This window comes from Anomaloglossus baeobatrachus, unplaced genomic scaffold (genome assembly GCF_048569485.1).
Source record: "Anomaloglossus baeobatrachus isolate aAnoBae1 unplaced genomic scaffold, aAnoBae1.hap1 Scaffold_2978, whole genome shotgun sequence".
Classification (NCBI taxonomy): Eukaryota; Metazoa; Chordata; class Amphibia; order Anura; family Aromobatidae; genus Anomaloglossus; species Anomaloglossus baeobatrachus.
This window is the reverse complement of record NW_027442413.1, coordinates 1-121,531: the sequence shown is the minus strand read 5'-3', so window position 1 is coordinate 121,531 and position 121,531 is coordinate 1. Positions and strand designations below refer to the sequence as shown.

General features: G+C 47.5%; 65 non-coding genes and 6 pseudogenes across 65 annotated transcripts; all 71 read left to right on the top strand.

The window, feature by feature from the left end:
• The first annotated feature begins 482 nt into the window (after window positions 1–482).
• On the top strand, window positions 483–673 carry LOC142267958 (U2 spliceosomal RNA). The gene has a single exon (XR_012733760.1). It is a non-coding gene; the product is annotated as a U2 spliceosomal RNA (small nuclear RNA).
• A 1,387-nt stretch (window positions 674–2,060) lies between these two features.
• Window positions 2,061–2,251, top strand: LOC142267957 (U2 spliceosomal RNA). The gene has a single exon (XR_012733759.1). It is a non-coding gene; the product is annotated as a U2 spliceosomal RNA (small nuclear RNA).
• A 1,387-nt stretch (window positions 2,252–3,638) lies between these two features.
• LOC142267956 (U2 spliceosomal RNA) lies at window positions 3,639–3,829 on the top strand. The gene has a single exon (XR_012733758.1). It is a non-coding gene; the product is annotated as a U2 spliceosomal RNA (small nuclear RNA).
• A 1,387-nt stretch (window positions 3,830–5,216) lies between these two features.
• On the top strand, window positions 5,217–5,407 carry LOC142267955 (U2 spliceosomal RNA). Its single transcript, XR_012733757.1, has one exon. It is a non-coding gene; the product is annotated as a U2 spliceosomal RNA (small nuclear RNA).
• Window positions 5,408–6,794: 1,387 nt separating this feature from the next.
• LOC142267954 (U2 spliceosomal RNA) lies at window positions 6,795–6,985 on the top strand. The gene has a single exon (XR_012733756.1). It is a non-coding gene; the product is annotated as a U2 spliceosomal RNA (small nuclear RNA).
• A 1,387-nt stretch (window positions 6,986–8,372) lies between these two features.
• Window positions 8,373–8,563, top strand: LOC142267952 (U2 spliceosomal RNA). The gene has a single exon (XR_012733754.1). It is a non-coding gene; the product is annotated as a U2 spliceosomal RNA (small nuclear RNA).
• Window positions 8,564–9,950: 1,387 nt separating this feature from the next.
• Window positions 9,951–10,141, top strand: LOC142267951 (U2 spliceosomal RNA). Its single transcript, XR_012733753.1, has one exon. It is a non-coding gene; the product is annotated as a U2 spliceosomal RNA (small nuclear RNA).
• A 1,387-nt stretch (window positions 10,142–11,528) lies between these two features.
• On the top strand, window positions 11,529–11,719 carry LOC142267949 (U2 spliceosomal RNA). Its single transcript, XR_012733752.1, has one exon. It is a non-coding gene; the product is annotated as a U2 spliceosomal RNA (small nuclear RNA).
• A 1,387-nt stretch (window positions 11,720–13,106) lies between these two features.
• On the top strand, window positions 13,107–13,297 carry LOC142267948 (U2 spliceosomal RNA). The gene has a single exon (XR_012733751.1). It is a non-coding gene; the product is annotated as a U2 spliceosomal RNA (small nuclear RNA).
• Window positions 13,298–14,684: 1,387 nt separating this feature from the next.
• LOC142267947 (U2 spliceosomal RNA) lies at window positions 14,685–14,875 on the top strand. Its single transcript, XR_012733750.1, has one exon. It is a non-coding gene; the product is annotated as a U2 spliceosomal RNA (small nuclear RNA).
• Window positions 14,876–16,262: 1,387 nt separating this feature from the next.
• On the top strand, window positions 16,263–16,453 carry LOC142268024 (U2 spliceosomal RNA). The gene has a single exon (XR_012733813.1). It is a non-coding gene; the product is annotated as a U2 spliceosomal RNA (small nuclear RNA).
• A 1,387-nt stretch (window positions 16,454–17,840) lies between these two features.
• On the top strand, window positions 17,841–18,031 carry LOC142268023 (U2 spliceosomal RNA). Its single transcript, XR_012733812.1, has one exon. It is a non-coding gene; the product is annotated as a U2 spliceosomal RNA (small nuclear RNA).
• A 1,387-nt stretch (window positions 18,032–19,418) lies between these two features.
• LOC142268022 (U2 spliceosomal RNA) lies at window positions 19,419–19,609 on the top strand. Its single transcript, XR_012733811.1, has one exon. It is a non-coding gene; the product is annotated as a U2 spliceosomal RNA (small nuclear RNA).
• A 1,387-nt stretch (window positions 19,610–20,996) lies between these two features.
• On the top strand, window positions 20,997–21,187 carry LOC142268021 (U2 spliceosomal RNA). The gene has a single exon (XR_012733810.1). It is a non-coding gene; the product is annotated as a U2 spliceosomal RNA (small nuclear RNA).
• A 1,387-nt stretch (window positions 21,188–22,574) lies between these two features.
• On the top strand, window positions 22,575–22,765 carry LOC142268020 (U2 spliceosomal RNA). The gene has a single exon (XR_012733809.1). It is a non-coding gene; the product is annotated as a U2 spliceosomal RNA (small nuclear RNA).
• A 1,387-nt stretch (window positions 22,766–24,152) lies between these two features.
• Window positions 24,153–24,343, top strand: LOC142268018 (U2 spliceosomal RNA). The gene has a single exon (XR_012733807.1). It is a non-coding gene; the product is annotated as a U2 spliceosomal RNA (small nuclear RNA).
• Window positions 24,344–25,730: 1,387 nt separating this feature from the next.
• On the top strand, window positions 25,731–25,921 carry LOC142268016 (U2 spliceosomal RNA). Its single transcript, XR_012733806.1, has one exon. It is a non-coding gene; the product is annotated as a U2 spliceosomal RNA (small nuclear RNA).
• Window positions 25,922–28,380: 2,459 nt separating this feature from the next.
• On the top strand, window positions 28,381–28,571 carry LOC142268015 (U2 spliceosomal RNA). The gene has a single exon (XR_012733805.1). It is a non-coding gene; the product is annotated as a U2 spliceosomal RNA (small nuclear RNA).
• Window positions 28,572–29,958: 1,387 nt separating this feature from the next.
• Window positions 29,959–30,149, top strand: LOC142268014 (U2 spliceosomal RNA). Its single transcript, XR_012733804.1, has one exon. It is a non-coding gene; the product is annotated as a U2 spliceosomal RNA (small nuclear RNA).
• A 1,387-nt stretch (window positions 30,150–31,536) lies between these two features.
• Window positions 31,537–31,727, top strand: LOC142268013 (U2 spliceosomal RNA). Its single transcript, XR_012733803.1, has one exon. It is a non-coding gene; the product is annotated as a U2 spliceosomal RNA (small nuclear RNA).
• Window positions 31,728–33,114: 1,387 nt separating this feature from the next.
• LOC142268012 (U2 spliceosomal RNA) lies at window positions 33,115–33,305 on the top strand. The gene has a single exon (XR_012733802.1). It is a non-coding gene; the product is annotated as a U2 spliceosomal RNA (small nuclear RNA).
• A 1,387-nt stretch (window positions 33,306–34,692) lies between these two features.
• Window positions 34,693–34,883, top strand: LOC142268010 (U2 spliceosomal RNA). The gene has a single exon (XR_012733801.1). It is a non-coding gene; the product is annotated as a U2 spliceosomal RNA (small nuclear RNA).
• A 1,387-nt stretch (window positions 34,884–36,270) lies between these two features.
• LOC142268009 (U2 spliceosomal RNA) lies at window positions 36,271–36,461 on the top strand. The gene has a single exon (XR_012733800.1). It is a non-coding gene; the product is annotated as a U2 spliceosomal RNA (small nuclear RNA).
• A 1,387-nt stretch (window positions 36,462–37,848) lies between these two features.
• On the top strand, window positions 37,849–38,039 carry LOC142268008 (U2 spliceosomal RNA). The gene has a single exon (XR_012733799.1). It is a non-coding gene; the product is annotated as a U2 spliceosomal RNA (small nuclear RNA).
• Window positions 38,040–39,426: 1,387 nt separating this feature from the next.
• LOC142268007 (U2 spliceosomal RNA) lies at window positions 39,427–39,617 on the top strand. Its single transcript, XR_012733798.1, has one exon. It is a non-coding gene; the product is annotated as a U2 spliceosomal RNA (small nuclear RNA).
• Window positions 39,618–41,004: 1,387 nt separating this feature from the next.
• LOC142267969 (U2 spliceosomal RNA) lies at window positions 41,005–41,094 on the top strand (annotated as a pseudogene).
• Window positions 41,095–46,534: 5,440 nt separating this feature from the next.
• LOC142267963 (U2 spliceosomal RNA) lies at window positions 46,535–46,744 on the top strand (annotated as a pseudogene).
• Window positions 46,745–48,131: 1,387 nt separating this feature from the next.
• Window positions 48,132–48,221, top strand: LOC142267968 (U2 spliceosomal RNA; annotated as a pseudogene).
• Window positions 48,222–53,661: 5,440 nt separating this feature from the next.
• LOC142267962 (U2 spliceosomal RNA) lies at window positions 53,662–53,871 on the top strand (annotated as a pseudogene).
• A 1,387-nt stretch (window positions 53,872–55,258) lies between these two features.
• LOC142268004 (U2 spliceosomal RNA) lies at window positions 55,259–55,449 on the top strand. The gene has a single exon (XR_012733796.1). It is a non-coding gene; the product is annotated as a U2 spliceosomal RNA (small nuclear RNA).
• A 2,189-nt stretch (window positions 55,450–57,638) lies between these two features.
• Window positions 57,639–57,831, top strand: LOC142267960 (U2 spliceosomal RNA). Its single transcript, XR_012733762.1, has one exon. It is a non-coding gene; the product is annotated as a U2 spliceosomal RNA (small nuclear RNA).
• A 1,387-nt stretch (window positions 57,832–59,218) lies between these two features.
• LOC142268003 (U2 spliceosomal RNA) lies at window positions 59,219–59,409 on the top strand. Its single transcript, XR_012733795.1, has one exon. It is a non-coding gene; the product is annotated as a U2 spliceosomal RNA (small nuclear RNA).
• Window positions 59,410–60,796: 1,387 nt separating this feature from the next.
• Window positions 60,797–60,987, top strand: LOC142268002 (U2 spliceosomal RNA). Its single transcript, XR_012733794.1, has one exon. It is a non-coding gene; the product is annotated as a U2 spliceosomal RNA (small nuclear RNA).
• Window positions 60,988–62,374: 1,387 nt separating this feature from the next.
• On the top strand, window positions 62,375–62,565 carry LOC142268001 (U2 spliceosomal RNA). Its single transcript, XR_012733793.1, has one exon. It is a non-coding gene; the product is annotated as a U2 spliceosomal RNA (small nuclear RNA).
• Window positions 62,566–63,952: 1,387 nt separating this feature from the next.
• On the top strand, window positions 63,953–64,143 carry LOC142268000 (U2 spliceosomal RNA). The gene has a single exon (XR_012733792.1). It is a non-coding gene; the product is annotated as a U2 spliceosomal RNA (small nuclear RNA).
• A 1,387-nt stretch (window positions 64,144–65,530) lies between these two features.
• Window positions 65,531–65,721, top strand: LOC142267999 (U2 spliceosomal RNA). The gene has a single exon (XR_012733791.1). It is a non-coding gene; the product is annotated as a U2 spliceosomal RNA (small nuclear RNA).
• Window positions 65,722–67,108: 1,387 nt separating this feature from the next.
• Window positions 67,109–67,250, top strand: LOC142267971 (U2 spliceosomal RNA; annotated as a pseudogene).
• A 697-nt stretch (window positions 67,251–67,947) lies between these two features.
• LOC142267966 (U2 spliceosomal RNA) lies at window positions 67,948–68,142 on the top strand. The gene has a single exon (XR_012733765.1). It is a non-coding gene; the product is annotated as a U2 spliceosomal RNA (small nuclear RNA).
• A 1,387-nt stretch (window positions 68,143–69,529) lies between these two features.
• Window positions 69,530–69,720, top strand: LOC142267998 (U2 spliceosomal RNA). The gene has a single exon (XR_012733790.1). It is a non-coding gene; the product is annotated as a U2 spliceosomal RNA (small nuclear RNA).
• A 1,387-nt stretch (window positions 69,721–71,107) lies between these two features.
• LOC142267997 (U2 spliceosomal RNA) lies at window positions 71,108–71,298 on the top strand. The gene has a single exon (XR_012733789.1). It is a non-coding gene; the product is annotated as a U2 spliceosomal RNA (small nuclear RNA).
• Window positions 71,299–72,685: 1,387 nt separating this feature from the next.
• Window positions 72,686–72,876, top strand: LOC142267996 (U2 spliceosomal RNA). Its single transcript, XR_012733788.1, has one exon. It is a non-coding gene; the product is annotated as a U2 spliceosomal RNA (small nuclear RNA).
• Window positions 72,877–74,263: 1,387 nt separating this feature from the next.
• LOC142267970 (U2 spliceosomal RNA) lies at window positions 74,264–74,405 on the top strand (annotated as a pseudogene).
• Window positions 74,406–75,102: 697 nt separating this feature from the next.
• LOC142267964 (U2 spliceosomal RNA) lies at window positions 75,103–75,297 on the top strand. The gene has a single exon (XR_012733763.1). It is a non-coding gene; the product is annotated as a U2 spliceosomal RNA (small nuclear RNA).
• Window positions 75,298–76,684: 1,387 nt separating this feature from the next.
• Window positions 76,685–76,875, top strand: LOC142267995 (U2 spliceosomal RNA). Its single transcript, XR_012733787.1, has one exon. It is a non-coding gene; the product is annotated as a U2 spliceosomal RNA (small nuclear RNA).
• A 2,429-nt stretch (window positions 76,876–79,304) lies between these two features.
• Window positions 79,305–79,495, top strand: LOC142267992 (U2 spliceosomal RNA). Its single transcript, XR_012733785.1, has one exon. It is a non-coding gene; the product is annotated as a U2 spliceosomal RNA (small nuclear RNA).
• Window positions 79,496–80,882: 1,387 nt separating this feature from the next.
• Window positions 80,883–81,073, top strand: LOC142267991 (U2 spliceosomal RNA). Its single transcript, XR_012733784.1, has one exon. It is a non-coding gene; the product is annotated as a U2 spliceosomal RNA (small nuclear RNA).
• A 1,387-nt stretch (window positions 81,074–82,460) lies between these two features.
• Window positions 82,461–82,651, top strand: LOC142267990 (U2 spliceosomal RNA). Its single transcript, XR_012733783.1, has one exon. It is a non-coding gene; the product is annotated as a U2 spliceosomal RNA (small nuclear RNA).
• A 1,387-nt stretch (window positions 82,652–84,038) lies between these two features.
• Window positions 84,039–84,229, top strand: LOC142267989 (U2 spliceosomal RNA). The gene has a single exon (XR_012733782.1). It is a non-coding gene; the product is annotated as a U2 spliceosomal RNA (small nuclear RNA).
• A 1,387-nt stretch (window positions 84,230–85,616) lies between these two features.
• Window positions 85,617–85,807, top strand: LOC142267988 (U2 spliceosomal RNA). Its single transcript, XR_012733781.1, has one exon. It is a non-coding gene; the product is annotated as a U2 spliceosomal RNA (small nuclear RNA).
• Window positions 85,808–87,194: 1,387 nt separating this feature from the next.
• Window positions 87,195–87,385, top strand: LOC142267987 (U2 spliceosomal RNA). Its single transcript, XR_012733780.1, has one exon. It is a non-coding gene; the product is annotated as a U2 spliceosomal RNA (small nuclear RNA).
• A 1,387-nt stretch (window positions 87,386–88,772) lies between these two features.
• Window positions 88,773–88,963, top strand: LOC142267986 (U2 spliceosomal RNA). The gene has a single exon (XR_012733779.1). It is a non-coding gene; the product is annotated as a U2 spliceosomal RNA (small nuclear RNA).
• Window positions 88,964–90,350: 1,387 nt separating this feature from the next.
• On the top strand, window positions 90,351–90,541 carry LOC142267985 (U2 spliceosomal RNA). The gene has a single exon (XR_012733778.1). It is a non-coding gene; the product is annotated as a U2 spliceosomal RNA (small nuclear RNA).
• Window positions 90,542–91,928: 1,387 nt separating this feature from the next.
• On the top strand, window positions 91,929–92,119 carry LOC142267984 (U2 spliceosomal RNA). Its single transcript, XR_012733777.1, has one exon. It is a non-coding gene; the product is annotated as a U2 spliceosomal RNA (small nuclear RNA).
• A 1,387-nt stretch (window positions 92,120–93,506) lies between these two features.
• On the top strand, window positions 93,507–93,697 carry LOC142267982 (U2 spliceosomal RNA). The gene has a single exon (XR_012733776.1). It is a non-coding gene; the product is annotated as a U2 spliceosomal RNA (small nuclear RNA).
• A 1,387-nt stretch (window positions 93,698–95,084) lies between these two features.
• LOC142267980 (U2 spliceosomal RNA) lies at window positions 95,085–95,275 on the top strand. The gene has a single exon (XR_012733774.1). It is a non-coding gene; the product is annotated as a U2 spliceosomal RNA (small nuclear RNA).
• A 1,387-nt stretch (window positions 95,276–96,662) lies between these two features.
• LOC142267979 (U2 spliceosomal RNA) lies at window positions 96,663–96,853 on the top strand. Its single transcript, XR_012733773.1, has one exon. It is a non-coding gene; the product is annotated as a U2 spliceosomal RNA (small nuclear RNA).
• Window positions 96,854–98,240: 1,387 nt separating this feature from the next.
• LOC142267978 (U2 spliceosomal RNA) lies at window positions 98,241–98,431 on the top strand. Its single transcript, XR_012733772.1, has one exon. It is a non-coding gene; the product is annotated as a U2 spliceosomal RNA (small nuclear RNA).
• Window positions 98,432–100,616: 2,185 nt separating this feature from the next.
• Window positions 100,617–100,812, top strand: LOC142267967 (U2 spliceosomal RNA). Its single transcript, XR_012733766.1, has one exon. It is a non-coding gene; the product is annotated as a U2 spliceosomal RNA (small nuclear RNA).
• Window positions 100,813–102,199: 1,387 nt separating this feature from the next.
• Window positions 102,200–102,390, top strand: LOC142267959 (U2 spliceosomal RNA). Its single transcript, XR_012733761.1, has one exon. It is a non-coding gene; the product is annotated as a U2 spliceosomal RNA (small nuclear RNA).
• A 1,387-nt stretch (window positions 102,391–103,777) lies between these two features.
• On the top strand, window positions 103,778–103,968 carry LOC142267977 (U2 spliceosomal RNA). The gene has a single exon (XR_012733771.1). It is a non-coding gene; the product is annotated as a U2 spliceosomal RNA (small nuclear RNA).
• Window positions 103,969–105,355: 1,387 nt separating this feature from the next.
• Window positions 105,356–105,546, top strand: LOC142267976 (U2 spliceosomal RNA). The gene has a single exon (XR_012733770.1). It is a non-coding gene; the product is annotated as a U2 spliceosomal RNA (small nuclear RNA).
• A 1,387-nt stretch (window positions 105,547–106,933) lies between these two features.
• LOC142267975 (U2 spliceosomal RNA) lies at window positions 106,934–107,124 on the top strand. Its single transcript, XR_012733769.1, has one exon. It is a non-coding gene; the product is annotated as a U2 spliceosomal RNA (small nuclear RNA).
• A 1,387-nt stretch (window positions 107,125–108,511) lies between these two features.
• Window positions 108,512–108,702, top strand: LOC142267974 (U2 spliceosomal RNA). The gene has a single exon (XR_012733768.1). It is a non-coding gene; the product is annotated as a U2 spliceosomal RNA (small nuclear RNA).
• A 1,387-nt stretch (window positions 108,703–110,089) lies between these two features.
• Window positions 110,090–110,280, top strand: LOC142267973 (U2 spliceosomal RNA). The gene has a single exon (XR_012733767.1). It is a non-coding gene; the product is annotated as a U2 spliceosomal RNA (small nuclear RNA).
• A 1,387-nt stretch (window positions 110,281–111,667) lies between these two features.
• On the top strand, window positions 111,668–111,858 carry LOC142267965 (U2 spliceosomal RNA). Its single transcript, XR_012733764.1, has one exon. It is a non-coding gene; the product is annotated as a U2 spliceosomal RNA (small nuclear RNA).
• Window positions 111,859–113,245: 1,387 nt separating this feature from the next.
• On the top strand, window positions 113,246–113,436 carry LOC142267953 (U2 spliceosomal RNA). Its single transcript, XR_012733755.1, has one exon. It is a non-coding gene; the product is annotated as a U2 spliceosomal RNA (small nuclear RNA).
• Window positions 113,437–114,823: 1,387 nt separating this feature from the next.
• LOC142268019 (U2 spliceosomal RNA) lies at window positions 114,824–115,014 on the top strand. Its single transcript, XR_012733808.1, has one exon. It is a non-coding gene; the product is annotated as a U2 spliceosomal RNA (small nuclear RNA).
• A 1,387-nt stretch (window positions 115,015–116,401) lies between these two features.
• Window positions 116,402–116,592, top strand: LOC142268006 (U2 spliceosomal RNA). Its single transcript, XR_012733797.1, has one exon. It is a non-coding gene; the product is annotated as a U2 spliceosomal RNA (small nuclear RNA).
• A 1,389-nt stretch (window positions 116,593–117,981) lies between these two features.
• Window positions 117,982–118,172, top strand: LOC142267993 (U2 spliceosomal RNA). The gene has a single exon (XR_012733786.1). It is a non-coding gene; the product is annotated as a U2 spliceosomal RNA (small nuclear RNA).
• Window positions 118,173–119,559: 1,387 nt separating this feature from the next.
• LOC142267981 (U2 spliceosomal RNA) lies at window positions 119,560–119,750 on the top strand. Its single transcript, XR_012733775.1, has one exon. It is a non-coding gene; the product is annotated as a U2 spliceosomal RNA (small nuclear RNA).
• A 1,387-nt stretch (window positions 119,751–121,137) lies between these two features.
• Window positions 121,138–121,328, top strand: LOC142267946 (U2 spliceosomal RNA). The gene has a single exon (XR_012733749.1). It is a non-coding gene; the product is annotated as a U2 spliceosomal RNA (small nuclear RNA).
• The last annotated feature ends 203 nt before the right edge of the window (window positions 121,329–121,531 follow it).

Below are 121,531 nucleotides of genomic sequence, written 5' to 3'. Positions count from 1 at the left end.
TAGTGGAAGGAGGGGGCAATCTCTTTTTTTCCCGGGTGGTAGGGGGATGACAGGAGAAGGGAAGCGGGTGGTGAGAAAGGTACAGAGGGCAGGGTTTGGGGGCTGGGAAGGAAAGGGAAAAGATTAGGGTTTGGGGATGATGAAAGGGCTTTCTACGGGTAAGGATGGCAAAGGGTGGCAGTGACGGAAAGTCAGGCAACCTGTCCTGTCCGTCTTTTTGTATCGTGAATTGGAAAGACTGCAAGGGGGAGGGGAGTTGCTTGCGCCCTAAAGGAGGAGTTATTCAGATTCATTGCAGTGGGCGGCGGCTGCAAAACGCACCATTCTTCTTGTTTTGGCTCTGCAAAGCAGCCTTTTCAAGGGTTGGCTTGGGTGACAAAATGTCTTGTGTAGGCGTGGGTTTGTCTCCCTCTCGCTCTCTCTCCCTAAGATGTGTCCGGCATAGGCCAGGGTGCCACTCGAGGCCCAAACCAATTCTGGTTATCGCTTCTCGGCCTTTTGGCTAAGATCAAGTGTAGTATCTGTTCTTATCAGTTTAATATCTGATACGTCCCCTATCTGGGGACCATATATTAAATGGATTTTTAGAACAGGGAGATGGAAAAAGAGCTTGCTCTGTCCACTCCACGCATTGACCTGGTATTGCAGTACCTCCAGGAACGGTGCACCCCTTCTTAACCCAGTTTCCAAAAGCAGAACTCAATTCACCTGATTCATATTAGCCCGATTTAATGAATTGGAAGAAAGCATACGTCTTCATATGCACCTCAATTTGGCCCATTCACTTTTCACACTTCCTCCTTTTGTTTTTTATCTTTCACACTTTTGACTTTCTTTATTCATCCAAATAGCAAACTCATCACCACTCAACCTGACCAACTCGGCTATGTCCCCGTGCTGCAGTTCTCTGTCTTATCTAGATCATTTGCAATTGAATGGAATAGATCCCTTTTGGACAAAGTGGATTCACCTGCTGCTGCAGTGACCACAGGTGTGATAACATCTAGAATTGGCATCTGGTGCGATCTCTCCGCTTCCACTCCAAAGAAAGTTACCTGTTTATTCCTATCATGCATTGGTTTTTGGGGTTTTCTTTGAGTAATGATGATCTCTTTAGTAGTCTGTTGGCGCCCTCTCCTGGAGGAATAGTTTGCTTGCTCTTGGACATTCTAAAAGAGAGGTCATGATAGACATTGAGCTTCTGAGCTCAATTGGGGACAGTCATGGGTGATGAATGTTTGCAACCTACTGCGAAGCCTCATACCGCAATATAAGGAACGTCAAATACTAAGAAAGGGCGGCCTATGAAAGAATTACTACTTTCAATAAGTACACTTAAACGGCTAATTGGGAATAGAAAAACTGTAAAAAGCCCTCTGAGAAAGCCCCCCTCTAACCTTTGATAGTAAGCTTTTCTGTAGTCTGCCTGTTGATGTATTTTCCGTTTGAACTGTGCACAACATGAAGAGACGGAACACTGGCGGCTTGTCACAATGCCCCCCGATGACATCACAATAGCGCTGCTGCCTAGAAAACAAGCTGCGCAGAAGAAGTTGTTCTTTGGGTGGGAGGGTGGGCTAGTGGAAGGAGGGGGCAATCTCTTTTTTTCCCGGGTGGTAGGGGGATGACAGGAGAAGGGAAGCGGGTGGTGAGAAAGGTACAGAGGGCAGGGTTTGGGGGCTGGGAAGGAAAGGGAAAAGATTAGGGTTTGGGGATGATGAAAGGGCTTTCTACGGGTAAGGATGGCAAAGGGTGGCAGTGACGGAAAGTCAGGCAACCTGTCCTGTCCGTCTTTTTGTATCGTGAATTGGAAAGACTGCAAGGGGGAGGGGAGTTGCTTGCGCCCTAAAGGAGGAGTTATTCAGATTCATTGCAGTGGGCGGCGGCTGCAAAACGCACCATTCTTCTTGTTTTGGCTCTGCAAAGCAGCCTTTTCAAGGGTTGGCTTGGGTGACAAAATGTCTTGTGTAGGCGTGGGTTTGTCTCCCTCTCGCTCTCTCTCCCTAAGATGTGTCCGGCATAGGCCAGGGTGCCACTCGAGGCCCAAACCAATTCTGGTTATCGCTTCTCGGCCTTTTGGCTAAGATCAAGTGTAGTATCTGTTCTTATCAGTTTAATATCTGATACGTCCCCTATCTGGGGACCATATATTAAATGGATTTTTAGAACAGGGAGATGGAAAAAGAGCTTGCTCTGTCCACTCCACGCATTGACCTGGTATTGCAGTACCTCCAGGAACGGTGCACCCCTTCTTAACCCAGTTTCCAAAAGCAGAACTCAATTCACCTGATTCATATTAGCCCGATTTAATGAATTGGAAGAAAGCATACGTCTTCATATGCACCTCAATTTGGCCCATTCACTTTTCACACTTCCTCCTTTTGTTTTTTATCTTTCACACTTTTGACTTTCTTTATTCATCCAAATAGCAAACTCATCACCACTCAACCTGACCAACTCGGCTATGTCCCCGTGCTGCAGTTCTCTGTCTTATCTAGATCATTTGCAATTGAATGGAATAGATCCCTTTTGGACAAAGTGGATTCACCTGCTGCTGCAGTGACCACAGGTGTGATAACATCTAGAATTGGCATCTGGTGCGATCTCTCCGCTTCCACTCCAAAGAAAGTTACCTGTTTATTCCTATCATGCATTGGTTTTTGGGGTTTTCTTTGAGTAATGATGATCTCTTTAGTAGTCTGTTGGCGCCCTCTCCTGGAGGAATAGTTTGCTTGCTCTTGGACATTCTAAAAGAGAGGTCATGATAGACATTGAGCTTCTGAGCTCAATTGGGGACAGTCATGGGTGATGAATGTTTGCAACCTACTGCGAAGCCTCATACCGCAATATAAGGAACGTCAAATACTAAGAAAGGGCGGCCTATGAAAGAATTACTACTTTCAATAAGTACACTTAAACGGCTAATTGGGAATAGAAAAACTGTAAAAAGCCCTCTGAGAAAGCCCCCCTCTAACCTTTGATAGTAAGCTTTTCTGTAGTCTGCCTGTTGATGTATTTTCCGTTTGAACTGTGCACAACATGAAGAGACGGAACACTGGCGGCTTGTCACAATGCCCCCCGATGACATCACAATAGCGCTGCTGCCTAGAAAACAAGCTGCGCAGAAGAAGTTGTTCTTTGGGTGGGAGGGTGGGCTAGTGGAAGGAGGGGGCAATCTCTTTTTTTCCCGGGTGGTAGGGGGATGACAGGAGAAGGGAAGCGGGTGGTGAGAAAGGTACAGAGGGCAGGGTTTGGGGGCTGGGAAGGAAAGGGAAAAGATTAGGGTTTGGGGATGATGAAAGGGCTTTCTACGGGTAAGGATGGCAAAGGGTGGCAGTGACGGAAAGTCAGGCAACCTGTCCTGTCCGTCTTTTTGTATCGTGAATTGGAAAGACTGCAAGGGGGAGGGGAGTTGCTTGCGCCCTAAAGGAGGAGTTATTCAGATTCATTGCAGTGGGCGGCGGCTGCAAAACGCACCATTCTTCTTGTTTTGGCTCTGCAAAGCAGCCTTTTCAAGGGTTGGCTTGGGTGACAAAATGTCTTGTGTAGGCGTGGGTTTGTCTCCCTCTCGCTCTCTCTCCCTAAGATGTGTCCGGCATAGGCCAGGGTGCCACTCGAGGCCCAAACCAATTCTGGTTATCGCTTCTCGGCCTTTTGGCTAAGATCAAGTGTAGTATCTGTTCTTATCAGTTTAATATCTGATACGTCCCCTATCTGGGGACCATATATTAAATGGATTTTTAGAACAGGGAGATGGAAAAAGAGCTTGCTCTGTCCACTCCACGCATTGACCTGGTATTGCAGTACCTCCAGGAACGGTGCACCCCTTCTTAACCCAGTTTCCAAAAGCAGAACTCAATTCACCTGATTCATATTAGCCCGATTTAATGAATTGGAAGAAAGCATACGTCTTCATATGCACCTCAATTTGGCCCATTCACTTTTCACACTTCCTCCTTTTGTTTTTTATCTTTCACACTTTTGACTTTCTTTATTCATCCAAATAGCAAACTCATCACCACTCAACCTGACCAACTCGGCTATGTCCCCGTGCTGCAGTTCTCTGTCTTATCTAGATCATTTGCAATTGAATGGAATAGATCCCTTTTGGACAAAGTGGATTCACCTGCTGCTGCAGTGACCACAGGTGTGATAACATCTAGAATTGGCATCTGGTGCGATCTCTCCGCTTCCACTCCAAAGAAAGTTACCTGTTTATTCCTATCATGCATTGGTTTTTGGGGTTTTCTTTGAGTAATGATGATCTCTTTAGTAGTTTGTTGGCGCCCTCTCCTGGAGGAATAGTTTGCTTGCTCTTGGACATTCTAAAAGAGAGGTCATGATAGACATTGAGCTTCTGAGCTCAATTGGGGACAGTCATGGGTGATGAATGTTTGCAACCTACTGCGAAGCCTCATACCGCAATATAAGGAACGTCAAATACTAAGAAAGGGCGGCCTATGAAAGAATTACTACTTTCAATAAGTACACTTAAACGGCTAATTGGGAATAGAAAAACTGTAAAAAGCCCTCTGAGAAAGCCCCCCTCTAACCTTTGATAGTAAGCTTTTCTGTAGTCTGCCTGTTGATGTATTTTCCGTTTGAACTGTGCACAACATGAAGAGACGGAACACTGGCGGCTTGTCACAATGCCCCCCGATGACATCACAATAGCGCTGCTGCCTAGAAAACAAGCTGCGCAGAAGAAGTTGTTCTTTGGGTGGGAGGGTGGGCTAGTGGAAGGAGGGGGCAATCTCTTTTTTTCCCGGGTGGTAGGGGGATGACAGGAGAAGGGAAGCGGGTGGTGAGAAAGGTACAGAGGGCAGGGTTTGGGGGCTGGGAAGGAAAGGGAAAAGATTAGGGTTTGGGGATGATGAAAGGGCTTTCTACGGGTAAGGATGGCAAAGGGTGGCAGTGACGGAAAGTCAGGCAACCTGTCCTGTCCGTCTTTTTGTATCGTGAATTGGAAAGACTGCAAGGGGGAGGGGAGTTGCTTGCGCCCTAAAGGAGGAGTTATTCAGATTCATTGCAGTGGGCGGCGGCTGCAAAACGCACCATTCTTCTTGTTTTGGCTCTGCAAAGCAGCCTTTTCAAGGGTTGGCTTGGGTGACAAAATGTCTTGTGTAGGCGTGGGTTTGTCTCCCTCTCGCTCTCTCTCCCTAAGATGTGTCCGGCATAGGCCAGGGTGCCACTCGAGGCCCAAACCAATTCTGGTTATCGCTTCTCGGCCTTTTGGCTAAGATCAAGTGTAGTATCTGTTCTTATCAGTTTAATATCTGATACGTCCCCTATCTGGGGACCATATATTAAATGGATTTTTAGAACAGGGAGATGGAAAAAGAGCTTGCTCTGTCCACTCCACGCATTGACCTGGTATTGCAGTACCTCCAGGAACGGTGCACCCCTTCTTAACCCAGTTTCCAAAAGCAGAACTCAATTCACCTGATTCATATTAGCCCGATTTAATGAATTGGAAGAAAGCATACGTCTTCATATGCACCTCAATTTGGCCCATTCACTTTTCACACTTCCTCCTTTTGTTTTTTATCTTTCACACTTTTGACTTTCTTTATTCATCCAAATAGCAAACTCATCACCACTCAACCTGACCAACTCGGCTATGTCCCCGTGCTGCAGTTCTCTGTCTTATCTAGATCATTTGCAATTGAATGGAATAGATCCCTTTTGGACAAAGTGGATTCACCTGCTGCTGCAGTGACCACAGGTGTGATAACATCTAGAATTGGCATCTGGTGCGATCTCTCCGCTTCCACTCCAAAGAAAGTTACCTGTTTATTCCTATCATGCATTGGTTTTTGGGGTTTTCTTTGAGTAATGATGATCTCTTTAGTAGTCTGTTGGCGCCCTCTCCTGGAGGAATAGTTTGCTTGCTCTTGGACATTCTAAAAGAGAGGTCATGATAGACATTGAGCTTCTGAGCTCAATTGGGGACAGTCATGGGTGATGAATGTTTGCAACCTACTGCGAAGCCTCATACCGCAATATAAGGAACGTCAAATACTAAGAAAGGGCGGCCTATGAAAGAATTACTACTTTCAATAAGTACACTTAAACGGCTAATTGGGAATAGAAAAACTGTAAAAAGCCCTCTGAGAAAGCCCCCCTCTAACCTTTGATAGTAAGCTTTTCTGTAGTCTGCCTGTTGATGTATTTTCCGTTTGAACTGTGCACAACATGAAGAGACGGAACACTGGCGGCTTGTCACAATGCCCCCCGATGACATCACAATAGCGCTGCTGCCTAGAAAACAAGCTGCGCAGAAGAAGTTGTTCTTTGGGTGGGAGGGTGGGCTAGTGGAAGGAGGGGGCAATCTCTTTTTTTCCCGGGTGGTAGGGGGATGACAGGAGAAGGGAAGCGGGTGGTGAGAAAGGTACAGAGGGCAGGGTTTGGGGGCTGGGAAGGAAAGGGAAAAGATTAGGGTTTGGGGATGATGAAAGGGCTTTCTACGGGTAAGGATGGCAAAGGGTGGCAGTGACGGAAAGTCAGGCAACCTGTCCTGTCCGTCTTTTTGTATCGTGAATTGGAAAGACTGCAAGGGGGAGGGGAGTTGCTTGCGCCCTAAAGGAGGAGTTATTCAGATTCATTGCAGTGGGCGGCGGCTGCAAAACGCACCATTCTTCTTGTTTTGGCTCTGCAAAGCAGCCTTTTCAAGGGTTGGCTTGGGTGACAAAATGTCTTGTGTAGGCGTGGGTTTGTCTCCCTCTCGCTCTCTCTCCCTAAGATGTGTCCGGCATAGGCCAGGGTGCCACTCGAGGCCCAAACCAATTCTGGTTATCGCTTCTCGGCCTTTTGGCTAAGATCAAGTGTAGTATCTGTTCTTATCAGTTTAATATCTGATACGTCCCCTATCTGGGGACCATATATTAAATGGATTTTTAGAACAGGGAGATGGAAAAAGAGCTTGCTCTGTCCACTCCACGCATTGACCTGGTATTGCAGTACCTCCAGGAACGGTGCACCCCTTCTTAACCCAGTTTCCAAAAGCAGAACTCAATTCACCTGATTCATATTAGCCCGATTTAATGAATTGGAAGAAAGCATACGTCTTCATATGCACCTCAATTTGGCCCATTCACTTTTCACACTTCCTCCTTTTGTTTTTTATCTTTCACACTTTTGACTTTCTTTATTCATCCAAATAGCAAACTCATCACCACTCAACCTGACCAACTCGGCTATGTCCCCGTGCTGCAGTTCTCTGTCTTATCTAGATCATTTGCAATTGAATGGAATAGATCCCTTTTGGACAAAGTGGATTCACCTGCTGCTGCAGTGACCACAGGTGTGATAACATCTAGAATTGGCATCTGGTGCGATCTCTCCGCTTCCACTCCAAAGAAAGTTACCTGTTTATTCCTATCATGCATTGGTTTTTGGGGTTTTCTTTGAGTAATGATGATCTCTTTAGTAGTCTGTTGGCGCCCTCTCCTGGAGGAATAGTTTGCTTGCTCTTGGACATTCTAAAAGAGAGGTCATGATAGACATTGAGCTTCTGAGCTCAATTGGGGACAGTCATGGGTGATGAATGTTTGCAACCTACTGCGAAGCCTCATACCGCAATATAAGGAACGTCAAATACTAAGAAAGGGCGGCCTATGAAAGAATTACTACTTTCAATAAGTACACTTAAACGGCTAATTGGGAATAGAAAAACTGTAAAAAGCCCTCTGAGAAAGCCCCCCTCTAACCTTTGATAGTAAGCTTTTCTGTAGTCTGCCTGTTGATGTATTTTCCGTTTGAACTGTGCACAACATGAAGAGACGGAACACTGGCGGCTTGTCACAATGCCCCCCGATGACATCACAATAGCGCTGCTGCCTAGAAAACAAGCTGCGCAGAAGAAGTTGTTCTTTGGGTGGGAGGGTGGGCTAGTGGAAGGAGGGGGCAATCTCTTTTTTTCCCGGGTGGTAGGGGGATGACAGGAGAAGGGAAGCGGGTGGTGAGAAAGGTACAGAGGGCAGGGTTTGGGGGCTGGGAAGGAAAGGGAAAAGATTAGGGTTTGGGGATGATGAAAGGGCTTTCTACGGGTAAGGATGGCAAAGGGTGGCAGTGACGGAAAGTCAGGCAACCTGTCCTGTCCGTCTTTTTGTATCGTGAATTGGAAAGACTGCAAGGGGGAGGGGAGTTGCTTGCGCCCTAAAGGAGGAGTTATTCAGATTCATTGCAGTGGGCGGCGGCTGCAAAACGCACCATTCTTCTTGTTTTGGCTCTGCAAAGCAGCCTTTTCAAGGGTTGGCTTGGGTGACAAAATGTCTTGTGTAGGCGTGGGTTTGTCTCCCTCTCGCTCTCTCTCCCTAAGATGTGTCCGGCATAGGCCAGGGTGCCACTCGAGGCCCAAACCAATTCTGGTTATCGCTTCTCGGCCTTTTGGCTAAGATCAAGTGTAGTATCTGTTCTTATCAGTTTAATATCTGATACGTCCCCTATCTGGGGACCATATATTAAATGGATTTTTAGAACAGGGAGATGGAAAAAGAGCTTGCTCTGTCCACTCCACGCATTGACCTGGTATTGCAGTACCTCCAGGAACGGTGCACCCCTTCTTAACCCAGTTTCCAAAAGCAGAACTCAATTCACCTGATTCATATTAGCCCGATTTAATGAATTGGAAGAAAGCATACGTCTTCATATGCACCTCAATTTGGCCCATTCACTTTTCACACTTCCTCCTTTTGTTTTTTATCTTTCACACTTTTGACTTTCTTTATTCATCCAAATAGCAAACTCATCACCACTCAACCTGACCAACTCGGCTATGTCCCCGTGCTGCAGTTCTCTGTCTTATCTAGATCATTTGCAATTGAATGGAATAGATCCCTTTTGGACAAAGTGGATTCACCTGCTGCTGCAGTGACCACAGGTGTGATAACATCTAGAATTGGCATCTGGTGCGATCTCTCCGCTTCCACTCCAAAGAAAGTTACCTGTTTATTCCTATCATGCATTGGTTTTTGGGGTTTTCTTTGAGTAATGATGATCTCTTTAGTAGTCTGTTGGCGCCCTCTCCTGGAGGAATAGTTTGCTTGCTCTTGGACATTCTAAAAGAGAGGTCATGATAGACATTGAGCTTCTGAGCTCAATTGGGGACAGTCATGGGTGATGAATGTTTGCAACCTACTGCGAAGCCTCATACCGCAATATAAGGAACGTCAAATACTAAGAAAGGGCGGCCTATGAAAGAATTACTACTTTCAATAAGTACACTTAAACGGCTAATTGGGAATAGAAAAACTGTAAAAAGCCCTCTGAGAAAGCCCCCCTCTAACCTTTGATAGTAAGCTTTTCTGTAGTCTGCCTGTTGATGTATTTTCCGTTTGAACTGTGCACAACATGAAGAGACGGAACACTGGCGGCTTGTCACAATGCCCCCCGATGACATCACAATAGCGCTGCTGCCTAGAAAACAAGCTGCGCAGAAGAAGTTGTTCTTTGGGTGGGAGGGTGGGCTAGTGGAAGGAGGGGGCAATCTCTTTTTTTCCCGGGTGGTAGGGGGATGACAGGAGAAGGGAAGCGGGTGGTGAGAAAGGTACAGAGGGCAGGGTTTGGGGGCTGGGAAGGAAAGGGAAAAGATTAGGGTTTGGGGATGATGAAAGGGCTTTCTACGGGTAAGGATGGCAAAGGGTGGCAGTGACGGAAAGTCAGGCAACCTGTCCTGTCCGTCTTTTTGTATCGTGAATTGGAAAGACTGCAAGGGGGAGGGGAGTTGCTTGCGCCCTAAAGGAGGAGTTATTCAGATTCATTGCAGTGGGCGGCGGCTGCAAAACGCACCATTCTTCTTGTTTTGGCTCTGCAAAGCAGCCTTTTCAAGGGTTGGCTTGGGTGACAAAATGTCTTGTGTAGGCGTGGGTTTGTCTCCCTCTCGCTCTCTCTCCCTAAGATGTGTCCGGCATAGGCCAGGGTGCCACTCGAGGCCCAAACCAATTCTGGTTATCGCTTCTCGGCCTTTTGGCTAAGATCAAGTGTAGTATCTGTTCTTATCAGTTTAATATCTGATACGTCCCCTATCTGGGGACCATATATTAAATGGATTTTTAGAACAGGGAGATGGAAAAAGAGCTTGCTCTGTCCACTCCACGCATTGACCTGGTATTGCAGTACCTCCAGGAACGGTGCACCCCTTCTTAACCCAGTTTCCAAAAGCAGAACTCAATTCACCTGATTCATATTAGCCCGATTTAATGAATTGGAAGAAAGCATACGTCTTCATATGCACCTCAATTTGGCCCATTCACTTTTCACACTTCCTCCTTTTGTTTTTTATCTTTCACACTTTTGACTTTCTTTATTCATCCAAATAGCAAACTCATCACCACTCAACCTGACCAACTCGGCTATGTCCCCGTGCTGCAGTTCTCTGTCTTATCTAGATCATTTGCAATTGAATGGAATAGATCCCTTTTGGACAAAGTGGATTCACCTGCTGCTGCAGTGACCACAGGTGTGATAACATCTAGAATTGGCATCTGGTGCGATCTCTCCGCTTCCACTCCAAAGAAAGTTACCTGTTTATTCCTATCATGCATTGGTTTTTGGGGTTTTCTTTGAGTAATGATGATCTCTTTAGTAGTCTGTTGGCGCCCTCTCCTGGAGGAATAGTTTGCTTGCTCTTGGACATTCTAAAAGAGAGGTCATGATAGACATTGAGCTTCTGAGCTCAATTGGGGACAGTCATGGGTGATGAATGTTTGCAACCTACTGCGAAGCCTCATACCGCAATATAAGGAACGTCAAATACTAAGAAAGGGCGGCCTATGAAAGAATTACTACTTTCAATAAGTACACTTAAACGGCTAATTGGGAATAGAAAAACTGTAAAAAGCCCTCTGAGAAAGCCCCCCTCTAACCTTTGATAGTAAGCTTTTCTGTAGTCTGCCTGTTGATGTATTTTCCGTTTGAACTGTGCACAACATGAAGAGACGGAACACTGGCGGCTTGTCACAATGCCCCCCGATGACATCACAATAGCGCTGCTGCCTAGAAAACAAGCTGCGCAGAAGAAGTTGTTCTTTGGGTGGGAGGGTGGGCTAGTGGAAGGAGGGGGCAATCTCTTTTTTTCCCGGGTGGTAGGGGGATGACAGGAGAAGGGAAGCGGGTGGTGAGAAAGGTACAGAGGGCAGGGTTTGGGGGCTGGGAAGGAAAGGGAAAAGATTAGGGTTTGGGGATGATGAAAGGGCTTTCTACGGTTAAGGATGGCAAAGGGTGGCAGTGACGGAAAGTCAGGCAACCTGTCCTGTCCGTCTTTTTGTATCGTGAATTGGAAAGACTGCAAGGGGGAGGGGAGTTGCTTGCGCCCTAAAGGAGGAGTTATTCAGATTCATTGCAGTGGGCGGCGGCTGCAAAACGCACCATTCTTCTTGTTTTGGCTCTGCAAAGCAGCCTTTTCAAGGGTTGGCTTGGGTGACAAAATGTCTTGTGTAGGCGTGGGTTTGTCTCCCTCTCGCTCTCTCTCCCTAAGATGTGTCCGGCATAGGCCAGGGTGCCACTCGAGGCCCAAACCAATTCTGGTTATCGCTTCTCGGCCTTTTGGCTAAGATCAAGTGTAGTATCTGTTCTTATCAGTTTAATATCTGATACGTCCCCTATCTGGGGACCATATATTAAATGGATTTTTAGAACAGGGAGATGGAAAAAGAGCTTGCTCTGTCCACTCCACGCATTGACCTGGTATTGCAGTACCTCCAGGAACGGTGCACCCCTTCTTAACCCAGTTTCCAAAAGCAGAACTCAATTCACCTGATTCATATTAGCCCGATTTAATGAATTGGAAGAAAGCATACGTCTTCATATGCACCTCAATTTGGCCCATTCACTTTTCACACTTCCTCCTTTTGTTTTTTATCTTTCACACTTTTGACTTTCTTTATTCATCCAAATAGCAAACTCATCACCACTCAACCTGACCAACTCGGCTATGTCCCCGTGCTGCAGTTCTCTGTCTTATCTAGATCATTTGCAATTGAATGGAATAGATCCCTTTTGGACAAAGTGGATTCACCTGCTGCTGCAGTGACCACAGGTGTGATAACATCTAGAATTGGCATCTGGTGCGATCTCTCCGCTTCCACTCCAAAGAAAGTTACCTGTTTATTCCTATCATGCATTGGTTTTTGGGGTTTTCTTTGAGTAATGATGATCTCTTTAGTAGTCTGTTGGCGCCCTCTCCTGGAGGAATAGTTTGCTTGCTCTTGGACATTCTAAAAGAGAGGTCATGATAGACATTGAGCTTCTGAGCTCAATTGGGGACAGTCATGGGTGATGAATGTTTGCAACCTACTGCGAAGCCTCATACCGCAATATAAGGAACGTCAAATACTAAGAAAGGGCGGCCTATGAAAGAATTACTACTTTCAATAAGTACACTTAAACGGCTAATTGGGAATAGAAAAACTGTAAAAAGCCCTCTGAGAAAGCCCCCCTCTAACCTTTGATAGTAAGCTTTTCTGTAGTCTGCCTGTTGATGTATTTTCCGTTTGAACTGTGCACAACATGAAGAGACGGAACACTGGCGGCTTGTCACAATGCCCCCCGATGACATCACAATAGCGCTGCTGCCTAGAAAACAAGCTGCGCAGAAGAAGTTGTTCTTTGGGTGGGAGGGTGGGCTAGTGGAAGGAGGGGGCAATCTCTTTTTTTCCCGGGTGGTAGGGGGATGACAGGAGAAGGGAAGCGGGTGGTGAGAAAGGTACAGAGGGCAGGGTTTGGGGGCTGGGAAGGAAAGGGAAAAGATTAGGGTTTGGGGATGATGAAAGGGCTTTCTACGGGTAAGGATGGCAAAGGGTGGCAGTGACGGAAAGTCAGGCAACCTGTCCTGTCCGTCTTTTTGTATCGTGAATTGGAAAGACTGCAAGGGGGAGGGGAGTTGCTTGCGCCCTAAAGGAGGAGTTATTCAGATTCATTGCAGTGGGCGGCGGCTGCAAAACGCACCATTCTTCTTGTTTTGGCTCTGCAAAGCAGCCTTTTCAAGGGTTGGCTTGGGTGACAAAATGTCTTGTGTAGGCGTGGGTTTGTCTCCCTCTCGCTCTCTCTCCCTAAGATGTGTCCGGCATAGGCCAGGGTGCCACTCGAGGCCCAAACCAATTCTGGTTATCGCTTCTCGGCCTTTTGGCTAAGATCAAGTGTAGTATCTGTTCTTATCAGTTTAATATCTGATACGTCCCCTATCTGGGGACCATATATTAAATGGATTTTTAGAACAGGGAGATGGAAAAAGAGCTTGCTCTGTCCACTCCACGCATTGACCTGGTATTGCAGTACCTCCAGGAACGGTGCACCCCTTCTTAACCCAGTTTCCAAAAGCAGAACTCAATTCACCTGATTCATATTAGCCCGATTTAATGAATTGGAAGAAAGCATACGTCTTCATATGCACCTCAATTTGGCCCATTCACTTTTCACACTTCCTCCTTTTGTTTTTTATCTTTCACACTTTTGACTTTCTTTATTCATCCAAATAGCAAACTCATCACCACTCAACCTGACCAACTCGGCTATGTCCCCGTGCTGCAGTTCTCTGTCTTATCTAGATCATTTGCAATTGAATGGAATAGATCCCTTTTGGACAAAGTGGATTCACCTGCTGCTGCAGTGACCACAGGTGTGATAACATCTAGAATTGGCATCTGGTGCGATCTCTCCGCTTCCACTCCAAAGAAAGTTACCTGTTTATTCCTATCATGCATTGGTTTTTGGGGTTTTCTTTGAGTAATGATGATCTCTTTAGTAGTCTGTTGGCGCCCTCTCCTGGAGGAATAGTTTACTTGCTCTTGGACATTCTAAAAGAGAGGTCATGATAGACATTGAGCTTCTGAGCTCAATTGGGGACAGTCATGGGTGATGAATGTTTGCAACCTACTGCGAAGCCTCATACCGCAATATAAGGAACGTCAAATACTAAGAAAGGGCGGCCTATGAAAGAATTACTACTTTCAATAAGTACACTTAAACGGCTAATTGGGAATAGAAAAACTGTAAAAAGCCCTCTGAGAAAGCCCCCCTCTAACCTTTGATAGTAAGCTTTTCTGTAGTCTGCCTGTTGATGTATTTTCCGTTTGAACTGTGCACAACATGAAGAGACGGAACACTGGCGGCTTGTCACAATGCCCCCCGATGACATCACAATAGCGCTGCTGCCTAGAAAACAAGCTGCGCAGAAGAAGTTGTTCTTTGGGTGGGAGGGTGGGCTAGTGGAAGGAGGGGGCAATCTCTTTTTTTCCCGGGTGGTAGGGGGATGACAGGAGAAGGGAAGCGGGTGGTGAGAAAGGTACAGAGGGCAGGGTTTGGGGGCTGGGAAGGAAAGGGAAAAGATTAGGGTTTGGGGATGATGAAAGGGCTTTCTACGGGTAAGGATGGCAAAGGGTGGCAGTGACGGAAAGTCAGGCAACCTGTCCTGTCCGTCTTTTTGTATCGTGAATTGGAAAGACTGCAAGGGGGAGGGGAGTTGCTTGCGCCCTAAAGGAGGAGTTATTCAGATTCATTGCAGTGGGCGGCGGCTGCAAAACGCACCATTCTTCTTGTTTTGGCTCTGCAAAGCAGCCTTTTCAAGGGTTGGCTTGGGTGACAAAATGTCTTGTGTAGGCGTGGGTTTGTCTCCCTCTCGCTCTCTCTCCCTAAGATGTGTCCGGCATAGGCCAGGGTGCCACTCGAGGCCCAAACCAATTCTGGTTATCGCTTCTCGGCCTTTTGGCTAAGATCAAGTGTAGTATCTGTTCTTATCAGTTTAATATCTGATACGTCCCCTATCTGGGGACCATATATTAAATGGATTTTTAGAACAGGGAGATGGAAAAAGAGCTTGCTCTGTCCACTCCACGCATTGACCTGGTATTGCAGTACCTCCAGGAACGGTGCACCCCTTCTTAACCCAGTTTCCAAAAGCAGAACTCAATTCACCTGATTCATATTAGCCCGATTTAATGAATTGGAAGAAAGCATACGTCTTCATATGCACCTCAATTTGGCCCATTCACTTTTCACACTTCCTCCTTTTGTTTTTTATCTTTCACACTTTTGACTTTCTTTATTCATCCAAATAGCAAACTCATCACCACTCAACCTGACCAACTCGGCTATGTCCCCGTGCTGCAGTTCTCTGTCTTATCTAGATCATTTGCAATTGAATGGAATAGATCCCTTTTGGACAAAGTGGATTCACCTGCTGCTGCAGTGACCACAGGTGTGATAACATCTAGAATTGGCATCTGGTGCGATCTCTCCGCTTCCACTCCAAAGAAAGTTACCTGTTTATTCCTATCATGCATTGGTTTTTGGGGTTTTCTTTGAGTAATGATGATCTCTTTAGTAGTCTGTTGGCGCCCTCTCCTGGAGGAATAGTTTGCTTGCTCTTGGACATTCTAAAAGAGAGGTCATGATAGACATTGAGCTTCTGAGCTCAATTGGGGACAGTCATGGGTGATGAATGTTTGCAACCTACTGCGAAGCCTCATACCGCAATATAAGGAACGTCAAATACTAAGAAAGGGCGGCCTATGAAAGAATTACTACTTTCAATAAGTACACTTAAACGGCTAATTGGGAATAGAAAAACTGTAAAAAGCCCTCTGAGAAAGCCCCCCTCCAACCTTTGATAGTAAGCTTTTCTGTAGTCTGCCTGTTGATGTATTTTCCGTTTGAACTGTGCACAACATGAAGAGACGGAACACTGGCGGCTTGTCACAATGCCCCCCGATGACATCACAATAGCGCTGCTGCCTAGAAAACAAGCTGCGCAGAAGAAGTTGTTCTTTGGGTGGGAGGGTGGGCTAGTGGAAGGAGGGGGCAATCTCTTTTTTTCCCGGGTGGTAGGGGGATGACAGGAGAAGGGAAGCGGGTGGTGAGAAAGGTACAGAGGGCAGGGTTTGGGGGCTGGGAAGGAAAGGGAAAAGATTAGGGTTTGGGGATGATGAAAGGGCTTTCTACGGGTAAGGATGGCAAAGGGTGGCAGTGACGGAAAGTCAGGCAACCTGTCCTGTCCGTCTTTTTGTATCGTGAATTGGAAAGACTGCAAGGGGGAGGGGAGTTGCTTGCGCCCTAAAGGAGGAGTTATTCAGATTCATTGCAGTGGGCGGCGGCTGCAAAACGCACCATTCTTCTTGTTTTGGCTCTGCAAAGCAGCCTTTTCAAGGGTTGGCTTGGGTGACAAAATGTCTTGTGTAGGCGTGGGTTTGTCTCCCTCTCGCTCTCTCTCCCTAAGATGTGTCCGGCATAGGCCAGGGTGCCACTCGAGGCCCAAACCAATTCTGGTTATCGCTTCTCGGCCTTTTGGCTAAGATCAAGTGTAGTATCTGTTCTTATCAGTTTAATATCTGATACGTCCCCTATCTGGGGACCATATATTAAATGGATTTTTAGAACAGGGAGATGGAAAAAGAGCTTGCTCTGTCCACTCCACGCATTGACCTGGTATTGCAGTACCTCCAGGAACGGTGCACCCCTTCTTAACCCAGTTTCCAAAAGCAGAACTCAATTCACCTGATTCATATTAGCCCGATTTAATGAATTGGAAGAAAGCATACGTCTTCATATGCACCTCAATTTGGCCCATTCACTTTTCACACTTCCTCCTTTTGTTTTTTATCTTTCACACTTTTGACTTTCTTTATTCATCCAAATAGCAAACTCATCACCACTCAACCTGACCAACTCGGCTATGTCCCCGTGCTGCAGTTCTCTGTCTTATCTAGATCATTTGCAATTGAATGGAATAGATCCCTTTTGGACAAAGTGGATTCACCTGCTGCTGCAGTGACCACAGGTGTGATAACATCTAGAATTGGCATCTGGTGCGATCTCTCCGCTTCCACTCCAAAGAAAGTTACCTGTTTATTCCTATCATGCATTGGTTTTTGGGGTTTTCTTTGAGTAATGATGATCTCTTTAGTAGTCTGTTGGCGCCCTCTCCTGGAGGAATAGTTTGCTTGCTCTTGGACATTCTAAAAGAGAGGTCATGATAGACATTGAGCTTCTGAGCTCAATTGGGGACAGTCATGGGTGATGAATGTTTGCAACCTACTGCGAAGCCTCATACCGCAATATAAGGAACGTCAAATACTAAGAAAGGGCGGCCTATGAAAGAATTACTACTTTCAATAAGTACACTTAAACGGCTAATTGGGAATAGAAAAACTGTAAAAAGCCCTCTGAGAAAGCCCCCCTCTAACCTTTGATAGTAAGCTTTTCTGTAGTCTGCCTGTTGATGTATTTTCCGTTTGAACTGTGCACAACATGAAGAGACGGAACACTGGCGGCTTGTCACAATGCCCCCCGATGACATCACAATAGCGCTGCTGCCTAGAAAACAAGCTGCGCAGAAGAAGTTGTTCTTTGGGTGGGAGGGTGGGCTAGTGGAAGGAGGGGGCAATCTCTTTTTTTCCCGTGTGGTAGGGGGATGACAGGAGAAGGGAAGCGGGTGGTGAGAAAGGTACAGAGGGCAGGGTTTGGGGGCTGGGAAGGAAAGGGAAAAGATTAGGGTTTGGGGATGATGAAAGGGCTTTCTACGGGTAAGGATGGCAAAGGGTGGCAGTGACGGAAAGTCAGGCAACCTGTCCTGTCCGTCTTTTTGTATCGTGAATTGGAAAGACTGCAAGGGGGAGGGGAGTTGCTTGCGCCCTAAAGGAGGAGTTATTCAGATTCATTGCAGTGGGCGGCGGCTGCAAAACGCACCATTCTTCTTGTTTTGGCTCTGCAAAGCAGCCTTTTCAAGGGTTGGCTTGGGTGACAAAATGTCTTGTGTAGGCGTGGGTTTGTCTCCCTCTCGCTCTCTCTCCCTAAGATGTGTCCGGCATAGGCCAGGGTGCCACTCGAGGCCCAAACCAATTCTGGTTATCGCTTCTCGGCCTTTTGGCTAAGATCAAGTGTAGTATCTGTTCTTATCAGTTTAATATCTGATACGTCCCCTATCTGGGGACCATATATTAAATGGATTTTTAGAACAGGGAGATGGAAAAAGAGCTTGCTCTGTCCACTCCACGCATTGACCTGGTATTGCAGTACCTCCAGGAACGGTGCACCCCTTCTTAACCCAGTTTCCAAAAGCAGAACTCAATTCACCTGATTCATATTAGCCCGATTTAATGAATTGGAAGAAAGCATACGTCTTCATATGCACCTCAATTTGGCCCATTCACTTTTCACACTTCCTCCTTTTGTTTTTTATCTTTCACACTTTTGACTTTCTTTATTCATCCAAATAGCAAACTCATCACCACTCAACCTGACCAACTCGGCTATGTCCCCGTGCTGCAGTTCTCTGTCTTATCTAGATCATTTGCAATTGAATGGAATAGATCCCTTTTGGACAAAGTGGATTCACCTGCTGCTGCAGTGACCACAGGTGTGATAACATCTAGAATTGGCATCTGGTGCGATCTCTCCGCTTCCACTCCAAAGAAAGTTACCTGTTTATTCCTATCATGCATTGGTTTTTGGGGTTTTCTTTGAGTAATGATGATCTCTTTAGTAGTCTGTTGGCGCCCTCTCCTGGAGGAATAGTTTGCTTGCTCTTGGACATTCTAAAAGAGAGGTCATGATAGACATTGAGCTTCTGAGCTCAATTGGGGACAGTCATGGGTGATGAATGTTTGCAACCTACTGCGAAGCCTCATACCGCAATATAAGGAACGTCAAATACTAAGAAAGGGCGGCCTATGAAAGAATTACTACTTTCAATAAGTACACTTAAACGGCTAATTGGGAATAGAAAAACTGTAAAAAGCCCTCTGAGAAAGCCCCCCTCTAACCTTTGATAGTAAGCTTTTCTGTAGTCTGCCTGTTGATGTATTTTCCGTTTGAACTGTGCACAACATGAAGAGACGGAACACTGGCGGCTTGTCACAATGCCCCCCGATGACATCACAATAGCGCTGCTGCCTAGAAAACAAGCTGCGCAGAAGAAGTTGTTCTTTGGGTGGGAGGGTGGGCTAGTGGAAGGAGGGGGCAATCTCTTTTTTTCCCGGGTGGTAGGGGGATGACAGGAGAAGGGAAGCGGGTGGTGAGAAAGGTACAGAGGGCAGGGTTTGGGGGCTGGGAAGGAAAGGGAAAAGATTAGGGTTTGGGGATGATGAAAGGGCTTTCTACGGGTAAGGATGGCAAAGGGTGGCAGTGACGGAAAGTCAGGCAACCTGTCCTGTCCGTCTTTTTGTATCGTGAATTGGAAAGACTGCAAGGGGGAGGGGAGTTGCTTGCGCCCTAAAGGAGGAGTTATTCAGATTCATTGCAGTGGGCGGCGGCTGCAAAACGCACCATTCTTCTTGTTTTGGCTCTGCAAAGCAGCCTTTTCAAGGGTTGGCTTGGGTGACAAAATGTCTTGTGTAGGCGTGGGTTTGTCTCCCTCTCGCTCTCTCTCCCTAAGATGTGTCCGGCATAGGCCAGGGTGCCACTCGAGGCCCAAACCAATTCTGGTTATCGCTTCTCGGCCTTTTGGCTAAGATCAAGTGTAGTATCTGTTCTTATCAGTTTAATATCTGATACGTCCCCTATCTGGGGACCATATATTAAATGGATTTTTAGAACAGGGAGATGGAAAAAGAGCTTGCTCTGTCCACTCCACGCATTGACCTGGTATTGCAGTACCTCCAGGAACGGTGCACCCCTTCTTAACCCAGTTTCCAAAAGCAGAACTCAATTCACCTGATTCATATTAGCCCGATTTAATGAATTGGAAGAAAGCATACGTCTTCATATGCACCTCAATTTGGCCCATTCACTTTTCACACTTCCTCCTTTTGTTTTTTATCTTTCACACTTTTGACTTTCTTTATTCATCCAAATAGCAAACTCATCACCACTCAACCTGACCAACTCGGCTATGTCCCCGTGCTGCAGTTCTCTGTCTTATCTAGATCATTTGCAATTGAATGGAATAGATCCCTTTTGGACAAAGTGGATTCACCTGCTGCTGCAGTGACCACAGGTGTGATAACATCTAGAATTGGCATCTGGTGCGATCTCTCCGCTTCCACTCCAAAGAAAGTTACCTGTTTATTCCTATCATGCATTGGTTTTTGGGGTTTTCTTTGAGTAATGATGATCTCTTTAGTAGTCTGTTGGCGCCCTCTCCTGGAGGAATAGTTTGCTTGCTCTTGGACATTCTAAAAGAGAGGTCATGATAGACATTGAGCTTCTGAGCTCAATTGGGGACAGTCATGGGTGATGAATGTTTGCAACCTACTGCGAAGCCTCATACCGCAATATAAGGAACGTCAAATACTAAGAAAGGGCGGCCTATGAAAGAATTACTACTTTCAATAAGTACACTTAAACGGCTAATTGGGAATAGAAAAACTGTAAAAAGCCCTCTGAGAAAGCCCCCCTCTAACCTTTGATAGTAAGCTTTTCTGTAGTCTGCCTGTTGATGTATTTTCCGTTTGAACTGTGCACAACATGAAGAGACGGAACACTGGCGGCTTGTCACAATGCCCCCCGATGACATCACAATAGCGCTGCTGCCTAGAAAACAAGCTGCGCAGAAGAAGTTGTTCTTTGGGTGGGAGGGTGGGCTAGTGGAAGGAGGGGGCAATCTCTTTTTTTCCCGGGTGGTAGGGGGATGACAGGAGAAGGGAAGCGGGTGGTGAGAAAGGTACAGAGGGCAGGGTTTGGGGGCTGGGAAGGAAAGGGAAAAGATTAGGGTTTGGGGATGATGAAAGGGCTTTCTACGGGTAAGGATGGCAAAGGGTGGCAGTGACGGAAAGTCAGGCAACCTGTCCTGTCCGTCTTTTTGTATCGTGAATTGGAAAGACTGCAAGGGGGAGGGGAGTTGCTTGCGCCCTAAAGGAGGAGTTATTCAGATTCATTGCAGTGGGCGGCGGCTGCAAAACGCACCATTCTTCTTGTTTTGGCTCTGCAAAGCAGCCTTTTCAAGGGTTGGCTTGGGTGACAAAATGTCTTGTGTAGGCGTGGGTTTGTCTCCCTCTCGCTCTCTCTCCCTAAGATGTGTCCGGCATAGGCCAGGGTGCCACTCGAGGCCCAAACCAATTCTGGTTATCGCTTCTCGGCCTTTTGGCTAAGATCAAGTGTAGTATCTGTTCTTATCAGTTTAATATCTGATACGTCCCCTATCTGGGGACCATATATTAAATGGATTTTTAGAACAGGGAGATGGAAAAAGAGCTTGCTCTGTCCACTCCACGCATTGACCTGGTATTGCAGTACCTCCAGGAACGGTGCACCCCTTCTTAACCCAGTTTCCAAAAGCAGAACTCAATTCACCTGATTCATATTAGCCCGATTTAATGAATTGGAAGAAAGCATACGTCTTCATATGCACCTCAATTTGGCCCATTCACTTTTCACACTTCCTCCTTTTGTTTTTTATCTTTCACACTTTTGACTTTCTTTATTCATCCAAATAGCAAACTCATCACCACTCAACCTGACCAACTCGGCTATGTCCCCGTGCTGCAGTTCTCTGTCTTATCTAGATCATTTGCAATTGAATGGAATAGATCCCTTTTGGACAAAGTGGATTCACCTGCTGCTGCAGTGACCACAGGTGTGATAACATCTAGAATTGGCATCTGGTGCGATCTCTCCGCTTCCACTCCAAAGAAAGTTACCTGTTTATTCCTATCATGCATTGGTTTTTGGGGTTTTCTTTGAGTAATGATGATCTCTTTAGTAGTCTGTTGGCGCCCTCTCCTGGAGGAATAGTTTGCTTGCTCTTGGACATTCTAAAAGAGAGGTCATGATAGACATTGAGCTTCTGAGCTCAATTGGGGACAGTCATGGGTGATGAATGTTTGCAACCTACTGCGAAGCCTCATACCGCAATATAAGGAACGTCAAATACTAAGAAAGGGCGGCCTATGAAAGAATTACTACTTTCAATAAGTACACTTAAACGGCTAATTGGGAATAGAAAAACTGTAAAAAGCCCTCTGAGAAAGCCCCCCTCTAACCTTTGATAGTAAGCTTTTCTGTAGTCTGCCTGTTGATGTATTTTCCGTTTGAACTGTGCACAACATGAAGAGACGGAACACTGGCGGCTTGTCACAATGCCCCCCGATGACATCACAATAGCGCTGCTGCCTAGAAAACAAGCTGCGCAGAAGAAGTTGTTCTTTGGGTGGGAGGGTGGGCTAGTGGAAGGAGGGGGCAATCTCTTTTTTTCCCGGGTGGTAGGGGGATGACAGGAGAAGGGAAGCGGGTGGTGAGAAAGGTACAGAGGGCAGGGTTTGGGGGCTGGGAAGGAAAGGGAAAAGATTAGGGTTTGGGGATGATGAAAGGGCTTTCTACGGGTAAGGATGGCAAAGGGTGGCAGTGACGGAAAGTCAGGCAACCTGTCCTGTCCGTCTTTTTGTATCGTGAATTGGAAAGACTGCAAGGGGGAGGGGAGTTGCTTGCGCCCTAAAGGAGGAGTTATTCAGATTCATTGCAGTGGGCGGCGGCTGCAAAACGCACCATTCTTCTTGTTTTGGCTCTGCAAAGCAGCCTTTTCAAGGGTTGGCTTGGGTGACAAAATGTCTTGTGTAGGCGTGGGTTTGTCTCCCTCTCGCTCTCTCTCCCTAAGATGTGTCCGGCATAGGCCAGGGTGCCACTCGAGGCCCAAACCAATTCTGGTTATCGCTTCTCGGCCTTTTGGCTAAGATCAAGTGTAGTATCTGTTCTTATCAGTTTAATATCTGATACGTCCCCTATCTGGGGACCATATATTAAATGGATTTTTAGAACAGGGAGATGGAAAAAGAGCTTGCTCTGTCCACTCCACGCATTGACCTGGTATTGCAGTACCTCCAGGAACGGTGCACCCCTTCTTAACCCAGTTTCCAAAAGCAGAACTCAATTCACCTGATTCATATTAGCCCGATTTAATGAATTGGAAGAAAGCATACGTCTTCATATGCACCTCAATTTGGCCCATTCACTTTTCACACTTCCTCCTTTTGTTTTTTATCTTTCACACTTTTGACTTTCTTTATTCATCCAAATAGCAAACTCATCACCACTCAACCTGACCAACTCGGCTATGTCCCCGTGCTGCAGTTCTCTGTCTTATCTAGATCATTTGCAATTGAATGGAATAGATCCCTTTTGGACAAAGTGGATTCACCTGCTGCTGCAGTGACCACAGGTGTGATAACATCTAGAATTGGCATCTGGTGCGATCTCTCCGCTTCCACTCCAAAGAAAGTTACCTGTTTATTCCTATCATGCATTGGTTTTTGGGGTTTTCTTTGAGTAATGATGATCTCTTTAGTAGTCTGTTGGCGCCCTCTCCTGGAGGAATAGTTTGCTTGCTCTTGGACATTCTAAAAGAGAGGTCATGATAGACATTGAGCTTCTGAGCTCAATTGGGGACAGTCATGGGTGATGAATGTTTGCAACCTACTGCGAAGCCTCATACCGCAATATAAGGAACGTCAAATACTAAGAAAGGGCGGCCTATGAAAGAATTACTACTTTCAATAAGTACACTTAAACGGCTAATTGGGAATAGAAAAACTGTAAAAAGCCCTCTGAGAAAGCCCCCCTCTAACCTTTGATAGTAAGCTTTTCTGTAGTCTGCCTGTTGATGTATTTTCCGTTTGAACTGTGCACAACATGAAGAGACGGAACACTGGCGGCTTGTCACAATGCCCCCCGATGACATCACAATAGCGCTGCTGCCTAGAAAACAAGCTGCGCAGAAGAAGTTGTTCTTTGGGTGGGAGGGTGGGCTAGTGGAAGGAGGGGGCAATCTCTTTTTTTCCCGGGTGGTAGGGGGATGACAGGAGAAGGGAAGCGGGTGGTGAGAAAGGTACAGAGGGCAGGGTTTGGGGGCTGGGAAGGAAAGGGAAAAGATTAGGGTTTGGGGATGATGAAAGGGCTTTCTACGGGTAAGGATGGCAAAGGGTGGCAGTGACGGAAAGTCAGGCAACCTGTCCTGTCCGTCTTTTTGTATCGTGAATTGGAAAGACTGCAAGGGGGAGGGGAGTTGCTTGCGCCCTAAAGGAGGAGTTATTCAGATTCATTGCAGTGGGCGGCGGCTGCAAAACGCACCATTCTTCTTGTTTTGGCTCTGCAAAGCAGCCTTTTCAAGGGTTGGCTTGGGTGACAAAATGTCTTGTGTAGGCGTGGGTTTGTCTCCCTCTCGCTCTCTCTCCCTAAGATGTGTCCGGCATAGGCCAGGGTGCCACTCGAGGCCCAAACCAATTCTGGTTATCGCTTCTCGGCCTTTTGGCTAAGATCAAGTGTAGTATCTGTTCTTATCAGTTTAATATCTGATACGTCCCCTATCTGGGGACCATATATTAAATGGATTTTTAGAACAGGGAGATGGAAAAAGAGCTTGCTCTGTCCACTCCACGCATTGACCTGGTATTGCAGTACCTCCAGGAACGGTGCACCCCTTCTTAACCCAGTTTCCAAAAGCAGAACTCAATTCACCTGATTCATATTAGCCCGATTTAATGAATTGGAAGAAAGCATACGTCTTCATATGCACCTCAATTTGGCCCATTCACTTTTCACACTTCCTCCTTTTGTTTTTTATCTTTCACACTTTTGACTTTCTTTATTCATCCAAATAGCAAACTCATCACCACTCAACCTGACCAACTCGGCTATGTCCCCGTGCTGCAGTTCTCTGTCTTATCTAGATCATTTGCAATTGAATGGAATAGATCCCTTTTGGACAAAGTGGATTCACCTGCTGCTGCAGTGACCACAGGTGTGATAACATCTAGAATTGGCATCTGGTGCGATCTCTCCGCTTCCACTCCAAAGAAAGTTACCTGTTTATTCCTATCATGCATTGGTTTTTGGGGTTTTCTTTGAGTAATGATGATCTCTTTAGTAGTCTGTTGGCGCCCTCTCCTGGAGGAATAGTTTGCTTGCTCTTGGACATTCTAAAAGAGAGGTCATGATAGACATTGAGCTTCTGAGCTCAATTGGGGACAGTCATGGGTGATGAATGTTTGCAACCTACTGCGAAGCCTCATACCGCAATATAAGGAACGTCAAATACTAAGAAAGGGCGGCCTATGAAAGAATTACTACTTTCAATAAGTACACTTAAACGGCTAATTGGGAATAGAAAAACTGTAAAAAGCCCTCTGAGAAAGCCCCCCTCTAACCTTTGATAGTAAGCTTTTCTGTAGTCTGCCTGTTGATGTATTTTCCGTTTGAACTGTGCACAACATGAAGAGACGGAACACTGGCGGCTTGTCACAATGCCCCCCGATGACATCACAATAGCGCTGCTGCCTAGAAAACAAGCTGCGCAGAAGAAGTTGTTCTTTGGGTGGGAGGGTGGGCTAGTGGAAGGAGGGGGCAATCTCTTTTTTTCCCGGGTGGTAGGGGGATGACAGGAGAAGGGAAGCGGGTGGTGAGAAAGGTACAGAGGGCAGGGTTTGGGGGCTGGGAAGGAAAGGGAAAAGATTAGGGTTTGGGGATGATGAAAGGGCTTTCTACGGGTAAGGATGGCAAAGGGTGGCAGTGACGGAAAGTCAGGCAACCTGTCCTGTCCGTCTTTTTGTATCGTGAATTGGAAAGACTGCAAGGGGGAGGGGAGTTGCTTGCGCCCTAAAGGAGGAGTTATTCAGATTCATTGCAGTGGGCGGCGGCTGCAAAACGCACCATTCTTCTTGTTTTGGCTCTGCAAAGCAGCCTTTTCAAGGGTTGGCTTGGGTGACAAAATGTCTTGTGTAGGCGTGGGTTTGTCTCCCTCTCGCTCTCTCTCCCTAAGATGTGTCCGGCATAGGCCAGGGTGCCACTCGAGGCCCAAACCAATTCTGGTTATCGCTTCTCGGCCTTTTGGCTAAGATCAAGTGTAGTATCTGTTCTTATCAGTTTAATATCTGATACGTCCCCTATCTGGGGACCATATATTAAATGGATTTTTAGAACAGGGAGATGGAAAAAGAGCTTGCTCTGTCCACTCCACGCATTGACCTGGTATTGCAGTACCTCCAGGAACGGTGCACCCCTTCTTAACCCAGTTTCCAAAAGCAGAACTCAATTCACCTGATTCATATTAGCCCGATTTAATGAATTGGAAGAAAGCATACGTCTTCATATGCACCTCAATTTGGCCCATTCACTTTTCACACTTCCTCCTTTTGTTTTTTATCTTTCACACTTTTGACTTTCTTTATTCATCCAAATAGCAAACTCATCACCACTCAACCTGACCAACTCGGCTATGTCCCCGTGCTGCAGTTCTCTGTCTTATCTAGATCATTTGCAATTGAATGGAATAGATCCCTTTTGGACAAAGTGGATTCACCTGCTGCTGCAGTGACCACAGGTGTGATAACATCTAGAATTGGCATCTGGTGCGATCTCTCCGCTTCCACTCCAAAGAAAGTTACCTGTTTATTCCTATCATGCATTGGTTTTTGGGGTTTTCTTTGAGTAATGATGATCTCTTTAGTAGTCTGTTGGCGCCCTCTCCATAAAGATGGCTGCAGCCGAGGTGCAAGATGCTGATGTCACAGCCACTCAACCTCCACACTAGGGGGGAGGGGTGGTTGCTTAGCATAAGACATGCACACTAATAAGGCTTGCACTGGGAGCCCATCATATAATGAGTGAAATGCACAGTGTCTGAACTGTAACCTATAAATGACGCCAGAAACCCAGGTCAGGCGGGCAAAACAGCACTATATAGGTGCATCTCGCACGGATACACGAGACGCACAGTGTCTGAATTAAGGCCTATAAATGACGCACAACACCAGGTCCAGGCGGGTTAGTTAGCACTATGAGTACATAACACATGACAGGCTCACCATTTAACCACCTGAATTCAAAAGGTCCACACACATCCTGCAAAAATGGATAAAATGTGCCATACCTCAAATAGTGAGATATTAGTTTATATTTTGGCCCAAAATATGTAAGCTCGCAATCCGTTCGTCAAGGATTCTCACACTTGCGAGTCCCTACACTGAATTAGTTAGAAAAACCACAAAGAACTATATCAAAAAAACACCACAAAAAAAGAGCCAAGATACGCATTGACCTGGTATTGCAGTACCTCCAGGAACGGTGCACCCCTTCTTAACCCAGTTTCCAAAAGCAGAACTCAATTCACCTGATTCATATTAGCCCGATTTAATGAATTGGAAGAAAGCATACGTCTTCATATGCACCTCAATTTGGCCCATTCACTTTTCACACTTCCTCCTTTTGTTTTTTATCTTTCACACTTTTGACTTTCTTTATTCATCCAAATAGCAAACTCATCACCACTCAACCTGACCAACTCGGCTATGTCCCCGTGCTGCAGTTCTCTGTCTTATCTAGATCATTTGCAATTGAATGGAATAGATCCCTTTTGGACAAAGTGGATTCACCTGCTGCTGCAGTGACCACAGGTGTGATAACATCTAGAATTGGCATCTGGTGCGATCTCTCCGCTTCCACTCCAAAGAAAGTTACCTGTTTATTCCTATCATGCATTGGTTTTTGGGGTTTTCTTTGAGTAATGATGATCTCTTTAGTAGTCTGTTGGCGCCCTCTCCTGGAGGAATAGTTTGCTTGCTCTTGGACATTCTAAAAGAGAGGTCATGATAGACATTGAGCTTCTGAGCTCAATTGGGGACAGTCATGGGTGATGAATGTTTGCAACCTACTGCGAAGCCTCATACCGCAATATAAGGAACGTCAAATACTAAGAAAGGGCGGCCTATGAAAGAATTACTACTTTCAATAAGTACACTTAAACGGCTAATTGGGAATAGAAAAACTGTAAAAAGCCCTCTGAGAAAGCCCCCCTCTAACCTTTGATAGTAAGCTTTTCTGTAGTCTGCCTGTTGATGTATTTTCCGTTTGAACTGTGCACAACATGAAGAGACGGAACACTGGCGGCTTGTCACAATGCCCCCCGATGACATCACAATAGCGCTGCTGCCTAGAAAACAAGCTGCGCAGAAGAAGTTGTTCTTTGGGTGGGAGGGTGGGCTAGTGGAAGGAGGGGGCAATCTCTTTTTTTCCCGGGTGGTAGGGGGATGACAGGAGAAGGGAAGCGGGTGGTGAGAAAGGTACAGAGGGCAGGGTTTGGGGGCTGGGAAGGAAAGGGAAAAGATTAGGGTTTGGGGATGATGAAAGGGCTTTCTACGGGTAAGGATGGCAAAGGGTGGCAGTGACGGAAAGTCAGGCAACCTGTCCTGTCCGTCTTTTTGTATCGTGAATTGGAAAGACTGCAAGGGGGAGGGGAGTTGCTTGCGCCCTAAAGGAGGAGTTATTCAGATTCATTGCAGTGGGCGGCGGCTGCAAAACGCACCATTCTTCTTGTTTTGGCTCTGCAAAGCAGCCTTTTCAAGGGTTGGCTTGGGTGACAAAATGTCTTGTGTAGGCGTGGGTTTGTCTCCCTCTCGCTCTCTCTCCCTAAGATGTGTCCGGCATAGGCCAGGGTGCCACTCGAGGCCCAAACCAATTCTGGTTATCGCTTCTCGGCCTTTTGGCTAAGATCAAGTGTAGTATCTGTTCTTATCAGTTTAATATCTGATACGTCCCCTATCTGGGGACCATATATTAAATGGATTTTTAGAACAGGGAGATGGAAAAAGAGCTTGCTCTGTCCACTCCACGCATTGACCTGGTATTGCAGTACCTCCAGGAACGGTGCACCCCTTCTTAACCCAGTTTCCAAAAGCAGAACTCAATTCACCTGATTCATATTAGCCCGATTTAATGAATTGGAAGAAAGCATACGTCTTCATATGCACCTCAATTTGGCCCATTCACTTTTCACACTTCCTCCTTTTGTTTTTTATCTTTCACACTTTTGACTTTCTTTATTCATCCAAATAGCAAACTCATCACCACTCAACCTGACCAACTCGGCTATGTCCCCGTGCTGCAGTTCTCTGTCTTATCTAGATCATTTGCAATTGAATGGAATAGATCCCTTTTGGACAAAGTGGATTCACCTGCTGCTGCAGTGACCACAGGTGTGATAACATCTAGAATTGGCATCTGGTGCGATCTCTCCGCTTCCACTCCAAAGAAAGTTACCTGTTTATTCCTATCATGCATTGGTTTTTGGGGTTTTCTTTGAGTAATGATGATCTCTTTAGTAGTCTGTTGGCGCCCTCTCCTGGAGGAATAGTTTGCTTGCTCTTGGACATTCTAAAAGAGAGGTCATGATAGACATTGAGCTTCTGAGCTCAATTGGGGACAGTCATGGGTGATGAATGTTTGCAACCTACTGCGAAGCCTCATACCGCAATATAAGGAACGTCAAATACTAAGAAAGGGCGGCCTATGAAAGAATTACTACTTTCAATAAGTACACTTAAACGGCTAATTGGGAATAGAAAAACTGTAAAAAGCCCTCTGAGAAAGCCCCCCTCTAACCTTTGATAGTAAGCTTTTCTGTAGTCTGCCTGTTGATGTATTTTCCGTTTGAACTGTGCACAACATGAAGAGACGGAACACTGGCGGCTTGTCACAATGCCCCCCGATGACATCACAATAGCGCTGCTGCCTAGAAAACAAGCTGCGCAGAAGAAGTTGTTCTTTGGGTGGGAGGGTGGGCTAGTGGAAGGAGGGGGCAATCTCTTTTTTTCCCGGGTGGTAGGGGGATGACAGGAGAAGGGAAGCGGGTGGTGAGAAAGGTACAGAGGGCAGGGTTTGGGGGCTGGGAAGGAAAGGGAAAAGATTAGGGTTTGGGGATGATGAAAGGGCTTTCTACGGGTAAGGATGGCAAAGGGTGGCAGTGACGGAAAGTCAGGCAACCTGTCCTGTCCGTCTTTTTGTATCGTGAATTGGAAAGACTGCAAGGGGGAGGGGAGTTGCTTGCGCCCTAAAGGAGGAGTTATTCAGATTCATTGCAGTGGGCGGCGGCTGCAAAACGCACCATTCTTCTTGTTTTGGCTCTGCAAAGCAGCCTTTTCAAGGGTTGGCTTGGGTGACAAAATGTCTTGTGTAGGCGTGGGTTTGTCTCCCTCTCGCTCTCTCTCCCTAAGATGTGTCCGGCATAGGCCAGGGTGCCACTCGAGGCCCAAACCAATTCTGGTTATCGCTTCTCGGCCTTTTGGCTAAGATCAAGTGTAGTATCTGTTCTTATCAGTTTAATATCTGATACGTCCCCTATCTGGGGACCATATATTAAATGGATTTTTAGAACAGGGAGATGGAAAAAGAGCTTGCTCTGTCCACTCCACGCATTGACCTGGTATTGCAGTACCTCCAGGAACGGTGCACCCCTTCTTAACCCAGTTTCCAAAAGCAGAACTCAATTCACCTGATTCATATTAGCCCGATTTAATGAATTGGAAGAAAGCATACGTCTTCATATGCACCTCAATTTGGCCCATTCACTTTTCACACTTCCTCCTTTTGTTTTTTATCTTTCACACTTTTGACTTTCTTTATTCATCCAAATAGCAAACTCATCACCACTCAACCTGACCAACTCGGCTATGTCCCCGTGCTGCAGTTCTCTGTCTTATCTAGATCATTTGCAATTGAATGGAATAGATCCCTTTTGGACAAAGTGGATTCACCTGCTGCTGCAGTGACCACAGGTGTGATAACATCTAGAATTGGCATCTGGTGCGATCTCTCCGCTTCCACTCCAAAGAAAGTTACCTGTTTATTCCTATCATGCATTGGTTTTTGGGGTTTTCTTTGAGTAATGATGATCTCTTTAGTAGTCTGTTGGCGCCCTCTCCTGGAGGAATAGTTTGCTTGCTCTTGGACATTCTAAAAGAGAGGTCATGATAGACATTGAGCTTCTGAGCTCAATTGGGGACAGTCATGGGTGATGAATGTTTGCAACCTACTGCGAAGCCTCATACCGCAATATAAGGAACGTCAAATACTAAGAAAGGGCGGCCTATGAAAGAATTACTACTTTCAATAAGTACACTTAAACGGCTAATTGGGAATAGAAAAACTGTAAAAAGCCCTCTGAGAAAGCCCCCCTCTAACCTTTGATAGTAAGCTTTTCTGTAGTCTGCCTGTTGATGTATTTTCCGTTTGAACTGTGCACAACATGAAGAGACGGAACACTGGCGGCTTGTCACAATGCCCCCCGATGACATCACAATAGCGCTGCTGCCTAGAAAACAAGCTGCGCAGAAGAAGTTGTTCTTTGGGTGGGAGGGTGGGCTAGTGGAAGGAGGGGGCAATCTCTTTTTTTCCCGGGTGGTAGGGGGATGACAGGAGAAGGGAAGCGGGTGGTGAGAAAGGTACAGAGGGCAGGGTTTGGGGGCTGGGAAGGAAAGGGAAAAGATTAGGGTTTGGGGATGATGAAAGGGCTTTCTACGGGTAAGGATGGCAAAGGGTGGCAGTGACGGAAAGTCAGGCAACCTGTCCTGTCCGTCTTTTTGTATCGTGAATTGGAAAGACTGCAAGGGGGAGGGGAGTTGCTTGCGCCCTAAAGGAGGAGTTATTCAGATTCATTGCAGTGGGCGGCGGCTGCAAAACGCACCATTCTTCTTGTTTTGGCTCTGCAAAGCAGCCTTTTCAAGGGTTGGCTTGGGTGACAAAATGTCTTGTGTAGGCGTGGGTTTGTCTCCCTCTCGCTCTCTCTCCCTAAGATGTGTCCGGCATAGGCCAGGGTGCCACTCGAGGCCCAAACCAATTCTGGTTATCGCTTCTCGGCCTTTTGGCTAAGATCAAGTGTAGTATCTGTTCTTATCAGTTTAATATCTGATACGTCCCCTATCTGGGGACCATATATTAAATGGATTTTTAGAACAGGGAGATGGAAAAAGAGCTTGCTCTGTCCACTCCACGCATTGACCTGGTATTGCAGTACCTCCAGGAACGGTGCACCCCTTCTTAACCCAGTTTCCAAAAGCAGAACTCAATTCACCTGATTCATATTAGCCCGATTTAATGAATTGGAAGAAAGCATACGTCTTCATATGCACCTCAATTTGGCCCATTCACTTTTCACACTTCCTCCTTTTGTTTTTTATCTTTCACACTTTTGACTTTCTTTATTCATCCAAATAGCAAACTCATCACCACTCAACCTGACCAACTCGGCTATGTCCCCGTGCTGCAGTTCTCTGTCTTATCTAGATCATTTGCAATTGAATGGAATAGATCCCTTTTGGACAAAGTGGATTCACCTGCTGCTGCAGTGACCACAGGTGTGATAACATCTAGAATTGGCATCTGGTGCGATCTCTCCGCTTCCACTCCAAAGAAAGTTACCTGTTTATTCCTATCATGCATTGGTTTTTGGGGTTTTCTTTGAGTAATGATGATCTCTTTAGTAGTCTGTTGGCGCCCTCTCCTGGAGGAATAGTTTGCTTGCTCTTGGACATTCTAAAAGAGAGGTCATGATAGACATTGAGCTTCTGAGCTCAATTGGGGACAGTCATGGGTGATGAATGTTTGCAACCTACTGCGAAGCCTCATACCGCAATATAAGGAACGTCAAATACTAAGAAAGGGCGGCCTATGAAAGAATTACTACTTTCAATAAGTACACTTAAACGGCTAATTGGGAATAGAAAAACTGTAAAAAGCCCTCTGAGAAAGCCCCCCTCTAACCTTTGATAGTAAGCTTTTCTGTAGTCTGCCTGTTGATGTATTTTCCGTTTGAACTGTGCACAACATGAAGAGACGGAACACTGGCGGCTTGTCACAATGCCCCCCGATGACATCACAATAGCGCTGCTGCCTAGAAAACAAGCTGCGCAGAAGAAGTTGTTCTTTGGGTGGGAGGGTGGGCTAGTGGAAGGAGGGGGCAATCTCTTTTTTTCCCGGGTGGTAGGGGGATGACAGGAGAAGGGAAGCGGGTGGTGAGAAAGGTACAGAGGGCAGGGTTTGGGGGCTGGGAAGGAAAGGGAAAAGATTAGGGTTTGGGGATGATGAAAGGGCTTTCTACGGGTAAGGATGGCAAAGGGTGGCAGTGACGGAAAGTCAGGCAACCTGTCCTGTCCGTCTTTTTGTATCGTGAATTGGAAAGACTGCAAGGGGGAGGGGAGTTGCTTGCGCCCTAAAGGAGGAGTTATTCAGATTCATTGCAGTGGGCGGCGGCTGCAAAACGCACCATTCTTCTTGTTTTGGCTCTGCAAAGCAGCCTTTTCAAGGGTTGGCTTGGGTGACAAAATGTCTTGTGTAGGCGTGGGTTTGTCTCCCTCTCGCTCTCTCTCCCTAAGATGTGTCCGGCATAGGCCAGGGTGCCACTCGAGGCCCAAACCAATTCTGGTTATCGCTTCTCGGCCTTTTGGCTAAGATCAAGTGTAGTATCTGTTCTTATCAGTTTAATATCTGATACGTCCCCTATCTGGGGACCATATATTAAATGGATTTTTAGAACAGGGAGATGGAAAAAGAGCTTGCTCTGTCCACTCCACGCATTGACCTGGTATTGCAGTACCTCCAGGAACGGTGCACCCCTTCTTAACCCAGTTTCCAAAAGCAGAACTCAATTCACCTGATTCATATTAGCCCGATTTAATGAATTGGAAGAAAGCATACGTCTTCATATGCACCTCAATTTGGCCCATTCACTTTTCACACTTCCTCCTTTTGTTTTTTATCTTTCACACTTTTGACTTTCTTTATTCATCCAAATAGCAAACTCATCACCACTCAACCTGACCAACTCGGCTATGTCCCCGTGCTGCAGTTCTCTGTCTTATCTAGATCATTTGCAATTGAATGGAATAGATCCCTTTTGGACAAAGTGGATTCACCTGCTGCTGCAGTGACCACAGGTGTGATAACATCTAGAATTGGCATCTGGTGCGATCTCTCCGCTTCCACTCCAAAGAAAGTTACCTGTTTATTCCTATCATGCATTGGTTTTTGGGGTTTTCTTTGAGTAATGATGATCTCTTTAGTAGTCTGTTGGCGCCCTCTCCTGGAGGAATAGTTTGCTTGCTCTTGGACATTCTAAAAGAGAGGTCATGATAGACATTGAGCTTCTGAGCTCAATTGGGGACAGTCATGGGTGATGAATGTTTGCAACCTACTGCGAAGCCTCATACCGCAATATAAGGAACGTCAAATACTAAGAAAGGGCGGCCTATGAAAGAATTACTACTTTCAATAAGTACACTTAAACGGCTAATTGGGAATAGAAAAACTGTAAAAAGCCCTCTGAGAAAGCCCCCCTCTAACCTTTGATAGTAAGCTTTTCTGTAGTCTGCCTGTTGATGTATTTTCCGTTTGAACTGTGCACAACATGAAGAGATGGAACACTGGCGGCTTGTCACAATGCCCCCCGATGACATCACAATAGCGCTGCTGCCTAGAAAACAAGCTGCGCAGAAGAAGTTGTTCTTTGGGTGGGAGGGTGGGCTAGTGGAAGGAGGGGGCAATCTCTTTTTTTCCCGGGTGGTAGGGGGATGACAGGAGAAGGGAAGCGGGTGGTGAGAAAGGTACAGAGGGCAGGGTTTGGGGGCTGGGAAGGAAAGGGAAAAGATTAGGGTTTGGGGATGATGAAAGGGCTTTCTACGGGTAAGGATGGCAAAGGGTGGCAGTGACGGAAAGTCAGGCAACCTGTCCTGTCCGTCTTTTTGTATCGTGAATTGGAAAGACTGCAAGGGGGAGGGGAGTTGCTTGCGCCCTAAAGGAGGAGTTATTCAGATTCATTGCAGTGGGCGGCGGCTGCAAAACGCACCATTCTTCTTGTTTTGGCTCTGCAAAGCAGCCTTTTCAAGGGTTGGCTTGGGTGACAAAATGTCTTGTGTAGGCGTGGGTTTGTCTCCCTCTCGCTCTCTCTCCCTAAGATGTGTCCGGCATAGGCCAGGGTGCCACTCGAGGCCCAAACCAATTCTGGTTATCGCTTCTCGGCCTTTTGGCTAAGATCAAGTGTAGTATCTGTTCTTATCAGTTTAATATCTGATACGTCCCCTATCTGGGGACCATATATTAAATGGATTTTTAGAACAGGGAGATGGAAAAAGAGCTTGCTCTGTCCACTCCACGCATTGACCTGGTATTGCAGTACCTCCAGGAACGGTGCACCCCTTCTTAACCCAGTTTCCAAAAGCAGAACTCAATTCACCTGATTCATATTAGCCCGATTTAATGAATTGGAAGAAAGCATACGTCTTCATATGCACCTCAATTTGGCCCATTCACTTTTCACACTTCCTCCTTTTGTTTTTTATCTTTCACACTTTTGACTTTCTTTATTCATCCAAATAGCAAACTCATCACCACTCAACCTGACCAACTCGGCTATGTCCCCGTGCTGCAGTTCTCTGTCTTATCTAGATCATTTGCAATTGAATGGAATAGATCCCTTTTGGACAAAGTGGATTCACCTGCTGCTGCAGTGACCACAGGTGTGATAACATCTAGAATTGGCATCTGGTGCGATCTCTCCGCTTCCACTCCAAAGAAAGTTACCTGTTTATTCCTATCATGCATTGGTTTTTGGGGTTTTCTTTGAGTAATGATGATCTCTTTAGTAGTCTGTTGGCGCCCTCTCCTGGAGGAATAGTTTGCTTGCTCTTGGACATTCTAAAAGAGAGGTCATGATAGACATTGAGCTTCTGAGCTCAATTGGGGACAGTCATGGGTGATGAATGTTTGCAACCTACTGCGAAGCCTCATACCGCAATATAAGGAACGTCAAATACTAAGAAAGGGCGGCCTATGAAAGAATTACTACTTTCAATAAGTACACTTAAACGGCTAATTGGGAATAGAAAAACTGTAAAAAGCCCTCTGAGAAAGCCCCCCTCTAACCTTTGATAGTAAGCTTTTCTGTAGTCTGCCTGTTGATGTATTTTCCGTTTGAACTGTGCACAACATGAAGAGACGGAACACTGGCGGCTTGTCACAATGCCCCCCGATGACATCACAATAGCGCTGCTGCCTAGAAAACAAGCTGCGCAGAAGAAGTTGTTCTTTGGGTGGGAGGGTGGGCTAGTGGAAGGAGGGGGCAATCTCTTTTTTTCCCGGGTGGTAGGGGGATGACAGGAGAAGGGAAGCGGGTGGTGAGAAAGGTACAGAGGGCAGGGTTTGGGGGCTGGGAAGGAAAGGGAAAAGATTAGGGTTTGGGGATGATGAAAGGGCTTTCTACGGGTAAGGATGGCAAAGGGTGGCAGTGACGGAAAGTCAGGCAACCTGTCCTGTCCGTCTTTTTGTATCGTGAATTGGAAAGACTGCAAGGGGGAGGGGAGTTGCTTGCGCCCTAAAGGAGGAGTTATTCAGATTCATTGCAGTGGGCGGCGGCTGCAAAACGCACCATTCTTCTTGTTTTGGCTCTGCAAAGCAGCCTTTTCAAGGGTTGGCTTGGGTGACAAAATGTCTTGTGTAGGCGTGGGTTTGTCTCCCTCTCGCTCTCTCTCCCTAAGATGTGTCCGGCATAGGCCAGGGTGCCACTCGAGGCCCAAACCAATTCTGGTTATCGCTTCTCGGCCTTTTGGCTAAGATCAAGTGTAGTATCTGTTCTTATCAGTTTAATATCTGATACGTCCCCTATCTGGGGACCATATATTAAATGGATTTTTAGAACAGGGAGATGGAAAAAGAGCTTGCTCTGTCCACTCCACGCATTGACCTGGTATTGCAGTACCTCCAGGAACGGTGCACCCCTTCTTAACCCAGTTTCCAAAAGCAGAACTCAATTCACCTGATTCATATTAGCCCGATTTAATGAATTGGAAGAAAGCATACGTCTTCATATGCACCTCAATTTGGCCCATTCACTTTTCACACTTCCTCCTTTTGTTTTTTATCTTTCACACTTTTGACTTTCTTTATTCATCCAAATAGCAAACTCATCACCACTCAACCTGACCAACTCGGCTATGTCCCCGTGCTGCAGTTCTCTGTCTTATCTAGATCATTTGCAATTGAATGGAATAGATCCCTTTTGGACAAAGTGGATTCACCTGCTGCTGCAGTGACCACAGGTGTGATAACATCTAGAATTGGCATCTGGTGCGATCTCTCCGCTTCCACTCCAAAGAAAGTTACCTGTTTATTCCTATCATGCATTGGTTTTTGGGGTTTTCTTTGAGTAATGATGATCTCTTTAGTAGTCTGTTGGCGCCCTCTCCTGGAGGAATAGTTTGCTTGCTCTTGGACATTCTAAAAGAGAGGTCATGATAGACATTGAGCTTCTGAGCTCAATTGGGGACAGTCATGGGTGATGAATGTTTGCAACCTACTGCGAAGCCTCATACCGCAATATAAGGAACGTCAAATACTAAGAAAGGGCGGCCTATGAAAGAATTACTACTTTCAATAAGTACACTTAAACGGCTAATTGGGAATAGAAAAACTGTAAAAAGCCCTCTGAGAAAGCCCCCCTCTAACCTTTGATAGTAAGCTTTTCTGTAGTCTGCCTGTTGATGTATTTTCCGTTTGAACTGTGCACAACATGAAGAGACGGAACACTGGCGGCTTGTCACAATGCCCCCCGATGACATCACAATAGCGCTGCTGCCTAGAAAACAAGCTGCGCAGAAGAAGTTGTTCTTTGGGTGGGAGGGTGGGCTAGTGGAAGGAGGGGGCAATCTCTTTTTTTCCCGGGTGGTAGGGGGATGACAGGAGAAGGGAAGCGGGTGGTGAGAAAGGTACAGAGGGCAGGGTTTGGGGGCTGGGAAGGAAAGGGAAAAGATTAGGGTTTGGGGATGATGAAAGGGCTTTCTACGGGTAAGGATGGCAAAGGGTGGCAGTGACGGAAAGTCAGGCAACCTGTCCTGTCCGTCTTTTTGTATCGTGAATTGGAAAGACTGCAAGGGGGAGGGGAGTTGCTTGCGCCCTAAAGGAGGAGTTATTCAGATTCATTGCAGTGGGCGGCGGCTGCAAAACGCACCATTCTTCTTGTTTTGGCTCTGCAAAGCAGCCTTTTCAAGGGTTGGCTTGGGTGACAAAATGTCTTGTGTAGGCGTGGGTTTGTCTCCCTCTCGCTCTCTCTCCCTAAGATGTGTCCGGCATAGGCCAGGGTGCCACTCGAGGCCCAAACCAATTCTGGTTATCGCTTCTCGGCCTTTTGGCTAAGATCAAGTGTAGTATCTGTTCTTATCAGTTTAATATCTGATACGTCCCCTATCTGGGGACCATATATTAAATGGATTTTTAGAACAGGGAGATGGAAAAAGAGCTTGCTCTGTCCACTCCACGCATTGACCTGGTATTGCAGTACCTCCAGGAACGGTGCACCCCTTCTTAACCCAGTTTCCAAAAGCAGAACTCAATTCACCTGATTCATATTAGCCCGATTTAATGAATTGGAAGAAAGCATACGTCTTCATATGCACCTCAATTTGGCCCATTCACTTTTCACACTTCCTCCTTTTGTTTTTTATCTTTCACACTTTTGACTTTCTTTATTCATCCAAATAGCAAACTCATCACCACTCAACCTGACCAACTCGGCTATGTCCCCGTGCTGCAGTTCTCTGTCTTATCTAGATCATTTGCAATTGAATGGAATAGATCCCTTTTGGACAAAGTGGATTCACCTGCTGCTGCAGTGACCACAGGTGTGATAACATCTAGAATTGGCATCTGGTGCGATCTCTCCGCTTCCACTCCAAAGAAAGTTACCTGTTTATTCCTATCATGCATTGGTTTTTGGGGTTTTCTTTGAGTAATGATGATCTCTTTAGTAGTCTGTTGGCGCCCTCTCCTGGAGGAATAGTTTGCTTGCTCTTGGACATTCTAAAAGAGAGGTCATGATAGACATTGAGCTTCTGAGCTCAATTGGGGACAGTCATGGGTGATGAATGTTTGCAACCTACTGCGAAGCCTCATACCGCAATATAAGGAACGTCAAATACTAAGAAAGGGCGGCCTATGAAAGAATTACTACTTTCAATAAGTACACTTAAACGGCTAATTGGGAATAGAAAAACTGTAAAAAGCCCTCTGAGAAAGCCCCCCTCTAACCTTTGATAGTAAGCTTTTCTGTAGTCTGCCTGTTGATGTATTTTCCGTTTGAACTGTGCACAACATGAAGAGACGGAACACTGGCGGCTTGTCACAATGCCCCCCGATGACATCACAATAGCGCTGCTGCCTAGAAAACAAGCTGCGCAGAAGAAGTTGTTCTTTGGGTGGGAGGGTGGGCTAGTGGAAGGAGGGGGCAATCTCTTTTTTTCCCGGGTGGTAGGGGGATGACAGGAGAAGGGAAGCGGGTGGTGAGAAAGGTACAGAGGGCAGGGTTTGGGGGCTGGGAAGGAAAGGGAAAAGATTAGGGTTTGGGGATGATGAAAGGGCTTTCTACGGGTAAGGATGGCAAAGGGTGGCAGTGACGGAAAGTCAGGCAACCTGTCCTGTCCGTCTTTTTGTATCGTGAATTGGAAAGACTGCAAGGGGGAGGGGAGTTGCTTGCGCCCTAAAGGAGGAGTTATTCAGATTCATTGCAGTGGGCGGCGGCTGCAAAACGCACCATTCTTCTTGTTTTGGCTCTGCAAAGCAGCCTTTTCAAGGGTTGGCTTGGGTGACAAAATGTCTTGTGTAGGCGTGGGTTTGTCTCCCTCTCGCTCTCTCTCCCTAAGATGTGTCCGGCATAGGCCAGGGTGCCACTCGAGGCCCAAACCAATTCTGGTTATCGCTTCTCGGCCTTTTGGCTAAGATCAAGTGTAGTATCTGTTCTTATCAGTTTAATATCTGATACGTCCCCTATCTGGGGACCATATATTAAATGGATTTTTAGAACAGGGAGATGGAAAAAGAGCTTGCTCTGTCCACTCCACGCATTGACCTGGTATTGCAGTACCTCCAGGAACGGTGCACCCCTTCTTAACCCAGTTTCCAAAAGCAGAACTCAATTCACCTGATTCATATTAGCCCGATTTAATGAATTGGAAGAAAGCATACGTCTTCATATGCACCTCAATTTGGCCCATTCACTTTTCACACTTCCTCCTTTTGTTTTTTATCTTTCACACTTTTGACTTTCTTTATTCATCCAAATAGCAAACTCATCACCACTCAACCTGACCAACTCGGCTATGTCCCCGTGCTGCAGTTCTCTGTCTTATCTAGATCATTTGCAATTGAATGGAATAGATCCCTTTTGGACAAAGTGGATTCACCTGCTGCTGCAGTGACCACAGGTGTGATAACATCTAGAATTGGCATCTGGTGCGATCTCTCCGCTTCCACTCCAAAGAAAGTTACCTGTTTATTCCTATCATGCATTGGTTTTTGGGGTTTTCTTTGAGTAATGATGATCTCTTTAGTAGTCTGTTGGCGCCCTCTCCTGGAGGAATAGTTTGCTTGCTCTTGGACATTCTAAAAGAGAGGTCATGATAGACATTGAGCTTCTGAGCTCAATTGGGGACAGTCATGGGTGATGAATGTTTGCAACCTACTGCGAAGCCTCATACCGCAATATAAGGAACGTCAAATACTAAGAAAGGGCGGCCTATGAAAGAATTACTACTTTCAATAAGTACACTTAAACGGCTAATTGGGAATAGAAAAACTGTAAAAAGCCCTCTGAGAAAGCCCCCCTCTAACCTTTGATAGTAAGCTTTTCTGTAGTCTGCCTGTTGATGTATTTTCCGTTTGAACTGTGCACAACATGAAGAGACGGAACACTGGCGGCTTGTCACAATGCCCCCCGATGACATCACAATAGCGCTGCTGCCTAGAAAACAAGCTGCGCAGAAGAAGTTGTTCTTTGGGTGGGAGGGTGGGCTAGTGGAAGGAGGGGGCAATCTCTTTTTTTCCCGGGTGGTAGGGGGATGACAGGAGAAGGGAAGCGGGTGGTGAGAAAGGTACAGAGGGCAGGGTTTGGGGGCTGGGAAGGAAAGGGAAAAGATTAGGGTTTGGGGATGATGAAAGGGCTTTCTACGGGTAAGGATGGCAAAGGGTGGCAGTGACGGAAAGTCAGGCAACCTGTCCTGTCCGTCTTTTTGTATCGTGAATTGGAAAGACTGCAAGGGGGAGGGGAGTTGCTTGCGCCCTAAAGGAGGAGTTATTCAGATTCATTGCAGTGGGCGGCGGCTGCAAAACGCACCATTCTTCTTGTTTTGGCTCTGCAAAGCAGCCTTTTCAAGGGTTGGCTTGGGTGACAAAATGTCTTGTGTAGGCGTGGGTTTGTCTCCCTCTCGCTCTCTCTCCCTAAGATGTGTCCGGCATAGGCCAGGGTGCCACTCGAGGCCCAAACCAATTCTGGTTATCGCTTCTCGGCCTTTTGGCTAAGATCAAGTGTAGTATCTGTTCTTATCAGAACAAACTGAGCTAGCTACACTTGACGAGATACGATCAGGGAGACGAGCTCCGAAGCCCAGCCGAGACCGGAAGAGGGAGATCGGACGGAAGAAGAGCTTGGCAGAAAGAAGCAAGAAGACGAAGGCTCGGAGAAGACTTGGGGAGACCAGAGGAACTTCGAGGAGGAACACAGCGGGAGAAGACACCCGGAGAAGAATCCAAGATCCAGCTCCGGGAACTCAAGCAGGAACCAGCCATGGCAAGCAAGCCAGAGAAGGCAGCCAAGAAGGCTCAGGACCCAGGGACCTCCAGGAAGGCTCATCCAGAGGCTTCTTCGGCCCAAGAGGCCCCTACCTCCGACGCCAGCCAGCCGGAGGGAGCCCGGACGCCGCCTGAAAAGGCTCCAACCCTGGAGCCTTGGATGCGGCAGACGGTCGCCCTGAAGCTAAAGGCGGTGGATGGTAGGTTGCCGGACATGTCCAGCGACGTGTTCTGCAAGAAGATGATTCTGGATCAGGGCTTCTCCAGGGCGGAAACCCTGAGTGTCCAGACCTTCATGACTGGCATTTTTCTGGTAACCTTTGCCACGGTGAATGCCTGCAGGAGATACTGGGAGGCGATGAACGCAGCGATGCCGGACTCCCCTTTTCATTCTTTTTTAGGATCCTGTCCTATACAGAGGGATGAGAAGAGGATCACGGTCTCCATGCGGAACCCGCACACCCCAGGAAGAGACATCTCCACGTTCCTGGGACGTCTCTGCACAGTGGTGAGGGAGCCATCCCACATCCTTAACGGCAACGGATTCTGGACGGGTAAGTGGTCAGTAACCGTTCGACTCTACAGGGAACCAGCATCCGAGGATGGTCTCCAGCACCTGCCCCCGACATTCTCTCTGGGAAACTCCTTTGGTCTCATCTACTACCCGGACATGCCACACAACTGCAGGAAATGTGGCGGGAAAGGGCATTCGATGAAGACCTGCAAGGAGGACGCCTGCAGGGTTTGCCGGGTGACGGGACACAGCTCCAAGGACTGCCCAAAGAAGAAGACTTGCAACCTATGTGGACAGGCGGACCACCTTTACAAGGACTGCCCACAGCGGGAGAAATCCTGGGCAAGGGTTGCCGCGGTGACCCAGTATCGGGTAGTCACAGCTTCGTCGACCAAGGCAGCTACGACCAAGGCCACAGAGGCCAAGGACAAGGCGGCCAAGAACCCGGCGACCGTGGCTCCAGCCGATGCCCCAGCAGCCACGGAGTCCAGGAAAAAGGGTAAGAAAACTGTTGCCCCCTCCCTGGTCCCCCCCCCTGCCACCCCTGTCCAAACCCCTCCCCCCCCGGCCAACCCTACTGAGGATTCCACTACCTCCACCTCATTTCCCTACTCCTCAGTTGGTCTCCTCACCCCCCCCCCAAAGCCCACTCTCCCTCCCCAGACCATGAGAGCAGAGGACCTCAGCACTCTTGCACTTTTCACCGAGGAGGATTTTCCAGCTCTTGTCTCCTCAGGTACAGGCCAAAGGAAAAGGAAGGTGGAAGATAGTCCTGTCGCAGAACCTTCCAAGCTGTTCATTGTGGATCCCAATCCACCCCAGGAAGAGGAGGATGGCCTCCTCCCAGAACCGGACGTGTTGGAGCAGATGGTGGAGTCCCTTGTGGCCGAAGAAGAAATGGAGGAGTCGGAAGCCACTGAGGCACCATCCCTGCTCGATCAGCTAGAAGAAGAGGGTCTGCTGGAGATACCCTTACCAGCAGGTGCCAAAGAGGAAGAACCGCCCGACCGGAGTGGTAACTAAGGCACACCGCCTGCGCTAACTTTCTCTTTCCTCCAATGACTGCTAACATTAACACCTTTTCCATTAATGTTAGGAGCATCAGAGACAAGTTCCGACGTCAGACAATTTTTGCGTTCCTTAACACTCAGTCTAGTGATGTATTTTTCCTGCAGGAATGCTCCCTTCCCTCCTCTAGGTCCTTCAACCATCTGGCCAGGGAGTGGACCCATGGCCCATCCTACTGGTCCGGCGGAGGCGACTGTAGGTCCGCGGGGGTCGCCGTGCTGATCAGGGGAAGCGCCTTCACATTGGACTCTGTTCAGGAAATCGTCTGCGGCAGGTTACTGCTCGTGGATGGCACCTGGGCGGGAGAACCTGTCAGGTTCATCAATGTGTACGCTTCTCCTGTGAAGAGCGATCGACTGGAGCTCCTCCAAGCCCTGCGCCCTCAGCTCGCTACTGCCAGGACGGTAGTGATGGCCGGGGATTTCAACTGCCCGATTGAGGAGGATGGACGCAGTTCTGGAACGGCTGCCAAGTTGGACGTCACATCCAAACTGCTCATTGAGATGGTGACCGAAGCCTCTCTTGTGGACGTTGTTGGCTCCATCGGACACGGATCCGTGAACTATTCATGGTGCCGATCCGATGGCTCGCTGCGTTCCAGGATTGACTTTGTGTTTACCTCTCGGGCGGTTGGGCGGAGTGGGCACTCGATGGTCCCCTGCTTCTTCTCTGACCACAGAGCCATTCACTTTCAAGGTGTGCTGGGCCATGGCTTCCCCATTGGCCCGGGCTCCTGGAAGCTGAACTGCTCTCTGCTGGAAAAGGGTGAGATTCTGGAGGAGCTTAGAGCTGCCTACTCCACGTGGCGGGCCTACAAGGCGGGCTTCCAGTCTGTTTCTGACTGGTGGGAATACGTTAAACTCGAGTTCCGTTTCTTCTTTCAGGCAAAGAGTCAACAACAGGCGGGTCTGAAGAGGAGGGACTTCAGGAGACTCCAGCGTGAGCTGCGTTCCCTGCAGGACCTTCTTCGATGCGGCTGGGACGTGAGAGAGGAGCTGGAGGAGACTAAGAGGAGCCTGAAAAGGCACTTCGAGGAGGAGTCCGAGCGAATTGTCTTCCGTTCCAAAGTGGAGAACCTGGAGAAGGGTGAGAAATGTAACTCGTTCTTTTTCAGGAAACTCCACGCCGGTCACACGCCCATGAATGAACTACGAGACGAGAGTGGCAGCATGCGACGCGGGAAAGAGAACGTGATGAAGGTCGTCAGCGACTTCTACAGCGAACTCTACGCCCGCAAGACTACTGACCCCGAGGCCGCCGATAAGTTCCTGTCAGGTATCACTAACCATCTTGACCCTGCAGACGCGGCGGCCATGGATGTTCCTCTGACGGTGGACGAGCTGCTCTCGGCCGCCAAATCCTTTAGTTCTGGCAGGACACCGGGCAGTGACGGCCTCCCAGCAGAGCTCTATGTAGCGCTGGGAGACCTAATCTGTCCGGACCTGTTAGGGCTGTATGAGGAGATGGTGGTGGAGGGCAGAATGCCTCCATCTCTGAGGGAAGGAATGGTCACGATCCTGTACAAGCGTAAAGGAGAGAGGTGCGACCTGAAGAATTGGCGTCCCATCACCCTTCTGAACGTCGACTACAAGATCCTGGCCAAGACGATGGCAACGAGATTGAAGACTGTTATCGGACGGATCATCCACCCGGATCAGACCTGCGGCATCCCCGGACGTCGCACCGCAGACAGCCTGGCTCTCATGCGGGACACGGTCGAGTACATCAAAGCCCGCCGGGTGCACGCAGCCCTGATCTCGTTGGATCAGGAAAAGGCCTTCGACCGTGTTTCCCATGAGTTCCTGGGCAAAGCTCTGCACAGGTTAGGTTTGGGTAACATGTTTTGCTTGTATGTCCAACTAATGTATTTTGATATTCACAGCTCGGTGTTGGTAAACGGCTGGAAGACTGACCCCTTCCCGGTCCTCTCAGGGGTCAGACAAGGCTGTCCTCTGTCACCTCTTCTTTTTGTTTGTGTTATAGAACTCTTTGCAGAGGCTATCCGGCGGAATGGAGAGATCAGAGGGATCACCGCACCAGGACCAGAACGCTTCGAGGTCAAGTGCTCGCTCTACATGGACGACGTGACCGTCTTCTGCGCGGACCGGCGCTCAGTCGACACCCTCGTCCAGACCTGTGAGACCTTCGGACGGGCTTCGGGAGCCAAAGTCAACTGCGGGAAGTCGGAAGCCATGCTCTTCGGGGACTGGCAGCCGGCCTCTTCCGCCCCCTTCCCCTTCAGCATCCAGCCGGATTTCATCAAGGTTCTTGGAGTCTGGTTCGGGAAGGAAGGAGCAGCCCTCAAGTCCTGGGAGGAACGCTTGACCAAGATCACCCAACGGATCGGTCTGTGGAGCCTCAGACGCCTCACCTGTGAGGGCAAAGCACTGGTCCTGCGTAACGAGGTACTGCCCGTGCTGCAGTACACGGCCCAGGCCTGGCCCCCCCTTGCCACCGTGTGCAGGGCCATTACCAGGACGGTGTTTCGTTTTGTCTGGGGATCCAAGATGGACAGAGTAAAGCGGAGCATCATGTACAAGGATCCTCGCAAGGGTGGGAAGGGCGTACCCGATATCCCCACCCTCCTGCGATCCTCCTTCGTATGTGACTGCGTTCGCCGAACTCTGCGAGTCAAGAGAGGTTCCGCGGGTGGGTCCATGTCTCGCTTCTTCCTGCTCCCCCTTTGGAGACGGTTAGGCTGGGACAAGTGGGACAGCTCCTTCCCCTACAACTGGACGGCGCCATGGTTCTACGGAGACGTGGTTCGGTTTGTGAGGGAACACCAACTGGAGGGACTCAAGCCTGATTTGTGGAAGCCAAAGACTATCCACAAACTCATCAGAGCCAAGGACGAAATGGAGAACATTCCAGGACTTCATCACGACACACTGGAGACTGTTTGGACAAACGTGTCATCGGCTGGATTGACCAACGGGCACAAGGACTTGTCATGGATGGCGATACAGGGCGGACTGCCCGTCCGGTCATTCATGCACGCCCGGAACCTGTGCAAAACCCGGTACTGCCCAAGGTGCCCCTTCGTGGAGGAAACATCGCTGCACGCCTTTTGGGACTGCCGTTTCGCACAGCGCCTGTTGGTTGCCCTGGAGGATGACCTGAGGAACTCCGTCCCCAGAGGGAGCCTATCGTACCATTCCGTACTTTATGGACTCTTCCCTGGGACTCACACCGTTGGAGCCATCCAGGAGGCTTGGCGCCTTATGAACTGCTATAAGGACGCTATTTGGGTCGCCAGGAACCGGCTCATCTTGAAGAGGGAGAGGATGTCTATCCAGGATTGCCGCAGGCTGATCCACAGCCTGCTCAGAGACTATTCCATCATGGACAGTCCGGACGACAGCGCCGAGGAGGAGGTTTAGACCTCTTCCATGCCCCCTCCCTCCTTTTCCCGTTATGTGCGTCTTTCAATAAAGCTTCGGGCCTGTGATTTCCCCACCCTATCCCCCTTTTCCCCTACCCCCATCCCCCAATCGCCGGTTCGTCGTTATTTATTGTCTAACTTTTTCTTTCAGCTTGAGTGTTATGGATAAGCATAGGAGCGTGATGTATAGTTTAGTGCGTCGTACTCTATGGCTATGTAAGAAGGATTGTATATTTCTGTGTGTACGGGGCTGCGGCACTGTACACGGTTTGTTACCTTTTTGTGAGTAGTGCATGATAATAAAGATGCTGTTAAATCAAAAAAAAAAATCTGTTCTTATCAGTTTAATATCTGATACGTCCCCTATCTGGGGACCATATATTAAATGGATTTTTAGAACAGGGAGATGGAAAAAGAGCTTGCTCTGTCCACTCCACGCATTGACCTGGTATTGCAGTACCTCCAGGAACGGTGCACCCCTTCTTAACCCAGTTTCCAAAAGCAGAACTCAATTCACCTGATTCATATTAGCCCGATTTAATGAATTGGAAGAAAGCATACGTCTTCATATGCACCTCAATTTGGCCCATTCACTTTTCACACTTCCTCCTTTTGTTTTTTATCTTTCACACTTTTGACTTTCTTTATTCATCCAAATAGCAAACTCATCACCACTCAACCTGACCAACTCGGCTATGTCCCCGTGCTGCAGTTCTCTGTCTTATCTAGATCATTTGCAATTGAATGGAATAGATCCCTTTTGGACAAAGTGGATTCACCTGCTGCTGCAGTGACCACAGGTGTGATAACATCTAGAATTGGCATCTGGTGCGATCTCTCCGCTTCCACTCCAAAGAAAGTTACCTGTTTATTCCTATCATGCATTGGTTTTTGGGGTTTTCTTTGAGTAATGATGATCTCTTTAGTAGTCTGTTGGCGCCCTCTCCTGGAGGAATAGTTTGCTTGCTCTTGGACATTCTAAAAGAGAGGTCATGATAGACATTGAGCTTCTGAGCTCAATTGGGGACAGTCATGGGTGATGAATGTTTGCAACCTACTGCGAAGCCTCATACCGCAATATAAGGAACGTCAAATACTAAGAAAGGGCGGCCTATGAAAGAATTACTACTTTCAATAAGTACACTTAAACGGCTAATTGGGAATAGAAAAACTGTAAAAAGCCCTCTGAGAAAGCCCCCCTCTAACCTTTGATAGTAAGCTTTTCTGTAGTCTGCCTGTTGATGTATTTTCCGTTTGAACTGTGCACAACATGAAGAGACGGAACACTGGCGGCTTGTCACAATGCCCCCCGATGACATCACAATAGCGCTGCTGCCTAGAAAACAAGCTGCGCAGAAGAAGTTGTTCTTTGGGTGGGAGGGTGGGCTAGTGGAAGGAGGGGGCAATCTCTTTTTTTCCCGGGTGGTAGGGGGATGACAGGAGAAGGGAAGCGGGTGGTGAGAAAGGTACAGAGGGCAGGGTTTGGGGGCTGGGAAGGAAAGGGAAAAGATTAGGGTTTGGGGATGATGAAAGGGCTTTCTACGGGTAAGGATGGCAAAGGGTGGCAGTGACGGAAAGTCAGGCAACCTGTCCTGTCCGTCTTTTTGTATCGTGAATTGGAAAGACTGCAAGGGGGAGGGGAGTTGCTTGCGCCCTAAAGGAGGAGTTATTCAGATTCATTGCAGTGGGCGGCGGCTGCAAAACGCACCATTCTTCTTGTTTTGGCTCTGCAAAGCAGCCTTTTCAAGGGTTGGCTTGGGTGACAAAATGTCTTGTGTAGGCGTGGGTTTGTCTCCCTCTCGCTCTCTCTCCCTAAGATGTGTCCGGCATAGGCCAGGGTGCCACTCGAGGCCCAAACCAATTCTGGTTATCGCTTCTCGGCCTTTTGGCTAAGATCAAGTGTAGTATCTGTTCTTATCAGAACAAACTGAGCTAGCTACACTTGACGAGATACGATCAGGGAGACGAGCTCCGAAGCCCAGCCGAGACCGGAAGAGGGAGATCGGACGGAAGAAGAGCTTGGCAGAAAGAAGCAAGAAGACGAAGGCTCGGAGAAGACTTGGGGAGACCAGAGGAACTTCGAGGAGGAACACAGCGGGAGAAGACACCCGGAGAAGAATCCAAGATCCAGCTCCGGGAACTCAAGCAGGAACCAGCCATGGCAAGCAAGCCAGAGAAGGCAGCCAAGAAGGCTCAGGACCCAGGGACCTCCAGGAAGGCTCATCCAGAGGCTTCTTCGGCCCAAGAGGCCCCTACCTCCGACGCCAGCCAGCCGGAGGGAGCCCGGACGCCGCCTGAAAAGGCTCCAACCCTGGAGCCTTGGATGCGGCAGACGGTCGCCCTGAAGCTAAAGGCGGTGGATGGTAGGTTGCCGGACATGTCCAGCGACGTGTTCTGCAAGAAGATGATTCTGGATCAGGGCTTCTCCAGGGCGGAAACCCTGAGTGTCCAGACCTTCATGACTGGCATTTTTCTGGTAACCTTTGCCACGGTGAATGCCTGCAGGAGATACTGGGAGGCGATGAACGCAGCGATGCCGGACTCCCCTTTTCATTCTTTTTTAGGATCCTGTCCTATACAGAGGGATGAGAAGAGGATCACGGTCTCCATGCGGAACCCGCACACCCCAGGAAGAGACATCTCCACGTTCCTGGGACGTCTCTGCACAGTGGTGAGGGAGCCATCCCACATCCTTAACGGCAACGGATTCTGGACGGGTAAGTGGTCAGTAACCGTTCGACTCTACAGGGAACCAGCATCCGAGGATGGTCTCCAGCACCTGCCCCCGACATTCTCTCTGGGAAACTCCTTTGGTCTCATCTACTACCCGGACATGCCACACAACTGCAGGAAATGTGGCGGGAAAGGGCATTCGATGAAGACCTGCAAGGAGGACGCCTGCAGGGTTTGCCGGGTGACGGGACACAGCTCCAAGGACTGCCCAAAGAAGAAGACTTGCAACCTATGTGGACAGGCGGACCACCTTTACAAGGACTGCCCACAGCGGGAGAAATCCTGGGCAAGGGTTGCCGCGGTGACCCAGTATCGGGTAGTCACAGCTTCGTCGACCAAGGCAGCTACGACCAAGGCCACAGAGGCCAAGGACAAGGCGGCCAAGAACCCGGCGACCGTGGCTCCAGCCGATGCCCCAGCAGCCACGGAGTCCAGGAAAAAGGGTAAGAAAACTGTTGCCCCCTCCCTGGTCCCCCCCCCTGCCACCCCTGTCCAAACCCCTCCCCCCCCGGCCAACCCTACTGAGGATTCCACTACCTCCACCTCATTTCCCTACTCCTCAGTTGGTCTCCTCACCCCCCCCCCAAAGCCCACTCTCCCTCCCCAGACCATGAGAGCAGAGGACCTCAGCACTCTTGCACTTTTCACCGAGGAGGATTTTCCAGCTCTTGTCTCCTCAGGTACAGGCCAAAGGAAAAGGAAGGTGGAAGATAGTCCTGTCGCAGAACCTTCCAAGCTGTTCATTGTGGATCCCAATCCACCCCAGGAAGAGGAGGATGGCCTCCTCCCAGAACCGGACGTGTTGGAGCAGATGGTGGAGTCCCTTGTGGCCGAAGAAGAAATGGAGGAGTCGGAAGCCACTGAGGCACCATCCCTGCTCGATCAGCTAGAAGAAGAGGGTCTGCTGGAGATACCCTTACCAGCAGGTGCCAAAGAGGAAGAACCGCCCGACCGGAGTGGTAACTAAGGCACACCGCCTGCGCTAACTTTCTCTTTCCTCCAATGACTGCTAACATTAACACCTTTTCCATTAATGTTAGGAGCATCAGAGACAAGTTCCGACGTCAGACAATTTTTGCGTTCCTTAACACTCAGTCTAGTGATGTATTTTTCCTGCAGGAATGCTCCCTTCCCTCCTCTAGGTCCTTCAACCATCTGGCCAGGGAGTGGACCCATGGCCCATCCTACTGGTCCGGCGGAGGCGACTGTAGGTCCGCGGGGGTCGCCGTGCTGATCAGGGGAAGCGCCTTCACATTGGACTCTGTTCAGGAAATCGTCTGCGGCAGGTTACTGCTCGTGGATGGCACCTGGGCGGGAGAACCTGTCAGGTTCATCAATGTGTACGCTTCTCCTGTGAAGAGCGATCGACTGGAGCTCCTCCAAGCCCTGCGCCCTCAGCTCGCTACTGCCAGGACGGTAGTGATGGCCGGGGATTTCAACTGCCCGATTGAGGAGGATGGACGCAGTTCTGGAACGGCTGCCAAGTTGGACGTCACATCCAAACTGCTCATTGAGATGGTGACCGAAGCCTCTCTTGTGGACGTTGTTGGCTCCATCGGACACGGATCCGTGAACTATTCATGGTGCCGATCCGATGGCTCGCTGCGTTCCAGGATTGACTTTGTGTTTACCTCTCGGGCGGTTGGGCGGAGTGGGCACTCGATGGTCCCCTGCTTCTTCTCTGACCACAGAGCCATTCACTTTCAAGGTGTGCTGGGCCATGGCTTCCCCATTGGCCCGGGCTCCTGGAAGCTGAACTGCTCTCTGCTGGAAAAGGGTGAGATTCTGGAGGAGCTTAGAGCTGCCTACTCCACGTGGCGGGCCTACAAGGCGGGCTTCCAGTCTGTTTCTGACTGGTGGGAATACGTTAAACTCGAGTTCCGTTTCTTCTTTCAGGCAAAGAGTCAACAACAGGCGGGTCTGAAGAGGAGGGACTTCAGGAGACTCCAGCGTGAGCTGCGTTCCCTGCAGGACCTTCTTCGATGCGGCTGGGACGTGAGAGAGGAGCTGGAGGAGACTAAGAGGAGCCTGAAAAGGCACTTCGAGGAGGAGTCCGAGCGAATTGTCTTCCGTTCCAAAGTGGAGAACCTGGAGAAGGGTGAGAAATGTAACTCGTTCTTTTTCAGGAAACTCCACGCCGGTCACACGCCCATGAATGAACTACGAGACGAGAGTGGCAGCATGCGACGCGGGAAAGAGAACGTGATGAAGGTCGTCAGCGACTTCTACAGCGAACTCTACGCCCGCAAGACTACTGACCCCGAGGCCGCCGATAAGTTCCTGTCAGGTATCACTAACCATCTTGACCCTGCAGACGCGGCGGCCATGGATGTTCCTCTGACGGTGGACGAGCTGCTCTCGGCCGCCAAATCCTTTAGTTCTGGCAGGACACCGGGCAGTGACGGCCTCCCAGCAGAGCTCTATGTAGCGCTGGGAGACCTAATCTGTCCGGACCTGTTAGGGCTGTATGAGGAGATGGTGGTGGAGGGCAGAATGCCTCCATCTCTGAGGGAAGGAATGGTCACGATCCTGTACAAGCGTAAAGGAGAGAGGTGCGACCTGAAGAATTGGCGTCCCATCACCCTTCTGAACGTCGACTACAAGATCCTGGCCAAGACGATGGCAACGAGATTGAAGACTGTTATCGGACGGATCATCCACCCGGATCAGACCTGCGGCATCCCCGGACGTCGCACCGCAGACAGCCTGGCTCTCATGCGGGACACGGTCGAGTACATCAAAGCCCGCCGGGTGCACGCAGCCCTGATCTCGTTGGATCAGGAAAAGGCCTTCGACCGTGTTTCCCATGAGTTCCTGGGCAAAGCTCTGCACAGGTTAGGTTTGGGTAACATGTTTTGCTTGTATGTCCAACTAATGTATTTTGATATTCACAGCTCGGTGTTGGTAAACGGCTGGAAGACTGACCCCTTCCCGGTCCTCTCAGGGGTCAGACAAGGCTGTCCTCTGTCACCTCTTCTTTTTGTTTGTGTTATAGAACTCTTTGCAGAGGCTATCCGGCGGAATGGAGAGATCAGAGGGATCACCGCACCAGGACCAGAACGCTTCGAGGTCAAGTGCTCGCTCTACATGGACGACGTGACCGTCTTCTGCGCGGACCGGCGCTCAGTCGACACCCTCGTCCAGACCTGTGAGACCTTCGGACGGGCTTCGGGAGCCAAAGTCAACTGCGGGAAGTCGGAAGCCATGCTCTTCGGGGACTGGCAGCCGGCCTCTTCCGCCCCCTTCCCCTTCAGCATCCAGCCGGATTTCATCAAGGTTCTTGGAGTCTGGTTCGGGAAGGAAGGAGCAGCCCTCAAGTCCTGGGAGGAACGCTTGACCAAGATCACCCAACGGATCGGTCTGTGGAGCCTCAGACGCCTCACCTGTGAGGGCAAAGCACTGGTCCTGCGTAACGAGGTACTGCCCGTGCTGCAGTACACGGCCCAGGCCTGGCCCCCCCTTGCCACCGTGTGCAGGGCCATTACCAGGACGGTGTTTCGTTTTGTCTGGGGATCCAAGATGGACAGAGTAAAGCGGAGCATCATGTACAAGGATCCTCGCAAGGGTGGGAAGGGCGTACCCGATATCCCCACCCTCCTGCGATCCTCCTTCGTATGTGACTGCGTTCGCCGAACTCTGCGAGTCAAGAGAGGTTCCGCGGGTGGGTCCATGTCTCGCTTCTTCCTGCTCCCCCTTTGGAGACGGTTAGGCTGGGACAAGTGGGACAGCTCCTTCCCCTACAACTGGACGGCGCCATGGTTCTACGGAGACGTGGTTCGGTTTGTGAGGGAACACCAACTGGAGGGACTCAAGCCTGATTTGTGGAAGCCAAAGACTATCCACAAACTCATCAGAGCCAAGGACGAAATGGAGAACATTCCAGGACTTCATCACGACACACTGGAGACTGTTTGGACAAACGTGTCATCGGCTGGATTGACCAACGGGCACAAGGACTTGTCATGGATGGCGATACAGGGCGGACTGCCCGTCCGGTCATTCATGCACGCCCGGAACCTGTGCAAAACCCGGTACTGCCCAAGGTGCCCCTTCGTGGAGGAAACATCGCTGCACGCCTTTTGGGACTGCCGTTTCGCACAGCGCCTGTTGGTTGCCCTGGAGGATGACCTGAGGAACTCCGTCCCCAGAGGGAGCCTATCGTACCATTCCGTACTTTATGGACTCTTCCCTGGGACTCACACCGTTGGAGCCATCCAGGAGGCTTGGCGCCTTATGAACTGCTTTAAGGACGCTATTTGGGTCGCCAGGAACCGGCTCATCTTGAAGAGGGAGAGGATGTCTATCCAGGATTGCCGCAGGCTGATCCACAGCCTGCTCAGAGACTATTCCATCATGGACAGTCCGGACGACAGCGCCGAGGAGGAGGTTTAGACCTCTTCCATGCCCCCTCCCTCCTTTTCCCGTTATGTGCGTCTTTCAATAAAGCTTCGGGCCTGTGATTTCCCCACCCTATCCCCCTTTTCCCCTACCCCCATCCCCCAATCGCCGGTTCGTCGTTATTTATTGTCTAACTTTTTCTTTCAGCTTGAGTGTTATGGATAAGCATAGGAGCGTGATGTATAGTTTAGTGCGTCGTACTCTATGGCTATGTAAGAAGGATTGTATATTTCTGTGTGTACGGGGCTGCGGCACTGTACACGGTTTGTTACCTTTTTGTGAGTAGTGCATGATAATAAAGATGCTGTTAAATCAAAAAAAAAAATCTGTTCTTATCAGTTTAATATCTGATACGTCCCCTATCTGGGGACCATATATTAAATGGATTTTTAGAACAGGGAGATGGAAAAAGAGCTTGCTCTGTCCACTCCACGCATTGACCTGGTATTGCAGTACCTCCAGGAACGGTGCACCCCTTCTTAACCCAGTTTCCAAAAGCAGAACTCAATTCACCTGATTCATATTAGCCCGATTTAATGAATTGGAAGAAAGCATACGTCTTCATATGCACCTCAATTTGGCCCATTCACTTTTCACACTTCCTCCTTTTGTTTTTTATCTTTCACACTTTTGACTTTCTTTATTCATCCAAATAGCAAACTCATCACCACTCAACCTGACCAACTCGGCTATGTCCCCGTGCTGCAGTTCTCTGTCTTATCTAGATCATTTGCAATTGAATGGAATAGATCCCTTTTGGACAAAGTGGATTCACCTGCTGCTGCAGTGACCACAGGTGTGATAACATCTAGAATTGGCATCTGGTGCGATCTCTCCGCTTCCACTCCAAAGAAAGTTACCTGTTTATTCCTATCATGCATTGGTTTTTGGGGTTTTCTTTGAGTAATGATGATCTCTTTAGTAGTCTGTTGGCGCCCTCTCCTGGAGGAATAGTTTGCTTGCTCTTGGACATTCTAAAAGAGAGGTCATGATAGACATTGAGCTTCTGAGCTCAATTGGGGACAGTCATGGGTGATGAATGTTTGCAACCTACTGCGAAGCCTCATACCGCAATATAAGGAACGTCAAATACTAAGAAAGGGCGGCCTATGAAAGAATTACTACTTTCAATAAGTACACTTAAACGGCTAATTGGGAATAGAAAAACTGTAAAAAGCCCTCTGAGAAAGCCCCCCTCTAACCTTTGATAGTAAGCTTTTCTGTAGTCTGCCTGTTGATGTATTTTCCGTTTGAACTGTGCACAACATGAAGAGACGGAACACTGGCGGCTTGTCACAATGCCCCCCGATGACATCACAATAGCGCTGCTGCCTAGAAAACAAGCTGCGCAGAAGAAGTTGTTCTTTGGGTGGGAGGGTGGGCTAGTGGAAGGAGGGGGCAATCTCTTTTTTTCCCGGGTGGTAGGGGGATGACAGGAGAAGGGAAGCGGGTGGTGAGAAAGGTACAGAGGGCAGGGTTTGGGGGCTGGGAAGGAAAGGGAAAAGATTAGGGTTTGGGGATGATGAAAGGGCTTTCTACGGGTAAGGATGGCAAAGGGTGGCAGTGACGGAAAGTCAGGCAACCTGTCCTGTCCGTCTTTTTGTATCGTGAATTGGAAAGACTGCAAGGGGGAGGGGAGTTGCTTGCGCCCTAAAGGAGGAGTTATTCAGATTCATTGCAGTGGGCGGCGGCTGCAAAACGCACCATTCTTCTTGTTTTGGCTCTGCAAAGCAGCCTTTTCAAGGGTTGGCTTGGGTGACAAAATGTCTTGTGTAGGCGTGGGTTTGTCTCCCTCTCGCTCTCTCTCCCTAAGATGTGTCCGGCATAGGCCAGGGTGCCACTCGAGGCCCAAACCAATTCTGGTTATCGCTTCTCGGCCTTTTGGCTAAGATCAAGTGTAGTATCTGTTCTTATCAGTTTAATATCTGATACGTCCCCTATCTGGGGACCATATATTAAATGGATTTTTAGAACAGGGAGATGGAAAAAGAGCTTGCTCTGTCCACTCCACGCATTGACCTGGTATTGCAGTACCTCCAGGAACGGTGCACCCCTTCTTAACCCAGTTTCCAAAAGCAGAACTCAATTCACCTGATTCATATTAGCCCGATTTAATGAATTGGAAGAAAGCATACGTCTTCATATGCACCTCAATTTGGCCCATTCACTTTTCACACTTCCTCCTTTTGTTTTTTATCTTTCACACTTTTGACTTTCTTTATTCATCCAAATAGCAAACTCATCACCACTCAACCTGACCAACTCGGCTATGTCCCCGTGCTGCAGTTCTCTGTCTTATCTAGATCATTTGCAATTGAATGGAATAGATCCCTTTTGGACAAAGTGGATTCACCTGCTGCTGCAGTGACCACAGGTGTGATAACATCTAGAATTGGCATCTGGTGCGATCTCTCCGCTTCCACTCCAAAGAAAGTTACCTGTTTATTCCTATCATGCATTGGTTTTTGGGGTTTTCTTTGAGTAATGATGATCTCTTTAGTAGTCTGTTGGCGCCCTCTCCTGGAGGAATAGTTTGCTTGCTCTTGGACATTCTAAAAGAGAGGTCATGATAGACATTGAGCTTCTGAGCTCAATTGGGGACAGTCATGGGTGATGAATGTTTGCAACCTACTGCGAAGCCTCATACCGCAATATAAGGAACGTCAAATACTAAGAAAGGGCGGCCTATGAAAGAATTACTACTTTCAATAAGTACACTTAAACGGCTAATTGGGAATAGAAAAACTGTAAAAAGCCCTCTGAGAAAGCCCCCCTCTAACCTTTGATAGTAAGCTTTTCTGTAGTCTGCCTGTTGATGTATTTTCCGTTTGAACTGTGCACAACATGAAGAGACGGAACACTGGCGGCTTGTCACAATGCCCCCCGATGACATCACAATAGCGCTGCTGCCTAGAAAACAAGCTGCGCAGAAGAAGTTGTTCTTTGGGTGGGAGGGTGGGCTAGTGGAAGGAGGGGGCAATCTCTTTTTTTCCCGGGTGGTAGGGGGATGACAGGAGAAGGGAAGCGGGTGGTGAGAAAGGTACAGAGGGCAGGGTTTGGGGGCTGGGAAGGAAAGGGAAAAGATTAGGGTTTGGGGATGATGAAAGGGCTTTCTACGGGTAAGGATGGCAAAGGGTGGCAGTGACGGAAAGTCAGGCAACCTGTCCTGTCCGTCTTTTTGTATCGTGAATTGGAAAGACTGCAAGGGGGAGGGGAGTTGCTTGCGCCCTAAAGGAGGAGTTATTCAGATTCATTGCAGTGGGCGGCGGCTGCAAAACGCACCATTCTTCTTGTTTTGGCTCTGCAAAGCAGCCTTTTCAAGGGTTGGCTTGGGTGACAAAATGTCTTGTGTAGGCGTGGGTTTGTCTCCCTCTCGCTCTCTCTCCCTAAGATGTGTCCGGCATAGGCCAGGGTGCCACTCGAGGCCCAAACCAATTCTGGTTATCGCTTCTCGGCCTTTTGGCTAAGATCAAGTGTAGTGTTGTTCGAAGAGGTGGTTTAAGCTCCAGGCCACCTTAGTACAATGATACAATGCACACTGGAAGGTTGCGCTTGCTAGTACTCTGGGTGGATAGTATATTCATCTAGAGGAAAACATGGCCCTACCAGGATCGAGGCTATTAGACTGAGTAAGGGTGGGGGGCTATGGTACAACGTGCCCCAGGACTGACGACCCTGGAGTGAGTTTGAGCTTGCTGGCTTGGGACCCCGGCAAGCCTTGGGTTCTGTAGCACACCGTACCTTGCCTTTTCATACTTTTTGAGCATATTACCCTATCCCGGCCTTCTGGCTAGGAAGGGAAATTTTTACAATCCCGGTCGGAGGTCTGGTCAGCTTTGGGCTGAGAAACTAACACCCGGTTGGAGGTCTGGGTCAGCTTCGGCTGAGAAACCAACACCCGGTTGGAGGTCTGGGTCAGCTTCGGCGGAGAAACCAACACCCGGTTGGAGGTCCGGTTAGCCTTGGGCTGAGAAACCAACACCGGTTGACGGTCCGGGCAGTTTCGGCTGCGAAACCAACAACTAGTAGCTCTCTACTCCACTTGGGTAAGATGCCTGGGTGGACGCTGGGAGCAACGACAAGGCTCAACCAGGCTTCGGCTTGGGGGAGCACCGAAGATCCCTGACCCTTGCTGTGGCCTTCTGGCTCGGAGGGACGGGGTTGATTTTTGGGGACCCTCTCCTCACGGTGGGGTCCACACGAATCCTAGCCTTTGCACTGTTTTTGGTGTGACTTCGGTCATGCATTTTTTGTGGTGCTTTGGAAAGCTTCATTAAATCAAAAATCTGTTCTTATCAGTTTAATATCTGATACGTCCCCTATCTGGGGACCATATATTAAATGGATTTTTAGAACAGGGAGATGGAAAAAGAGCTTGCTCTGTCCACTCCACGCATTGACCTGGTATTGCAGTACCTCCAGGAACGGTGCACCCCTTCTTAACCCAGTTTCCAAAAGCAGAACTCAATTCACCTGATTCATATTAGCCCGATTTAATGAATTGGAAGAAAGCATACGTCTTCATATGCACCTCAATTTGGCCCATTCACTTTTCACACTTCCTCCTTTTGTTTTTTATCTTTCACACTTTTGACTTTCTTTATTCATCCAAATAGCAAACTCATCACCACTCAACCTGACCAACTCGGCTATGTCCCCGTGCTGCAGTTCTCTGTCTTATCTAGATCATTTGCAATTGAATGGAATAGATCCCTTTTGGACAAAGTGGATTCACCTGCTGCTGCAGTGACCACAGGTGTGATAACATCTAGAATTGGCATCTGGTGCGATCTCTCCGCTTCCACTCCAAAGAAAGTTACCTGTTTATTCCTATCATGCATTGGTTTTTGGGGTTTTCTTTGAGTAATGATGATCTCTTTAGTAGTCTGTTGGCGCCCTCTCCTGGAGGAATAGTTTGCTTGCTCTTGGACATTCTAAAAGAGAGGTCATGATAGACATTGAGCTTCTGAGCTCAATTGGGGACAGTCATGGGTGATGAATGTTTGCAACCTACTGCGAAGCCTCATACCGCAATATAAGGAACGTCAAATACTAAGAAAGGGCGGCCTATGAAAGAATTACTACTTTCAATAAGTACACTTAAACGGCTAATTGGGAATAGAAAAACTGTAAAAAGCCCTCTGAGAAAGCCCCCCTCTAACCTTTGATAGTAAGCTTTTCTGTAGTCTGCCTGTTGATGTATTTTCCGTTTGAACTGTGCACAACATGAAGAGACGGAACACTGGCGGCTTGTCACAATGCCCCCCGATGACATCACAATAGCGCTGCTGCCTAGAAAACAAGCTGCGCAGAAGAAGTTGTTCTTTGGGTGGGAGGGTGGGCTAGTGGAAGGAGGGGGCAATCTCTTTTTTTCCCGGGTGGTAGGGGGATGACAGGAGAAGGGAAGCGGGTGGTGAGAAAGGTACAGAGGGCAGGGTTTGGGGGCTGGGAAGGAAAGGGAAAAGATTAGGGTTTGGGGATGATGAAAGGGCTTTCTACGGGTAAGGATGGCAAAGGGTGGCAGTGACGGAAAGTCAGGCAACCTGTCCTGTCCGTCTTTTTGTATCGTGAATTGGAAAGACTGCAAGGGGGAGGGGAGTTGCTTGCGCCCTAAAGGAGGAGTTATTCAGATTCATTGCAGTGGGCGGCGGCTGCAAAACGCACCATTCTTCTTGTTTTGGCTCTGCAAAGCAGCCTTTTCAAGGGTTGGCTTGGGTGACAAAATGTCTTGTGTAGGCGTGGGTTTGTCTCCCTCTCGCTCTCTCTCCCTAAGATGTGTCCGGCATAGGCCAGGGTGCCACTCGAGGCCCAAACCAATTCTGGTTATCGCTTCTCGGCCTTTTGGCTAAGATCAAGTGTAGTATCTGTTCTTATCAGTTTAATATCTGATACGTCCCCTATCTGGGGACCATATATTAAATGGATTTTTAGAACAGGGAGATGGAAAAAGAGCTTGCTCTGTCCACTCCACGCATTGACCTGGTATTGCAGTACCTCCAGGAACGGTGCACCCCTTCTTAACCCAGTTTCCAAAAGCAGAACTCAATTCACCTGATTCATATTAGCCCGATTTAATGAATTGGAAGAAAGCATACGTCTTCATATGCACCTCAATTTGGCCCATTCACTTTTCACACTTCCTCCTTTTGTTTTTTATCTTTCACACTTTTGACTTTCTTTATTCATCCAAATAGCAAACTCATCACCACTCAACCTGACCAACTCGGCTATGTCCCCGTGCTGCAGTTCTCTGTCTTATCTAGATCATTTGCAATTGAATGGAATAGATCCCTTTTGGACAAAGTGGATTCACCTGCTGCTGCAGTGACCACAGGTGTGATAACATCTAGAATTGGCATCTGGTGCGATCTCTCCGCTTCCACTCCAAAGAAAGTTACCTGTTTATTCCTATCATGCATTGGTTTTTGGGGTTTTCTTTGAGTAATGATGATCTCTTTAGTAGTCTGTTGGCGCCCTCTCCTGGAGGAATAGTTTGCTTGCTCTTGGACATTCTAAAAGAGAGGTCATGATAGACATTGAGCTTCTGAGCTCAATTGGGGACAGTCATGGGTGATGAATGTTTGCAACCTACTGCGAAGCCTCATACCGCAATATAAGGAACGTCAAATACTAAGAAAGGGCGGCCTATGAAAGAATTACTACTTTCAATAAGTACACTTAAACGGCTAATTGGGAATAGAAAAACTGTAAAAAGCCCTCTGAGAAAGCCCCCCTCTAACCTTTGATAGTAAGCTTTTCTGTAGTCTGCCTGTTGATGTATTTTCCGTTTGAACTGTGCACAACATGAAGAGACGGAACACTGGCGGCTTGTCACAATGCCCCCCGATGACATCACAATAGCGCTGCTGCCTAGAAAACAAGCTGCGCAGAAGAAGTTGTTCTTTGGGTGGGAGGGTGGGCTAGTGGAAGGAGGGGGCAATCTCTTTTTTTCCCGGGTGGTAGGGGGATGACAGGAGAAGGGAAGCGGGTGGTGAGAAAGGTACAGAGGGCAGGGTTTGGGGGCTGGGAAGGAAAGGGAAAAGATTAGGGTTTGGGGATGATGAAAGGGCTTTCTACGGGTAAGGATGGCAAAGGGTGGCAGTGACGGAAAGTCAGGCAACCTGTCCTGTCCGTCTTTTTGTATCGTGAATTGGAAAGACTGCAAGGGGGAGGGGAGTTGCTTGCGCCCTAAAGGAGGAGTTATTCAGATTCATTGCAGTGGGCGGCGGCTGCAAAACGCACCATTCTTCTTGTTTTGGCTCTGCAAAGCAGCCTTTTCAAGGGTTGGCTTGGGTGACAAAATGTCTTGTGTAGGCGTGGGTTTGTCTCCCTCTCGCTCTCTCTCCCTAAGATGTGTCCGGCATAGGCCAGGGTGCCACTCGAGGCCCAAACCAATTCTGGTTATCGCTTCTCGGCCTTTTGGCTAAGATCAAGTGTAGTATCTGTTCTTATCAGTTTAATATCTGATACGTCCCCTATCTGGGGACCATATATTAAATGGATTTTTAGAACAGGGAGATGGAAAAAGAGCTTGCTCTGTCCACTCCACGCATTGACCTGGTATTGCAGTACCTCCAGGAACGGTGCACCCCTTCTTAACCCAGTTTCCAAAAGCAGAACTCAATTCACCTGATTCATATTAGCCCGATTTAATGAATTGGAAGAAAGCATACGTCTTCATATGCACCTCAATTTGGCCCATTCACTTTTCACACTTCCTCCTTTTGTTTTTTATCTTTCACACTTTTGACTTTCTTTATTCATCCAAATAGCAAACTCATCACCACTCAACCTGACCAACTCGGCTATGTCCCCGTGCTGCAGTTCTCTGTCTTATCTAGATCATTTGCAATTGAATGGAATAGATCCCTTTTGGACAAAGTGGATTCACCTGCTGCTGCAGTGACCACAGGTGTGATAACATCTAGAATTGGCATCTGGTGCGATCTCTCCGCTTCCACTCCAAAGAAAGTTACCTGTTTATTCCTATCATGCATTGGTTTTTGGGGTTTTCTTTGAGTAATGATGATCTCTTTAGTAGTCTGTTGGCGCCCTCTCCTGGAGGAATAGTTTGCTTGCTCTTGGACATTCTAAAAGAGAGGTCATGATAGACATTGAGCTTCTGAGCTCAATTGGGGACAGTCATGGGTGATGAATGTTTGCAACCTACTGCGAAGCCTCATACCGCAATATAAGGAACGTCAAATACTAAGAAAGGGCGGCCTATGAAAGAATTACTACTTTCAATAAGTACACTTAAACGGCTAATTGGGAATAGAAAAACTGTAAAAAGCCCTCTGAGAAAGCCCCCCTCTAACCTTTGATAGTAAGCTTTTCTGTAGTCTGCCTGTTGATGTATTTTCCGTTTGAACTGTGCACAACATGAAGAGACGGAACACTGGCGGCTTGTCACAATGCCCCCCGATGACATCACAATAGCGCTGCTGCCTAGAAAACAAGCTGCGCAGAAGAAGTTGTTCTTTGGGTGGGAGGGTGGGCTAGTGGAAGGAGGGGGCAATCTCTTTTTTTCCCGGGTGGTAGGGGGATGACAGGAGAAGGGAAGCGGGTGGTGAGAAAGGTACAGAGGGCAGGGTTTGGGGGCTGGGAAGGAAAGGGAAAAGATTAGGGTTTGGGGATGATGAAAGGGCTTTCTACGGGTAAGGATGGCAAAGGGTGGCAGTGACGGAAAGTCAGGCAACCTGTCCTGTCCGTCTTTTTGTATCGTGAATTGGAAAGACTGCAAGGGGGAGGGGAGTTGCTTGCGCCCTAAAGGAGGAGTTATTCAGATTCATTGCAGTGGGCGGCGGCTGCAAAACGCACCATTCTTCTTGTTTTGGCTCTGCAAAGCAGCCTTTTCAAGGGTTGGCTTGGGTGACAAAATGTCTTGTGTAGGCGTGGGTTTGTCTCCCTCTCGCTCTCTCTCCCTAAGATGTGTCCGGCATAGGCCAGGGTGCCACTCGAGGCCCAAACCAATTCTGGTTATCGCTTCTCGGCCTTTTGGCTAAGATCAAGTGTAGTATCTGTTCTTATCAGTTTAATATCTGATACGTCCCCTATCTGGGGACCATATATTAAATGGATTTTTAGAACAGGGAGATGGAAAAAGAGCTTGCTCTGTCCACTCCACGCATTGACCTGGTATTGCAGTACCTCCAGGAACGGTGCACCCCTTCTTAACCCAGTTTCCAAAAGCAGAACTCAATTCACCTGATTCATATTAGCCCGATTTAATGAATTGGAAGAAAGCATACGTCTTCATATGCACCTCAATTTGGCCCATTCACTTTTCACACTTCCTCCTTTTGTTTTTTATCTTTCACACTTTTGACTTTCTTTATTCATCCAAATAGCAAACTCATCACCACTCAACCTGACCAACTCGGCTATGTCCCCGTGCTGCAGTTCTCTGTCTTATCTAGATCATTTGCAATTGAATGGAATAGATCCCTTTTGGACAAAGTGGATTCACCTGCTGCTGCAGTGACCACAGGTGTGATAACATCTAGAATTGGCATCTGGTGCGATCTCTCCGCTTCCACTCCAAAGAAAGTTACCTGTTTATTCCTATCATGCATTGGTTTTTGGGGTTTTCTTTGAGTAATGATGATCTCTTTAGTAGTCTGTTGGCGCCCTCTCCTGGAGGAATAGTTTGCTTGCTCTTGGACATTCTAAAAGAGAGGTCATGATAGACATTGAGCTTCTGAGCTCAATTGGGGACAGTCATGGGTGATGAATGTTTGCAACCTACTGCGAAGCCTCATACCGCAATATAAGGAACGTCAAATACTAAGAAAGGGCGGCCTATGAAAGAATTACTACTTTCAATAAGTACACTTAAACGGCTAATTGGGAATAGAAAAACTGTAAAAAGCCCTCTGAGAAAGCCCCCCTCTAACCTTTGATAGTAAGCTTTTCTGTAGTCTGCCTGTTGATGTATTTTCCGTTTGAACTGTGCACAACATGAAGAGACGGAACACTGGCGGCTTGTCACAATGCCCCCCGATGACATCACAATAGCGCTGCTGCCTAGAAAACAAGCTGCGCAGAAGAAGTTGTTCTTTGGGTGGGAGGGTGGGCTAGTGGAAGGAGGGGGCAATCTCTTTTTTTCCCGGGTGGTAGGGGGATGACAGGAGAAGGGAAGCGGGTGGTGAGAAAGGTACAGAGGGCAGGGTTTGGGGGCTGGGAAGGAAAGGGAAAAGATTAGGGTTTGGGGATGATGAAAGGGCTTTCTACGGGTAAGGATGGCAAAGGGTGGCAGTGACGGAAAGTCAGGCAACCTGTCCTGTCCGTCTTTTTGTATCGTGAATTGGAAAGACTGCAAGGGGGAGGGGAGTTGCTTGCGCCCTAAAGGAGGAGTTATTCAGATTCATTGCAGTGGGCGGCGGCTGCAAAACGCACCATTCTTCTTGTTTTGGCTCTGCAAAGCAGCCTTTTCAAGGGTTGGCTTGGGTGACAAAATGTCTTGTGTAGGCGTGGGTTTGTCTCCCTCTCGCTCTCTCTCCCTAAGATGTGTCCGGCATAGGCCAGGGTGCCACTCGAGGCCCAAACCAATTCTGGTTATCGCTTCTCGGCCTTTTGGCTAAGATCAAGTGTAGTATCTGTTCTTATCAGTTTAATATCTGATACGTCCCCTATCTGGGGACCATATATTAAATGGATTTTTAGAACAGGGAGATGGAAAAAGAGCTTGCTCTGTCCACTCCACGCATTGACCTGGTATTGCAGTACCTCCAGGAACGGTGCACCCCTTCTTAACCCAGTTTCCAAAAGCAGAACTCAATTCACCTGATTCATATTAGCCCGATTTAATGAATTGGAAGAAAGCATACGTCTTCATATGCACCTCAATTTGGCCCATTCACTTTTCACACTTCCTCCTTTTGTTTTTTATCTTTCACACTTTTGACTTTCTTTATTCATCCAAATAGCAAACTCATCACCACTCAACCTGACCAACTCGGCTATGTCCCCGTGCTGCAGTTCTCTGTCTTATCTAGATCATTTGCAATTGAATGGAATAGATCCCTTTTGGACAAAGTGGATTCACCTGCTGCTGCAGTGACCACAGGTGTGATAACATCTAGAATTGGCATCTGGTGCGATCTCTCCGCTTCCACTCCAAAGAAAGTTACCTGTTTATTCCTATCATGCATTGGTTTTTGGGGTTTTCTTTGAGTAATGATGATCTCTTTAGTAGTCTGTTGGCGCCCTCTCCTGGAGGAATAGTTTGCTTGCTCTTGGACATTCTAAAAGAGAGGTCATGATAGACATTGAGCTTCTGAGCTCAATTGGGGACAGTCATGGGTGATGAATGTTTGCAACCTACTGCGAAGCCTCATACCGCAATATAAGGAACGTCAAATACTAAGAAAGGGCGGCCTATGAAAGAATTACTACTTTCAATAAGTACACTTAAACGGCTAATTGGGAATAGAAAAACTGTAAAAAGCCCTCTGAGAAAGCCCCCCTCTAACCTTTGATAGTAAGCTTTTCTGTAGTCTGCCTGTTGATGTATTTTCCGTTTGAACTGTGCACAACATGAAGAGACGGAACACTGGCGGCTTGTCACAATGCCCCCCGATGACATCACAATAGCGCTGCTGCCTAGAAAACAAGCTGCGCAGAAGAAGTTGTTCTTTGGGTGGGAGGGTGGGCTAGTGGAAGGAGGGGGCAATCTCTTTTTTTCCCGGGTGGTAGGGGGATGACAGGAGAAGGGAAGCGGGTGGTGAGAAAGGTACAGAGGGCAGGGTTTGGGGGCTGGGAAGGAAAGGGAAAAGATTAGGGTTTGGGGATGATGAAAGGGCTTTCTACGGGTAAGGATGGCAAAGGGTGGCAGTGACGGAAAGTCAGGCAACCTGTCCTGTCCGTCTTTTTGTATCGTGAATTGGAAAGACTGCAAGGGGGAGGGGAGTTGCTTGCGCCCTAAAGGAGGAGTTATTCAGATTCATTGCAGTGGGCGGCGGCTGCAAAACGCACCATTCTTCTTGTTTTGGCTCTGCAAAGCAGCCTTTTCAAGGGTTGGCTTGGGTGACAAAATGTCTTGTGTAGGCGTGGGTTTGTCTCCCTCTCGCTCTCTCTCCCTAAGATGTGTCCGGCATAGGCCAGGGTGCCACTCGAGGCCCAAACCAATTCTGGTTATCGCTTCTCGGCCTTTTGGCTAAGATCAAGTGTAGTATCTGTTCTTATCAGTTTAATATCTGATACGTCCCCTATCTGGGGACCATATATTAAATGGATTTTTAGAACAGGGAGATGGAAAAAGAGCTTGCTCTGTCCACTCCACGCATTGACCTGGTATTGCAGTACCTCCAGGAACGGTGCACCCCTTCTTAACCCAGTTTCCAAAAGCAGAACTCAATTCACCTGATTCATATTAGCCCGATTTAATGAATTGGAAGAAAGCATACGTCTTCATATGCACCTCAATTTGGCCCATTCACTTTTCACACTTCCTCCTTTTGTTTTTTATCTTTCACACTTTTGACTTTCTTTATTCATCCAAATAGCAAACTCATCACCACTCAACCTGACCAACTCGGCTATGTCCCCGTGCTGCAGTTCTCTGTCTTATCTAGATCATTTGCAATTGAATGGAATAGATCCCTTTTGGACAAAGTGGATTCACCTGCTGCTGCAGTGACCACAGGTGTGATAACATCTAGAATTGGCATCTGGTGCGATCTCTCCGCTTCCACTCCAAAGAAAGTTACCTGTTTATTCCTATCATGCATTGGTTTTTGGGGTTTTCTTTGAGTAATGATGATCTCTTTAGTAGTCTGTTGGCGCCCTCTCCTGGAGGAATAGTTTGCTTGCTCTTGGACATTCTAAAAGAGAGGTCATGATAGACATTGAGCTTCTGAGCTCAATTGGGGACAGTCATGGGTGATGAATGTTTGCAACCTACTGCGAAGCCTCATACCGCAATATAAGGAACGTCAAATACTAAGAAAGGGCGGCCTATGAAAGAATTACTACTTTCAATAAGTACACTTAAACGGCTAATTGGGAATAGAAAAACTGTAAAAAGCCCTCTGAGAAAGCCCCCCTCTAACCTTTGATAGTAAGCTTTTCTGTAGTCTGCCTGTTGATGTATTTTCCGTTTGAACTGTGCACAACATGAAGAGACGGAACACTGGCGGCTTGTCACAATGCCCCCCGATGACATCACAATAGCGCTGCTGCCTAGAAAACAAGCTGCGCAGAAGAAGTTGTTCTTTGGGTGGGAGGGTGGGCTAGTGGAAGGAGGGGGCAATCTCTTTTTTTCCCGGGTGGTAGGGGGATGACAGGAGAAGGGAAGCGGGTGGTGAGAAAGGTACAGAGGGCAGGGTTTGGGGGCTGGGAAGGAAAGGGAAAAGATTAGGGTTTGGGGATGATGAAAGGGCTTTCTACGGGTAAGGATGGCAAAGGGTGGCAGTGACGGAAAGTCAGGCAACCTGTCCTGTCCGTCTTTTTGTATCGTGAATTGGAAAGACTGCAAGGGGGAGGGGAGTTGCTTGCGCCCTAAAGGAGGAGTTATTCAGATTCATTGCAGTGGGCGGCGGCTGCAAAACGCACCATTCTTCTTGTTTTGGCTCTGCAAAGCAGCCTTTTCAAGGGTTGGCTTGGGTGACAAAATGTCTTGTGTAGGCGTGGGTTTGTCTCCCTCTCGCTCTCTCTCCCTAAGATGTGTCCGGCATAGGCCAGGGTGCCACTCGAGGCCCAAACCAATTCTGGTTATCGCTTCTCGGCCTTTTGGCTAAGATCAAGTGTAGTATCGTTCGAAAAGGTGGTTTAAGGCTCCGGCCACCTTAGTACAATGATGCAATGCACACTGGAAGGTTGCGCTTGTTAGTACTTTGGGAGGATAGTATATCCATCTAGAGGAAACCATGGCCCTACCAGGATCGAGGCTATTAGACTGAGTAAGTGTGGGGGTTATGGTGCAATGTGCCCCAGGAATGGACACCCTGGAGGGAGTCTGAACTTGCTAGGTTGGGACCCTGGTAAGCCTCAGACTCTGTCGCACGCCGCGCCTTGCCTATTCATACTTTCCAAGCATATTGCCCTATCCCGGCCTTCTGGCTAAGAAGGGAAATTTTTATAATCCCGGTCGGAGGTCCGGTCAGCTTTGGGCTGAGAAACCAACACCCGGTTGGAGGTCCGGGTCAGCTTTGGCTGGGAAACCAACACCCGGTTGGAGGTCCGGTTAGCCTTGGGCTGAGAAACCAACACCCGGTTGGAGGTCCGGTCAGCCTTGGGCTGAGAAACCAACACCCGGTTGGAGGTCCGGTCAGCCTTGGGCTGAGAAACCAACACCGGTTGACGGTCCGGGCAGTCTCGGCTGCGAAACCAACGACTAGTAGCTCCCTACTCCACTTGGGTAAGATGCCTCGGTGGACGCTGGGAGCAACAACAAGGCTCAACCAGGCTTCGGCTTGGGGGAGCACCGAAGATCCCTGACCCTCGCTGTGGCCTTCTGGCTCGGAGGGACGGGGTTGATTTTTGGGGATCCTCTTCTCACGGAGGGGTCCACACGAATCCTAGCCTTTGCACTGTTTTTGGTGTGACTTCGGTCATGCATTTTTGCGGTGCTTTGGAAAGCTTCATTAAATCAAAATCTGTTCTTATCAGTTTAATATCTGATACGTCCCCTATCTGGGGACCATATATTAAATGGATTTTTAGAACAGGGAGATGGAAAAAGAGCTTGCTCTGTCCACTCCACGCATTGACCTGGTATTGCAGTACCTCCAGGAACGGTGCACCCCTTCTTAACCCAGTTTCCAAAAGCAGAACTCAATTCACCTGATTCATATTAGCCCGATTTAATGAATTGGAAGAAAGCATACGTCTTCATATGCACCTCAATTTGGCCCATTCACTTTTCACACTTCCTCCTTTTGTTTTTTATCTTTCACACTTTTGACTTTCTTTATTCATCCAAATAGCAAACTCATCACCACTCAACCTGACCAACTCGGCTATGTCCCCGTGCTGCAGTTCTCTGTCTTATCTAGATCATTTGCAATTGAATGGAATAGATCCCTTTTGGACAAAGTGGATTCACCTGCTGCTGCAGTGACCACAGGTGTGATAACATCTAGAATTGGCATCTGGTGCGATCTCTCCGCTTCCACTCCAAAGAAAGTTACCTGTTTATTCCTATCATGCATTGGTTTTTGGGGTTTTCTTTGAGTAATGATGATCTCTTTAGTAGTCTGTTGGCGCCCTCTCCTGGAGGAATAGTTTGCTTGCTCTTGGACATTCTAAAAGAGAGGTCATGATAGACATTGAGCTTCTGAGCTCAATTGGGGACAGTCATGGGTGATGAATGTTTGCAACCTACTGCGAAGCCTCATACCGCAATATAAGGAACGTCAAATACTAAGAAAGGGCGGCCTATGAAAGAATTACTACTTTCAATAAGTACACTTAAACGGCTAATTGGGAATAGAAAAACTGTAAAAAGCCCTCTGAGAAAGCCCCCCTCTAACCTTTGATAGTAAGCTTTTCTGTAGTCTGCCTGTTGATGTATTTTCCGTTTGAACTGTGCACAACATGAAGAGACGGAACACTGGCGGCTTGTCACAATGCCCCCCGATGACATCACAATAGCGCTGCTGCCTAGAAAACAAGCTGCGCAGAAGAAGTTGTTCTTTGGGTGGGAGGGTGGGCTAGTGGAAGGAGGGGGCAATCTCTTTTTTTCCCGGGTGGTAGGGGGATGACAGGAGAAGGGAAGCGGGTGGTGAGAAAGGTACAGAGGGCAGGGTTTGGGGGCTGGGAAGGAAAGGGAAAAGATTAGGGTTTGGGGATGATGAAAGGGCTTTCTACGGGTAAGGATGGCAAAGGGTGGCAGTGACGGAAAGTCAGGCAACCTGTCCTGTCCGTCTTTTTGTATCGTGAATTGGAAAGACTGCAAGGGGGAGGGGAGTTGCTTGCGCCCTAAAGGAGGAGTTATTCAGATTCATTGCAGTGGGCGGCGGCTGCAAAACGCACCATTCTTCTTGTTTTGGCTCTGCAAAGCAGCCTTTTCAAGGGTTGGCTTGGGTGACAAAATGTCTTGTGTAGGCGTGGGTTTGTCTCCCTCTCGCTCTCTCTCCCTAAGATGTGTCCGGCATAGGCCAGGGTGCCACTCGAGGCCCAAACCAATTCTGGTTATCGCTTCTCGGCCTTTTGGCTAAGATCAAGTGTAGTATCTGTTCTTATCAGTTTAATATCTGATACGTCCCCTATCTGGGGACCATATATTAAATGGATTTTTAGAACAGGGAGATGGAAAAAGAGCTTGCTCTGTCCACTCCACGCATTGACCTGGTATTGCAGTACCTCCAGGAACGGTGCACCCCTTCTTAACCCAGTTTCCAAAAGCAGAACTCAATTCACCTGATTCATATTAGCCCGATTTAATGAATTGGAAGAAAGCATACGTCTTCATATGCACCTCAATTTGGCCCATTCACTTTTCACACTTCCTCCTTTTGTTTTTTATCTTTCACACTTTTGACTTTCTTTATTCATCCAAATAGCAAACTCATCACCACTCAACCTGACCAACTCGGCTATGTCCCCGTGCTGCAGTTCTCTGTCTTATCTAGATCATTTGCAATTGAATGGAATAGATCCCTTTTGGACAAAGTGGATTCACCTGCTGCTGCAGTGACCACAGGTGTGATAACATCTAGAATTGGCATCTGGTGCGATCTCTCCGCTTCCACTCCAAAGAAAGTTACCTGTTTATTCCTATCATGCATTGGTTTTTGGGGTTTTCTTTGAGTAATGATGATCTCTTTAGTAGTCTGTTGGCGCCCTCTCCTGGAGGAATAGTTTGCTTGCTCTTGGACATTCTAAAAGAGAGGTCATGATAGACATTGAGCTTCTGAGCTCAATTGGGGACAGTCATGGGTGATGAATGTTTGCAACCTACTGCGAAGCCTCATACCGCAATATAAGGAACGTCAAATACTAAGAAAGGGCGGCCTATGAAAGAATTACTACTTTCAATAAGTACACTTAAACGGCTAATTGGGAATAGAAAAACTGTAAAAAGCCCTCTGAGAAAGCCCCCCTCTAACCTTTGATAGTAAGCTTTTCTGTAGTCTGCCTGTTGATGTATTTTCCGTTTGAACTGTGCACAACATGAAGAGACGGAACACTGGCGGCTTGTCACAATGCCCCCCGATGACATCACAATAGCGCTGCTGCCTAGAAAACAAGCTGCGCAGAAGAAGTTGTTCTTTGGGTGGGAGGGTGGGCTAGTGGAAGGAGGGGGCAATCTCTTTTTTTCCCGGGTGGTAGGGGGATGACAGGAGAAGGGAAGCGGGTGGTGAGAAAGGTACAGAGGGCAGGGTTTGGGGGCTGGGAAGGAAAGGGAAAAGATTAGGGTTTGGGGATGATGAAAGGGCTTTCTACGGGTAAGGATGGCAAAGGGTGGCAGTGACGGAAAGTCAGGCAACCTGTCCTGTCCGTCTTTTTGTATCGTGAATTGGAAAGACTGCAAGGGGGAGGGGAGTTGCTTGCGCCCTAAAGGAGGAGTTATTCAGATTCATTGCAGTGGGCGGCGGCTGCAAAACGCACCATTCTTCTTGTTTTGGCTCTGCAAAGCAGCCTTTTCAAGGGTTGGCTTGGGTGACAAAATGTCTTGTGTAGGCGTGGGTTTGTCTCCCTCTCGCTCTCTCTCCCTAAGATGTGTCCGGCATAGGCCAGGGTGCCACTCGAGGCCCAAACCAATTCTGGTTATCGCTTCTCGGCCTTTTGGCTAAGATCAAGTGTAGTATCTGTTCTTATCAGTTTAATATCTGATACGTCCCCTATCTGGGGACCATATATTAAATGGATTTTTAGAACAGGGAGATGGAAAAAGAGCTTGCTCTGTCCACTCCACGCATTGACCTGGTATTGCAGTACCTCCAGGAACGGTGCACCCCTTCTTAACCCAGTTTCCAAAAGCAGAACTCAATTCACCTGATTCATATTAGCCCGATTTAATGAATTGGAAGAAAGCATACGTCTTCATATGCACCTCAATTTGGCCCATTCACTTTTCACACTTCCTCCTTTTGTTTTTTATCTTTCACACTTTTGACTTTCTTTATTCATCCAAATAGCAAACTCATCACCACTCAACCTGACCAACTCGGCTATGTCCCCGTGCTGCAGTTCTCTGTCTTATCTAGATCATTTGCAATTGAATGGAATAGATCCCTTTTGGACAAAGTGGATTCACCTGCTGCTGCAGTGACCACAGGTGTGATAACATCTAGAATTGGCATCTGGTGCGATCTCTCCGCTTCCACTCCAAAGAAAGTTACCTGTTTATTCCTATCATGCATTGGTTTTTGGGGTTTTCTTTGAGTAATGATGATCTCTTTAGTAGTCTGTTGGCGCCCTCTCCTGGAGGAATAGTTTGCTTGCTCTTGGACATTCTAAAAGAGAGGTCATGATAGACATTGAGCTTCTGAGCTCAATTGGGGACAGTCATGGGTGATGAATGTTTGCAACCTACTGCGAAGCCTCATACCGCAATATAAGGAACGTCAAATACTAAGAAAGGGCGGCCTATGAAAGAATTACTACTTTCAATAAGTACACTTAAACGGCTAATTGGGAATAGAAAAACTGTAAAAAGCCCTCTGAGAAAGCCCCCCTCTAACCTTTGATAGTAAGCTTTTCTGTAGTCTGCCTGTTGATGTATTTTCCGTTTGAACTGTGCACAACATGAAGAGACGGAACACTGGCGGCTTGTCACAATGCCCCCCGATGACATCACAATAGCGCTGCTGCCTAGAAAACAAGCTGCGCAGAAGAAGTTGTTCTTTGGGTGGGAGGGTGGGCTAGTGGAAGGAGGGGGCAATCTCTTTTTTTCCCGGGTGGTAGGGGGATGACAGGAGAAGGGAAGCGGGTGGTGAGAAAGGTACAGAGGGCAGGGTTTGGGGGCTGGGAAGGAAAGGGAAAAGATTAGGGTTTGGGGATGATGAAAGGGCTTTCTACGGGTAAGGATGGCAAAGGGTGGCAGTGACGGAAAGTCAGGCAACCTGTCCTGTCCGTCTTTTTGTATCGTGAATTGGAAAGACTGCAAGGGGGAGGGGAGTTGCTTGCGCCCTAAAGGAGGAGTTATTCAGATTCATTGCAGTGGGCGGCGGCTGCAAAACGCACCATTCTTCTTGTTTTGGCTCTGCAAAGCAGCCTTTTCAAGGGTTGGCTTGGGTGACAAAATGTCTTGTGTAGGCGTGGGTTTGTCTCCCTCTCGCTCTCTCTCCCTAAGATGTGTCCGGCATAGGCCAGGGTGCCACTCGAGGCCCAAACCAATTCTGGTTATCGCTTCTCGGCCTTTTGGCTAAGATCAAGTGTAGTATCTGTTCTTATCAGTTTAATATCTGATACGTCCCCTATCTGGGGACCATATATTAAATGGATTTTTAGAACAGGGAGATGGAAAAAGAGCTTGCTCTGTCCACTCCACGCATTGACCTGGTATTGCAGTACCTCCAGGAACGGTGCACCCCTTCTTAACCCAGTTTCCAAAAGCAGAACTCAATTCACCTGATTCATATTAGCCCGATTTAATGAATTGGAAGAAAGCATACGTCTTCATATGCACCTCAATTTGGCCCATTCACTTTTCACACTTCCTCCTTTTGTTTTTTATCTTTCACACTTTTGACTTTCTTTATTCATCCAAATAGCAAACTCATCACCACTCAACCTGACCAACTCGGCTATGTCCCCGTGCTGCAGTTCTCTGTCTTATCTAGATCATTTGCAATTGAATGGAATAGATCCCTTTTGGACAAAGTGGATTCACCTGCTGCTGCAGTGACCACAGGTGTGATAACATCTAGAATTGGCATCTGGTGCGATCTCTCCGCTTCCACTCCAAAGAAAGTTACCTGTTTATTCCTATCATGCATTGGTTTTTGGGGTTTTCTTTGAGTAATGATGATCTCTTTAGTAGTCTGTTGGCGCCCTCTCCTGGAGGAATAGTTTGCTTGCTCTTGGACATTCTAAAAGAGAGGTCATGATAGACATTGAGCTTCTGAGCTCAATTGGGGACAGTCATGGGTGATGAATGTTTGCAACCTACTGCGAAGCCTCATACCGCAATATAAGGAACGTCAAATACTAAGAAAGGGCGGCCTATGAAAGAATTACTACTTTCAATAAGTACACTTAAACGGCTAATTGGGAATAGAAAAACTGTAAAAAGCCCTCTGAGAAAGCCCCCCTCTAACCTTTGATAGTAAGCTTTTCTGTAGTCTGCCTGTTGATGTATTTTCCGTTTGAACTGTGCACAACATGAAGAGACGGAACACTGGCGGCTTGTCACAATGCCCCCCGATGACATCACAATAGCGCTGCTGCCTAGAAAACAAGCTGCGCAGAAGAAGTTGTTCTTTGGGTGGGAGGGTGGGCTAGTGGAAGGAGGGGGCAATCTCTTTTTTTCCCGGGTGGTAGGGGGATGACAGGAGAAGGGAAGCGGGTGGTGAGAAAGGTACAGAGGGCAGGGTTTGGGGGCTGGGAAGGAAAGGGAAAAGATTAGGGTTTGGGGATGATGAAAGGGCTTTCTACGGGTAAGGATGGCAAAGGGTGGCAGTGACGGAAAGTCAGGCAACCTGTCCTGTCCGTCTTTTTGTATCGTGAATTGGAAAGACTGCAAGGGGGAGGGGAGTTGCTTGCGCCCTAAAGGAGGAGTTATTCAGATTCATTGCAGTGGGCGGCGGCTGCAAAACGCACCATTCTTCTTGTTTTGGCTCTGCAAAGCAGCCTTTTCAAGGGTTGGCTTGGGTGACAAAATGTCTTGTGTAGGCGTGGGTTTGTCTCCCTCTCGCTCTCTCTCCCTAAGATGTGTCCGGCATAGGCCAGGGTGCCACTCGAGGCCCAAACCAATTCTGGTTATCGCTTCTCGGCCTTTTGGCTAAGATCAAGTGTAGTATCGTTCGAAAAGGTGGTTTAAGGCTCCGGCCACCTTAGTACAATGATGCAATGCACACTGGAAGGTTGCGCTTGTTAGTACTTTGGGAGGATAGTATATCCATCTAGAGGAAACCATGGCCCTACCAGGATCGAGGCTATTAGACTGAGTAAGTGTGGGGGTTATGGTGCAATGTGCCCCAGGAATGGACACCCTGGAGGGAGTCTGAACTTGCTAGGTTGGGACCCTGGTAAGCCTCAGACTCTGTCGCACGCCGCGCCTTGCCTATTCATACTTTCCAAGCATATTGCCCTATCCCGGCCTTCTGGCTAAGAAGGGAAATTTTTATAATCCCGGTCGGAGGTCCGGTCAGCTTTGGGCTGAGAAACCAACACCCGGTTGGAGGTCCGGGTCAGCTTTGGCTGGGAAACCAACACCCGGTTGGAGGTCCGGTTAGCCTTGGGCTGAGAAACCAACACCCGGTTGGAGGTCCGGTCAGCCTTGGGCTGAGAAACCAACACCCGGTTGGAGGTCCGGTCAGCCTTGGGCTGAGAAACCAACACCGGTTGACGGTCCGGGCAGTCTCGGCTGCGAAACCAACGACTAGTAGCTCCCTACTCCACTTGGGTAAGATGCCTCGGTGGACGCTGGGAGCAACAACAAGGCTCAACCAGGCTTCGGCTTGGGGGAGCACCGAAGATCCCTGACCCTCGCTGTGGCCTTCTGGCTCGGAGGGACGGGGTTGATTTTTGGGGATCCTCTTCTCACGGAGGGGTCCACACGAATCCTAGCCTTTGCACTGTTTTTGGTGTGACTTCGGTCATGCATTTTTGCGGTGCTTTGGAAAGCTTCATTAAATCAAAATCTGTTCTTATCAGTTTAATATCTGATACGTCCCCTATCTGGGGACCATATATTAAATGGATTTTTAGAACAGGGAGATGGAAAAAGAGCTTGCTCTGTCCACTCCACGCATTGACCTGGTATTGCAGTACCTCCAGGAACGGTGCACCCCTTCTTAACCCAGTTTCCAAAAGCAGAACTCAATTCACCTGATTCATATTAGCCCGATTTAATGAATTGGAAGAAAGCATACGTCTTCATATGCACCTCAATTTGGCCCATTCACTTTTCACACTTCCTCCTTTTGTTTTTTATCTTTCACACTTTTGACTTTCTTTATTCATCCAAATAGCAAACTCATCACCACTCAACCTGACCAACTCGGCTATGTCCCCGTGCTGCAGTTCTCTGTCTTATCTAGATCATTTGCAATTGAATGGAATAGATCCCTTTTGGACAAAGTGGATTCACCTGCTGCTGCAGTGACCACAGGTGTGATAACATCTAGAATTGGCATCTGGTGCGATCTCTCCGCTTCCACTCCAAAGAAAGTTACCTGTTTATTCCTATCATGCATTGGTTTTTGGGGTTTTCTTTGAGTAATGATGATCTCTTTAGTAGTCTGTTGGCGCCCTCTCCTGGAGGAATAGTTTGCTTGCTCTTGGACATTCTAAAAGAGAGGTCATGATAGACATTGAGCTTCTGAGCTCAATTGGGGACAGTCATGGGTGATGAATGTTTGCAACCTACTGCGAAGCCTCATACCGCAATATAAGGAACGTCAAATACTAAGAAAGGGCGGCCTATGAAAGAATTACTACTTTCAATAAGTACACTTAAACGGCTAATTGGGAATAGAAAAACTGTAAAAAGCCCTCTGAGAAAGCCCCCCTCTAACCTTTGATAGTAAGCTTTTCTGTAGTCTGCCTGTTGATGTATTTTCCGTTTGAACTGTGCACAACATGAAGAGACGGAACACTGGCGGCTTGTCACAATGCCCCCCGATGACATCACAATAGCGCTGCTGCCTAGAAAACAAGCTGCGCAGAAGAAGTTGTTCTTTGGGTGGGAGGGTGGGCTAGTGGAAGGAGGGGGCAATCTCTTTTTTTCCCGGGTGGTAGGGGGATGACAGGAGAAGGGAAGCGGGTGGTGAGAAAGGTACAGAGGGCAGGGTTTGGGGGCTGGGAAGGAAAGGGAAAAGATTAGGGTTTGGGGATGATGAAAGGGCTTTCTACGGGTAAGGATGGCAAAGGGTGGCAGTGACGGAAAGTCAGGCAACCTGTCCTGTCCGTCTTTTTGTATCGTGAATTGGAAAGACTGCAAGGGGGAGGGGAGTTGCTTGCGCCCTAAAGGAGGAGTTATTCAGATTCATTGCAGTGGGCGGCGGCTGCAAAACGCACCATTCTTCTTGTTTTGGCTCTGCAAAGCAGCCTTTTCAAGGGTTGGCTTGGGTGACAAAATGTCTTGTGTAGGCGTGGGTTTGTCTCCCTCTCGCTCTCTCTCCCTAAGATGTGTCCGGCATAGGCCAGGGTGCCACTCGAGGCCCAAACCAATTCTGGTTATCGCTTCTCGGCCTTTTGGCTAAGATCAAGTGTAGTATCTGTTCTTATCAGTTTAATATCTGATACGTCCCCTATCTGGGGACCATATATTAAATGGATTTTTAGAACAGGGAGATGGAAAAAGAGCTTGCTCTGTCCACTCCACGCATTGACCTGGTATTGCAGTACCTCCAGGAACGGTGCACCCCTTCTTAACCCAGTTTCCAAAAGCAGAACTCAATTCACCTGATTCATATTAGCCCGATTTAATGAATTGGAAGAAAGCATACGTCTTCATATGCACCTCAATTTGGCCCATTCACTTTTCACACTTCCTCCTTTTGTTTTTTATCTTTCACACTTTTGACTTTCTTTATTCATCCAAATAGCAAACTCATCACCACTCAACCTGACCAACTCGGCTATGTCCCCGTGCTGCAGTTCTCTGTCTTATCTAGATCATTTGCAATTGAATGGAATAGATCCCTTTTGGACAAAGTGGATTCACCTGCTGCTGCAGTGACCACAGGTGTGATAACATCTAGAATTGGCATCTGGTGCGATCTCTCCGCTTCCACTCCAAAGAAAGTTACCTGTTTATTCCTATCATGCATTGGTTTTTGGGGTTTTCTTTGAGTAATGATGATCTCGCTGCCTCGGAGTGACCTTTGACTCTGCCTTATCCTTCATACCACACATCCAATCCCTCACCACCTCCTGCCGTCTTCAACTCAAAAATATTTCCAGAATCCGCCCTTTCCTCAATCTGCAATCTACTAAAATGCTAGTGCATGCCCTCATAATCTCCCGCCTCGACTACTGCAACATCCTCCTATGTGGCCTCCCTGCCAACACGCTCGCCCCTCTCCAGTCCATCCTTAACTCTGCTGCCCGACTTATCCACCTCTCTCCTCAATACCACCCCGCTTCTCCTCTCTGCATGTCCCTCCACTGGCTTCCAATCTTCCACCGTATCCAATTCAAACTTCTAACACTGACCTACAAAGCTGTGCATAATCTGTCTCCTCCGTACATCTCCGAACTAATCCCCCACTACACTCCAACACGTCACCTCCGGTCCTCCCAAGATCTCCTCCTCTCCTCCTCTCTCATTCGCTCCTCACACACCCGACTCCAAGACTTCTCCCGAGCATCCCCAGTCTTCTGGAACTCGCTGCCTCAACACGTCAGACTATCCCCTACCCTTGCAAACTTCAAAAGGAACCTGAAAACTCATCTGTTCAGAAATGCCTACAATCTACAATGAACTCGCTGCCGCCCGACCACCGTGCGGAGCTGCCGTCCGACCGCCGTGCGGAGCTGCCGCCCGACCGCCGTGCGGAGCTGCCGCCCGACCACCGTGCGGAGCTGCCGCCCGACCACCGTGCGGAGCTGCCGCCCGACCACCGTGCGGAGCTGCCGCCCGACCACCGTGCGGAGCTGCCGCCCGACCACCGTGCGGAGCTGCCGCCCGACCACCGTGCGGAGCTGCCGCCTGACCTACACCCCACCTATTGTCTCCTCCCCATAATCCTATAGAATGTAAGCCCGCAAGGGTAGGGCCCTCTTCCCTCTGTACTAGTCTGTCTACTGTAACTTGTATACGTATTTTGTATGTAACCCCCTTATGTACAGCACCATGGAATTAATGGTGCTCTATAAATAAATAATAATAATAATAATAATAATCTCTTTAGTAGTCTGTTGGCGCCCTCTCCTGGAGGAATAGTTTGCTTGCTCTTGGACATTCTAAAAGAGAGGTCATGATAGACATTGAGCTTCTGAGCTCAATTGGGGACAGTCATGGGTGATGAATGTTTGCAACCTACTGCGAAGCCTCATACCGCAATATAAGGAACGTCAAATACTAAGAAAGGGCGGCCTATGAAAGAATTACTACTTTCAATAAGTACACTTAAACGGCTAATTGGGAATAGAAAAACTGTAAAAAGCCCTCTGAGAAAGCCCCCCTCTAACCTTTGATAGTAAGCTTTTCTGTAGTCTGCCTGTTGATGTATTTTCCGTTTGAACTGTGCACAACATGAAGAGACGGAACACTGGCGGCTTGTCACAATGCCCCCCGATGACATCACAATAGCGCTGCTGCCTAGAAAACAAGCTGCGCAGAAGAAGTTGTTCTTTGGGTGGGAGGGTGGGCTAGTGGAAGGAGGGGGCAATCTCTTTTTTTCCCGGGTGGTAGGGGGATGACAGGAGAAGGGAAGCGGGTGGTGAGAAAGGTACAGAGGGCAGGGTTTGGGGGCTGGGAAGGAAAGGGAAAAGATTAGGGTTTGGGGATGATGAAAGGGCTTTCTACGGGTAAGGATGGCAAAGGGTGGCAGTGACGGAAAGTCAGGCAACCTGTCCTGTCCGTCTTTTTGTATCGTGAATTGGAAAGACTGCAAGGGGGAGGGGAGTTGCTTGCGCCCTAAAGGAGGAGTTATTCAGATTCATTGCAGTGGGCGGCGGCTGCAAAACGCACCATTCTTCTTGTTTTGGCTCTGCAAAGCAGCCTTTTCAAGGGTTGGCTTGGGTGACAAAATGTCTTGTGTAGGCGTGGGTTTGTCTCCCTCTCGCTCTCTCTCCCTAAGATGTGTCCGGCATAGGCCAGGGTGCCACTCGAGGCCCAAACCAATTCTGGTTATCGCTTCTCGGCCTTTTGGCTAAGATCAAGTGTAGTATCTGTTCTTATCAGTTTAATATCTGATACGTCCCCTATCTGGGGACCATATATTAAATGGATTTTTAGAACAGGGAGATGGAAAAAGAGCTTGCTCTGTCCACTCCACGCATTGACCTGGTATTGCAGTACCTCCAGGAACGGTGCACCCCTTCTTAACCCAGTTTCCAAAAGCAGAACTCAATTCACCTGATTCATATTAGCCCGATTTAATGAATTGGAAGAAAGCATACGTCTTCATATGCACCTCAATTTGGCCCATTCACTTTTCACACTTCCTCCTTTTGTTTTTTATCTTTCACACTTTTGACTTTCTTTATTCATCCAAATAGCAAACTCATCACCACTCAACCTGACCAACTCGGCTATGTCCCCGTGCTGCAGTTCTCTGTCTTATCTAGATCATTTGCAATTGAATGGAATAGATCCCTTTTGGACAAAGTGGATTCACCTGCTGCTGCAGTGACCACAGGTGTGATAACATCTAGAATTGGCATCTGGTGCGATCTCTCCGCTTCCACTCCAAAGAAAGTTACCTGTTTATTCCTATCATGCATTGGTTTTTGGGGTTTTCTTTGAGTAATGATGATCTCTTTAGTAGTCTGTTGGCGCCCTCTCCTGGAGGAATAGTTTGCTTGCTCTTGGACATTCTAAAAGAGAGGTCATGATAGACATTGAGCTTCTGAGCTCAATTGGGGACAGTCATGGGTGATGAATGTTTGCAACCTACTGCGAAGCCTCATACCGCAATATAAGGAACGTCAAATACTAAGAAAGGGCGGCCTATGAAAGAATTACTACTTTCAATAAGTACACTTAAACGGCTAATTGGGAATAGAAAAACTGTAAAAAGCCCTCTGAGAAAGCCCCCCTCTAACCTTTGATAGTAAGCTTTTCTGTAGTCTGCCTGTTGATGTATTTTCCGTTTGAACTGTGCACAACATGAAGAGACGGAACACTGGCGGCTTGTCACAATGCCCCCCGATGACATCACAATAGCGCTGCTGCCTAGAAAACAAGCTGCGCAGAAGAAGTTGTTCTTTGGGTGGGAGGGTGGGCTAGTGGAAGGAGGGGGCAATCTCTTTTTTTCCCGGGTGGTAGGGGGATGACAGGAGAAGGGAAGCGGGTGGTGAGAAAGGTACAGAGGGCAGGGTTTGGGGGCTGGGAAGGAAAGGGAAAAGATTAGGGTTTGGGGATGATGAAAGGGCTTTCTACGGGTAAGGATGGCAAAGGGTGGCAGTGACGGAAAGTCAGGCAACCTGTCCTGTCCGTCTTTTTGTATCGTGAATTGGAAAGACTGCAAGGGGGAGGGGAGTTGCTTGCGCCCTAAAGGAGGAGTTATTCAGATTCATTGCAGTGGGCGGCGGCTGCAAAACGCACCATTCTTCTTGTTTTGGCTCTGCAAAGCAGCCTTTTCAAGGGTTGGCTTGGGTGACAAAATGTCTTGTGTAGGCGTGGGTTTGTCTCCCTCTCGCTCTCTCTCCCTAAGATGTGTCCGGCATAGGCCAGGGTGCCACTCGAGGCCCAAACCAATTCTGGTTATCGCTTCTCGGCCTTTTGGCTAAGATCAAGTGTAGTATCTGTTCTTATCAGTTTAATATCTGATACGTCCCCTATCTGGGGACCATATATTAAATGGATTTTTAGAACAGGGAGATGGAAAAAGAGCTTGCTCTGTCCACTCCACGCATTGACCTGGTATTGCAGTACCTCCAGGAACGGTGCACCCCTTCTTAACCCAGTTTCCAAAAGCAGAACTCAATTCACCTGATTCATATTAGCCCGATTTAATGAATTGGAAGAAAGCATACGTCTTCATATGCACCTCAATTTGGCCCATTCACTTTTCACACTTCCTCCTTTTGTTTTTTATCTTTCACACTTTTGACTTTCTTTATTCATCCAAATAGCAAACTCATCACCACTCAACCTGACCAACTCGGCTATGTCCCCGTGCTGCAGTTCTCTGTCTTATCTAGATCATTTGCAATTGAATGGAATAGATCCCTTTTGGACAAAGTGGATTCACCTGCTGCTGCAGTGACCACAGGTGTGATAACATCTAGAATTGGCATCTGGTGCGATCTCTCCGCTTCCACTCCAAAGAAAGTTACCTGTTTATTCCTATCATGCATTGGTTTTTGGGGTTTTCTTTGAGTAATGATGATCTCTTTAGTAGTCTGTTGGCGCCCTCTCCTGGAGGAATAGTTTGCTTGCTCTTGGACATTCTAAAAGAGAGGTCATGATAGACATTGAGCTTCTGAGCTCAATTGGGGACAGTCATGGGTGATGAATGTTTGCAACCTACTGCGAAGCCTCATACCGCAATATAAGGAACGTCAAATACTAAGAAAGGGCGGCCTATGAAAGAATTACTACTTTCAATAAGTACACTTAAACGGCTAATTGGGAATAGAAAAACTGTAAAAAGCCCTCTGAGAAAGCCCCCCTCTAACCTTTGATAGTAAGCTTTTCTGTAGTCTGCCTGTTGATGTATTTTCCGTTTGAACTGTGCACAACATGAAGAGACGGAACACTGGCGGCTTGTCACAATGCCCCCCGATGACATCACAATAGCGCTGCTGCCTAGAAAACAAGCTGCGCAGAAGAAGTTGTTCTTTGGGTGGGAGGGTGGGCTAGTGGAAGGAGGGGGCAATCTCTTTTTTTCCCGGGTGGTAGGGGGATGACAGGAGAAGGGAAGCGGGTGGTGAGAAAGGTACAGAGGGCAGGGTTTGGGGGCTGGGAAGGAAAGGGAAAAGATTAGGGTTTGGGGATGATGAAAGGGCTTTCTACGGGTAAGGATGGCAAAGGGTGGCAGTGACGGAAAGTCAGGCAACCTGTCCTGTCCGTCTTTTTGTATCGTGAATTGGAAAGACTGCAAGGGGGAGGGGAGTTGCTTGCGCCCTAAAGGAGGAGTTATTCAGATTCATTGCAGTGGGCGGCGGCTGCAAAACGCACCATTCTTCTTGTTTTGGCTCTGCAAAGCAGCCTTTTCAAGGGTTGGCTTGGGTGACAAAATGTCTTGTGTAGGCGTGGGTTTGTCTCCCTCTCGCTCTCTCTCCCTAAGATGTGTCCGGCATAGGCCAGGGTGCCACTCGAGGCCCAAACCAATTCTGGTTATCGCTTCTCGGCCTTTTGGCTAAGATCAAGTGTAGTATCTGTTCTTATCAGTTTAATATCTGATACGTCCCCTATCTGGGGACCATATATTAAATGGATTTTTAGAACAGGGAGATGGAAAAAGAGCTTGCTCTGTCCACTCCACGCATTGACCTGGTATTGCAGTACCTCCAGGAACGGTGCACCCCTTCTTAACCCAGTTTCCAAAAGCAGAACTCAATTCACCTGATTCATATTAGCCCGATTTAATGAATTGGAAGAAAGCATACGTCTTCATATGCACCTCAATTTGGCCCATTCACTTTTCACACTTCCTCCTTTTGTTTTTTATCTTTCACACTTTTGACTTTCTTTATTCATCCAAATAGCAAACTCATCACCACTCAACCTGACCAACTCGGCTATGTCCCCGTGCTGCAGTTCTCTGTCTTATCTAGATCATTTGCAATTGAATGGAATAGATCCCTTTTGGACAAAGTGGATTCACCTGCTGCTGCAGTGACCACAGGTGTGATAACATCTAGAATTGGCATCTGGTGCGATCTCTCCGCTTCCACTCCAAAGAAAGTTACCTGTTTATTCCTATCATGCATTGGTTTTTGGGGTTTTCTTTGAGTAATGATGATCTCTTTAGTAGTCTGTTGGCGCCCTCTCCTGGAGGAATAGTTTGCTTGCTCTTGGACATTCTAAAAGAGAGGTCATGATAGACATTGAGCTTCTGAGCTCAATTGGGGACAGTCATGGGTGATGAATGTTTGCAACCTACTGCGAAGCCTCATACCGCAATATAAGGAACGTCAAATACTAAGAAAGGGCGGCCTATGAAAGAATTACTACTTTCAATAAGTACACTTAAACGGCTAATTGGGAATAGAAAAACTGTAAAAAGCCCTCTGAGAAAGCCCCCCTCTAACCTTTGATAGTAAGCTTTTCTGTAGTCTGCCTGTTGATGTATTTTCCGTTTGAACTGTGCACAACATGAAGAGACGGAACACTGGCGGCTTGTCACAATGCCCCCCGATGACATCACAATAGCGCTGCTGCCTAGAAAACAAGCTGCGCAGAAGAAGTTGTTCTTTGGGTGGGAGGGTGGGCTAGTGGAAGGAGGGGGCAATCTCTTTTTTTCCCGGGTGGTAGGGGGATGACAGGAGAAGGGAAGCGGGTGGTGAGAAAGGTACAGAGGGCAGGGTTTGGGGGCTGGGAAGGAAAGGGAAAAGATTAGGGTTTGGGGATGATGAAAGGGCTTTCTACGGGTAAGGATGGCAAAGGGTGGCAGTGACGGAAAGTCAGGCAACCTGTCCTGTCCGTCTTTTTGTATCGTGAATTGGAAAGACTGCAAGGGGGAGGGGAGTTGCTTGCGCCCTAAAGGAGGAGTTATTCAGATTCATTGCAGTGGGCGGCGGCTGCAAAACGCACCATTCTTCTTGTTTTGGCTCTGCAAAGCAGCCTTTTCAAGGGTTGGCTTGGGTGACAAAATGTCTTGTGTAGGCGTGGGTTTGTCTCCCTCTCGCTCTCTCTCCCTAAGATGTGTCCGGCATAGGCCAGGGTGCCACTCGAGGCCCAAACCAATTCTGGTTATCGCTTCTCGGCCTTTTGGCTAAGATCAAGTGTAGTATCTGTTCTTATCAGTTTAATATCTGATACGTCCCCTATCTGGGGACCATATATTAAATGGATTTTTAGAACAGGGAGATGGAAAAAGAGCTTGCTCTGTCCACTCCACGCATTGACCTGGTATTGCAGTACCTCCAGGAACGGTGCACCCCTTCTTAACCCAGTTTCCAAAAGCAGAACTCAATTCACCTGATTCATATTAGCCCGATTTAATGAATTGGAAGAAAGCATACGTCTTCATATGCACCTCAATTTGGCCCATTCACTTTTCACACTTCCTCCTTTTGTTTTTTATCTTTCACACTTTTGACTTTCTTTATTCATCCAAATAGCAAACTCATCACCACTCAACCTGACCAACTCGGCTATGTCCCCGTGCTGCAGTTCTCTGTCTTATCTAGATCATTTGCAATTGAATGGAATAGATCCCTTTTGGACAAAGTGGATTCACCTGCTGCTGCAGTGACCACAGGTGTGATAACATCTAGAATTGGCATCTGGTGCGATCTCTCCGCTTCCACTCCAAAGAAAGTTACCTGTTTATTCCTATCATGCATTGGTTTTTGGGGTTTTCTTTGAGTAATGATGATCTCTTTAGTAGTCTGTTGGCGCCCTCTCCTGGAGGAATAGTTTGCTTGCTCTTGGACATTCTAAAAGAGAGGTCATGATAGACATTGAGCTTCTGAGCTCAATTGGGGACAGTCATGGGTGATGAATGTTTGCAACCTACTGCGAAGCCTCATACCGCAATATAAGGAACGTCAAATACTAAGAAAGGGCGGCCTATGAAAGAATTACTACTTTCAATAAGTACACTTAAACGGCTAATTGGGAATAGAAAAACTGTAAAAAGCCCTCTGAGAAAGCCCCCCTCTAACCTTTGATAGTAAGCTTTTCTGTAGTCTGCCTGTTGATGTATTTTCCGTTTGAACTGTGCACAACATGAAGAGACGGAACACTGGCGGCTTGTCACAATGCCCCCCGATGACATCACAATAGCGCTGCTGCCTAGAAAACAAGCTGCGCAGAAGAAGTTGTTCTTTGGGTGGGAGGGTGGGCTAGTGGAAGGAGGGGGCAATCTCTTTTTTTCCCGGGTGGTAGGGGGATGACAGGAGAAGGGAAGCGGGTGGTGAGAAAGGTACAGAGGGCAGGGTTTGGGGGCTGGGAAGGAAAGGGAAAAGATTAGGGTTTGGGGATGATGAAAGGGCTTTCTACGGGTAAGGATGGCAAAGGGTGGCAGTGACGGAAAGTCAGGCAACCTGTCCTGTCCGTCTTTTTGTATCGTGAATTGGAAAGACTGCAAGGGGGAGGGGAGTTGCTTGCGCCCTAAAGGAGGAGTTATTCAGATTCATTGCAGTGGGCGGCGGCTGCAAAACGCACCATTCTTCTTGTTTTGGCTCTGCAAAGCAGCCTTTTCAAGGGTTGGCTTGGGTGACAAAATGTCTTGTGTAGGCGTGGGTTTGTCTCCCTCTCGCTCTCTCTCCCTAAGATGTGTCCGGCATAGGCCAGGGTGCCACTCGAGGCCCAAACCAATTCTGGTTATCGCTTCTCGGCCTTTTGGCTAAGATCAAGTGTAGTATCTGTTCTTATCAGTTTAATATCTGATACGTCCCCTATCTGGGGACCATATATTAAATGGATTTTTAGAACAGGGAGATGGAAAAAGAGCTTGCTCTGTCCACTCCACGCATTGACCTGGTATTGCAGTACCTCCAGGAACGGTGCACCCCTTCTTAACCCAGTTTCCAAAAGCAGAACTCAATTCACCTGATTCATATTAGCCCGATTTAATGAATTGGAAGAAAGCATACGTCTTCATATGCACCTCAATTTGGCCCATTCACTTTTCACACTTCCTCCTTTTGTTTTTTATCTTTCACACTTTTGACTTTCTTTATTCATCCAAATAGCAAACTCATCACCACTCAACCTGACCAACTCGGCTATGTCCCCGTGCTGCAGTTCTCTGTCTTATCTAGATCATTTGCAATTGAATGGAATAGATCCCTTTTGGACAAAGTGGATTCACCTGCTGCTGCAGTGACCACAGGTGTGATAACATCTAGAATTGGCATCTGGTGCGATCTCTCCGCTTCCACTCCAAAGAAAGTTACCTGTTTATTCCTATCATGCATTGGTTTTTGGGGTTTTCTTTGAGTAATGATGATCTCTTTAGTAGTCTGTTGGCGCCCTCTCCTGGAGGAATAGTTTGCTTGCTCTTGGACATTCTAAAAGAGAGGTCATGATAGACATTGAGCTTCTGAGCTCAATTGGGGACAGTCATGGGTGATGAATGTTTGCAACCTACTGCGAAGCCTCATACCGCAATATAAGGAACGTCAAATACTAAGAAAGGGCGGCCTATGAAAGAATTACTACTTTCAATAAGTACACTTAAACGGCTAATTGGGAATAGAAAAACTGTAAAAAGCCCTCTGAGAAAGCCCCCCTCTAACCTTTGATAGTAAGCTTTTCTGTAGTCTGCCTGTTGATGTATTTTCCGTTTGAACTGTGCACAACATGAAGAGACGGAACACTGGCGGCTTGTCACAATGCCCCCCGATGACATCACAATAGCGCTGCTGCCTAGAAAACAAGCTGCGCAGAAGAAGTTGTTCTTTGGGTGGGAGGGTGGGCTAGTGGAAGGAGGGGGCAATCTCTTTTTTTCCCGGGTGGTAGGGGGATGACAGGAGAAGGGAAGCGGGTGGTGAGAAAGGTACAGAGGGCAGGGTTTGGGGGCTGGGAAGGAAAGGGAAAAGATTAGGGTTTGGGGATGATGAAAGGGCTTTCTACGGGTAAGGATGGCAAAGGGTGGCAGTGACGGAAAGTCAGGCAACCTGTCCTGTCCGTCTTTTTGTATCGTGAATTGGAAAGACTGCAAGGGGGAGGGGAGTTGCTTGCGCCCTAAAGGAGGAGTTATTCAGATTCATTGCAGTGGGCGGCGGCTGCAAAACGCACCATTCTTCTTGTTTTGGCTCTGCAAAGCAGCCTTTTCAAGGGTTGGCTTGGGTGACAAAATGTCTTGTGTAGGCGTGGGTTTGTCTCCCTCTCGCTCTCTCTCCCTAAGATGTGTCCGGCATAGGCCAGGGTGCCACTCGAGGCCCAAACCAATTCTGGTTATCGCTTCTCGGCCTTTTGGCTAAGATCAAGTGTAGTATCTGTTCTTATCAGTTTAATATCTGATACGTCCCCTATCTGGGGACCATATATTAAATGGATTTTTAGAACAGGGAGATGGAAAAAGAGCTTGCTCTGTCCACTCCACGCATTGACCTGGTATTGCAGTACCTCCAGGAACGGTGCACCCCTTCTTAACCCAGTTTCCAAAAGCAGAACTCAATTCACCTGATTCATATTAGCCCGATTTAATGAATTGGAAGAAAGCATACGTCTTCATATGCACCTCAATTTGGCCCATTCACTTTTCACACTTCCTCCTTTTGTTTTTTATCTTTCACACTTTTGACTTTCTTTATTCATCCAAATAGCAAACTCATCACCACTCAACCTGACCAACTCGGCTATGTCCCCGTGCTGCAGTTCTCTGTCTTATCTAGATCATTTGCAATTGAATGGAATAGATCCCTTTTGGACAAAGTGGATTCACCTGCTGCTGCAGTGACCACAGGTGTGATAACATCTAGAATTGGCATCTGGTGCGATCTCTCCGCTTCCACTCCAAAGAAAGTTACCTGTTTATTCCTATCATGCATTGGTTTTTGGGGTTTTCTTTGAGTAATGATGATCTCTTTAGTAGTCTGTTGGCGCCCTCTCCTGGAGGAATAGTTTGCTTGCTCTTGGACATTCTAAAAGAGAGGTCATGATAGACATTGAGCTTCTGAGCTCAATTGGGGACAGTCATGGGTGATGAATGTTTGCAACCTACTGCGAAGCCTCATACCGCAATATAAGGAACGTCAAATACTAAGAAAGGGCGGCCTATGAAAGAATTACTACTTTCAATAAGTACACTTAAACGGCTAATTGGGAATAGAAAAACTGTAAAAAGCCCTCTGAGAAAGCCCCCCTCTAACCTTTGATAGTAAGCTTTTCTGTAGTCTGCCTGTTGATGTATTTTCCGTTTGAACTGTGCACAACATGAAGAGACGGAACACTGGCGGCTTGTCACAATGCCCCCCGATGACATCACAATAGCGCTGCTGCCTAGAAAACAAGCTGCGCAGAAGAAGTTGTTCTTTGGGTGGGAGGGTGGGCTAGTGGAAGGAGGGGGCAATCTCTTTTTTTCCCGGGTGGTAGGGGGATGACAGGAGAAGGGAAGCGGGTGGTGAGAAAGGTACAGAGGGCAGGGTTTGGGGGCTGGGAAGGAAAGGGAAAAGATTAGGGTTTGGGGATGATGAAAGGGCTTTCTACGGGTAAGGATGGCAAAGGGTGGCAGTGACGGAAAGTCAGGCAACCTGTCCTGTCCGTCTTTTTGTATCGTGAATTGGAAAGACTGCAAGGGGGAGGGGAGTTGCTTGCGCCCTAAAGGAGGAGTTATTCAGATTCATTGCAGTGGGCGGCGGCTGCAAAACGCACCATTCTTCTTGTTTTGGCTCTGCAAAGCAGCCTTTTCAAGGGTTGGCTTGGGTGACAAAATGTCTTGTGTAGGCGTGGGTTTGTCTCCCTCTCGCTCTCTCTCCCTAAGATGTGTCCGGCATAGGCCAGGGTGCCACTCGAGGCCCAAACCAATTCTGGTTATCGCTTCTCGGCCTTTTGGCTAAGATCAAGTGTAGTATCTGTTCTTATCAGTTTAATATCTGATACGTCCCCTATCTGGGGACCATATATTAAATGGATTTTTAGAACAGGGAGATGGAAAAAGAGCTTGCTCTGTCCACTCCACGCATTGACCTGGTATTGCAGTACCTCCAGGAACGGTGCACCCCTTCTTAACCCAGTTTCCAAAAGCAGAACTCAATTCACCTGATTCATATTAGCCCGATTTAATGAATTGGAAGAAAGCATACGTCTTCATATGCACCTCAATTTGGCCCATTCACTTTTCACACTTCCTCCTTTTGTTTTTTATCTTTCACACTTTTGACTTTCTTTATTCATCCAAATAGCAAACTCATCACCACTCAACCTGACCAACTCGGCTATGTCCCCGTGCTGCAGTTCTCTGTCTTATCTAGATCATTTGCAATTGAATGGAATAGATCCCTTTTGGACAAAGTGGATTCACCTGCTGCTGCAGTGACCACAGGTGTGATAACATCTAGAATTGGCATCTGGTGCGATCTCTCCGCTTCCACTCCAAAGAAAGTTACCTGTTTATTCCTATCATGCATTGGTTTTTGGGGTTTTCTTTGAGTAATGATGATCTCTTTAGTAGTCTGTTGGCGCCCTCTCCTGGAGGAATAGTTTGCTTGCTCTTGGACATTCTAAAAGAGAGGTCATGATAGACATTGAGCTTCTGAGCTCAATTGGGGACAGTCATGGGTGATGAATGTTTGCAACCTACTGCGAAGCCTCATACCGCAATATAAGGAACGTCAAATACTAAGAAAGGGCGGCCTATGAAAGAATTACTACTTTCAATAAGTACACTTAAACGGCTAATTGGGAATAGAAAAACTGTAAAAAGCCCTCTGAGAAAGCCCCCCTCTAACCTTTGATAGTAAGCTTTTCTGTAGTCTGCCTGTTGATGTATTTTCCGTTTGAACTGTGCACAACATGAAGAGACGGAACACTGGCGGCTTGTCACAATGCCCCCCGATGACATCACAATAGCGCTGCTGCCTAGAAAACAAGCTGCGCAGAAGAAGTTGTTCTTTGGGTGGGAGGGTGGGCTAGTGGAAGGAGGGGGCAATCTCTTTTTTTCCCGGGTGGTAGGGGGATGACAGGAGAAGGGAAGCGGGTGGTGAGAAAGGTACAGAGGGCAGGGTTTGGGGGCTGGGAAGGAAAGGGAAAAGATTAGGGTTTGGGGATGATGAAAGGGCTTTCTACGGGTAAGGATGGCAAAGGGTGGCAGTGACGGAAAGTCAGGCAACCTGTCCTGTCCGTCTTTTTGTATCGTGAATTGGAAAGACTGCAAGGGGGAGGGGAGTTGCTTGCGCCCTAAAGGAGGAGTTATTCAGATTCATTGCAGTGGGCGGCGGCTGCAAAACGCACCATTCTTCTTGTTTTGGCTCTGCAAAGCAGCCTTTTCAAGGGTTGGCTTGGGTGTCAAAATGTCTTGTGTAGGCGTGGGTTTGTCTCCCTCTCGCTCTCTCTCCCTAAGATGTGTCCGGCATAGGCCAGGGTGCCACTCGAGGCCCAAACCAATTCTGGTTATCGCTTCTCGGCCTTTTGGCTAAGATCAAGTGTAGTATCTGTTCTTATCAGTTTAATATCTGATACGTCCCCTATCTGGGGACCATATATTAAATGGATTTTTAGAACAGGGAGATGGAAAAAGAGCTTGCTCTGTCCACTCCACGCATTGACCTGGTATTGCAGTACCTCCAGGAACGGTGCACCCCTTCTTAACCCAGTTTCCAAAAGCAGAACTCAATTCACCTGATTCATATTAGCCCGATTTAATGAATTGGAAGAAAGCATACGTCTTCATATGCACCTCAATTTGGCCCATTCACTTTTCACACTTCCTCCTTTTGTTTTTTATCTTTCACACTTTTGACTTTCTTTATTCATCCAAATAGCAAACTCATCACCACTCAACCTGACCAACTCGGCTATGTCCCCGTGCTGCAGTTCTCTGTCTTATCTAGATCATTTGCAATTGAATGGAATAGATCCCTTTTGGACAAAGTGGATTCACCTGCTGCTGCAGTGACCACAGGTGTGATAACATCTAGAATTGGCATCTGGTGCGATCTCTCCGCTTCCACTCCAAAGAAAGTTACCTGTTTATTCCTATCATGCATTGGTTTTTGGGGTTTTCTTTGAGTAATGATGATCTCTTTAGTAGTCTGTTGGCGCCCTCTCCTGGAGGAATAGTTTGCTTGCTCTTGGACATTCTAAAAGAGAGGTCATGATAGACATTGAGCTTCTGAGCTCAATTGGGGACAGTCATGGGTGATGAATGTTTGCAACCTACTGCGAAGCCTCATACCGCAATATAAGGAACGTCAAATACTAAGAAAGGGCGGCCTATGAAAGAATTACTACTTTCAATAAGTACACTTAAACGGCTAATTGGGAATAGAAAAACTGTAAAAAGCCCTCTGAGAAAGCCCCCCTCTAACCTTTGATAGTAAGCTTTTCTGTAGTCTGCCTGTTGATGTATTTTCCGTTTGAACTGTGCACAACATGAAGAGACGGAACACTGGCGGCTTGTCACAATGCCCCCCGATGACATCACAATAGCGCTGCTGCCTAGAAAACAAGCTGCGCAGAAGAAGTTGTTCTTTGGGTGGGAGGGTGGGCTAGTGGAAGGAGGGGGCAATCTCTTTTTTTCCCGGGTGGTAGGGGGATGACAGGAGAAGGGAAGCGGGTGGTGAGAAAGGTACAGAGGGCAGGGTTTGGGGGCTGGGAAGGAAAGGGAAAAGATTAGGGTTTGGGGATGATGAAAGGGCTTTCTACGGGTAAGGATGGCAAAGGGTGGCAGTGACGGAAAGTCAGGCAACCTGTCCTGTCCGTCTTTTTGTATCGTGAATTGGAAAGACTGCAAGGGGGAGGGGAGTTGCTTGCGCCCTAAAGGAGGAGTTATTCAGATTCATTGCAGTGGGCGGCGGCTGCAAAACGCACCATTCTTCTTGTTTTGGCTCTGCAAAGCAGCCTTTTCAAGGGTTGGCTTGGGTGACAAAATGTCTTGTGTAGGCGTGGGTTTGTCTCCCTCTCGCTCTCTCTCCCTAAGATGTGTCCGGCATAGGCCAGGGTGCCACTCGAGGCCCAAACCAATTCTGGTTATCGCTTCTCGGCCTTTTGGCTAAGATCAAGTGTAGTATCTGTTCTTATCAGTTTAATATCTGATACGTCCCCTATCTGGGGACCATATATTAAATGGATTTTTAGAACAGGGAGATGGAAAAAGAGCTTGCTCTGTCCACTCCACGCATTGACCTGGTATTGCAGTACCTCCAGGAACGGTGCACCCCTTCTTAACCCAGTTTCCAAAAGCAGAACTCAATTCACCTGATTCATATTAGCCCGATTTAATGAATTGGAAGAAAGCATACGTCTTCATATGCACCTCAATTTGGCCCATTCACTTTTCACACTTCCTCCTTTTGTTTTTTATCTTTCACACTTTTGACTTTCTTTATTCATCCAAATAGCAAACTCATCACCACTCAACCTGACCAACTCGGCTATGTCCCCGTGCTGCAGTTCTCTGTCTTATCTAGATCATTTGCAATTGAATGGAATAGATCCCTTTTGGACAAAGTGGATTCACCTGCTGCTGCAGTGACCACAGGTGTGATAACATCTAGAATTGGCATCTGGTGCGATCTCTCCGCTTCCACTCCAAAGAAAGTTACCTGTTTATTCCTATCATGCATTGGTTTTTGGGGTTTTCTTTGAGTAATGATGATCTCTTTAGTAGTCTGTTGGCGCCCTCTCCTGGAGGAATAGTTTGCTTGCTCTTGGACATTCTAAAAGAGAGGTCATGATAGACATTGAGCTTCTGAGCTCAATTGGGGACAGTCATGGGTGATGAATGTTTGCAACCTACTGCGAAGCCTCATACCGCAATATAAGGAACGTCAAATACTAAGAAAGGGCGGCCTATGAAAGAATTACTACTTTCAATAAGTACACTTAAACGGCTAATTGGGAATAGAAAAACTGTAAAAAGCCCTCTGAGAAAGCCCCCCTCTAACCTTTGATAGTAAGCTTTTCTGTAGTCTGCCTGTTGATGTATTTTCCGTTTGAACTGTGCACAACATGAAGAGACGGAACACTGGCGGCTTGTCACAATGCCCCCCGATGACATCACAATAGCGCTGCTGCCTAGAAAACAAGCTGCGCAGAAGAAGTTGTTCTTTGGGTGGGAGGGTGGGCTAGTGGAAGGAGGGGGCAATCTCTTTTTTTCCCGGGTGGTAGGGGGATGACAGGAGAAGGGAAGCGGGTGGTGAGAAAGGTACAGAGGGCAGGGTTTGGGGGCTGGGAAGGAAAGGGAAAAGATTAGGGTTTGGGGATGATGAAAGGGCTTTCTACGGGTAAGGATGGCAAAGGGTGGCAGTGACGGAAAGTCAGGCAACCTGTCCTGTCCGTCTTTTTGTATCGTGAATTGGAAAGACTGCAAGGGGGAGGGGAGTTGCTTGCGCCCTAAAGGAGGAGTTATTCAGATTCATTGCAGTGGGCGGCGGCTGCAAAACGCACCATTCTTCTTGTTTTGGCTCTGCAAAGCAGCCTTTTCAAGGGTTGGCTTGGGTGACAAAATGTCTTGTGTAGGCGTGGGTTTGTCTCCCTCTCGCTCTCTCTCCCTAAGATGTGTCCGGCATAGGCCAGGGTGCCACTCGAGGCCCAAACCAATTCTGGTTATCGCTTCTCGGCCTTTTGGCTAAGATCAAGTGTAGTATCTGTTCTTATCAGTTTAATATCTGATACGTCCCCTATCTGGGGACCATATATTAAATGGATTTTTAGAACAGGGAGATGGAAAAAGAGCTTGCTCTGTCCACTCCACGCATTGACCTGGTATTGCAGTACCTCCAGGAACGGTGCACCCCTTCTTAACCCAGTTTCCAAAAGCAGAACTCAATTCACCTGATTCATATTAGCCCGATTTAATGAATTGGAAGAAAGCATACGTCTTCATATGCACCTCAATTTGGCCCATTCACTTTTCACACTTCCTCCTTTTGTTTTTTATCTTTCACACTTTTGACTTTCTTTATTCATCCAAATAGCAAACTCATCACCACTCAACCTGACCAACTCGGCTATGTCCCCGTGCTGCAGTTCTCTGTCTTATCTAGATCATTTGCAATTGAATGGAATAGATCCCTTTTGGACAAAGTGGATTCACCTGCTGCTGCAGTGACCACAGGTGTGATAACATCTAGAATTGGCATCTGGTGCGATCTCTCCGCTTCCACTCCAAAGAAAGTTACCTGTTTATTCCTATCATGCATTGGTTTTTGGGGTTTTCTTTGAGTAATGATGATCTCTTTAGTAGTCTGTTGGCGCCCTCTCCTGGAGGAATAGTTTGCTTGCTCTTGGACATTCTAAAAGAGAGGTCATGATAGACATTGAGCTTCTGAGCTCAATTGGGGACAGTCATGGGTGATGAATGTTTGCAACCTACTGCGAAGCCTCATACCGCAATATAAGGAACGTCAAATACTAAGAAAGGGCGGCCTATGAAAGAATTACTACTTTCAATAAGTACACTTAAACGGCTAATTGGGAATAGAAAAACTGTAAAAAGCCCTCTGAGAAAGCCCCCCTCTAACCTTTGATAGTAAGCTTTTCTGTAGTCTGCCTGTTGATGTATTTTCCGTTTGAACTGTGCACAACATGAAGAGACGGAACACTGGCGGCTTGTCACAATGCCCCCCGATGACATCACAATAGCGCTGCTGCCTAGAAAACAAGCTGCGCAGAAGAAGTTGTTCTTTGGGTGGGAGGGTGGGCTAGTGGAAGGAGGGGGCAATCTCTTTTTTTCCCGGGTGGTAGGGGGATGACAGGAGAAGGGAAGCGGGTGGTGAGAAAGGTACAGAGGGCAGGGTTTGGGGGCTGGGAAGGAAAGGGAAAAGATTAGGGTTTGGGGATGATGAAAGGGCTTTCTACGGGTAAGGATGGCAAAGGGTGGCAGTGACGGAAAGTCAGGCAACCTGTCCTGTCCGTCTTTTTGTATCGTGAATTGGAAAGACTGCAAGGGGGAGGGGAGTTGCTTGCGCCCTAAAGGAGGAGTTATTCAGATTCATTGCAGTGGGCGGCGGCTGCAAAACGCACCATTCTTCTTGTTTTGGCTCTGCAAAGCAGCCTTTTCAAGGGTTGGCTTGGGTGACAAAATGTCTTGTGTAGGCGTGGGTTTGTCTCCCTCTCGCTCTCTCTCCCTAAGATGTGTCCGGCATAGGCCAGGGTGCCACTCGAGGCCCAAACCAATTCTGGTTATCGCTTCTCGGCCTTTTGGCTAAGATCAAGTGTAGTATCTGTTCTTATCAGTTTAATATCTGATACGTCCCCTATCTGGGGACCATATATTAAATGGATTTTTAGAACAGGGAGATGGAAAAAGAGCTTGCTCTGTCCACTCCACGCATTGACCTGGTATTGCAGTACCTCCAGGAACGGTGCACCCCTTCTTAACCCAGTTTCCAAAAGCAGAACTCAATTCACCTGATTCATATTAGCCCGATTTAATGAATTGGAAGAAAGCATACGTCTTCATATGCACCTCAATTTGGCCCATTCACTTTTCACACTTCCTCCTTTTGTTTTTTATCTTTCACACTTTTGACTTTCTTTATTCATCCAAATAGCAAACTCATCACCACTCAACCTGACCAACTCGGCTATGTCCCCGTGCTGCAGTTCTCTGTCTTATCTAGATCATTTGCAATTGAATGGAATAGATCCCTTTTGGACAAAGTGGATTCACCTGCTGCTGCAGTGACCACAGGTGTGATAACATCTAGAATTGGCATCTGGTGCGATCTCTCCGCTTCCACTCCAAAGAAAGTTACCTGTTTATTCCTATCATGCATTGGTTTTTGGGGTTTTCTTTGAGTAATGATGATCTCTTTAGTAGTCTGTTGGCGCCCTCTCCTGGAGGAATAGTTTGCTTGCTCTTGGACATTCTAAAAGAGAGGTCATGATAGACATTGAGCTTCTGAGCTCAATTGGGGACAGTCATGGGTGATGAATGTTTGCAACCTACTGCGAAGCCTCATACCGCAATATAAGGAACGTCAAATACTAAGAAAGGGCGGCCTATGAAAGAATTACTACTTTCAATAAGTACACTTAAACGGCTAATTGGGAATAGAAAAACTGTAAAAAGCCCTCTGAGAAAGCCCCCCTCTAACCTTTGATAGTAAGCTTTTCTGTAGTCTGCCTGTTGATGTATTTTCCGTTTGAACTGTGCACAACATGAAGAGACGGAACACTGGCGGCTTGTCACAATGCCCCCCGATGACATCACAATAGCGCTGCTGCCTAGAAAACAAGCTGCGCAGAAGAAGTTGTTCTTTGGGTGGGAGGGTGGGCTAGTGGAAGGAGGGGGCAATCTCTTTTTTTCCCGGGTGGTAGGGGGATGACAGGAGAAGGGAAGCGGGTGGTGAGAAAGGTACAGAGGGCAGGGTTTGGGGGCTGGGAAGGAAAGGGAAAAGATTAGGGTTTGGGGATGATGAAAGGGCTTTCTACGGGTAAGGATGGCAAAGGGTGGCAGTGACGGAAAGTCAGGCAACCTGTCCTGTCCGTCTTTTTGTATCGTGAATTGGAAAGACTGCAAGGGGGAGGGGAGTTGCTTGCGCCCTAAAGGAGGAGTTATTCAGATTCATTGCAGTGGGCGGCGGCTGCAAAACGCACCATTCTTCTTGTTTTGGCTCTGCAAAGCAGCCTTTTCAAGGGTTGGCTTGGGTGACAAAATGTCTTGTGTAGGCGTGGGTTTGTCTCCCTCTCGCTCTCTCTCCCTAAGATGTGTCCGGCATAGGCCAGGGTGCCACTCGAGGCCCAAACCAATTCTGGTTATCGCTTCTCGGCCTTTTGGCTAAGATCAAGTGTAGTATCTGTTCTTATCAGTTTAATATCTGATACGTCCCCTATCTGGGGACCATATATTAAATGGATTTTTAGAACAGGGAGATGGAAAAAGAGCTTGCTCTGTCCACTCCACGCATTGACCTGGTATTGCAGTACCTCCAGGAACGGTGCACCCCTTCTTAACCCAGTTTCCAAAAGCAGAACTCAATTCACCTGATTCATATTAGCCCGATTTAATGAATTGGAAGAAAGCATACGTCTTCATATGCACCTCAATTTGGCCCATTCACTTTTCACACTTCCTCCTTTTGTTTTTTATCTTTCACACTTTTGACTTTCTTTATTCATCCAAATAGCAAACTCATCACCACTCAACCTGACCAACTCGGCTATGTCCCCGTGCTGCAGTTCTCTGTCTTATCTAGATCATTTGCAATTGAATGGAATAGATCCCTTTTGGACAAAGTGGATTCACCTGCTGCTGCAGTGACCACAGGTGTGATAACATCTAGAATTGGCATCTGGTGCGATCTCTCCGCTTCCACTCCAAAGAAAGTTACCTGTTTATTCCTATCATGCATTGGTTTTTGGGGTTTTCTTTGAGTAATGATGATCTCTTTAGTAGTCTGTTGGCGCCCTCTCCTGGAGGAATAGTTTGCTTGCTCTTGGACATTCTAAAAGAGAGGTCATGATAGACATTGAGCTTCTGAGCTCAATTGGGGACAGTCATGGGTGATGAATGTTTGCAACCTACTGCGAAGCCTCATACCGCAATATAAGGAACGTCAAATACTAAGAAAGGGCGGCCTATGAAAGAATTACTACTTTCAATAAGTACACTTAAACGGCTAATTGGGAATAGAAAAACTGTAAAAAGCCCTCTGAGAAAGCCCCCCTCTAACCTTTGATAGTAAGCTTTTCTGTAGTCTGCCTGTTGATGTATTTTCCGTTTGAACTGTGCACAACATGAAGAGACGGAACACTGGCGGCTTGTCACAATGCCCCCCGATGACATCACAATAGCGCTGCTGCCTAGAAAACAAGCTGCGCAGAAGAAGTTGTTCTTTGGGTGGGAGGGTGGGCTAGTGGAAGGAGGGGGCAATCTCTTTTTTTCCCGGGTGGTAGGGGGATGACAGGAGAAGGGAAGCGGGTGGTGAGAAAGGTACAGAGGGCAGGGTTTGGGGGCTGGGAAGGAAAGGGAAAAGATTAGGGTTTGGGGATGATGAAAGGGCTTTCTACGGGTAAGGATGGCAAAGGGTGGCAGTGACGGAAAGTCAGGCAACCTGTCCTGTCCGTCTTTTTGTATCGTGAATTGGAAAGACTGCAAGGGGGAGGGGAGTTGCTTGCGCCCTAAAGGAGGAGTTATTCAGATTCATTGCAGTGGGCGGCGGCTGCAAAACGCACCATTCTTCTTGTTTTGGCTCTGCAAAGCAGCCTTTTCAAGGGTTGGCTTGGGTGACAAAATGTCTTGTGTAGGCGTGGGTTTGTCTCCCTCTCGCTCTCTCTCCCTAAGATGTGTCCGGCATAGGCCAGGGTGCCACTCGAGGCCCAAACCAATTCTGGTTATCGCTTCTCGGCCTTTTGGCTAAGATCAAGTGTAGTATCTGTTCTTATCAGTTTAATATCTGATACGTCCCCTATCTGGGGACCATATATTAAATGGATTTTTAGAACAGGGAGATGGAAAAAGAGCTTGCTCTGTCCACTCCACGCATTGACCTGGTATTGCAGTACCTCCAGGAACGGTGCACCCCTTCTTAACCCAGTTTCCAAAAGCAGAACTCAATTCACCTGATTCATATTAGCCCGATTTAATGAATTGGAAGAAAGCATACGTCTTCATATGCACCTCAATTTGGCCCATTCACTTTTCACACTTCCTCCTTTTGTTTTTTATCTTTCACACTTTTGACTTTCTTTATTCATCCAAATAGCAAACTCATCACCACTCAACCTGACCAACTCGGCTATGTCCCCGTGCTGCAGTTCTCTGTCTTATCTAGATCATTTGCAATTGAATGGAATAGATCCCTTTTGGACAAAGTGGATTCACCTGCTGCTGCAGTGACCACAGGTGTGATAACATCTAGAATTGGCATCTGGTGCGATCTCTCCGCTTCCACTCCAAAGAAAGTTACCTGTTTATTCCTATCATGCATTGGTTTTTGGGGTTTTCTTTGAGTAATGATGATCTCTTTAGTAGTCTGTTGGCGCCCTCTCCTGGAGGAATAGTTTGCTTGCTCTTGGACATTCTAAAAGAGAGGTCATGATAGACATTGAGCTTCTGAGCTCAATTGGGGACAGTCATGGGTGATGAATGTTTGCAACCTACTGCGAAGCCTCATACCGCAATATAAGGAACGTCAAATACTAAGAAAGGGCGGCCTATGAAAGAATTACTACTTTCAATAAGTACACTTAAACGGCTAATTGGGAATAGAAAAACTGTAAAAAGCCCTCTGAGAAAGCCCCCCTCTAACCTTTGATAGTAAGCTTTTCTGTAGTCTGCCTGTTGATGTATTTTCCGTTTGAACTGTGCACAACATGAAGAGACGGAACACTGGCGGCTTGTCACAATGCCCCCCGATGACATCACAATAGCGCTGCTGCCTAGAAAACAAGCTGCGCAGAAGAAGTTGTTCTTTGGGTGGGAGGGTGGGCTAGTGGAAGGAGGGGGCAATCTCTTTTTTTCCCGGGTGGTAGGGGGATGACAGGAGAAGGGAAGCGGGTGGTGAGAAAGGTACAGAGGGCAGGGTTTGGGGGCTGGGAAGGAAAGGGAAAAGATTAGGGTTTGGGGATGATGAAAGGGCTTTCTACGGGTAAGGATGGCAAAGGGTGGCAGTGACGGAAAGTCAGGCAACCTGTCCTGTCCGTCTTTTTGTATCGTGAATTGGAAAGACTGCAAGGGGGAGGGGAGTTGCTTGCGCCCTAAAGGAGGAGTTATTCAGATTCATTGCAGTGGGCGGCGGCTGCAAAACGCACCATTCTTCTTGTTTTGGCTCTGCAAAGCAGCCTTTTCAAGGGTTGGCTTGGGTGACAAAATGTCTTGTGTAGGCGTGGGTTTGTCTCCCTCTCGCTCTCTCTCCCTAAGATGTGTCCGGCATAGGCCAGGGTGCCACTCGAGGCCCAAACCAATTCTGGTTATCGCTTCTCGGCCTTTTGGCTAAGATCAAGTGTAGTGTTGTTCGAAGAGGTGGTTTAAGCTCCAGGCCACCTTAGTACAATGATACAATGCACACTGGAAGGTTGCGCTTGCTAGTACTCTGGGTGGATAGTATATTCATCTAGAGGAAAACATGGCCCTACCAGGATCGAGGCTATTAGACTGAGTAAGGGTGGGGGGCTATGGTACAACGTGACCCAGGACTGACGACCCTGGAGTGAGTCTGAGCTTGCTGGCTTGGGACCCCGGCAAGCCTTGGGCTCTGTAGCACACCGTACCTTGCCTTTCCATACTTTTTGAGCATATTACCCTATCCCGGCCTTCTGGCTAGGAAGGGAAATTTTTATAATCCCGGTCGGAGGTCTGGTCAGCTTTGGGCTGAGAAACTAACACCCGGTTGGAGGTCTGGCTCAGCTTCGGCTGAGAAACCAACACCCGGTTGGAGGTCTGGGTCAGCTTCGGCTGAGAAACCAACACCCGGTTGGAGGTCCGGTTAGCCTTGGGCTGAGAAACCAACACCGGTTGACGGTCCGGGCAGTTTCGGCTGCGAAACCAACAACTAGTAGCTCTCTACTCCACTTGGGTAAGATGCCTGGGTGGACGCTGGGAGCAACGACAAGGCTCAACCAGGCTTCGGCTTGGGGGAGCACCGAAGATCCCTGACCCTTGCTGTGGCCTTCTGGCTCGGAGGGACGGGGTTGATTTTTGGGGACCCTCTCCTCACGGTGGGGTCCACACGAATCCTAGCCTTTGCACTGTTTTTGGTGTGACTTCGGTCATGCATTTTTTGTGGTGCTTTGGAAAGCTTCATTAAATCAAAATCTGTTCTTATCAGTTTAATATCTGATACGTCCCCTATCTGGGGACCATATATTAAATGGATTTTTAGAACAGGGAGATGGAAAAAGAGCTTGCTCTGTCCACTCCACGCATTGACCTGGTATTGCAGTACCTCCAGGAACGGTGCACCCCTTCTTAACCCAGTTTCCAAAAGCAGAACTCAATTCACCTGATTCATATTAGCCCGATTTAATGAATTGGAAGAAAGCATACGTCTTCATATGCACCTCAATTTGGCCCATTCACTTTTCACACTTCCTCCTTTTGTTTTTTATCTTTCACACTTTTGACTTTCTTTATTCATCCAAATAGCAAACTCATCACCACTCAACCTGACCAACTCGGCTATGTCCCCGTGCTGCAGTTCTCTGTCTTATCTAGATCATTTGCAATTGAATGGAATAGATCCCTTTTGGACAAAGTGGATTCACCTGCTGCTGCAGTGACCACAGGTGTGATAACATCTAGAATTGGCATCTGGTGCGATCTCTCCGCTTCCACTCCAAAGAAAGTTACCTGTTTATTCCTATCATGCATTGGTTTTTGGGGTTTTCTTTGAGTAATGATGATCTCTTTAGTAGTCTGTTGGCGCCCTCTCCTGGAGGAATAGTTTGCTTGCTCTTGGACATTCTAAAAGAGAGGTCATGATAGACATTGAGCTTCTGAGCTCAATTGGGGACAGTCATGGGTGATGAATGTTTGCAACCTACTGCGAAGCCTCATACCGCAATATAAGGAACGTCAAATACTAAGAAAGGGCGGCCTATGAAAGAATTACTACTTTCAATAAGTACACTTAAACGGCTAATTGGGAATAGAAAAACTGTAAAAAGCCCTCTGAGAAAGCCCCCCTCTAACCTTTGATAGTAAGCTTTTCTGTAGTCTGCCTGTTGATGTATTTTCCGTTTGAACTGTGCACAACATGAAGAGACGGAACACTGGCGGCTTGTCACAATGCCCCCCGATGACATCACAATAGCGCTGCTGCCTAGAAAACAAGCTGCGCAGAAGAAGTTGTTCTTTGGGTGGGAGGGTGGGCTAGTGGAAGGAGGGGGCAATCTCTTTTTTTCCCGGGTGGTAGGGGGATGACAGGAGAAGGGAAGCGGGTGGTGAGAAAGGTACAGAGGGCAGGGTTTGGGGGCTGGGAAGGAAAGGGAAAAGATTAGGGTTTGGGGATGATGAAAGGGCTTTCTACGGGTAAGGATGGCAAAGGGTGGCAGTGACGGAAAGTCAGGCAACCTGTCCTGTCCGTCTTTTTGTATCGTGAATTGGAAAGACTGCAAGGGGGAGGGGAGTTGCTTGCGCCCTAAAGGAGGAGTTATTCAGATTCATTGCAGTGGGCGGCGGCTGCAAAACGCACCATTCTTCTTGTTTTGGCTCTGCAAAGCAGCCTTTTCAAGGGTTGGCTTGGGTGACAAAATGTCTTGTGTAGGCGTGGGTTTGTCTCCCTCTCGCTCTCTCTCCCTAAGATGTGTCCGGCATAGGCCAGGGTGCCACTCGAGGCCCAAACCAATTCTGGTTATCGCTTCTCGGCCTTTTGGCTAAGATCAAGTGTAGTATCTGTTCTTATCAGTTTAATATCTGATACGTCCCCTATCTGGGGACCATATATTAAGTGGATTTTTAGAACAGGGAGATGGAAAAAGAGCTTGCTCTGTCCACTCCACGCATTGACCTGGTATTGCAGTACCTCCAGGAACGGTGCACCCCTTCTTAACCCAGTTTCCAAAAGCAGAACTCAATTCACCTGATTCATATTAGCCCGATTTAATGAATTGGAAGAAAGCATACGTCTTCATATGCACCTCAATTTGGCCCATTCACTTTTCACACTTCCTCCTTTTGTTTTTTATCTTTCACACTTTTGACTTTCTTTATTCATCCAAATAGCAAACTCATCACCACTCAACCTGACCAACTCGGCTATGTCCCCGTGCTGCAGTTCTCTGTCTTATCTAGATCATTTGCAATTGAATGGAATAGATCCCTTTTGGACAAAGTGGATTCACCTGCTGCTGCAGTGACCACAGGTGTGATAACATCTAGAATTGGCATCTGGTGCGATCTCTCCGCTTCCACTCCAAAGAAAGTTACCTGTTTATTCCTATCATGCATTGGTTTTTGGGGTTTTCTTTGAGTAATGATGATCTCTTTAGTAGTCTGTTGGCGCCCTCTCCTGGAGGAATAGTTTGCTTGCTCTTGGACATTCTAAAAGAGAGGTCATGATAGACATTGAGCTTCTGAGCTCAATTGGGGACAGTCATGGGTGATGAATGTTTGCAACCTACTGCGAAGCCTCATACCGCAATATAAGGAACGTCAAATACTAAGAAAGGGCGGCCTATGAAAGAATTACTACTTTCAATAAGTACACTTAAACGGCTAATTGGGAATAGAAAAACTGTAAAAAGCCCTCTGAGAAAGCCCCCCTCTAACCTTTGATAGTAAGCTTTTCTGTAGTCTGCCTGTTGATGTATTTTCCGTTTGAACTGTGCACAACATGAAGAGACGGAACACTGGCGGCTTGTCACAATGCCCCCCGATGACATCACAATAGCGCTGCTGCCTAGAAAACAAGCTGCGCAGAAGAAGTTGTTCTTTGGGTGGGAGGGTGGGCTAGTGGAAGGAGGGGGCAATCTCTTTTTTTCCCGGGTGGTAGGGGGATGACAGGAGAAGGGAAGCGGGTGGTGAGAAAGGTACAGAGGGCAGGGTTTGGGGGCTGGGAAGGAAAGGGAAAAGATTAGGGTTTGGGGATGATGAAAGGGCTTTCTACGGGTAAGGATGGCAAAGGGTGGCAGTGACGGAAAGTCAGGCAACCTGTCCTGTCCGTCTTTTTGTATCGTGAATTGGAAAGACTGCAAGGGGGAGGGGAGTTGCTTGCGCCCTAAAGGAGGAGTTATTCAGATTCATTGCAGTGGGCGGCGGCTGCAAAACGCACCATTCTTCTTGTTTTGGCTCTGCAAAGCAGCCTTTTCAAGGGTTGGCTTGGGTGACAAAATGTCTTGTGTAGGCATGGGTTTGTCTCCCTCTCGCTCTCTCTCCCTAAGATGTGTCCGGCATAGGCCAGGGTGCCACTCGAGGCCCAAACCAATTCTGGTTATCGCTTCTCGGCCTTTTGGCTAAGATCAAGTGTAGTATCTGTTCTTATCAGTTTAATATCTGATACGTCCCCTATCTGGGGACCATATATTAAATGGATTTTTAGAACAGGGAGATGGAAAAAGAGCTTGCTCTGTCCACTCCACGCATTGACCTGGTATTGCAGTACCTCCAGGAACGGTGCACCCCTTCTTAACCCAGTTTCCAAAAGCAGAACTCAATTCACCTGATTCATATTAGCCCGATTTAATGAATTGGAAGAAAGCATACGTCTTCATATGCACCTCAATTTGGCCCATTCACTTTTCACACTTCCTCCTTTTGTTTTTTATCTTTCACACTTTTGACTTTCTTTATTCATCCAAATAGCAAACTCATCACCACTCAACCTGACCAACTCGGCTATGTCCCCGTGCTGCAGTTCTCTGTCTTATCTAGATCATTTGCAATTGAATGGAATAGATCCCTTTTGGACAAAGTGGATTCACCTGCTGCTGCAGTGACCACAGGTGTGATAACATCTAGAATTGGCATCTGGTGCGATCTCTCCGCTTCCACTCCAAAGAAAGTTACCTGTTTATTCCTATCATGCATTGGTTTTTGGGGTTTTCTTTGAGTAATGATGATCTCTTTAGTAGTCTGTTGGCGCCCTCTCCTGGAGGAATAGTTTGCTTGCTCTTGGACATTCTAAAAGAGAGGTCATGATAGACATTGAGCTTCTGAGCTCAATTGGGGACAGTCATGGGTGATGAATGTTTGCAACCTACTGCGAAGCCTCATACCGCAATATAAGGAACGTCAAATACTAAGAAAGGGCGGCCTATGAAAGAATTACTACTTTCAATAAGTACACTTAAACGGCTAATTGGGAATAGAAAAACTGTAAAAAGCCCTCTGAGAAAGCCCCCCTCTAACCTTTGATAGTAAGCTTTTCTGTAGTCTGCCTGTTGATGTATTTTCCGTTTGAACTGTGCACAACATGAAGAGACGGAACACTGGCGGCTTGTCACAATGCCCCCCGATGACATCACAATAGCGCTGCTGCCTAGAAAACAAGCTGCGCAGAAGAAGTTGTTCTTTGGGTGGGAGGGTGGGCTAGTGGAAGGAGGGGGCAATCTCTTTTTTTCCCGGGTGGTAGGGGGATGACAGGAGAAGGGAAGCGGGTGGTGAGAAAGGTACAGAGGGCAGGGTTTGGGGGCTGGGAAGGAAAGGGAAAAGATTAGGGTTTGGGGATGATGAAAGGGCTTTCTACGGGTAAGGATGGCAAAGGGTGGCAGTGACGGAAAGTCAGGCAACCTGTCCTGTCCGTCTTTTTGTATCGTGAATTGGAAAGACTGCAAGGGGGAGGGGAGTTGCTTGCGCCCTAAAGGAGGAGTTATTCAGATTCATTGCAGTGGGCGGCGGCTGCAAAACGCACCATTCTTCTTGTTTTGGCTCTGCAAAGCAGCCTTTTCAAGGGTTGGCTTGGGTGACAAAATGTCTTGTGTAGGCGTGGGTTTGTCTCCCTCTCGCTCTCTCTCCCTAAGATGTGTCCGGCATAGGCCAGGGTGCCACTCGAGGCCCAAACCAATTCTGGTTATCGCTTCTCGGCCTTTTGGCTAAGATCAAGTGTAGTATCTGTTCTTATCAGTTTAATATCTGATACGTCCCCTATCTGGGGACCATATATTAAATGGATTTTTAGAACAGGGAGATGGAAAAAGAGCTTGCTCTGTCCACTCCACGCATTGACCTGGTATTGCAGTACCTCCAGGAACGGTGCACCCCTTCTTAACCCAGTTTCCAAAAGCAGAACTCAATTCACCTGATTCATATTAGCCCGATTTAATGAATTGGAAGAAAGCATACGTCTTCATATGCACCTCAATTTGGCCCATTCACTTTTCACACTTCCTCCTTTTGTTTTTTATCTTTCACACTTTTGACTTTCTTTATTCATCCAAATAGCAAACTCATCACCACTCAACCTGACCAACTCGGCTATGTCCCCGTGCTGCAGTTCTCTGTCTTATCTAGATCATTTGCAATTGAATGGAATAGATCCCTTTTGGACAAAGTGGATTCACCTGCTGCTGCAGTGACCACAGGTGTGATAACATCTAGAATTGGCATCTGGTGCGATCTCTCCGCTTCCACTCCAAAGAAAGTTACCTGTTTATTCCTATCATGCATTGGTTTTTGGGGTTTTCTTTGAGTAATGATGATCTCTTTAGTAGTCTGTTGGCGCCCTCTCCTGGAGGAATAGTTTGCTTGCTCTTGGACATTCTAAAAGAGAGGTCATGATAGACATTGAGCTTCTGAGCTCAATTGGGGACAGTCATGGGTGATGAATGTTTGCAACCTACTGCGAAGCCTCATACCGCAATATAAGGAACGTCAAATACTAAGAAAGGGCGGCCTATGAAAGAATTACTACTTTCAATAAGTACACTTAAACGGCTAATTGGGAATAGAAAAACTGTAAAAAGCCCTCTGAGAAAGCCCCCCTCTAACCTTTGATAGTAAGCTTTTCTGTAGTCTGCCTGTTGATGTATTTTCCGTTTGAACTGTGCACAACATGAAGAGACGGAACACTGGCGGCTTGTCACAATGCCCCCCGATGACATCACAATAGCGCTGCTGCCTAGAAAACAAGCTGCGCAGAAGAAGTTGTTCTTTGGGTGGGAGGGTGGGCTAGTGGAAGGAGGGGGCAATCTCTTTTTTTCCCGGGTGGTAGGGGGATGACAGGAGAAGGGAAGCGGGTGGTGAGAAAGGTACAGAGGGCAGGGTTTGGGGGCTGGGAAGGAAAGGGAAAAGATTAGGGTTTGGGGATGATGAAAGGGCTTTCTACGGGTAAGGATGGCAAAGGGTGGCAGTGACGGAAAGTCAGGCAACCTGTCCTGTCCGTCTTTTTGTATCGTGAATTGGAAAGACTGCAAGGGGGAGGGGAGTTGCTTGCGCCCTAAAGGAGGAGTTATTCAGATTCATTGCAGTGGGCGGCGGCTGCAAAACGCACCATTCTTCTTGTTTTGGCTCTGCAAAGCAGCCTTTTCAAGGGTTGGCTTGGGTGACAAAATGTCTTGTGTAGGCGTGGGTTTGTCTCCCTCTCGCTCTCTCTCCCTAAGATGTGTCCGGCATAGGCCAGGGTGCCACTCGAGGCCCAAACCAATTCTGGTTATCGCTTCTCGGCCTTTTGGCTAAGATCAAGTGTAGTATCTGTTCTTATCAGTTTAATATCTGATACGTCCCCTATCTGGGGACCATATATTAAATGGATTTTTAGAACAGGGAGATGGAAAAAGAGCTTGCTCTGTCCACTCCACGCATTGACCTGGTATTGCAGTACCTCCAGGAACGGTGCACCCCTTCTTAACCCAGTTTCCAAAAGCAGAACTCAATTCACCTGATTCATATTAGCCCGATTTAATGAATTGGAAGAAAGCATACGTCTTCATATGCACCTCAATTTGGCCCATTCACTTTTCACACTTCCTCCTTTTGTTTTTTATCTTTCACACTTTTGACTTTCTTTATTCATCCAAATAGCAAACTCATCACCACTCAACCTGACCAACTCGGCTATGTCCCCGTGCTGCAGTTCTCTGTCTTATCTAGATCATTTGCAATTGAATGGAATAGATCCCTTTTGGACAAAGTGGATTCACCTGCTGCTGCAGTGACCACAGGTGTGATAACATCTAGAATTGGCATCTGGTGCGATCTCTCCGCTTCCACTCCAAAGAAAGTTACCTGTTTATTCCTATCATGCATTGGTTTTTGGGGTTTTCTTTGAGTAATGATGATCTCTTTAGTAGTCTGTTGGCGCCCTCTCCTGGAGGAATAGTTTGCTTGCTCTTGGACATTCTAAAAGAGAGGTCATGATAGACATTGAGCTTCTGAGCTCAATTGGGGACAGTCATGGGTGATGAATGTTTGCAACCTACTGCGAAGCCTCATACCGCAATATAAGGAACGTCAAATACTAAGAAAGGGCGGCCTATGAAAGAATTACTACTTTCAATAAGTACACTTAAACGGCTAATTGGGAATAGAAAAACTGTAAAAAGCCCTCTGAGAAAGCCCCCCTCTAACCTTTGATAGTAAGCTTTTCTGTAGTCTGCCTGTTGATGTATTTTCCGTTTGAACTGTGCACAACATGAAGAGACGGAACACTGGCGGCTTGTCACAATGCCCCCCGATGACATCACAATAGCGCTGCTGCCTAGAAAACAAGCTGCGCAGAAGAAGTTGTTCTTTGGGTGGGAGGGTGGGCTAGTGGAAGGAGGGGGCAATCTCTTTTTTTCCCGGGTGGTAGGGGGATGACAGGAGAAGGGAAGCGGGTGGTGAGAAAGGTACAGAGGGCAGGGTTTGGGGGCTGGGAAGGAAAGGGAAAAGATTAGGGTTTGGGGATGATGAAAGGGCTTTCTACGGGTAAGGATGGCAAAGGGTGGCAGTGACGGAAAGTCAGGCAACCTGTCCTGTCCGTCTTTTTGTATCGTGAATTGGAAAGACTGCAAGGGGGAGGGGAGTTGCTTGCGCCCTAAAGGAGGAGTTATTCAGATTCATTGCAGTGGGCGGCGGCTGCAAAACGCACCATTCTTCTTGTTTTGGCTCTGCAAAGCAGCCTTTTCAAGGGTTGGCTTGGGTGACAAAATGTCTTGTGTAGGCGTGGGTTTGTCTCCCTCTCGCTCTCTCTCCCTAAGATGTGTCCGGCATAGGCCAGGGTGCCACTCGAGGCCCAAACCAATTCTGGTTATCGCTTCTCGGCCTTTTGGCTAAGATCAAGTGTAGTATCTGTTCTTATCAGTTTAATATCTGATACGTCCCCTATCTGGGGACCATATATTAAATGGATTTTTAGAACAGGGAGATGGAAAAAGAGCTTGCTCTGTCCACTCCACGCATTGACCTGGTATTGCAGTACCTCCAGGAACGGTGCACCCCTTCTTAACCCAGTTTCCAAAAGCAGAACTCAATTCACCTGATTCATATTAGCCCGATTTAATGAATTGGAAGAAAGCATACGTCTTCATATGCACCTCAATTTGGCCCATTCACTTTTCACACTTCCTCCTTTTGTTTTTTATCTTTCACACTTTTGACTTTCTTTATTCATCCAAATAGCAAACTCATCACCACTCAACCTGACCAACTCGGCTATGTCCCCGTGCTGCAGTTCTCTGTCTTATCTAGATCATTTGCAATTGAATGGAATAGATCCCTTTTGGACAAAGTGGATTCACCTGCTGCTGCAGTGACCACAGGTGTGATAACATCTAGAATTGGCATCTGGTGCGATCTCTCCGCTTCCACTCCAAAGAAAGTTACCTGTTTATTCCTATCATGCATTGGTTTTTGGGGTTTTCTTTGAGTAATGATGATCTCTTTAGTAGTCTGTTGGCGCCCTCTCCTGGAGGAATAGTTTGCTTGCTCTTGGACATTCTAAAAGAGAGGTCATGATAGACATTGAGCTTCTGAGCTCAATTGGGGACAGTCATGGGTGATGAATGTTTGCAACCTACTGCGAAGCCTCATACCGCAATATAAGGAACGTCAAATACTAAGAAAGGGCGGCCTATGAAAGAATTACTACTTTCAATAAGTACACTTAAACGGCTAATTGGGAATAGAAAAACTGTAAAAAGCCCTCTGAGAAAGCCCCCCTCTAACCTTTGATAGTAAGCTTTTCTGTAGTCTGCCTGTTGATGTATTTTCCGTTTGAACTGTGCACAACATGAAGAGACGGAACACTGGCGGCTTGTCACAATGCCCCCCGATGACATCACAATAGCGCTGCTGCCTAGAAAACAAGCTGCGCAGAAGAAGTTGTTCTTTGGGTGGGAGGGTGGGCTAGTGGAAGGAGGGGGCAATCTCTTTTTTTCCCGGGTGGTAGGGGGATGACAGGAGAAGGGAAGCGGGTGGTGAGAAAGGTACAGAGGGCAGGGTTTGGGGGCTGGGAAGGAAAGGGAAAAGATTAGGGTTTGGGGATGATGAAAGGGCTTTCTACGGGTAAGGATGGCAAAGGGTGGCAGTGACGGAAAGTCAGGCAACCTGTCCTGTCCGTCTTTTTGTATCGTGAATTGGAAAGACTGCAAGGGGGAGGGGAGTTGCTTGCGCCCTAAAGGAGGAGTTATTCAGATTCATTGCAGTGGGCGGCGGCTGCAAAACGCACCATTCTTCTTGTTTTGGCTCTGCAAAGCAGCCTTTTCAAGGGTTGGCTTGGGTGACAAAATGTCTTGTGTAGGCGTGGGTTTGTCTCCCTCTCGCTCTCTCTCCCTAAGATGTGTCCGGCATAGGCCAGGGTGCCACTCGAGGCCCAAACCAATTCTGGTTATCGCTTCTCGGCCTTTTGGCTAAGATCAAGTGTAGTATCTGTTCTTATCAGTTTAATATCTGATACGTCCCCTATCTGGGGACCATATATTAAATGGATTTTTAGAACAGGGAGATGGAAAAAGAGCTTGCTCTGTCCACTCCACGCATTGACCTGGTATTGCAGTACCTCCAGGAACGGTGCACCCCTTCTTAACCCAGTTTCCAAAAGCAGAACTCAATTCACCTGATTCATATTAGCCCGATTTAATGAATTGGAAGAAAGCATACGTCTTCATATGCACCTCAATTTGGCCCATTCACTTTTCACACTTCCTCCTTTTGTTTTTTATCTTTCACACTTTTGACTTTCTTTATTCATCCAAATAGCAAACTCATCACCACTCAACCTGACCAACTCGGCTATGTCCCCGTGCTGCAGTTCTCTGTCTTATCTAGATCATTTGCAATTGAATGGAATAGATCCCTTTTGGACAAAGTGGATTCACCTGCTGCTGCAGTGACCACAGGTGTGATAACATCTAGAATTGGCATCTGGTGCGATCTCTCCGCTTCCACTCCAAAGAAAGTTACCTGTTTATTCCTATCATGCATTGGTTTTTGGGGTTTTCTTTGAGTAATGATGATCTCTTTAGTAGTCTGTTGGCGCCCTCTCCTGGAGGAATAGTTTGCTTGCTCTTGGACATTCTAAAAGAGAGGTCATGATAGACATTGAGCTTCTGAGCTCAATTGGGGACAGTCATGGGTGATGAATGTTTGCAACCTACTGCGAAGCCTCATACCGCAATATAAGGAACGTCAAATACTAAGAAAGGGCGGCCTATGAAAGAATTACTACTTTCAATAAGTACACTTAAACGGCTAATTGGGAATAGAAAAACTGTAAAAAGCCCTCTGAGAAAGCCCCCCTCTAACCTTTGATAGTAAGCTTTTCTGTAGTCTGCCTGTTGATGTATTTTCCGTTTGAACTGTGCACAACATGAAGAGACGGAACACTGGCGGCTTGTCACAATGCCCCCCGATGACATCACAATAGCGCTGCTGCCTAGAAAACAAGCTGCGCAGAAGAAGTTGTTCTTTGGGTGGGAGGGTGGGCTAGTGGAAGGAGGGGGCAATCTCTTTTTTTCCCGGGTGGTAGGGGGATGACAGGAGAAGGGAAGCGGGTGGTGAGAAAGGTACAGAGGGCAGGGTTTGGGGGCTGGGAAGGAAAGGGAAAAGATTAGGGTTTGGGGATGATGAAAGGGCTTTCTACGGGTAAGGATGGCAAAGGGTGGCAGTGACGGAAAGTCAGGCAACCTGTCCTGTCCGTCTTTTTGTATCGTGAATTGGAAAGACTGCAAGGGGGAGGGGAGTTGCTTGCGCCCTAAAGGAGGAGTTATTCAGATTCATTGCAGTGGGCGGCGGCTGCAAAACGCACCATTCTTCTTGTTTTGGCTCTGCAAAGCAGCCTTTTCAAGGGTTGGCTTGGGTGACAAAATGTCTTGTGTAGGCGTGGGTTTGTCTCCCTCTCGCTCTCTCTCCCTAAGATGTGTCCGGCATAGGCCAGGGTGCCACTCGAGGCCCAAACCAATTCTGGTTATCGCTTCTCGGCCTTTTGGCTAAGATCAAGTGTAGTATCTGTTCTTATCAGTTTAATATCTGATACGTCCCCTATCTGGGGACCATATATTAAATGGATTTTTAGAACAGGGAGATGGAAAAAGAGCTTGCTCTGTCCACTCCACGCATTGACCTGGTATTGCAGTACCTCCAGGAACGGTGCACCCCTTCTTAACCCAGTTTCCAAAAGCAGAACTCAATTCACCTGATTCATATTAGCCCGATTTAATGAATTGGAAGAAAGCATACGTCTTCATATGCACCTCAATTTGGCCCATTCACTTTTCACACTTCCTCCTTTTGTTTTTTATCTTTCACACTTTTGACTTTCTTTATTCATCCAAATAGCAAACTCATCACCACTCAACCTGACCAACTCGGCTATGTCCCCGTGCTGCAGTTCTCTGTCTTATCTAGATCATTTGCAATTGAATGGAATAGATCCCTTTTGGACAAAGTGGATTCACCTGCTGCTGCAGTGACCACAGGTGTGATAACATCTAGAATTGGCATCTGGTGCGATCTCTCCGCTTCCACTCCAAAGAAAGTTACCTGTTTATTCCTATCATGCATTGGTTTTTGGGGTTTTCTTTGAGTAATGATGATCTCTTTAGTAGTCTGTTGGCGCCCTCTCCTGGAGGAATAGTTTGCTTGCTCTTGGACATTCTAAAAGAGAGGTCATGATAGACATTGAGCTTCTGAGCTCAATTGGGGACAGTCATGGGTGATGAATGTTTGCAACCTACTGCGAAGCCTCATACCGCAATATAAGGAACGTCAAATACTAAGAAAGGGCGGCCTATGAAAGAATTACTACTTTCAATAAGTACACTTAAACGGCTAATTGGGAATAGAAAAACTGTAAAAAGCCCTCTGAGAAAGCCCCCCTCTAACCTTTGATAGTAAGCTTTTCTGTAGTCTGCCTGTTGATGTATTTTCCGTTTGAACTGTGCACAACATGAAGAGACGGAACACTGGCGGCTTGTCACAATGCCCCCCGATGACATCACAATAGCGCTGCTGCCTAGAAAACAAGCTGCGCAGAAGAAGTTGTTCTTTGGGTGGGAGGGTGGGCTAGTGGAAGGAGGGGGCAATCTCTTTTTTTCCCGGGTGGTAGGGGGATGACAGGAGAAGGGAAGCGGGTGGTGAGAAAGGTACAGAGGGCAGGGTTTGGGGGCTGGGAAGGAAAGGGAAAAGATTAGGGTTTGGGGATGATGAAAGGGCTTTCTACGGGTAAGGATGGCAAAGGGTGGCAGTGACGGAAAGTCAGGCAACCTGTCCTGTCCGTCTTTTTGTATCGTGAATTGGAAAGACTGCAAGGGGGAGGGGAGTTGCTTGCGCCCTAAAGGAGGAGTTATTCAGATTCATTGCAGTGGGCGGCGGCTGCAAAACGCACCATTCTTCTTGTTTTGGCTCTGCAAAGCAGCCTTTTCAAGGGTTGGCTTGGGTGACAAAATGTCTTGTGTAGGCGTGGGTTTGTCTCCCTCTCGCTCTCTCTCCCTAAGATGTGTCCGGCATAGGCCAGGGTGCCACTCGAGGCCCAAACCAATTCTGGTTATCGCTTCTCGGCCTTTTGGCTAAGATCAAGTGTAGTATCTGTTCTTATCAGTTTAATATCTGATACGTCCCCTATCTGGGGACCATATATTAAATGGATTTTTAGAACAGGGAGATGGAAAAAGAGCTTGCTCTGTCCACTCCACGCATTGACCTGGTATTGCAGTACCTCCAGGAACGGTGCACCCCTTCTTAACCCAGTTTCCAAAAGCAGAACTCAATTCACCTGATTCATATTAGCCCGATTTAATGAATTGGAAGAAAGCATACGTCTTCATATGCACCTCAATTTGGCCCATTCACTTTTCACACTTCCTCCTTTTGTTTTTTATCTTTCACACTTTTGACTTTCTTTATTCATCCAAATAGCAAACTCATCACCACTCAACCTGACCAACTCGGCTATGTCCCCGTGCTGCAGTTCTCTGTCTTATCTAGATCATTTGCAATTGAATGGAATAGATCCCTTTTGGACAAAGTGGATTCACCTGCTGCTGCAGTGACCACAGGTGTGATAACATCTAGAATTGGCATCTGGTGCGATCTCTCCGCTTCCACTCCAAAGAAAGTTACCTGTTTATTCCTATCATGCATTGGTTTTTGGGGTTTTCTTTGAGTAATGATGATCTCTTTAGTAGTCTGTTGGCGCCCTCTCCTGGAGGAATAGTTTGCTTGCTCTTGGACATTCTAAAAGAGAGGTCATGATAGACATTGAGCTTCTGAGCTCAATTGGGGACAGTCATGGGTGATGAATGTTTGCAACCTACTGCGAAGCCTCATACCGCAATATAAGGAACGTCAAATACTAAGAAAGGGCGGCCTATGAAAGAATTACTACTTTCAATAAGTACACTTAAACGGCTAATTGGGAATAGAAAAACTGTAAAAAGCCCTCTGAGAAAGCCCCCCTCTAACCTTTGATAGTAAGCTTTTCTGTAGTCTGCCTGTTGATGTATTTTCCGTTTGAACTGTGCACAACATGAAGAGACGGAACACTGGCGGCTTGTCACAATGCCCCCCGATGACATCACAATAGCGCTGCTGCCTAGAAAACAAGCTGCGCAGAAGAAGTTGTTCTTTGGGTGGGAGGGTGGGCTAGTGGAAGGAGGGGGCAATCTCTTTTTTTCCCGGGTGGTAGGGGGATGACAGGAGAAGGGAAGCGGGTGGTGAGAAAGGTACAGAGGGCAGGGTTTGGGGGCTGGGAAGGAAAGGGAAAAGATTAGGGTTTGGGGATGATGAAAGGGCTTTCTACGGGTAAGGATGGCAAAGGGTGGCAGTGACGGAAAGTCAGGCAACCTGTCCTGTCCGTCTTTTTGTATCGTGAATTGGAAAGACTGCAAGGGGGAGGGGAGTTGCTTGCGCCCTAAAGGAGGAGTTATTCAGATTCATTGCAGTGGGCGGCGGCTGCAAAACGCACCATTCTTCTTGTTTTGGCTCTGCAAAGCAGCCTTTTCAAGGGTTGGCTTGGGTGACAAAATGTCTTGTGTAGGCGTGGGTTTGTCTCCCTCTCGCTCTCTCTCCCTAAGATGTGTCCGGCATAGGCCAGGGTGCCACTCGAGGCCCAAACCAATTCTGGTTATCGCTTCTCGGCCTTTTGGCTAAGATCAAGTGTAGTATCTGTTCTTATCAGTTTAATATCTGATACGTCCCCTATCTGGGGACCATATATTAAATGGATTTTTAGAACAGGGAGATGGAAAAAGAGCTTGCTCTGTCCACTCCACGCATTGACCTGGTATTGCAGTACCTCCAGGAACGGTGCACCCCTTCTTAACCCAGTTTCCAAAAGCAGAACTCAATTCACCTGATTCATATTAGCCCGATTTAATGAATTGGAAGAAAGCATACGTCTTCATATGCACCTCAATTTGGCCCATTCACTTTTCACACTTCCTCCTTTTGTTTTTTATCTTTCACACTTTTGACTTTCTTTATTCATCCAAATAGCAAACTCATCACCACTCAACCTGACCAACTCGGCTATGTCCCCGTGCTGCAGTTCTCTGTCTTATCTAGATCATTTGCAATTGAATGGAATAGATCCCTTTTGGACAAAGTGGATTCACCTGCTGCTGCAGTGACCACAGGTGTGATAACATCTAGAATTGGCATCTGGTGCGATCTCTCCGCTTCCACTCCAAAGAAAGTTACCTGTTTATTCCTATCATGCATTGGTTTTTGGGGTTTTCTTTGAGTAATGATGATCTCTTTAGTAGTCTGTTGGCGCCCTCTCCTGGAGGAATAGTTTGCTTGCTCTTGGACATTCTAAAAGAGAGGTCATGATAGACATTGAGCTTCTGAGCTCAATTGGGGACAGTCATGGGTGATGAATGTTTGCAACCTACTGCGAAGCCTCATACCGCAATATAAGGAACGTCAAATACTAAGAAAGGGCGGCCTATGAAAGAATTACTACTTTCAATAAGTACACTTAAACGGCTAATTGGGAATAGAAAAACTGTAAAAAGCCCTCTGAGAAAGCCCCCCTCTAACCTTTGATAGTAAGCTTTTCTGTAGTCTGCCTGTTGATGTATTTTCCGTTTGAACTGTGCACAACATGAAGAGACGGAACACTGGCGGCTTGTCACAATGCCCCCCGATGACATCACAATAGCGCTGCTGCCTAGAAAACAAGCTGCGCAGAAGAAGTTGTTCTTTGGGTGGGAGGGTGGGCTAGTGGAAGGAGGGGGCAATCTCTTTTTTTCCCGGGTGGTAGGGGGATGACAGGAGAAGGGAAGCGGGTGGTGAGAAAGGTACAGAGGGCAGGGTTTGGGGGCTGGGAAGGAAAGGGAAAAGATTAGGGTTTGGGGATGATGAAAGGGCTTTCTACGGGTAAGGATGGCAAAGGGTGGCAGTGACGGAAAGTCAGGCAACCTGTCCTGTCCGTCTTTTTGTATCGTGAATTGGAAAGACTGCAAGGGGGAGGGGAGTTGCTTGCGCCCTAAAGGAGGAGTTATTCAGATTCATTGCAGTGGGCGGCGGCTGCAAAACGCACCATTCTTCTTGTTTTGGCTCTGCAAAGCAGCCTTTTCAAGGGTTGGCTTGGGTGACAAAATGTCTTGTGTAGGCGTGGGTTTGTCTCCCTCTCGCTCTCTCTCCCTAAGATGTGTCCGGCATAGGCCAGGGTGCCACTCGAGGCCCAAACCAATTCTGGTTATCGCTTCTCGGCCTTTTGGCTAAGATCAAGTGTAGTATCTGTTCTTATCAGTTTAATATCTGATACGTCCCCTATCTGGGGACCATATATTAAATGGATTTTTAGAACAGGGAGATGGAAAAAGAGCTTGCTCTGTCCACTCCACGCATTGACCTGGTATTGCAGTACCTCCAGGAACGGTGCACCCCTTCTTAACCCAGTTTCCAAAAGCAGAACTCAATTCACCTGATTCATATTAGCCCGATTTAATGAATTGGAAGAAAGCATACGTCTTCATATGCACCTCAATTTGGCCCATTCACTTTTCACACTTCCTCCTTTTGTTTTTTATCTTTCACACTTTTGACTTTCTTTATTCATCCAAATAGCAAACTCATCACCACTCAACCTGACCAACTCGGCTATGTCCCCGTGCTGCAGTTCTCTGTCTTATCTAGATCATTTGCAATTGAATGGAATAGATCCCTTTTGGACAAAGTGGATTCACCTGCTGCTGCAGTGACCACAGGTGTGATAACATCTAGAATTGGCATCTGGTGCGATCTCTCCGCTTCCACTCCAAAGAAAGTTACCTGTTTATTCCTATCATGCATTGGTTTTTGGGGTTTTCTTTGAGTAATGATGATCTCTTTAGTAGTCTGTTGGCGCCCTCTCCTGGAGGAATAGTTTGCTTGCTCTTGGACATTCTAAAAGAGAGGTCATGATAGACATTGAGCTTCTGAGCTCAATTGGGGACAGTCATGGGTGATGAATGTTTGCAACCTACTGCGAAGCCTCATACCGCAATATAAGGAACGTCAAATACTAAGAAAGGGCGGCCTATGAAAGAATTACTACTTTCAATAAGTACACTTAAACGGCTAATTGGGAATAGAAAAACTGTAAAAAGCCCTCTGAGAAAGCCCCCCTCTAACCTTTGATAGTAAGCTTTTCTGTAGTCTGCCTGTTGATGTATTTTCCGTTTGAACTGTGCACAACATGAAGAGACGGAACACTGGCGGCTTGTCACAATGCCCCCCGATGACATCACAATAGCGCTGCTGCCTAGAAAACAAGCTGCGCAGAAGAAGTTGTTCTTTGGGTGGGAGGGTGGGCTAGTGGAAGGAGGGGGCAATCTCTTTTTTTCCCGGGTGGTAGGGGGATGACAGGAGAAGGGAAGCGGGTGGTGAGAAAGGTACAGAGGGCAGGGTTTGGGGGCTGGGAAGGAAAGGGAAAAGATTAGGGTTTGGGGATGATGAAAGGGCTTTCTACGGGTAAGGATGGCAAAGGGTGGCAGAGTGACGGAAAGTCAGGCAACCTGTCCTGTCCGTCTTTTTGTATCGTGAATTGGAAAGACTGCAAGGGGGAGGGGAGTTGCTTGCGCCCTAAAGGAGGAGTTATTCAGATTCATTGCAGTGGGCGGCGGCTGCAAAACGCACCATTCTTCTTGTTTTGGCTCTGCAAAGCAGCCTTTTCAAGGGTTGGCTTGGGTGACAAAATGTCTTGTGTAGGCGTGGGTTTGTCTCCCTCTCGCTCTCTCTCCCTAAGATGTGTCCGGCATAGGCCAGGGTGCCACTCGAGGCCCAAACCAATTCTGGTTATCGCTTCTCGGCCTTTTGGCTAAGATCAAGTGTAGTATCTGTTCTTATCAGTTTAATATCTGATACGTCCCCTATCTGGGGACCATATATTAAATGGATTTTTAGAACAGGGAGATGGAAAAAGAGCTTGCTCTGTCCACTCCACGCATTGACCTGGTATTGCAGTACCTCCAGGAACGGTGCACCCCTTCTTAACCCAGTTTCCAAAAGCAGAACTCAATTCACCTGATTCATATTAGCCCGATTTAATGAATTGGAAGAAAGCATACGTCTTCATATGCACCTCAATTTGGCCCATTCACTTTTCACACTTCCTCCTTTTGTTTTTTATCTTTCACACTTTTGACTTTCTTTATTCATCCAAATAGCAAACTCATCACCACTCAACCTGACCAACTCGGCTATGTCCCCGTGCTGCAGTTCTCTGTCTTATCTAGATCATTTGCAATTGAATGGAATAGATCCCTTTTGGACAAAGTGGATTCACCTGCTGCTGCAGTGACCACAGGTGTGATAACATCTAGAATTGGCATCTGGTGCGATCTCTCCGCTTCCACTCCAAAGAAAGTTACCTGTTTATTCCTATCATGCATTGGTTTTTGGGGTTTTCTTTGAGTAATGATGATCTCTTTAGTAGTCTGTTGGCGCCCTCTCCTGGAGGAATAGTTTGCTTGCTCTTGGACATTCTAAAAGAGAGGTCATGATAGACATTGAGCTTCTGAGCTCAATTGGGGACAGTCATGGGTGATGAATGTTTGCAACCTACTGCGAAGCCTCATACCGCAATATAAGGAACGTCAAATACTAAGAAAGGGCGGCCTATGAAAGAATTACTACTTTCAATAAGTACACTTAAACGGCTAATTGGGAATAGAAAAACTGTAAAAAGCCCTCTGAGAAAGCCCCCCTCTAACCTTTGATAGTAAGCTTTTCTGTAGTCTGCCTGTTGATGTATTTTCCGTTTGAACTGTGCACAACATGAAGAGACGGAACACTGGCGGCTTGTCACAATGCCCCCCGATGACATCACAATAGCGCTGCTGCCTAGAAAACAAGCTGCGCAGAAGAAGTTGTTCTTTGGGTGGGAGGGTGGGCTAGTGGAAGGAGGGGGCAATCTCTTTTTTTCCCGGGTGGTAGGGGGATGACAGGAGAAGGGAAGCGGGTGGTGAGAAAGGTACAGAGGGCAGGGTTTGGGGGCTGGGAAGGAAAGGGAAAAGATTAGGGTTTGGGGATGATGAAAGGGCTTTCTACGGGTAAGGATGGCAAAGGGTGGCAGTGACGGAAAGTCAGGCAACCTGTCCTGTCCGTCTTTTTGTATCGTGAATTGGAAAGACTGCAAGGGGGAGGGGAGTTGCTTGCGCCCTAAAGGAGGAGTTATTCAGATTCATTGCAGTGGGCGGCGGCTGCAAAACGCACCATTCTTCTTGTTTTGGCTCTGCAAAGCAGCCTTTTCAAGGGTTGGCTTGGGTGACAAAATGTCTTGTGTAGGCGTGGGTTTGTCTCCCTCTCGCTCTCTCTCCCTAAGATGTGTCCGGCATAGGCCAGGGTGCCACTCGAGGCCCAAACCAATTCTGGTTATCGCTTCTCGGCCTTTTGGCTAAGATCAAGTGTAGTATCTGTTCTTATCAGTTTAATATCTGATACGTCCCCTATCTGGGGACCATATATTAAATGGATTTTTAGAACAGGGAGATGGAAAAAGAGCTTGCTCTGTCCACTCCACGCATTGACCTGGTATTGCAGTACCTCCAGGAACGGTGCACCCCTTCTTAACCCAGTTTCCAAAAGCAGAACTCAATTCACCTGATTCATATTAGCCCGATTTAATGAATTGGAAGAAAGCATACGTCTTCATATGCACCTCAATTTGGCCCATTCACTTTTCACACTTCCTCCTTTTGTTTTTTATCTTTCACACTTTTGACTTTCTTTATTCATCCAAATAGCAAACTCATCACCACTCAACCTGACCAACTCGGCTATGTCCCCGTGCTGCAGTTCTCTGTCTTATCTAGATCATTTGCAATTGAATGGAATAGATCCCTTTTGGACAAAGTGGATTCACCTGCTGCTGCAGTGACCACAGGTGTGATAACATCTAGAATTGGCATCTGGTGCGATCTCTCCGCTTCCACTCCAAAGAAAGTTACCTGTTTATTCCTATCATGCATTGGTTTTTGGGGTTTTCTTTGAGTAATGATGATCTCTTTAGTAGTCTGTTGGCGCCCTCTCCTGGAGGAATAGTTTGCTTGCTCTTGGACATTCTAAAAGAGAGGTCATGATAGACATTGAGCTTCTGAGCTCAATTGGGGACAGTCATGGGTGATGAATGTTTGCAACCTACTGCGAAGCCTCATACCGCAATATAAGGAACGTCAAATACTAAGAAAGGGCGGCCTATGAAAGAATTACTACTTTCAATAAGTACACTTAAACGGCTAATTGGGAATAGAAAAACTGTAAAAAGCCCTCTGAGAAAGCCCCCCTCTAACCTTTGATAGTAAGCTTTTCTGTAGTCTGCCTGTTGATGTATTTTCCGTTTGAACTGTGCACAACATGAAGAGACGGAACACTGGCGGCTTGTCACAATGCCCCCCGATGACATCACAATAGCGCTGCTGCCTAGAAAACAAGCTGCGCAGAAGAAGTTGTTCTTTGGGTGGGAGGGTGGGCTAGTGGAAGGAGGGGGCAATCTCTTTTTTTCCCGGGTGGTAGGGGGATGACAGGAGAAGGGAAGCGGGTGGTGAGAAAGGTACAGAGGGCAGGGTTTGGGGGCTGGGAAGGAAAGGGAAAAGATTAGGGTTTGGGGATGATGAAAGGGCTTTCTACGGGTAAGGATGGCAAAGGGTGGCAGTGACGGAAAGTCAGGCAACCTGTCCTGTCCGTCTTTTTGTATCGTGAATTGGAAAGACTGCAAGGGGGAGGGGAGTTGCTTGCGCCCTAAAGGAGGAGTTATTCAGATTCATTGCAGTGGGCGGCGGCTGCAAAACGCACCATTCTTCTTGTTTTGGCTCTGCAAAGCAGCCTTTTCAAGGGTTGGCTTGGGTGACAAAATGTCTTGTGTAGGCGTGGGTTTGTCTCCCTCTCGCTCTCTCTCCCTAAGATGTGTCCGGCATAGGCCAGGGTGCCACTCGAGGCCCAAACCAATTCTGGTTATCGCTTCTCGGCCTTTTGGCTAAGATCAAGTGTAGTATCTGTTCTTATCAGTTTAATATCTGATACGTCCCCTATCTGGGGACCATATATTAAATGGATTTTTAGAACAGGGAGATGGAAAAAGAGCTTGCTCTGTCCACTCCACGCATTGACCTGGTATTGCAGTACCTCCAGGAACGGTGCACCCCTTCTTAACCCAGTTTCCAAAAGCAGAACTCAATTCACCTGATTCATATTAGCCCGATTTAATGAATTGGAAGAAAGCATACGTCTTCATATGCACCTCAATTTGGCCCATTCACTTTTCACACTTCCTCCTTTTGTTTTTTATCTTTCACACTTTTGACTTTCTTTATTCATCCAAATAGCAAACTCATCACCACTCAACCTGAC